This window comes from Sapajus apella, unplaced genomic scaffold (assembly GCF_009761245.1).
Source record: "Sapajus apella isolate SASKATOON/1434 unplaced genomic scaffold, GSC_monkey_1.0 scaffold37, whole genome shotgun sequence".
Classification (NCBI taxonomy): Eukaryota; Metazoa; Chordata; class Mammalia; order Primates; family Cebidae; genus Sapajus; species Sapajus apella.
Window position 1 is genome coordinate 7,804,764 of NW_022436977.1, and position 144,179 is coordinate 7,948,942.

The 144,179-nt window shown below is 43.5% G+C and overlaps 2 protein-coding genes and 2 pseudogenes across 6 annotated transcripts in view; 1 reads left to right on the plus strand and 3 right to left on the minus strand.

Moving 5' to 3' along the window:
* Positions 1 to 5,558: 5,558 nt before the first annotated feature.
* MYZAP (myocardial zonula adherens protein) lies at positions 5,559 to 99,171 on the minus strand. 3 transcript variants are annotated; one of them, XM_032297329.1, is made up of 13 exons: positions 98,970 to 99,171; positions 87,206 to 87,292; positions 73,961 to 74,116; positions 70,777 to 70,869; positions 66,645 to 66,758; positions 62,196 to 62,348; positions 59,133 to 59,258; positions 57,728 to 57,856; positions 53,713 to 53,792; positions 51,949 to 52,054; positions 29,564 to 29,647; positions 15,431 to 15,531; positions 5,559 to 6,505 (listed from the first exon to the last, which is right to left on the minus strand). In XM_032297329.1, exons 1-13 carry the CDS (start codon positions 99,042 to 99,044, stop codon positions 6,409 to 6,411), a joined length of 1,401 nt encoding a protein of 466 aa, XP_032153220.1. In that variant the 5' UTR covers positions 99,045 to 99,171; the 3' UTR covers positions 5,559 to 6,408. The 3 variants fall into 3 exon arrangements, with proteins under 3 accessions (XP_032153220.1, XP_032153221.1, XP_032153222.1); XM_032297330.1 differs by lacking the exons at positions 87,206 to 87,292; positions 98,970 to 99,171 and adding an exon at positions 86,330 to 86,350; XM_032297331.1 differs by lacking the exons at positions 5,559 to 6,505; positions 15,431 to 15,531; positions 29,564 to 29,647 and adding an exon at positions 44,848 to 45,157.
* On the minus strand, positions 22,314 to 22,370 carry LOC116564643 (annotated as a pseudogene).
* A 29,807-nt stretch (positions 99,172 to 128,978) lies between the features above and the next one.
* On the plus strand, positions 128,979 to 135,149 carry LOC116564591 (annotated as a pseudogene).
* Positions 135,150 to 140,249: 5,100 nt separating this feature from the next.
* Positions 140,250 to 144,179, minus strand: part of CGNL1 (cingulin like 1) — a 116,138-nt gene continuing 112,208 nt past the window's right edge. Inside the window, exons 18-19 of one of the 3 annotated variants that reach the window (XM_032297336.1) lie at positions 143,471 to 143,621; positions 142,934 to 143,440 (exon numbers count right to left, since the gene is read on the minus strand). In XM_032297336.1, the coding sequence (XP_032153227.1) occupies positions 143,483 to 143,621 (139 nt within the window). In that variant the 3' untranslated portion in view covers positions 142,934 to 143,440; positions 143,471 to 143,482. Of the gene's footprint in view, positions 143,622 to 144,179 lie in introns of all 3 variants that reach the window. The other 2 variants (XM_032297337.1, XM_032297335.1) reach the window with 2 other exon arrangements.

Genomic DNA, 144,179 nt, shown 5'->3' on the forward strand with positions numbered 1-144,179 from the left:
TAGAAGATATATACTATATATAGGAAAGCATTCTTTACTGCTAAATCTCAAAGTTTTTATAGGGCCTGCTATGTTTTAAGAATCCTTGCAAAAAATAAAAACTTTCAAATTTAAAACAATTTTAAAAAGAATCCTCACAAACGGTTCTCAGATAATTCACGGAATCAATGTTCCTCCAGATTATAAACTACATCAAAATTACAATTTTTTTTAGTATCAAGTGTAAAAATTAAATTTTATTTTCATTTCTACCTTAGCACAAACCTTTTATAAAGACTCAGTCTTTTTGGAGGAAATAATTTCTTTGTGTTATAGTCAGACTAATAGGTGCTCTAGTCAAATGTTATTATCCTGCCATTTGAAACAATTCCTAAACAATTGTTTGCAACCAAAAAATTATGAATTTTATGATTATCATAGAAAAATTAGCATCTTTACAACTATATTTTATGCTCTAAATTTGATATTGGGAATTTTGTAACAAAAAAAGGATCAACTTGAGACAGCCCTATTTTCCTTCCCTTTAGCCACACAAAAATGTTTACATAAATTTGTGGGTACCATAAAGATATTTTAAGATTGGGCTACAAAAGGATCAGTTAAGTTTTGTTTTGTTTTGTTTTTTTCGGTCTGAGTGTGTTTTGTTTGGGAGGTAGCAAGTTAAGAGGAAAGGGGAGAATTAAAATATTTGCAAGATGTCATTAATCTCCAGCAAGAGCCTAGAGTTGTTTTTTTTCCCCCCTACTTCATTTCAGAACTAATCCAGCTTTCTGTTATTTGGCTCAGAAAAGTCTTAAATCTGTAACAAGAGAGTAACTTCCTGTTCTCAAGAGTATAGCTGCCAAAGAAAACATTTACAAGAAAAGTCCCAGGGCCAAAAAATTGCCTACTAATTATTTCTCAACCCCCCTCCCACCCCTAAATCGGGAAGGTGAATCCTGTAAACACTCTATGTTAAAACCTGAAAAATTAAGAGAAAACCGTCATGAACTGTTTGCCATTTATTTATAATTTATTGCATTCAGATTACATCAAGTTTATGGCCCTTGGGCACAAATGAATGTTTCTTATAATATTTTGTTCGGAATTCCACAAAGATTATACTATACCTTTACTGAGATACACTATGGAAGTTTTCCCAGTACTTTTCCAGCTAAGGAAGAGAAGAGCAGTCAGTGACATCCAGAAACCAACCTAGGTGTGCCCAGCATGGGCTGTAGTGTTGCTAGGAGCTGGCCTGACACAGAAGGAGTTTGGTGTTATCCTTGGTGACCTGTCTATTCAATGCAATGCAGCCCCAAGGAAAATCCCAACAGCCCTTTTGTAGGAATCCACAGACTATAAAATTCATATAGAAACGCAAAGGACCTGGAATAGCCCAACCAATTTTGAAACACATAATTAGGGAGCCTATACTACCTGACTTCATGGTCGATGATAAAGCTACAGCAATCAAGACAGCTAGTACTAGTGTCAAGATAAGTAATTAGATCAATATAACAGTATAGAGAGTACAGAAATAGATTCATGCACATACGGCCAATTGATTTTCAACAATGGTACAAGGGCAATTCAGCGGAAAATGGGTAGTCTTTTCAACAAATGTTGCTAAAACAATGAGATATCCTCATGCAAAAACAAAAAGCAACTATATTTTTCGCACCATGTATTAGTTATCTAATCCTGCCTAATGATTTACCTTAAGCTTTAGCAGCAGTCTCCTTCTGGTCTCTTTGCTTCTGTTCTCTCTTTTTAGAAACACAGCTTTAGTCTCCCTTTTAGGTCTCTCCTTCTGTGACAAAGTAAAATAGATCATTCTTAAATTCACATCTAAAGAAAAGGAGATAGTTTATTTAATCTCCTGTTTATCCAGTGACATTTCCCCCACTCTGCACAATCCCGCTCACTAGCATTCATTAAGTCTGTGTCCAATAAGAAGAAATTCCTGGGTTTGCAAATATTCTTGGTGCAATTTTGCCTTCCAATAATTACTAGTAATAGTAGCAGGTATCAGTTATTGACATGTCTCTGATGCAAAACTAGGAAGTTTTTTCCATGCTGTCCTGTGATCTGTGCAGGAAGCCTGTGGGTGCTGGGGGTGGGGTGGGGGTTGCAATTCCATTTACTTCATAGGCAAAGCTGCATCCAGGGGCATGGAGCTGCAGAGTGCTGCAGTGACCTGACCAAGGGGGTATTGTGATTTAATGGCAGACCTGGGACTGACTCCAGGCCTCCCACCTGTGTTCTGAAATCAGACAGGTCTGGATGGTTTCAGACAATTTTCACATCTTTTTGAGTTTCAATTTCCTTATCCGTGAAATGGTGGTAATAACATCTTCCAGGCAGGACTGTTGTAAAGACTCAATATCTGTGTGCTGTGTCCAGCTCAGTAACTCCTGGTATCCTTTACTTCCCCCAAGCCGAGGCTCTTTCTGGAATACTCTTCATTTGTAGATTTCATGTTTATCAAGGTTTGCAGTGGCTTCCCTGCAAAAGACTAGTGTGCCTCTTATGGGAAACTACTCCTGAGGAGTTTATGTCACCAGAGAGACAACAAATGGACAGGAAGATTGGTCATGAGATGTAAGAATAAAGAAGGGGCTGAAAATAAGTTCCCCTGGGATTCAGAGATGGGACAGATCAGGAAGGCCTGGACTTGCTGGAAAAGATTTTGGAGAGGGTGAGGGTCTCGAGGTGCATATCTTTGTCTTCCCAGCACCAGTCATGTACTGGGTGCACTGACCTAGCCCTCTCAGTCTGGCTGTCAAGAAGAGCACCATCGCCCAGTGGGGCCTGAGCCAGGAATCCTGCCCTTCCTGTCACCCTCACTCCTTGCCCAGGTGACCACCCTAGGGTTCCTAGAGCAGGCAGATGGCATTCGCTGGGGAGAAGGAGAGTGTTTACAGTGGACACATGGACCAACTCAGCGTTCAGCCTTGGTTGGTGCACCCTCCAAGCACTTCCCAAATGTTGACTCTCTCTCCCAGGCTATCCCTGAAATAGAGGGCATGCCCCACCCACAGTCGAACCACATCTTAGTCATGTGGCCTGAGTGACAGGCTCTTGGTGATAGCTCACTATGCAGCAGGCTTTCTCTGAATCCCGGATCCTGAAGGACACTTGCCCCTTCCAAGCCCACCCTGTTTCCTGTCAGCTGCCAGGTACTCTCTGGGCCCTAGGGACACCTCCAGGCCCACAGCTCACACCTGCATGTCCATGAGTTCTCCCATCCACAGGTCATATGCTGAAAGAACTTTGTTCACCTGCTTTGGGGACGGGTCTGCCTAATTCTCATTTCTCATTCCTCATGTTGGCAAAGGGGTCAGGAAGTCACATTCTCAGCCTGTTAGTGAGAATTTCAATGGATTCACATTTCCACAGGCCATAGTGGGCCATATGCACCAAAAGGCTTAAAGTGTGCATACCTTTGGACCGACCAATTCCTCTTCTAGGAATTTATCCTGAGAAAATAATCAGGCAAGCATACAAAAACGTGTGCACAAGATTGTTCATCAGAGGACTGCTGAAAAAAAGTAAAGACAATGTCAAAATTCCAACACTAAGGCATGGGTCAAATCATGGCATATCAAAAAATGGAATCCAATTACCTATAAGGAGCAATTACCTATAAGAAGCAATGTAGATTATATATATAGCATATATATATACTTTTTGCTTACTTCATATATATGTGTTTATGTATATAATACATATATATACTTTTGCTTATTTTATATGTGTATATATATATAAAGTAAGCAAATATTATAAAGTAAATATATATAAAGTAAGCAAACTTACTATATTTATAAAATAAATATATATATATATACACACACATATAAAGTAAGCAAAAAGTGGCTACAAAAGTGTGTAATGATAATAGGTACCATCTATTAAGTGCTTCTTATGTGCCAAGCACTATTCTAAGAACTGTGCAGGCATTATTTACCTTCACACCGACACCATTAGGAAAGAACTCTCACAGTTCCCATTTTACAGGCTTGTGACTTACCCACATGCATACTTGTACTAAGGTCAGGTAGTTGAGTGTTCCCACATTCTTAAAAATCACATGATTTTGCTTGTCAGTATAGGGTCATATTTGTTTGAAAAACAAAATAATAAGTGGGGTGTGTATGTGTGTGTGTGTGTTTTAAAAGCCTGGAAGGACTGGAATGAAAATATTAACTGGAAGCATTATTATAGGATATTATTTTTACTTTTAAAAAATCCTTTACATACACTGCTGCTTTCCATTTCAGTCAGATAAATTTACTAGGAAATGTTAGAGTTCATTCGCCCCATTTTACATAATATCCCTGCTCACGAAGAGGTTGACGAAGTTCACTCTTTTAGATGGAGGGTTGGGGTGCACTAGAGTTCATGTTCACAAAGGATCTGGAAGGATCGTCTCTCAGTTTCTTTCAGTTTCAGTCTGTATAATTTAGGAACTCTCTGTAATAGTCTTCTTGAGTACCTCAAATCATGTTTAGAATTTTCCATATGTTGAGGATATATTTTAAAATACAAAGGCCCAAGCTGTAGAACGATCCCTGGCATTCTTTAAATTTAAAATTACTCAGTTTTTCTTTTCTGTGCTTCTTTTAAGAGTGAGAGAAAGAAGTGAATGTGGAAGTGTAGGCAGAGTAGTTTTCATTTCTACCTTGGTCTCATGAAAACTGACATTTTTTAAGTCATTGCATTTCACTTAGAAACTGCTTCCAGACCAATTTCTCCAGGGAGATGGGCTCCCAGGGCCTTCTGCCTCTCTCTGAGTCCAGCTTCCCTATCTCCTAGTCCTAAGGACAGCTTTTTCCCTAAGCGCTCCTCCTTGATGGCTGCCAAAGAGCATGGTTTCTTGCTGCTAGAACACCTCCAATGGTGACAGTCAACCAGCAATCGGCAGTGCACTAAAACAAACCTCCAGAATGACAGCAAACGCTGCTATGTGCCTGGCAGTGCCCAGTCCCTCTTTGGGAATGGCCTCATGTGGCACTCACAGCAGCCTATCAAGTAGGTGTGATGATTCCAGGTTTTTAAAGGATGAAGCTAATATTCAGAGAGCTTTGATGACTTGCCCAACATCCCACAGACAGTGTTTAAACACAAATTACGCTCCCAAATGCACGTTCTCCTCTTAGCACTATTTTCTGATTCACAGTGATTTATCTTCCTGAGTTGCTTTGCTTTCCTTCTTTCTTTCTTTTTTCTTTGTTTTTGAAAGTGGAGACAGTAAGGGGTGGGAGGTTTGAGGAATGTTTTAAAAGTAAAGTCTATTTTTGTACTTTTTGATCGTTATTGTATCTTACCTTTTCCACATGGTGGATTAACTAAATAAATTTCAGGAATTAAAAAGACAGGCTTCCTACCCCCTGCGCGCGCGTGCGCACACGCGCACACACACACACACACACACACACACACACACACACACACACACACAGAGTCAATCTTATGGCTTACAGATGCTTCTATGGATTGTACTGACTGAAAGATCATGTGATCTGACTTTGACACTCATTCTGCATGGTCATGGATGAAACACAGAGCCAACATTAGTAGAACAAAATATATGGTATTTATTAAACATATGTGACATAGTTTATAATATCAAAGTAGAGCATGCATGAACAGATTACTCATTCATTGAACAAAAACACCAATCGATACTGAAAACATTAAATGATTAAATGTCCGTGACATAAAAATTCTCTTAATGTGAAAAGAAAAAAACAATCACAAGTTGAATAAATACAGTGATTTCAGCTGGTCCAATGAAGGCATAAGGCACAAATTAAACCAAGGGACTAATGCATGGGAATGAAGCTTGTCTGGCCCACACAAGTCTCTAACTGCAGCTCCCACGGCCCTGCACAGATGCCTGGGACCCGGAGGAAAGAGCATTTGCAGGCCGGGGACCCTCCCCTCCAGGTTCAAGTTTGGCTGGGTGCCCATGCTCCTTGTGGACAGGCCTCTCTGTACCAGAGAAACGCTGCCTCTAATACTTTTATGGGTAAACAAAACCTTCATGCCCTATCAAACGATCCTGGCATGAATAACATGAAACTTCAAATTAATGTCCTTTTCCCTCTCAACCAAAGTCTAGCAAGTAAAATAAATAGTGAGGGAATCCTCCTGATAGGATTTCAGTGTCTACAAAGAAAACAAATGATGACACAGTATAGCAGGGTATGCTGGGTGGGTGTTTCAAATGTGACCTTGTCTCTTACCTGCCCCTCCGCCTTCACTTTCCTTCCTGTCTTAGAAGCAGATCAGAGCCTCAGTGATTTCCATTCTGGCTTACACTGTGTATAGGGGAAACAACAGTCACCCTTCCCAAAGGATTTCAAGCCACAGGGTTCCAGAGCGTTTGTCCATCTGTAAAAAGTGCATGTCTCTGAGTGCCTAAGTTAGAGTTTTCTTCATAGTTAACTCCAGTACTCTTGTGTATGGGGTGTAGTTCCTAGAAGGCATCACAATTTCACGAGTCCTGCCTGTTTGGCTGAGAAATGAGAAAAGTCAGGTCAGGAAAATTAAACAAAACCCCCATATGCTTCACATGGTAAGAAAACTCTAGAAAATGGTGTTTAAGCACTTAAAAAGACTATAATAACGCACCTTAATATTTCATGTAAACATTACGAACGAGCCCTGCAATGGACTTAATGTTCCCCCCAAATTCATAGGTTGAAATCCTCACCCCCAAGGTGATATATTAGGAGATGGGGTCTTTGGGAGGCGATTGGGTCATGAGGGTGGAGCCCTCATTAATGGGATTAGTGCCCTTATAAGAGAGGCCCCAGAAAGATTCATCATCCCTTCTGCTATGTGAGGACACAGCAAGAAGACACCATCCATGAACCAGAAAGCGAGCCCTCACCAGACACTGGATCTGCTGGCGCCTTGGTCTTAGACATCCCAGCCTCCAGAACTGTGAGAAATAAATTTCTGTTGTTTATAAGCTAACTAGTTTATGGCACTTTGTGATGGCAGCCTGAAGAGACTATGACAGATTAAAAATAAAAAGTTATTTTTAGCACTCTGTCAAGGTTGTACCAGGCACCCAGGGTTCAGAAAAATATAAAACACGCATTCACGGGCCTCATCACCTGGTGGGAAAGATATGCACACAAATAATTTTCATGTACTGTGTTAGGAACTGTAACAAAGACATAAAAGCTGCGCTGGGTATTCTTCGTCTGCCATTCAGACCTACTCTCCCCCTTCTCCACCCCACTCTGTGCCCAGGAAGGTCAGCATCAAGGGGCTCCCTTGCCCTTCAAATTCAGTTCCTTTTGGCTTACTGCAGGAGATCAGGGAATGAGAGGACAAATAGGTCAGAATATTTGTCCCCTCCCAGACAGGATGCAGTTTGGTAGCTAGGGGCATCCCTATCCCAGGGCCCATAGCTACAGCTCCCCCGCTTGCTCTCTTCCCCTGGCTTTCTCCCCTGCCTCCTCAGGGAAGGGCGGTAACAGCTTCCAATGTTGCTAGCTCCAGAGCTGGCCACTGTCTTTTGTTTACTTCCCTTAAAGTTGCCCAAACATCCACAACAGTCCCTTCATTTAGCTCTCGAGCCTCCCTTCCCGCCATGACCTGAACAATATACGCATGGACACATGATGGGAAAACTGAGGGCAGAACAATGTAGCACCACCGAGAATGTAGCACTGGAGATTCACACAGTGAAGGTGAATCCTGAGGGATGCCTGGCCTTCATCAAGTGGGCAAAGAGGGGATGAGAACTCCAGGAGGAAGGGACAGTATATGCAAGGCAGAGATGGGAGAGCACACAGTTTACGGATGTGGAAATGCAAACTATGTGCTCCTTTAGAATGACCGGAACAAAGAGTTCACAATGGAGAGTGCCAGAAGATGAGGCCTGGTGGAGAAGGGTCCCATGGGCCTGGCTAAGGAGCTCAGAAGTGAGCAGGGAACTAGACAAGGTTTTTAAGGAGAGCCATGATCTGCTCATATTTTTATTCTAGCAAGATTCCACTGATACCATTGAGCGTTGACTAGGGAAGGATTATTCTGAAGGCAAGTCAGTTAAAAATTCTTGCTCTTTAGGAGGTGAAAGAGAGATCATGAGAACTTGAACTCTAATGGAAGCACTGGAAAGGAAGTGGCAGGGAAAGGTTAGAGAGATATTTGGGAGGTATAATTAACAGGATTGGGTGACTAAGACATCCTATTTCTTTTTCCTCCTGGACACATAACTCAACTACATTTCCCAGCTTCTCTTGCCATTAGGTGGGCCATGTGACCAAACAGGCAAAAATGACTTCTACTACTTCCAGGTTTAACCCATTAAAATGTTCTACATAATCCCCCATGCGTTCTCTCTCAATTCCCTTTTATGTATAGCATACAGCTGGAGAACTCAGGAGGACTCCAAAGCTCAGGCAGCGTCTCTGGATGGAGGAATTCCTGGGTTCCTGAAAGACTGTATGGAATGGAACATATACCAAACTGCCCTAAACCATGACAAGAGAAATTAATCTTTGCCATGCTAAGCCACGGAGATATGCGGGTTCTTTCAAACAGCAGCTGCATTCCTTATCCCAACCAACGCAATAACAAAATGTGTAGATGAAGCCTAAGAGTCAAACCCTTTCCCCTAACTTCCCACATCCAATCATTCACCAGGTGATAGAGGATGTATCAAAAGCATGGCAGGGGGTATATTTTAAACTTTGCATATCTCCCCTCGGGAGATTCTCCATGTTCTCCACCCAATCCCCATATACACCATGAACATTACTGTTACAGAGGCTTCTGACACCTCCGTAGCATCTTTTTGTTTTGTTTTGTTTGCTTTTGTTAGACCAAGTCTCTCTCTATTGCCCAGGCTGGAGTACAGTGGCATGATCTTGACCCATTGCAACCTTCACCTCCCAGGCTCAAGCAATTCTCCTGCCTCAGCCACCCAAGTAGCTGGGATTACAGGTGTATGCCACTACCACCCGGCTAATTATTGTGTTTTTAGTAGAGATGGAGTTCACCATGCTGACCAGGCTGGTCTTGAACTCCTGACCTCAAAGGATCCACCTGACTTGGTCTCCCAAAGTGCTGGGATAATAGGCATGAGCCACAGCACCCAGTCTCTGTAGTATTTTGTTGTGCTTGTTGGTCTACACATTTGTGTCCACTGCTAGGTATAACTTCTTTAAGGGTGAAAACCACATCTCCATCATCTCCATGAATCCAGCAGCTCAGAGGCTAGCCACAGAGCCATTACCCTACAGAGCTATTACTGTGGATTACAAAGGAAACCAAAGGTTGGAGGAGTTTCAAGAAGGAAGTGGCCCCAGTGTCAACTGCCACAGAGAGCAATCCATGGGACCCGGTGATCCAGGAGTCCCCAGTGACCTGACCAGGCAGTTTAGTGGAGTGCCAGGGGCAGAAGCCAGATGGCAATTTGTGCCAACTCCTGTGAAAATTCCACATAACAGAAACAGTCCCTAGTGACAATATCCTGAAAGCCCGTAAAATGCAGAAATATTTATAAAGGTGAACCTTGTAGAGTTCAAAAACAGGCTCTCATATCCCAATCTTTTAAAAAAGAAGTGGGATATTTTATTTAGTTGATCACTAGGAAACAACAGGATTTCAAGAACACAAATAACCTCAACCACAAAACTGAAACCCAACCATCTGCCTTAACACATTTAGGCTATTGTTAACCTTTTATTAATTCATACAGGGGTAGTTCCCCTGGGGGAAACGGCAGAATCAGCAAATAACGCTTTGACAAAAAGCTACTTTGTGTTCTGGTCTTTGCAACAGAAATACGAAAACACATTTTCGTATTTTAAAGCACTTACTATGTGCTGAGCACTTATGACCCGGGGGATATTTTTCATCAAATTGCACCTATTAAGACTTAGTTGATGAGTTTGCAGGAAACCAAGTTTCACTACAGGGCAGGAGAAAGAAAAATCACTTTTCTTTTGGTTTCTTCTTACTCTTCTTTGTAAATGAAGGCTAGATGACCTGCACTTTTCTCAATGGCTTTCATTAACGTATATCAAACTTTTCAAACCAAAATCCTGAGTCTTTAAATACGTACATACATGTGTGTGTGTGAAAACCCCCGACCTCACAGTGAGTACCCTCTCACCATTTCCCTTTCCCTCTCTCTTTATGAGGAGATCCTTGGTCACTAGAAATATATGGAACACAAAGATTAGATGAAGGAGGGGAAGGATTTGAGGAGGAAAAAGGGAGGCAGAGAGATGGTACTGACTAGATTAGGCAGTCTCAGGCAGGCTGGCAGCAGGGGGAATGGGAAAGCATGAGGCAAGGCATGAAGGAAAAGAACAGCAGTTTGAGTGAGTGAGTCAAGGAGCAAAGTAATTCTCTGGCTCAGAAGTGACTGCAATATACTGAGCTTAGGTAACTGGGAGAGCAGTGGCTGTAACAACAGAAATATGAAAATGCGGGCATTTAAACTGGACATTCTATGCCTGTTACTGCACTTAATCCTCTCAACAAGCTTCCAAGGGGACTGCCACCAAAATCTTCCTTTTCAAGATGAGAAGGAAGGTTCTGACCCTCCTTGAAAATCAAGGAGGGTAGGAATTTGCCAAAGTTGCAGATGCAGCAGGAGGCAGACCCAGGACCCAAATCCAGGTCTAACTTCCAAGCCAGTATTCTTACTCATTCCTCAGAGGAGCGACTTTGAAGAAAGCGATGGCGCACTCAGCCACACAATGGCAAGCGTGAAGACCAAGCGGACAGCAGTTGGGAGTGCCCAGAAGGCCATGGGGAACAAGGACTTGTATTCAAGAGAACGGTTCACACTTCCTTTCTCTTGAATACAAATCCTTGTTCCCCAGAGCCACAGAGAGGAGAGGTGAAACTATGAGACTGCATACAATCTTTGCAGGAAGTACTGGACCAAGGAACCAAGATAGAGCCATGTGGACTACCACGGTGAGGATCTTGGAAAAGGAAAATTAGCCATCAAAGAAGCTGGAGAAGCTGGAGATAGGAGGAGAACCAGGAAAGAAAGTACTGCAAGAGTAAGAAGCAGGCTGAGGAATCCTTCCCTTTTTCTTAGGAAGGATTGTCAAATGCTACAGGGAGATAGCTCCAGTCAACAAATATTGAGCACCTAGTATGTGCCAAGCACTGCTCTAAGGAGGTCCCAGGGAGAATGCAATTAGTGAAATAGAGGAGAATCCCTGCCCTCATGGAGCTCACATTCTAGTGAGGAGAGAGAGAAACACACACACACACACACACACACACACACACACACACACACACACAAAGGTAAAACATAAGCAGAAATCACTTCATCCAAGGCCTTTATTAAATAAATGAATCATGATAATATGATTATCTGAGCACCTGCCTATGTTCCTCATTTAGTATGTATCTTTCACTTATTCACCCGACAAATGTTTATTGAGCATCAACTAAATGCATTTTTTTTCATGCAAGACAAAAAAACTAGAGTAGCTCCAAGTCAAACGTTATTAGCAGTAGCACAGCATGTAACACTTGCAGTTGTACAGACGAGTGGGTAGGAGGCGCCATGCTATTCTGTAATGAGGTAAGTGCCCCATGCCTGCAACACGCTCAGGTCTTAGCTGACAGAGACCTTATCAATCACTGGGCCTTCCAGAGTTTTATGCAGTGTCTAGAGGGCGTTTCAAACCACTGAGAGTTTCACTGAAGAGCCCAATGCATACTGAAACACTGTATACTTGATTAGGCTAGCAATCCGTTTCATAAAATCAATAATTACCACCAATAAAAATTAAGTTAGGCTGGGCACGGTGGCTCACGCCTGTAATCCCAGCACTTTGGGAGGCCAAGGCGGATGGATCATGAGGTCAGGAGTTAAAGACCAGCCAGGCCAACATGGTGAAACCCCATCTCCACTAAAAATACAAAAATTAGCCAGGCATGGTAGCAGGTGCCTACAATCCCAGCTACCAGGGAGGCTGAGATTCATTGCTTGAACCCGGGAGGCCGAGGTGGCCATTAGCCAAGATTGTGCCACTGCACACCAGCCTGAGTGACATAGCAAGATGCTGTCTAAAAAAAAAAAAAAAAAAAAAGGAAAAGAAAAAATTAAGTTAATGAAATTATCTTAGCACTTAGCATACTCAAATTTATTTATATTTCATACAGTGTTCTACATAGAAAATCAGAGTTTGGGTTTAGTAATGTTAATAGTAATAGCTATTAGTTATTAAGTGCTTAACTCCAGTCCAATTACCACACTAAAAGGCTTTATTTTTTATTTATATTTATTTATTTATTTTGAGACAGAGTCTTGCTCTGTCGCCCAGGCCCAGGCTGGAGTACAATGGTGTGATCTTGGCTCACTGCAACCTCCACCTCCTGGGTTCAAGGAATTCTCTCTCAGCCTCCTGAGTAGCTGGGATTACAGGTGCATGCTGCCATGCCCATCAAATTTTTTTTGATAGAGATGGGGTTTCACCAAGTTGTTCAGGCTGGTCTCAAACACCTAAGCTCAGGCAATCCATCCGCCTTGGCCTCCCAAAGTGCTAGGATTACAGGTGTGAGCCACCATGCCCGGCCTACTTTTTATTTCCTTTCTTTTCTTTTTTTTTTAGAGAGAGAAGTTCTTGCTATGTTGCTTAGGCTGGTCTCAAACACCTAGCTTCAAGTGATCCTCCCACCTTGGCCTCCCAAAGTGCTGGGAATGCAGGCATGACCCACCATGCCCAACCCCTAAATGCTTTATATACATGTTTTCATTGAATCTTCAAAGCAACCCAATGAGGTTTGATATTATCCTCTTCATTCCCATTTTAAAGATGAAAGAGTTAAGGCTTTAGGGAGATGAAATAACTTGCCCAAGGCTGTGCTCAGCTAGCAACTGGCTGGTCAGGGAACTGGGCAGCCTGAGCCTCCCTGACCGTCCCACACTGATGAATTCATTGTAGGAGATGAGCAGGGAGCAAGAACAAAACACTTCTGCGTAATTGAGGCTCAATTCAATGCTTGTTTTGGTGTAAAATATTCTAGAGAAAAAAAATCTAAAAAATGTTCTGGGCAATAACCTGGACTCTTTTATTAGATATACATTTGAAGTCTAAGTATGAACCAGGAATTTTGTTAGAACATACACACCACTGTTTAGTAACTTTCTATTTATTACATAATCTCAAACTCCACATGTACTGCACCAAGACTGAAGAAAACCTGTTTCTAATTCTGGCTCTGTGGCTTCTAGGGAATCACTTGGTCTCTCTGAGTCTCAATTCTGGTATTCATAAAATATGGGGATTAACTAGATTGGGAGTTCCAATTTGTTTTTGCCCATAGAGATTTTATTCAAACAGAATCTTACTTGGAATCCAACCGACAAAACAGACTAAAAGCTGATTTTCTCAGGTTGTTTTGGGGAGGAAGCAGGGTCCCAGGAGCCATCCCCTCACTAACTGTCCTCATCCCCTGGGCATCCTGAGGCCTATCCAGGAGCCCCAGCTCACAGTAAGGCAGTTCCAGGAAGCGCAGGTGGAAGGCCACGGCCCTGAGTTACCTAAAGGTCCCGGGCTCCTCCCCACCCAGACTTGCCTGGCGCCTGTCACATAGTAGGCACTTAATAAATATTTGTGAGGAAACGAATGAAATATTATTCTGCCTTTTCGGAAACACGAATATGTAGTTTTCATTTCCTCTGCTGATTGACCCAGGTAGTTAAACTGCTAAGATGGATCCTGGGGGAAACCAAATGTTACATTTATGGAAAAGCTGCTTTTAGATACTGAAGTGGCTTCCAAGTTCACCATGGCCATAAGTTAAGGGTCTGTCAGCACTTCCATTATGAAAACCGCTTTGTGGTTTCATAACTTAGCCATAAAAGTTTGCTTCAGGCTATACTTGGGCATACAAATTGAAAAGCTTGTTTTAAGCCAAAATGTGGGAAATAGAAAACAAATAATTTATTGGTTTCAGACATAGTTTTGTACATATCTTAGCCAAACAAGATTTATTATTTGGGCAATTAGAGTGGACTAGGCCACTTGGCTTTGAAAAATAAAAAAAGGGGGAAAATGGCCAAACTATTTATATTTCAAAAAGGTCTCTGAACACAATTGATCATTCTTTTTGGTTATATTTTCATCATGTACTTTGTACCACATGATGATGAGATCCGGAGTCTATTTATACATATATTTCATATTTTCTGTTAATTATATCAGAAGGATAAAAATGCCTTTTTACTAAAAGGCAAGTAACGTAAATGAGGACACTGTCAAAGAAAGAGCCTAACGCTGCTTTTGGAAAATTCTTTGAGAATGGCAAGTGATTCATTTTAATTAACAAAAATGACAATACCCGTAAAAAATAAAAATAAAAAAAATCAAATCACTGACTTTACAAGTCGAGAAACTCAGGCCCCAGTGAAGAACCTGTCTGAAGGCATCCTGCTGCTGGCCGGTAGGACAAGAACCAGGTATCCCACACCCCGGCTTAGCGATCGGCTCTTCACTGCTTCCCACCAGCTGTAACCACTCAAGTTTCCAGGATTCAACATCTTGCTAGACTACTCTGTCCAGCAAAGCACACACAAGTGCCCCTGTTCACACAAGAATCCACACTCCTGCACACAGGACACGAGGCATCTTTTGGCTTTGATTACCTAAATCACAAGTCACATGTCATTAGCATCTTTGCTGTAAACTTGTTTTAAGCCCTCTTTAGGCTGGGCACAGTTGTGAGCACCTGGAAATGGTGAGTTAGTTATCAAAGGCAGGTTACTGGATTACAGGCTGTAATGTCACCAGGAAGAGACACAGGCACGGGAGCAGCCTAACAATGAACAGGTCAGTTTTTTAGCTCAGGAATGTAACTGAGCAAACCAGGTTAGAGTTATCACATATTTGCTGATGACTCAAGCAGATCAGGTGTTTATGAACCGAATCCAATGCTTGACAGTGCCCTGTTACCGTACTGAGGAACAGATCAGTTTTGTTCAAGGTTTAGATCCTCCCTCTTGCATATCACTAAAGCACCTTGGATGCCCCTTTCACACTGTTCTATATGTCTGCCCACATACCTGTCTCTCCCTCCAGACTGTACTCTGGGGTGGGAACCAAATCTTATTGCTCTCTCTATCATAACTGTCAGGCACAGTGAAGGTACTAACAGCATTTATTGAATGAAGGAAGGAAGGACGAAACACATGCATGCACTCACTGACAGGGCCCATCTCTCTCTGAATGGCTTCGCCAGGTCTCTCCTTTGCTGCCCCCTCCACCCTGCACAATGCCCCCGTTCCTACAGAAACTAGTCAACCCCCTCAACAGCCACCACTTGGCTTTGCAGAAATATTTTTGATAGGAAGAATGCAATTCTATTAAGAACAGCCCAGTAAAGTATTTTCTCCAGCCAAAGAGGAATTTGAATAAAAAATCCCCAGAAAATTCCTAATTACCTGGGTAGAAGATCACAGCCCACTCCAATCTCTCGGGTTTCCACTTCGGTCTTGGCCTGGGTTTCTATTAAATAGTCCAGCCTACTTTGTAGTTCATTATTCTGGAGACAAGAAAAAAAAAGTACTTTCAGTAAGTCAAATATGTTCCCCCACAAATATGCACGATACAATTTATATGTATTATCTGATTTCGCCCCATGATATGGTCAACTATCACAATGTATTTATAGAGCATCACTTACACAATAGGTGTTGAAGAAATAGATTGATCGAATCCATATAAATGGCTTTCTATGCATGTACAGACATATGCATCCAATTTTACATAAATGAAAACAAAACATTGTGATCTATGTTATAACCTGCTTTTTTCAGCCACCAATTTGTTATAGCTATTTTTCCATTTTCATTTGTTTTCTTTTTGTGTCAACAAACTATTTTAATTCATTAATAGTATTTCATTGTATGGATACATTATTTATTTAACTAGTCCCTTATTGATGGGCATTTAGATATTTATCATGTTTTTGCCATCATAAATAAGGTGCAGCCCAACTTTTAACACCTCCTTATTAAACTATAAAATGAGTAAGTCTGTTAATTTAATTTAGTGGGAAATACCTCTATAACTTAATTAGTATTTTGTAGGTGTGGAAAATTCAGAATCTCACACATATAAAGTAGAACAGGCTCCTTGGGATTAAAATTAGCATTCTGAATAGTTTTTTTCCTTTCGGGCCAGAGCCATACATTACATGGGTTAAAGATTAGATCCTCAGCAACTGGAAATTTGCCTCATGAGGGAAATGAAGGAAAAGGAAGCAAGAGATACTGAAATGAAAATAGATAAAGAAGTTGAAGATACTGAAATAAAAACAGATGAAGTGCTGGTGCCTGAAATCTGAAGTGCAAAAACACCAAAAAAAAAAAAAAAATTCAGAAAGTAGTTACAGCAGTTATCTCTGTGTATTAAGATTTTGAAATACTTTTTAAAAAAGTCCTTCTACATATTTTCTAGTAATGCTAGAGTAAATGTTCATGAAACAATGCTCATATCTATCTTCCTAGTTGTATTCTCAAAGCGTGGCATGCAGCCGATGCAAGATAAATATTTGCTGAATAAATAAATTTATAAATGGTTTTACAATGAACATTTTATTTGCATAACTAGAAATGAAAGCATTTGTTCTTCTTCAAGTTGGAGCTGAAGCTGAGGCAGTATTCCAAGACATTAGATAACACGAGAAAGTTTCAAAGTTCTATAGAAACAGAAGCTCATTTATTTTGAAAGAAAGAATGTGGGTTACACATTCAGTAGCTCCTGCTTTGAAAGGTTGATACCAAGGAGCAAAGTATCAGTTCTTGTGAAAACCAATGTTCTGTACAATGTAAAGGACTATGAATCCCTTCCAATAAATAAGAAATGGTGTAAAAGAAGAGAATGCTTTCCAGATTCCTCAGCAGATGACACGCTATGACAAATTGATCTGAATTTATCTCTGAATCTATCACCTGATCCCCAGTATGAAAGAATGGTGCTGGCTTTTTGCCAGAGAGTCATCAGCATACACACACACACACACACGCACGCACGCACACACACACACACACGCACGGGGGTGGGGGGAGAGAGAGAGAGCATGTACACGTGAAACAGAGTGCTTCTCCATCAACATTTGAACTCTCAAATTTATAAAGAAAGAGGAAGGCAGAAGAGGCTTGCCTTTGCTAGATGCTCCAGTAATCCCATCGCTTTATCCCCTCTTAGTGTAAAGACTTTAATCATGAGGATTTCACAGCATGCTGGGTCTAACACCTATAGGTAAGGGACCTAAAAGACAAGGTTAGCAAATATGTCCCAACTGATACACAGTGAATAGTGGACAAGAGGCCCCAAATCCTTTGTTCTATTTCACAGGGACTCTGTGAGTGTACAACAAATACCCAAAGAAACGTAGAAATAAAAAATGTATATGATTGAGAATATAATGTAATCTGTAGAAAAATTACTATGTATCTACTATATATATCAGGCAATGACATTAGGCGGGGGGAGAGTTAGAAGTCAAAGAAATATGGCATTATTTGCAACCCTTGAGGAGCTCAGTCTTGTGGGGATACAGATAACTGAGAAGCAAATAACAGAAGGATGTGCTAAGTAACATTATGTAGGACCCACAGAATATTAAGAGGGAACTCAGAGGGGACATCTGACTCAAAATAGGGAGAAGGGGTGGGTTTCTGGAGTTAGGCAAGGGAAAGAGAGTAACAAAAAGCAAAGGGGATGAGTATCCCAGAACTGTGGACACACACAGGGTTGAGAAAAGGCACATTACTGCATTACACAGGTGTGCAGAAGTTAGTTACGAAAGGCTACATATGCCACTACAGTAAGTTCAAACCAATCTTATAATAGCAAGGTCAGCACCAGAATTTATTTTAATCACCTGGCTCCCAAGTGAAAGTTGGATTGGAGGGAAATAAGACTAAAGGCAGTAGGAAGGCCACTGCAATTATTCAGCTCAATGAGTGGGGGCTGCACTTGCAGTAGAGTGTGCGCTCAACATACTGATCCTCCTGCAAGTCAGAGCTATACATTCTGGATAACAGATTAAAAGCAACTAATGGGAAGTGAATAAAGACAGGGGTCTCTAGGGAAGTGAATAAAGACAGGCAAGTTTTGGAGATGAGGTGAAACTTGAAGCACAAGGCAAGCAGTTCTCTGTATTCTCTATGTTTTGTTTATTATTTTTCTTTTTCTATCGGCTTTGCCCTGAGAGTAGCACAGCCATGGTGGTGGCAGTACAGATATAGTAAAACCTTAACAGAAAAACCATCTTTCTGGTAGAAGAAACCAGAAGGAGGAGGAGGCCAGGGCTACTAACATTAGGGAAGAAGGCAAAATAGGAGAGTCAGAGTAGTGGGGAAACACTAAATTCTTGTATATAGACTCAGCTCAAGTCTCTGGTAGACCATTGAACCATGCACGTCTGGAGAAAACTGAAAGAAGCTTGCAGCTAATGTTTAAAGAACTGAACTGAGATCTGCCATCACCTATCACAGGCAAGCAGGATGTAGTTGGGTCTAGCTAAATTCATTGCCTTTTGAAACAAAACCCAACAAAGCACTCACAATGTCCAGCTTACAATCCAAAATTATGTGACATATAAAGAGTCAAGAACATATTACCCATTCCTAAGGGAAAAGAGAATCAACAGACACCAATTCTGATATAACTCAGATGTTGGAATTTTCAGACAAAGACTTTAATGCAGCCATCATAACAACAATCAGTGAGACAAAGAAAAATATGCTTACGATTAATGAAGTAGTAAAAAAAATCAATAGAAAATATAAAAAAGAACTAAATGGACATTTTAGAACAGGAAAGTACAATACCTGAATTTTTTTTAAAAGGCAGTAAATGGACTTAAGACTGAAGATGATAAAGGAAAATGTCACTAAACTTGAATATTCATTACTGGAAATTATCCAATTGACGTAGAGAAATAAAAGACTGAAAACAATAAATGGAGCACTGCAGAACTGTGAAACAGCTTGAAAAACCTAACAAGGATTTTTGAATCAAAGAAAGAGAGGGGAAGAAAACTAAGCCAGAAAAATTATTTTAAAACATAGTAGCTGAAAACTCCCCAAATTTGGTGAAAGACATAACTTTACAACTTCAAGAAGTTCAACAATCTCCAAACAGGATAAATTCAAAGAGAAACACATCACAGTCAAACTTCTGAAAACCACAAATGAAGAAAAATCTTGAAAGCAACTTGTTACATACAGGGGCATAATCATTTGCATTACACAGATATCTCATTTAAAACCATGGAAAGCAAAAACAATGAGTACTGAGATAAATAAACTGTCAACTAAGAGCTCTATACCTTTCAATAACGAAGGTGAAATAAAGATCTTATTTTCAAATAAGAAAAACTAAGAGACTGTTTTACCACCTGGCCTGCACTGCACAAAATTCTAAATAAAAGTTCTTCAGGCTGAAGAGAGATGACATCAGAGAAAAACTCAGACCATCAGAAATAGAGTATATGTGAAAGAATCTAGGTTCTCTTAATTGCTTTAAAATCCATACGATTGTTAAAGCAAAAATGATAACAATGTATCATGGTTTTATAATGTATATAGATACAATACATATGACAATTATAACCACAGGCACAGGGGTAAATGAATCTATATTATTGCGAGATTTCTACATTTTACAAGAAATGGTAAAATATTATCTCTAGGTGGACAGTGAACAGCTAATGATGTATACTGCAATGCCCGGAGTAACCACTAACATATTAGAGAAAAGAGATACAGCAAAAATGCCAATGGGTAAATTAAAATGGCATTTTAAAAAAATGAAATAATCCAAAAGAAGGCAAAAAGGAAGAACAAAAAAGCAAGCAAGCAACATAAGCAAAACAAACCAGAAGGAACAAACAGAAAACAAATACTGAAAAGGTAGATCTAAATCCAATCATATAAATATAATTAAATATGAGTAAACTACATATTCCAATTAAACGGCAGAGACTATAACAATGCATAAAAAGCAACTCCCACCTGGGTGCAGTGGCTCATGCCTGTAGTCCCAGCATCTTGGGAGGCCGAGGTGGGCAGACCATGAGGTCAGGAGTTTAAGACCTGTCTGGCCAACATGGTGAAACCCCATCTCTACTAAAAATACAAAAATTAGCTGGGCATGGTGGCAGGCACCTGTAGTCCCAGCTGCTCAGGAGGCTGAGGCAGAGGAATTGCTTGAGCCAGGGAGGTGGAGGTTGCAGGGAGCATAGATCGAGCCACTGCACTCCAGCCTGGGCGACAGAACAAGACTCCGCTCAAAAAAAAAAAAAAACAAAGCAAGTCCAAGTATTGTCTATAAGAGATGTACTTTAAATACAGAGATAGAAATCAGGTGAAAATTAAGTGGCTGGAATAAGATTACCATGTAAAGAGTAAATGTAACAGGGTAGGAATGGTTCCAATTAATATCACTTAAAATAGATGTTAAGACAAACAGTATTAACAAAAGTAGTGAGCAACATTTCATATTGTAAAGATCAATTCATCATCAAGACATAACAAAAATGTGTATGTACCTAGTAACAGAGCTTCAAAATACATAAAGTAAAAACAAAGAACAAGACAGTCTAAAACCATGGTAAGGGATTATAACACCTTTTCAGCAATTGATAGGACAATTACACAAAATCCAAGAAAAATGTCAGTTATCTAAACAATAAATCAACCACCTAAACCCAACTGGTATTTGTAGAACATATACAACAGCAAGATATTTTTTTCACAAAAATTTAATTGAAACTATATGCTGAGCCATAAAGTAAGTCTCAATAAATTAAGTTAAAACCATACAAGCTGTGTTCTCTGACTATAACAGTATTAAATTAGAAATAAAAAATAAGATATCAATGAAAATTTCAACTATTTGAAAATTAACCTTCTTCTAAATAATCCATAAATCAAAGAAAAATGTCAAGGGAAATTAGGAAATATTTTGAACTGGATGATAATAAAAATACAGTATATCAAAGCTTGTGGGATGCAGCTGAAACAGACATTAAAAGGACATTTATAGCTTTAAAGCTTTATACTGAAAAAGAAGAAAGGCCTAAAATCAATGACCTAAGTTCTACCTCAAGAAGCAAGAAAAAGAAGAGCACAGTAATCCCAAAATAAGTAGAAGGAGGCAAGTAATGAACATCAGGGCAAAAGTCAATAAAACATAACATAGGCACACCATGGAGGAAACCACCAAAGCCAAAACCTTTTTAAATTATTTTTAAAAATCAGCAAAAATTGAAACCCACTATCTGGTCAAAGAAGAGAAAGAGAAACAGAGAGTGTATAAGATAGGGAGAGAGAGAGAGTATAAATAATCAATATTAGAAATTAAAGAGACATTAAAAGGAAAGAACTGAGCATCTGTGTAGAAAAAGAGTATGAATGCCTTCACTTCATACAAAACACAAAAATCAACTTAAAATGGATCATCTAAACAAAAAAGGAAAAACTATAAAATTCTTAGAGGAAACCACAGGAGAAAATATTTGTGAGCTTGTAGTAGGCAAAGATTTCTTAGGACACAAAACACATAAATCATAAAAGAAACAAACTGTTAATTGAACTTTATAAAAAGTAAAAACCCTAAACAAAAATCTCTTCAACACGGCCTGGCACACTGGCTCGTGCCTATAATCCCAGCACTTTGGGAGCCTGAGGTGAGTGGATCCCTTGAGCTCTGGAGTTCGAGACCAGCCTGGGCAACATAGTAAAACCCCGTCTCTACTAAAAATACAAAAATTAGCCGAGCGTGGTGGCATGCACCTGTAGTCCCAGCTTCCAAGGAAACTAAGAGGTAGGAGGATAGCTTAAGCCCAGGAGGTCGAAGCTGCATTAAGACAAGATCGCACCACTGTACTCCAGCCTGGGTGACTGTGCAAGACCTCATCACAAAAAAGAAAAAAAAAGCAAAAGAAAAAGAAATCTCTTCAACAGATATCACTAAGCAAACAAAAAACAAGTCACAGGACGAGAGAAAATGTTCACAGTACATGTATCTGACAAGGGACTCAAATCCAGAATATATAAAGAACTCTTCCAACTCAATAGTAAGGAAAAAAAACTCAATAAAATAATGAACTAAAGATTGGAACAGACACTTCAAAAGATGAGACTTATAAATGGCAAAAAGTATATGAGAAGATTCTTGAAAAGAAGAAAAGATGCTCAGCATCACCAGTCGACAAGGAAATTCACATTAAAACTATAAGAAGACAGCACTCTACACACCCTAGCATCATTCAATTTATTTGTTTATTTATTTTGCTTTTATTTTTATTTTGGGGGCTTTCAAAGCCAGAAAGCCTGCTAGACAAATTCTAAAAGAGCTGCAACACTGAATGGCTAAATTTAAAAGTCTGGCAATACTAAGTCTGGGTCAGGATGTGGAGACACCGGTATACTCAATCTGCTTGGAAATTAAAATGCTACAACCCCTTTGAAAGACTGACAGTGTCTTAAAAAGTTAAACTTACATGTACTCTTACAACCCAGCTATTCCCCTAGTAGAAATTTACCCAAGAGGAATTAAAACTATGTCCACATAATGACTTGTACTGTAATGTTCACTGCAGCTTTATTCACAATAGCCCCAAGCTGGAAACAACTTAAATGTATTTTGTCAGGTGAATGAATAAACGGCAATGTATTCATGCAATGGAATACCACTCTGCAACAGAAGGGAATGCATACAACTTAAATGTGTCTCAAATCATTATGCTGAGTGAAAGAAGCTGGACACAGAAGAGTACATGCTGTATGATTCCATTTACATAAATCGAATCATACAGTGGATTCCCACTAAATGGAAATCTATAGTGACCCAAAGTGATAAAAGTGATAAAAAGTGAGTTGCCACTGCCAAAAAAAAAAAAAAAAAAAAAAAAGAAACAGGAATGCCTAGGGACAAATGGAATGCTATGTTGCAAAGTAAAACAGATACTCTTTGGTGGGGTGATAGAAATGTTCTAGATCTTGACTGCAGTGGTTATTTCATGGGTATACACACTGTCAAAACTCAGTGGATTTTATACTTAAACAGAAACACTTATTTATGTCAGTTCATAAATAACAATCACTTACTTATATAAGTTAATAAATAAGTTGAGAAGGTAAAAAATAAAAGGTGGTGAGCCTGAACATGGGCAGTAAAAGAAGAATTAGAGAGAGTGGGGCAGATTTAAGAAATTACCTTAAAAAATAAAATTAATGGACTTGATACAAGACTATCTGCTTCTCAGTCTTGCAGAATATAACTACAGTGGAATGACAAAGAATAGCCTCGGACCGCTGCCTGGACTGTGTTCCAAAAAAGATTGCTTCTGGGATTGAGAAGCAAATTGCATGGTTCTCCCGCTTTCAAACACCACCCCCTTGTGTTTATATGTGTAATGAATAGCACCCGATGGCTTGGGAGATGCACATGCCTTCCATGAAGGAAGGAGGCAGGTAAAGCCTCTGGGCATTTTTTGGAAATTATGTCACGACTGTTTGGCGGTCACCTCCCCCACCATTTCCCTCAGGCCCAGGGGAGTGGGCAGCCCAGGGGTGGTAGAACATACACTGAGTGTGTTCCATAAAATGCATGTGGGAAGCGTGGTGCCCGGTGCTGCCACGCCAACATTACAAGGAAAAATTAATAATAGTCCCAAGTATGCACAACAGACACACTGAGAGGCTCAGGTGCCACACAACATACATCAAACGCAGGATGGACAAAACCAAGACATTTGACTCCTTTCCTCTGACTTTTGAATTGAGCTGTACCTGTAGGATTTTCAACAAAATAAAATGTAATGGAATCTGTTTAGAGTTTCAGAAAGCTCACCAACCTTATAATGCTGGGAAAGTTATTTTAAGAACATCTTCTATACAGGAAATAGAGAATATTTCTTCTCCAGAAGTTGAGCCAATTAAAAAATGTTTGAAAAAAAAAAAAAGGAAAGAATGGGCATATTTTTGTTATCAGGAAGATTTTCTTCTTCACCTTTATTTTAGAATCAGAGGGCACATGTGCAGGTTTGAGAAAGGTGTACTGCGGGATGCTGAGGTGTGGGGTGTGACTGAGCCCGTCACCCGGGTAATAAGCCCACTACCTGGTAGGTAGTTTTTCAGGCCTTGTCCCCCTCCCTGTCTCCCCCTTCTAGTAATCCCCAACGTTTACTGTTCCCATGTTTATGACCACAAACACCACATCTTATCACTTATCAGTGAGATCAGAAAGATGTTAAATCGGTTGATGAAAATATAGTCCGACAGGGCCAGGCCAGAGCAAGCTTTTAGGCGTGTGCTGTGTCGTTTGGGTTTGGGGCAGGGGGAGGAGACAGTTCAAAATCTAATGAATTTAAACATAGATAAGCACAAATGATGAATCCAGGGACTAAAATAATCCATATCCTCTGTTTTAAAAGAAAAGGAGAAGGATTCTAGAGGGTCTGCCACGACCTAGGAAAGGACCTGTCCTCTTCTCCCAGCCCAAGATCAGGTAGAGGGTGCTCCCCTTACTGTGTGTCCAGTATCCGATTGTGACTCCAACATTTCAACCAAGTTTTCGTACAAGAAAAATGATAATAATCTCAGAGTTGATCTAAGCCTTCTCCCCTTTTGAAAGATGAAGTGACTGAGCCCCGTTTGGTGGTGGCATGATTAGCCCAAGGTCATGCACAGATAATGGCAGAATGTGAGTCAGAACCTAAATCTCAAAAATGCTGAGTAATTACGAAAGAATTAACAGTTGTCCACTTTTGCACTGTGCCAAGCACAATTCTAAATGTTTTGTATAAAATAAGTAATCATAAAAAATTCTTTCAAGTAGGAGTGATTATCCCCATTTCACAAATGCTGAAACTCATGTTCAGAGGGGTAGAATTGCCTGACCAGAGTTACTTTGCTTATAAGCAGAGGTGTCAGGGTAAAAACACAAAGCCCTTAGATCCAACTGCAGAGTTAAATAATACCAGTGGTGTGCTAGTAAATTTTAGACAATAGAATCCCTAGGTTAAAAGCTCTCATTGTGATGTATGTCACTTTCTATGGTATAAAGACCTCCTCCATGGCTAATTTCAAGTGACCCACACGACATCCCTGAATGGAGACCTGAGAAGCAAGGCATGTCTTCCACTTTCATTAACCAGTATGAAGCAGCTCCAGCACAGTGCTGGATATGCCATGCAGTCCTGAACCTGTAACTCAAGAAGAAGAGCTAAAATGTTCTTGGGGAACAGCTAGAAACTGCACTAAGTGAGGACATGTGTCAGAACCAAGGCCCTTCAGTCTGAAACTAAGATAAATAACTGTTGCTTCTTTAAAACCAACAGCATTGCCAGGTGCGGTGGCTCACTCCTGTAATCTCAGCACTTTTGAAGGCAGAGGTGGGCAGATCACAAGGTCTGGAGTTCAAGACCAGCCTGACCAACATGCTAAAAACCCATCTCTACTAAAAATACAAAAATTAGCCAGGCGTGGTGGTGTGTGTCTACAGTCCCAGCTACTCAGGAGGCTGAGGCAGGAGAATCACTAGAACCCAGGAGGCGGAGGTTGCAGTGAGCTGAACCGCACTCCAGCCTGGGCAACAGAGCAAGACTCCATCTCAAAAAAAAAAAAAAAAAGAAGAAAGATCAACAGCATTGTGGCTAAGAGGAGCACAGGCATGATCAATGATCAATAAATCCCCAAATACTGCCTGGGCATGGAGCCAGAACAAGTAATGGGAGCAGTGACATCATATAAGACCTTCAGCTTATGACACTCCAACTCTAAATCCTGTTATGAATCCCAAACGCCTATGAATTCCACAAATACTGGGACCAACTGCCAAAAGAAGCTGAAATATTGCCAGCCTATTAGATTCATGTCCAGCCTCACCTTCCCGGGATGAACCTCTCGGGTTGCTGCAGGCAAAGGACTTCTGGGCCCTGTGGCCTGCTAGTGGGACCTGACCAGTCCCAGCCCTGCTCTTGCTCACCAAAAGGTGAAATACTCTTTGTTAAATTATCACACGGCAGAGTTTGATGACAGTCGCAAACTTTGAGGATGAGCAAAAGAAAAAGAGTGATTCATTATGGGACATAGCTATAAATCTAAAGTATTTATCAATGACAATGAAAGAATCCCTGGAACCCAGGCAATTAAAGAAACAGTAACACATATGGCATTTACCATGAGCCAGGCACTTTTCTAATCACTTAAGTATTAACACATTTAATCATCATAACAACTCTGTGGAGAGGATGCCATTTCACAGAGGGGGTTCCTATTGAACAATAAGTAAACTGAGGCACAGGACACATAAGTAACTTGCTCAGTACCACATCACTGCTAAGTGGCAGAGCTGAGATTCGTCCTCAGGCAGTCTGAGTCCGTAACCTGCAATTGCACCCTTAATAAATGTATCTATTTATTAAGATGGGGAGCTACCAGATTTATCTACCAAAACTTTGTGGTTTCTTTTAGAAAATATTAATTAGATATCTGTTTAAATGTTTTCTGTGTTATGTTAGAAAGAATAACAAAGAACACCTAAGTTAGGTCACCCCAGGACTTCAGGGCCCAAAGGAGGACTGCTCAGCGTGGCAGCAAAGTGTCGGCATTAGCGATCACCCACAATTAGCATGGAACAGCATCAGCAGAGTGTGTGTAACATGATCAACTAGTCAGACAGCCAAAGTGGAAAACCAAGTATTTCCAAGTCACCTTTGATCTCCTAGGAGAGGAGATCTCACCATGGCCTCCTACGGATGGTGAAATATTGATAAAGAATGCATACGTTTTTAATAGAGCTAAAGACTGTGATAAGGAGTCCCGAGTTTGAACAACCTTGGAAGAAGCCACCGAGGGGCCTATGACTCAACCAAGAACCTATGTAACCCACATCCTCTAATCTTAGCAATTTGGAGAAGGTATCCTTTCTCTTTTGGATCTCAAAGATGACTGCACCTGTTTGGAAGGTGTCAAAGTGACGTCAACCCTAAGAAAATATTGAAAGAAGTAAAACAATGGCCTCAGGAAGGTTTTTAAAAAAAACAAGAACAGAAACAATGACAAAATAAATTAAAACCCATGATATTTAATATTTTAGAATAGGTTTAAGTGTATTATTAAATCTTGTCATTATGTAACTTACTTTGCATATGTTGTCTGCTGTTTAAGGTGGATGTCTCAAGTGGCCAAAAGCAATTAGCCGTACTAATTTTGTATTGGAATTTAAATAGCTTCAGGGAATTTAATCAATCAAATTGATAATCATTATTATCAAATTGATAATCACTATTGATAATGATCAAGAAAAACCTAGTTTTCAAAGTCTTGCTTATTAGATAGACACAGCCAACACTGCCTCGCCAGCTCTCCCCACCCCACCCTCAGGGCATTCCCGTTTCCTGACAGGCCACTGAGAATTCTTCATCTGAGGGCTTCCTGTGACCACCCGAGTCTAACTGGCTCTACCGAGGGGAGGCCAGAACTGCCATAAACTCCCTGAGCGGGCCTTGGCCAATGACTGACGGGAGTTAGTGGATAAATGCCCCAGGTTTTTCTGGCCTTTCAGTAAGGAAAACTCAGGGCCATTTCCACCCTGTCTCCCAGAGATCCCCCGAACGAGCGAGCCTCAGCTGTCCCCAGGGCAACCTCCTTGATATGACACCGCTACGGGCTTTCTTCCCTTCCCTGTCTCATTTCCCCATTCCCCTAGTGGGGCTTCCTGGGAGCAACCCAAACTAAAGTAAGAGATGAGTTTAATTAACAAACCATAGCTATTTCTCAGACTACTCCCCATGTGGCATGTGCCCTTGGACATTTAAGAGTCTCCCAGTAGGATGGCTTGCTCTAGCAGCACAGCCAGAGGTGGGGGTAGGGACGCCATCTTGGGGGACCTTCTGCCTCTGCTGTCAGCATCTCTTTCCTCTCTCCTGTGACTGCTCTCTGGACACATGAACATCCCCCTGGGGCACTCATTTTCTGACTCTTACTGGGACAGTGTGCTTCCTCCCACTGGGAGCTGCAATTTCGGAAGGAAATCTTAGAAACAGAAATACTCATTCACAAGGCTGGCGCCAAGCCCAGTGACTGTGGAGGGGATGACAGGAGTGGAAATGGGGAAAATACTCATTTACTCAGCCTCAAGCGACAGAGATTCTTGGGCCTTGAATCTGGTACCAGGCCCCTGTGGCCACGGGGGACTTCTGGTTATGGCCGCGTTAAGGCAACCCCTCAAATACAGAGTAAATGAAGGCCTAGCTCACTACCCCCTCAAACATGGTGGTTCAGAGCTCCGGCTTTGGATCCGGGCTTGCCCAACTCTACTGCAACCTGGGGCAGATTTCCTAATGTCCCTGAACCTCAGTTTCCCCATCTATAAAAGGGGGGAAATATCATCTAACTCAGAGGGCATCCCTTTTAATAAAGAGAGAACAATAATAATACGTTTTAAATTATTGTGTGCTTAGTACATGCCAGGCACCTCCTATACATTCTCATTTCACTGCCACCCACACATAGCACAGTTATGATCCCTCCTTTATAATTATAAGAAACTTCTTCCAAATCACCCAGCTGAAAAGAAGCAGATCCAGGGTTCACACTTGGGCAGGCTGGATTCCACTCTTAACTTCTGTGTTACACAGAACATATCCAAAGTAACTATCAGTGCCCAACACACACCAGGGCTTAATCAAAGTCGTCTCTTCCCTTTCTTCTTATTTCATCATCGTCTGCTGGGCTGTCTCACTGGGGAAGGACTGTGAGGAGGAACACAGACAAGGACAGGTTCTTGGCAAACCAGCTTTTCACGAAGTCTCAAAAAGCAAAGGCTCAATGCCAAGCTCTTAATAAAGAGCCTTTACAGCAAATAGATTTTGGCTTCTCCCTCTATTAATACCTAACCTTGTAAGATTCTACCAACCTCATAATTTTCTTCTCTGGAACCTGTACAAAATCCCCAAATGACTTTCAAAAAGCCAGAAAGCCAAGATCACTGGGCATCTGAAAGTTTCAGGTAAAATTAAGTCTCTTCTAAAACATCTTCACTCGCTGTGCTAGAGGAGCACTGGATTAGGAGTCTTTCAGCCTGGCTCCGGCATTTATTAAGCTGGGTGACCATGACCACCTGTCTTCTCTGTGCCTCTGCTTTCTCATTTAGTAATACAGAGATAATAATCTTTGTCTTGCCTTTCTTGAAGTTGCAGAGAGAATCATGTGAGGAATGTATATGAACATATCTCACGAATTATAAAGCACTGCACGAATGTGAGGAATTATTAGTGCTAATCCACAGCTTATCAGGCTTGCTAGGATGATTCCTGAATAAGAAATACTAGAGCCAAAAAGCAGAAGTCAGCAGCAACTGGAATGAGCGGAGTCCAATGGTAAAGGAAAAGCAGCTGCCAGAACCTCATTTTCAAGGCTGGCAGTTAACCCTCCATCAATTTTATCAGGCCGGAAAATAGCCATATTTTTAATTAAGTGTTGGTGGTAGGCTTAGTAACATAAAATTTAATGGTAGAGAAGACATCAGCTTAAAGAAACACAGCTTCTTACCTCTCCTTCTAGGAAAGATATCTTTTCTAAGAGCTGCAGTATTAAGAGCTGCTTCTGTTGCAACTTTTTCTTTAATGATTCAATCTAGAAAGAAAGGGATAGAAAATTATTAATCAAAAATGTACAATTGTATAAGTACAAGTTTATCAATCGGAATACATGCCTTTGGTTTTTATTTGTTTTTATTTTTATTTCCATTTTTCCTCATTTCCAATGGGTTGGATGGTTTTCACGGAAACAGCCTGCATACTGAATCTGTGCTTTGTGGAGCAGTATTAACATGAGACACTCCATGAGAGGGGGATTCCGTAAACAGGCGAGCTTGGGACAGCAGACATGATTTTGGAGTCACAGCTCATTAGCTTTGATTAACTCAACATTTCCACACTGATTTTGCTGTGTAACCCTTTAAAACATCCAGTAGATCTTCCAGAGAACATGCCCTGGGAAATACAGACACATCTCTCCAAAAAATGATTATTCAGCTTGAATTGAATGAGGCAGCCTGCATTTCTAACATTTGGCTGTGTTATTCATTCAATACATTCATATTTGTTCAACTGAGCATCAAAAGTTGGTTAGAAAAAAGGATCACTAGAAGTCTCATTAAAAGTGTTGAAATTCAGAGGATTGAAGACTCACGTGGCCTGGAGTAAGCAGGAAAGGCTTCCTAAACAGACTCATCGTTGCTTATATAATATATTCTATCTTAGACTACTCTCTGTTTTTCAGTCATACATCATGTCTCCCCAGACAAACCGTAGCTTCCCTGAAAGCAGGAATCAGAGTACTCTATACCAGCCCATGTTATGCATAACAGTGGGAACAGTATGTAGGTTCATTAATAACACATTAACTTTCCAAAAGTCCTGTATATTAAATGTGTGTGCTCCCAAAAGTATTTTAAAAAATCAGTCTCAGGCCAAGCACAATAGTTCACTCCTAGGATCCCAGCATTTTGGGAGGCCAAGGGAGGAGGATTGCTTGAGTTTAGGAGTTCAAGACCAGCCTGAGCAACATAGTGAGACCCTATCTCCACAAAAAATCAAAAAATTAGCTGGGTGTGGTGGCGTGTTCCTGTAGTCCCAACTAGTTGGGAGGCTGAGGTGGGAGGACTGCTTGAGCCCAAGAGGTCAAGGTGGTAGTCAGCTGCGACGGTGCTACTGTATTCCAGCCTGGTGACAAAGTGAGACCATCTCAAAACAAAACAAAATCAATTTTAAAATCTCTCTCAGGGCAAACTGACACCATTCCTATGGAAATGAATCTAGCAGTATCTAGGAAAAGCACATATGCATTTACCCTTTGACTCAGCAATTCCATTTTTAGGAAAAGATTCCAAAGACACATTGGCCAAAATATGAAATGATATAAAAAAAGAATTTTTGTTATTTTAGAAAACACAAAACAGAACTCCATCAATAAGTGACTGGTTATACAAACCATGGTATGACAGAGGTCTGTATAATCTTCCAAAAAATGCAAAAGATCTCGAACACTCTGATAAAGCATATTGTAAGGTAGACAGTATACTAGCTTTGATGTAAAACAGGTGGGGACACATGAATGCATATATACTTGCAAGGGAAAAACTGCAAAGAAAAAATAAACCCTAATTATTAATAAATAGTTTCCAATAGGGAAAGGGAAAAACTTAAGTGAATGAGATAGAATAACGTAAGTTATTACATAGGATTATGTAATAAACATAAGCCTCGTTATGTAGGTTTCACTTTGAAAGCATATTTTATAGATTCAAAAAATAAAATGAAACCAAAAAGAAAAAAGTAAGCCCTAAAATCTGAGAACAAACTGAATTGAAGAAACGATGTACATGAAATTGGCTAGAAGTATTAATCCAAGTGTTGTTAGAATACAGTAATTTGACTCTATATTCTTAGTAGAATTTTAAAGATAAACAGAGTTGCAAAGTGATCTCTCGTTCACTGGGAAGATTGTTAGTAGTAACACTGATGCTATCTTGAAACCGTTTGATACATATGGTAGTATCATCATGTTTGGAACCCAGATTTATACTGTAAGAGAAAGCAATACAAGTATGAAATCAAGGAAGTAAACAAAGTTTTGTTAAATTTGAAATGATATCAGTATGAATTCATAATTTTTATTTTCTTATGTAAAATATGTATCCCTACTCTACCTAATGAGAGAACTTGTAAACAATAAGAACATAATATGTCCAGACTGTGGTCTTTAAATAGCATTCCCCACTAAAAAAAAACACGGGACATCTTGGTGAAATGGCTCATTTCAGGGGACAAAAAATAAACTAGAAGAACCTGAGATAGCTTGTTATGCCTGAAAACAAGGACGTGAGGTGTTTCCCCTTAGGCCAAGGATAGGACATTCTGAACATCAAAAATAATGAGTATAAATGAGTAAAACACATGAAATATACAGATATTAAAGAACATGAGTATTACACCTCTTTAAAAAAAATACAGTAACAGCTCACTGGACTCCACTGGATGTAACAAAGGCATCAACTCCTTACTTGGAAAGCAGTTTGGGGAAAAAAATAAAGCATGTATCTTGGCTTCTTTGTTCAAAATGCATTTTGAGATTCTAAAAGGCCCTAGTGTATGACGAAAAGTTTTACTTGACAGAATGATTCCAGTTTATCAATGGTAAAGGAAAGACAGAATTAGAAAATCACAATTCTGCAATTTCTATGAATAATGTCTTCAAGTATCCATCATCGGTAGATTAAACAGTGATATAAAAGCTGAAGATAAAAAGTTCAGTCGTGTTTTGGGTTGTCACTACTTGAATCCATTATCAGCCTTGACATACACTCCAGAAGTGATATATAATGAAACACACAGCATCACCCATGACGTGTTCTTGCCTTTCCAAAAGTTCAACCTTAATCCAGTCAAGCTTCTAGAACTAATAAGGACACAAAAAGTTTAATCCAGAGTGTGAAATTTTTTGTTTGTTTGTTTGAGATGGAGTCTTGCTCTATTGTCCAGGCTGGAGTGCAGTGGCAGGATCTCGGCTCACTGCAACCTCTGCCTCCTGGATTCAAGTGATTCTCCTGTCTCAGCCTCCTGAGTAGCTGGGACTATAGGGGCGTGCCACCACACCCAGCTATTTTTTATATTTTTAGTAGAGACAGGGTTTCACCATATTGGCCAGGCTGGTCCTGATCTTCTGACCTCAGGTGATCCACCTGTCTTGGCCTCCCAAAATCGTATTACAGGCGTGAGATTACCAGCCCAGAATGTGAACATTTTAACAAGACAAATGACTCAGTTCTTGGGTAGGAATAAAAGTAGTCCAGGCAGATGGGGACAGTGATGTTCTAGATTAGGAGACTTTAGAAACATGACTAAATGTAAACACAATGTATGGCTGACTGGAACAAAGCATCAGAAAAAAAGACACTTTGGAAAATGTTATTGCAGATTGGTATTAAGTAAAAGCAAGGAATTACCATTAATTTTGTTAGGTGTGATGATGATGTTATAATTATGTAAGAAAAAGTCCGTATGTTCAGAGATGCATGGTGAAGTCTATAGGAAACACATGTAGAATGTCTGGGATTTGCTTTAAAATACTGCACAAGAGGGGAAAAAGAGAAAGGAGTAGATAAAGCAAGTATGGCCAAATCTTGCTATTTGCTGAACCTGGGTAATGCTGGGGCTCCATCAATTATTCTCTCTGTTCTACGTGCATTTGGCATTTTCATTATCAAACATTTTAAATTTCACATGGTGTCAAAAAAATGTAATCCTCTGACATGACAAGTAAACCATGCAAAATAGAACAGAAACACCCGTAAGAGAAAATGTCCAATGTTAATAAAAATTAAAGACATTATCAATTAAAAACAGTAATGGGTTACCCTTGACTACCTATTAAATTTACCCAAACTATTGAATGGAGAAGGGACTGCTGGCAGGGCTGGGGGGGGGCGCAGTGCTTCTCCAGTGTTGCAGGTGGCACTGTAAATTAGCATGACCCTTAAGGCAATTTTGCAATAAATATTAAGAGCCATAAAGCTGTTCATACCCTTTGATCCACTAATCCCACTCCTGGGAATTTATCCTAAGGATATAATTCAAACATAGGAAAAAGCTGTATATATAAAGATGTTCTTGCTCCCGTTATTTATAATAGAGGGAAAATGGAAATAACCTTAATGTCTAGCACTAAAGGAATAGGTAATAAATTATAAAATATCAATTTGATGGAGTATATTACACAAACAGTAAAAACAAATATACAGCAAAATGGAAAGTTTACAAAAAGCCTCAAGGGATAGAAAAACAAAAGTTTACAAGGACGAAAGTAAAAGCTGGGGGAGAAGTTAGAAAAGTGGAATACTTCCGGGGTTGTGGTAGGGTTAAAGTTTGTTACGTGTAAATTTCCTTCCATTTCTGTATGAATCATTTCCAAAAATTATTCTCATGGTGTGCATTTTTCATCCCTTTTTATAGTATTAAGATTTTTAAAGTTGACTTTTAATATCTTTAAATGAAAGGCAAAATGGAACTAAAAGATTCCAAGAAAGTCAAGGGTAGTATTTAATCAAATGATGTAAAAAGTGATTTCAAATAAATCGTTTCACTATCTCTGAAGAAATCAAAGTGGCTTTTGAGGCAAGGAAAGTAAGAGAGGTGGTTTAAAAACACCTTAATGAGCAGCTCATGTAAAATATTGAGAGGATCCTACTGGTCACTGTCCCCCAGGTTGCAGTTTAAAAATAAATAAATGAATGTCAAAGTCATCACCTAGACAGAGTGCTGTGGGGAGAAGGTCTCTGGAATTCTCATGAGAGCGCAGAGGGCTGATGTTAGCCAGGAGAGAAGCCTGGTTCTGGGGAGAAGGAGCTGGGCAGGAGAAGGATTTGAGGATGCTGCGGCTTCTAGCAAGAATCATGGTTTTCAACAATGGTGTGCCAAGAAGCAATTATGCTATTGGGCTAAATGAATGCTGTCTGTGCAGGTTTGCTTTTATCCTGGAACATTTCTTACAGAAGCAGCTTGTCTAGTACAGTCTGTGATCTGAGTTGACTTGTTCAGATAAGAGCAAAAAGGATGCTAAGGGTGGAAGAGTCAGTGCATTGCTGGCCCCAAGGGGCGCCAACCTTGAATCCCAACTTAGTCTCCACATTGGTCTGCCCTGAAGAACCTCCCATGTGAGACCCCTAGCTTCTAAAGTAAGCAGACTCACATCCTCCTGGGTTTGATATTCTCCAAGTAACATCTGACTCTCCAGCCTTTGGTTCTTTTTTCACAATCTTTAAGTCACACACCTGTGTGGCTAGTGTTATTTCTGACTACTAACTTCAAAGAATCTTGAAATATTTCTTGTAGCACCTAGCACACTCAAAATGTAGCTACTATTACATGATTACTGATGTTTCTCCTTCCCTAGATTGTGAGCTTCCCAAGAGTAAAGACCTTGATCATCTTTATATTCTCAGATAACAAATGAACGAATCAACAAATCCATCCAGCCATCCCTAAACAATCCATCCCATAGACTTCAGGGGAAAACCCATCTGGAACAGATGCTTGGAGGTCCAGTTGAGCCAAGATGATCTTACTAAACACATGTCCCCAGAGCAACCTCCAAATCAGGAGCTACTGCAAAATCCAGGGTACCAGATAGCTGGTATGCAAGAACTCCATTAGGCACCTTTGCTCTCACTTCTTGATGCATTAAATGTGTAAGTTTGACCTTCAATTTACCCTTCACAAAGCTGCATTTAGTTCTAGCTGTCACCAGGTGGTGGTAAATGATGCAAGTTACCAGACTCAAATCAGGGCATTAAGGACTGAGAAATTAGAAACACTCATTTTCTAGACCTCACCTATTTGATTTATATAAGAACATAATCTTACAACAGCTAAATTTAAAAATCAAATAGTAGGCACCCTTATAGAACAAGGATTTACACGTCTTGGTAAAGTCTGGGACCTTTTAAGTGATATTAATAGAGTTTTTCTTCATTTTTGTTTTGATTCGTACATTTCTTTGTAACACAAACTGAATAGATGCCTTGCAGCCTGATCAATCATGCAGGATGTCAGTCTCTAAGACTATAGGCCAATTTGATATTTAAGGAGGGAGGGGGAATAAAAGTTCTTCTAGTTTCTCAAAACTGATCATAGGTGGTTTGAGCTAAGTAATCATCCTTAAGCACAGCCACACGTTGGAGTCCCATGGAGGGAGCTTTTACAAAACACAAACACTCTGGCACCAGAAATGCAGAGTATCTCACTCTCCCACTTAAAACCCCCCAGGCTTTCAATGTTGAAACTCACTAGCATGGCACGGAAGGCCCTTCTGCCGTGCTCCCTGTTTCCCCACTTTGATTTCATGCTCATCCTGTCCCTTCAATGAACCTACATGTAAGACACTCCACCCTCTGAGCACTCTATGAACACACTACGGTCCTGCCCCTGGCTTCTGCACACACAGGCTGGTGGCTCCATTAGGAATGCTTCCCCACCCTCCATTCCCTTTTCCACCAGAAAAACTGCAGCTGTCACAATCTACCCACAGTCACCTCCCAGGCCAGTGCTTTCCAAGTCCTCCAGGCTGGCTTTGTGTCCCGGCTCCTCTGTGACAGATATGTCAGCCTTTGAGCCTACCCCTGTTAGGACACATCACTGTTACTGCCATCCTTTCTTGAATTCCTGCCCTTGTACTAGACCCCAAATGCACAGGGAACAAGTGGTTAGTGTATCAATTATCTCATATAAAAGATCACTTCTCTCAGGAGCTGAAATTACCCTTGCCAAGCCACACATTTTAACAAAAACTGCTTTAGAAACAGGTTGCTACGGTCAAAAAAAAAAAAAAAAAAACATCCTCCTAATATGTTTTGAAAAAAGCTCATATGTCAACCAGACCAAAATGAAACTGTACAAAAATTTAGTATGGTTGTTATGGATTCAGTGAGGAATCCGCAGCTGGAAGTTGTGAGGCTTCTCAGCTTCCTGGAATTTCTTCCCATTAGTAACAAGTAGGACACAGTCCATTTCACATCAGAGGATAGAAATGAGACGGCTCTAGAGTTGGAGTCATGTGAGTAGCACCCAAATGTGCAAGGCTCATGAAGCATAATTCAATATTGAATTCGGGGACTGTGAACAGAAATTAATGAAGAAACACAGCAGCCAGTAAGTATTAAATACCACACAGCACTTGACATAGGCTGTTCAGAAATTGTGCTTTGGGGTATTTTCTTTCACCAGCTGGCAAAAAGGATAATATACACAAAAAATACCTTGTGTGAAACAGGAAACACACCAAGCAGGGCATGGAAACGGTGCACATCACTTTTATTATGTACTGGGAGCATCATGTATGATCAACTCCCCCCCACCCCCCTTTACTGATACTAGGAGGTAGGTTAAAACTGACGTCACACTTAGGCGTTTCAAGCTGAGAAAAAGACAAACCAGCCATGATGGTAACAGAAGGTGTCACACCAAACCTTGATCAATCTCTCACAAATGAAAGGCTAGTGAAAAGAGGTGAACCATTAAAATAATTAATTGGAAGGCCATTAGGCTGAGGTGGCTCCAGAGCCTTGGGTTCTGACCTAAGCAAACTTTAATCCATCTCAGAGTGAATGGTCATAGCTTAGGAAAATGACATTTAAATTTAACCAATCAGAAAACACCAACTAACCTATAAATAGGGACTTTTTTTTTTTTTTTTTTGGAGACAAAGTCTACCTCTGTAACTAGTCTGTAGTCTATTGGTACAACCATAGCTCACTGCAGCCTAAAACTCTTGGGCTCAAGGGGTCCTCCTACCTAAGCCTCCCAAGTAGCTAGGATTACAGGAATGACTAACTGTGTCTGGCTAATTTTTTAATTTTTTGTAGAGATAGGGTCTTGCTATGTTGCCCAGGCTGTTCTCAAATCCACGGGCTCAAGCAATCCTCTTGCCTCAGCCTCCCAAAGCTCTGGGATTACAGGTGTGGCCAAAGTAGGGACTTTCTGCTTTAATCAATCAAATATTTTCCTTGTCGTGCTTCCATAAACACCTATAAAAGTTTTTCCCTCATGACCCCTTGGTGAAGTCCTCAATTGCTTGTGATCTGGGCCTGATTCATGAATCACTGCTTGCTCAAATGAACCCTTTAAAAACAGAAAACAAAACTGATGGTCCCATTTAATCAAACTGTTTAAATCTTGTAAGGAAAATCGAATTCAATATTTTAAATCCACATTAAGTTTATTCTATTTGAACATTTATTGGACATTACTATTTATTTTATTTAAAATTTGTTTTGTTTTCATTTTACATGAATGAAGCCTGAGTGAGCTCTTGAAAATTCCATCCCTGACCCAGTCAGTTCACCATTTCCCTGGATTTCTCAGAGTTTCGAAAACAATAAGGGGGATCTTCTAGCTATTTTCTTGTGAAATTTTCAAATTTTCAAATAATATAATGGCATAAATTTCTCCTGAAGTAAACATTTTAAGTTGTGTATTTGAAATTTGTTTATACTGTTTCATTTCATTGTGTTCAGAATCAGAGTGTTAGGGCTGTGTGTACTTGCACACGTCACAAAACTCAACCACTGCTTAATAAACACACCAAAGCTCCCAGCCACCATCCCCAACACCCCTGCTTTGTTATTCCTTCTCGTGGGCCTCATTTACAGACATTCTGCTTAAGACAGCTTCTGCGAAAGAATGTCACATTGAAAATATTATCAACGATGCATAACTGCCAATCAAAGCATCTCATCAAAATGAGATTACTAGGGTTATGAATTCTAGGTCAAAATAACGCAACATGATACTTCATTGTGAGTTCTTACAGCCTTTTCAGGGGAAATTTATGCCATTACATTATTTGAAAATTTGAAAATTTTACAAAGAAATAGCTTGAAGATCCCCATTATCATTTTCAAAACCTCAGAAATCCAGGGAAATGGTGAACCGCCTGGGTCAGGGATGGAACCTTCTAGAGCTCACTTGGGCTTCAGCCACTGTCTATCTCTGCCTCCTTTTTTTTCCTGACAGTGCCATGTCTTTAACCCAACCTCTTGACCCCTCTGTGATGTGGCAAACCCTTGTTTCCATTTCGCTCAACAAAAGAGAAATGGTGTTTGATCCCCATATACCCACTGTGAATATGAGAATAATTGATATTCTACACTCTTCCTCTGAAAAAGTTTTTTATTTGTGCTATAGCATCCCTTAATTCTATTTTGGAAGTCCTGTAACAATGTAATTTCATAGTTACTGTATTTTTTAAAGTGCATTCTCTTTGATAAAAGCCACCACAAAATGTAAAAATAAAAAAGCTCAGTCTCTTTTTAACAAAAAAAAATAATAATGCTAGAGAAATAGGACAAGATCAGAGTCTGCCCTGCACTAATGCAGCATGAAAGAAGAGTTTAATCAGGATGAAGAAAATGGTACATTATCTCATTTGGAGGAGACTAAAGGGAATGAATTAAGGCCACAACAAAAAGAAACTGAAAAATTGCTAAATGAAGCACTGAGTGGGGAAAATGAAAAATCAATGAAGGAATGGACGAAAAAAGGTACATTTTTCATCTTCATGATGCTTGATTGGGTTTGTGGAAATTCATTTTCAATTAATGTGTCTTGTGGCATTCAGCCAGGCTAGATATGAACATGGCACATATTTTAATCAATTTTTTCCTATTAAGTTTGAAGTAATATATAATAATAGAACTATACCATTCAAAAGGATCGGTTGCAACTGGCTTCTGAGGTAAAATAATGTAATTTGGTTTGATTTCTATCTTATTTTAAAGATAACCCAACTTCTCCTGAAAGAGAGGAGGAGCACTCTGGTTCCTAAGCATGACTTGGCTGTACAAATGTCAGGGAAGGACGGTTAAACTCCTTCCCAATCTGAGCACCTTTGCTCAGAAGGAAGAAAAAAAGGAACGTGCAATCTACAAGGAACTTTGCTGGGTTAGCTCACAATTCTCAGAACCGCCTTAGGTGGTTATCTCTACCATACCAGGAAACTGAGGTTCCAATACTTCATCATTCATTCATTCTCTTTACAATCATCTGGATGCTGATAGGGCTGAGATGAAGACCCAAGTAAGTGTCTGTGAGGCCAAGGCCCAGGCTGTCCTATTCACACCACACCGTGTTCAGAGGTTTGCCTGCTTCCATCCTCCCTGTGATGACAACCTACGGCTGCAAAGCTGCCCTGGAGAGTAGGCAGGGCTGGGAAGAGGGTTGACACATGATATATTCTGCCACAAAGGATCTGTCGGGGGCTTGATTCTTTAGGCTGTTCGTTTTTTCCCTCTATGATTCAAGAGGAGGCCGGTGGAATGGAGATGGTGAAGAAGCTTATATACCCCTGTGCTTTTCTTGATGAATTCAGTTTCAGAGACAAAACACCAAATCCTGAACAGGAGTGTCCAGGGAGAGAACTGTTTCAAAATCATGAAATACATCTATATGGACGCCTCTAGCTCCACACCTGGCACATTGCTGGTGCCAAAACAAAACTGCATTTTAAAAGCTCTTCCTAAAGATCTAGTGCCTGGAAAGTGAACACTCTCCAGCACTAGCCAGGTCTCTCCTTGAAGCTTTCTTGCTGTCCTCCCTGCTCCTCTCCCCTCCTATTCCTCCAGCACCCACTGGCCAAAGGCACCACTCGGGCTCAGATCGGATCAGGCAATGGGACGCCATTGAAGAATTAGGAGCAGAGTGATGGAGGACATCCTTCCTGGCTTGGTGCTAATAAACCATCACAACTGGTGTCAACCTGTATTTCTAGCCTCTTCATTTCTCACTCCCTCATACCATCCAAACTAGATGAATGCTCTGTGAACTCATCCTATACTTACTGGTCTCCATGTTTTTGCTTTTACTTATTCTAGCTCTTGTCTGACATGTCCACCCACTCAATTCCTGCCTAGAAAAATCCAACCTGTCCTGCAAGGCCTGGTCAAACACTACCTCCTCTGTAAAGACTCTCCACCCACACCAGAATTAATTTGTACTGGTAGGAACCGCGCTAGGCATTTAGCAGGTGTCATATCAGTCAATCCTTACAACCACCTCTGGAGGAGGTACTGTCATAACAGTACCATATTATTGATAAGGAAACCAAATCTTGGAGAGGATAATTTGCTCAAGATACAAAGCCTCGTCAGGAGCAGAGGCAGTATGCAAAACCAGACATGATTTACTCAAAGCCTATGAACTGAACCACTAAGTTTTCCAGCCTCTGTGTTCCCACCACTTATGACATTTTGCCTCAAGTTCTAATGAGTTTAAATGTCAGCCAAAAGGTCCTTTTAGAGCAGGAACTCATGCCCATTTTTGCACTCATGCTCCTAAGAAGCTCTTCTTAAATGTTTACCAACTGTCCCATCAGAGAAGAGCTCCTCATAAATTGTACCTGGCTCCTGCCCATCCTCACTCCCACTCTTAAGCCCAAGGAGTGGGTTTCCTTCGGTCTTCAGCAGAAGGAAAGGAAAGCAGGAATATTCAAAGACAATGGTACGGGAGAAATAACTCCAGCTTGACGAAGGTGACATGAAAAAAATCAGTATGGCAATGCTATTAGAGCAACAAGCTTTCCGTGAGCCAAAAATAACAGGAGTCCTATTCATATCACACACAAAAATAAATTCTACATGGATTATTCTTTATTTGGCCAAGAAATATTTATTGAGCAACTATCATTTCCCAGTGACTATCCCAGGTGTTAGAGATATACAGCCACAAACAAAATAGATGCAAGTCCCTGCCCTCATGGGACTTACATTCTAGTGGAAGGAAACAGGCAACAGACAAAATAAACATACAAAACAGACAAATAAAGTGCAAGACATATTATTGGATGATAAGTGCTGTGGAGAAAAACAGAGTAAGGAAGAGGATAGAGGGGACGGATGTGCAGGTTGTAACTGAAGACCTAAAGATGAGCAATCAAGCTTCAAAACTGTTACAGAAACTATCTATATGACAAACAAGACACATGACATAGCCAAAAAGATTAACTTCTACCCACATTAAAATCTTACATAATATAAAAGATACCACAAACAAAAAACGTTGACTAGAAGACAATGGCACCCAAATAATTTTTGATAAATGATTAATATTGATAAGATGCAGAATTCCTACAAGTTAGCTGGAGAAAAAAGAAAAACAACCTAATATAAAAATGACCAAATGATATGAACAACCATATCATAAAGGAAGAAACCTGAATGGTCATTAAGTCATTCAAGAAAAGTTTCTCAACCTCACAAGTTGCAATGAGTAATAATCAAGCTGACACAAATTAAAATTAAAACACTGAGATGCCATTTCCTAACCGGCCAAAATTATAGTCCACACAGTGCCAAGTGGTGGTGAGCATTTGGAAAATCTCGCCTCTCATACGTGACTGGTGGAAATGTATGGGCACTGTAGGCAGCGACTGGACAATATCTTAAAAAGATGAAATTGCGCCAATCCCATGCACTAGCATTTCCTCCCCTAAGTATACTTCCTAGTTACAGAAGGTATTATTTGCAAAAGGATAAAAATTTCAATAGAATAAATAAGTTACAATATATTCAAATAAAAGGATATTACACAGCCTTGAAATAAATAATCTAGATCTATATGGAATAACAGCAAATAAACAAAACTGAGAAATAAGTTGTAAAATATGTACAATAAAATTTATTTTACTATTATAAATTAAAATTTATATAAAATTTAAAATACAAGCTAAGCCACATACTTATGATTTTACTATATTTATATACATATTTGGTCTCTATCGAGGCCATACCTTATATATAAATATATATAAACATACAAGGCATGGCCTAGATGGAGAGCAAATTGCCTCTGAAGAAGAAGACAGGGTGAAAGAAGAAAAAGGAATGGAATGGGGGAGGGGTAAAAAGAGAACCTCTTCTTTATCTGTGATGTGTTCTTGTGTTTAAAAAAAAATCAGAGACAGATGTGCCCCAATGACAACATTTGTTAATTCTAGAAGAGGGTACATGGGTTTTGCCATCATTTTCTATAACTTTTTGCAATTTAAGTTTTTTTCCAATTAAAAAGTAACGGGAAGAAAAGAACAAAGGCCGGCTTTGCAGCACACATCTGTGTATGGAGTGTGGTACCATTATTATGTGCTGAGAGACTGCCAGCTACTTATTGTATAAGACTCAAAACCTCAGTTTCCCATGCTTAAAAAATTGGGCAAATAATAGCTTCCAGAGATGACTGACATGGGAATGTGACATCCATATGCATAGCCTTGGAATAAGAGAAGCATTTGTGACCGGTAGTAACCTGGAACATGAATTACTTAGCCTCACGTACTTCCTATGGCCAGAAACTGGGCACCAGGTCTCTGAGAAACAGTTCCAAGTCAATAAGAACAATTTCAATAAACAGAGCATAGGTTCAACATTTCCAAAGAAAACGATCTTTTCCCTTGAAAAGACAATTTACATTGTGAATATGGTAAGCAACACCTGTCATAGAATGAACCTGCTTTTTTAAATAATACATATAATACATACAGAAAAAAAGGCTGCCACAATTGTGCTCTTTCTGATACCTTCCAAAAATTGACATGTTAGATAAAGTATCTAAGATTTTGAAATAAACAAGTGAATAATACCATGTTAAACACTAGAATTAGAAACCATTACATTGTCATTTACGATAAATAACTCCTGCCTTAAACTTTCGAGTAGCCCCTCCTTTGGGCGGGGCGTGAGTGGCTATGAGACAGAGTCTTGGAGTCCAAGGCGAAGGATCCAGTTAAAGGAGGGAATGGCGTGGCAGGGAAGCATTTGAGCACATGACTCAGGTTTGACAAGCAGTAAGCCAAGTTCACACCTTATCACAGTCCAGGCAAGAAAGAGGTGAATTGAGGGGCACCAGCAAAGGCAGAAAAGAGTAGTTTGAAGTAAGTCTGGGATGCAAAGAACCAGATCTAGGGAGATCAGTAGTGAGCCTAGGACCCAGGGCCAGGGCCAAGTGCAGGAGAAGTCAAGGGCATCCACCTAGGTGGCACTCTCAGGTCATGCAGTATTATAGGAACCTCACTCACTAACTGCTCCAGAATAAGGCGTGCCTGGCCTCCAGATACCATCCACAGCCCGGAAGAGAGAAGAAACTCCAAAAGCAGAAGAAAGCACACCACCCTTAAAGTGGAACTCACATGGGTGACCCACTTTCTCTAAAGGTCACTGCATTCTCTTAATTATTCCATTTTTTAAAACTTGGTAATGAATCAGTGCTGCTAAAACAAATGCCAGTGACTTTTCCACCAGAGACTTAGAAAAACATTAGAGCATTAGAGCGATAAAGGTATCCCTAAACAACAGGGTAGGTAACAACACTAAGCTAACATCCAGATGAGATTCTCAAATCTGCCTGTCTCCTTAGTGGAAATCGGAATACCCAGCATAGTGTCTGGGGATCTGTGTCTAAACAGCACTGTGCACAGGTCGACAATATTAACAGTTAATTACTGATATGGAAAAGTATTCATCTGCTTCGTTCCCATCCCACTCTCCTTGCTTAAGCTGGGCAGAAGCATCTAAATGAAAGCAAAGTCAAATATTAACAAAAAAGCATCCCCATGCCCACTTTGCCATGAAGGAGTGGTAGAAGTGGAGAACTAGCCAACGTCTGAGGGACACAGGGCCTCTGAGCACACTCACTCCATGAGCCCAGTCTCTTAGCTCATGTAGACTCATGCCACCCATTGCTATGACTGCGGCTACTACTGCTACTTGTCAGCAAAACTGTCATGTTCTGATGAAACACCAATGCCTACAGCAATCTTAACAAAGATCTCTATAAAAATAAAGCATACATGAAGGATATTTCAGTTCAACACATGTCAGCCAAATAGATTTCTCTTTATCAGACACACTTCGTGAAGTTGGTTGAACCACTTCAGGCAAAATGCCAGTCGTGATAGAAGCAAGCTAAACTCCTCTTAGAAGAGTGCTAAGATGACAGTGTTGACATCCATTCAGAAAGGACACCCTCAGGGCCACCTCTTATATGCAAACTGAACCAAACCACATGGACACCTGGCTGTTTCTGTACTTTCTGGGGAGTGATCTGGTGGGAGCACTTCCTTCCCAGAGCACTAAGATTCTTCAAGCTCTCTTCCCACCTCCTTAGCAGATGTCTTTGACAGCTTTTCCGTTAGGTAAGGGTTCATCTTCCAAGCCTCCACCTGGAACTTCCTGAATGATTCTTTGGTAGTCTTTTTCATTGCAGCTCCTTCTTTGATGTCTACTTAAGTTCCTAAAAATACTGTGAATCTCTGAGTTCTCTTGACTCTGCAGTTTGAGGCTGTACAAGTCAGGGTAACAGTATGTGGGTGTTTTCACAAACAAGAGCCCCACATCGTCAAATTTTCCTTTCAAAAGTATGTCCTTCCTGTTTGCTTCATTGGCTCATCATAGATAAATACCACCTTTTCCCAGCAGAGTGTACAAGTGTTCTTCTAATCACGAACAATAAAGGAATCGCTTCCAACCCAGAGCAGGCTACCAATTTATCATCTTCCAAAGAGCCGGAGACTAAATCTGGAGAAGAGCTCGTGCGACATGATCTGGAGACAGTTCAATTGAGTGGATTAGGTTTGTGGGCTCAGTGCTATGGCTCCTTTCCCCTACCCCCAATGTGCCTAATGACCAGTCATGAGAAGTACTTGAAATCCTCTAAACACAGGGCATTTAGCAAAAGCGGACTTTTGTGTGTGTGCACATTTCAGCACCCCACACAACAGTTTTAAATTGCGTGCCAGCAAATGGCTGAACCGTTTAAAAATGGAAGATACTTGGGATGAACAGAATTTAAATTTTAAAAATTGCTTTGTGTGTAAATACTCTTGTCAAGGGACTGACGGCTAAGCTAGAAAACAGCACAGAGCACAAAAGAGAAGAGAGAATTATACCCAAAGATCAAATGTGGCCAACAAGACTCCCCAAGGGAAAGATGAAGGGCAGCCCTCTGCATAGGTCGGGAAATCAACATTGCTACCTTTGCTTTTAATTCACTTAACTTTAGGTATACACAGCAGGAACCCATTGCCTGGTGGTAATAATAACCTCCATTAGTATTTATTTCTTATGATCCAATTAACATGTTGTGTATTTTATAAATGTCATCTCATTTAACTCTTACAAAAACTGGGGTATATACGATTATTAACCCCATTTTATAGACAAGGAAACTAATAACTTTTCAAAGGTCCACAATAGTAGATGCAGTCCTGTCTGATGCTAAAGTCCGTGCTCGTTGCTCTCCTTCTAGGCCATCTTTTGTCATATGCACATAAAAGTCTCTAACTGCAGGAGCATGTGGATTTAGGGACTAGTAATGTGAAGCCTTGTTTGGCCAACTGGCTAAAGAGATAGATACTCAAAGCCTCAACTCTCTCAAGAGGTATTGCACCTCTATCCCCCTCATCCAGTTTGTTTCCCCAAGGAACTGCTGCATTATGACTACAGCATCACTCTTTAAAGAAATCTAAGAGATGACCATTAAATACTTTCAAAATCATTCCTTAGGAATCATAGTAATATTCTGCTTTGTCTTGAACTTGAGAAGTGGTCATTGTTAACATAATTATTTCACCAAGATATACTTTTCTTCTCTTTCTAAATGGGTGCAGTGTGGCCAAGTGTAACGTCTTCTGTGTAGACAGAAGTGAATAATTTAAACCAGGGCAAGGCAGACACGTGCATACACGCACAGTTGGAAGAAGATCTATGACAATCACTCTTAGTCTCTGCTAGTGGTCGGTTCCCAGCTTTCAAGGACTTAGGTGGATTGGATTCTGTCCCTTTAAGTTTCTATCATCTATTTAACAAGTGTACCTCATCCCATCTTAATAACAATCTCTCTAGATGGGTCTAAATAGCCTTTGAGAAGTTGGTATTATATGGATACCACCAGGCCAGTGCAGCTATTAAGAGTAGGCTGTCAGGCCAGGTGCAGTGGCTCATGCCTGTAATCCCAACACTTTAAGAGGCCAAGATGGGAAGATTGCTAGAGGCCAGGAGTTGGAAGACCAGCTGAGCAACATAGCAAAACCCTGTCTCTATTAAAAAAAAAAAAAGAAAGAAAGAAAGAAAAATTAGCTGGGTGTGGGTACATGTGCCTATAGTCCCACCTACTTGGGAGGTTGAAGGGGGAGGATCACTTAAGTTGGAGGCTTCAGGAAGGTATGATGGAAACACTGCACTCCAGCCTGAGCAATAGAGCAAGACTTTGCCTCTAAAACCAAATTTAAAAAAGAGTGAGCTGTCACAGAATCTTCCCAGGACCACTGGCAAGAAGTGAAGGTCTCCTGACAGTGCCCAGAGAGTCATAGACTTGGACCAGCTTTCTGACTTCTGTGCCCCTGTCCCTGGTGACTATCTCCCTGGCTTGCTTTCTGTTGAGCCCTGCCTATTCTGAGTTCATCACCAGCTTCCCACCTCAGGCATAGGAGTTTCCAAGGGACACTGGCCAAAAACACGAACATGAAGCCCAGCAAGGAGAGCCAGGCCACTGCTCTGAGAATGCAGGACAGCAATTGTCAATTGGGCTGCATATTAGAATCACTTATAGAGTTTTTAAAAACAAAACCAAACCCAGTGCTCAGTCTGCCTCCAAGCCATCCGCCAAGTTCAGGCATGTCTTAAAGCTCCCCAGGTGATTCTAATGTCCAGCTTGGGTGGAGAAACGCTAATGAGAAAATCAATTCCTTCTACCTTTGCACTTTTTAAACATCTCATTTATAGCAAAGTGGGGTAAATTGCAATTGCTTTCAGCAAAAGAAGTCTAAAGAAAATGCCTCCTCTACAAATGAACAGAAACTCCCTTCAGACACTGTTGGAAGAACATTTCCTATCCACAAATGGCAATGGGAAATCAGAAGGAAGACATGATAAAATGAAAGCATGCCTAACGGCTACACTGGGAAATAGTTTAAAAAAAAAAAAACCTCTTAAGAAATTAATGTTTATTCAGCTGAACAATATCTCTGCCCATTGGCAAAAATGTAAACTCACCCTCTTGGAGGGCAAATAATTTATTTTTTCCTCCACTTTCCCCTTGGCAGGACAGCTGCTTTGGTTGGCAGCAGATGAGCCATGGTGAGAGCAGGTAAAGAGGTGTGAAAGACTGCGGACTGAAGAAGTCACACTCAAAGATGTGTGAGCAGGGGGCATTGTGGGGGCCTCAGGATCCTTTCTTGCTTTTTACCACTCCCAGTTCTCCCAGATTGCCCTTTCCCAGCAATCTAAAGAATGCAGCTTGACTCAAGACCAAAGACCAATCCAACAAGGCTTTTCAACAGGATCATAAAGCCCAAGGGCAAGACTACCCTGGAACCCACAAGTGGGTAACATCTTGACAGCAGGGCCCATATCTGCATGACCCCCCACTGTGTACCCAGCCCCAGCATGAAGCAGGTGCTGGTGGGTATCTGCTGAATGGAGGAATGAATTAATTTCCCCTTGAGGCCTTTTTCTTTCCAATCCCGCAGCATTTCTCTGTGTTTTCTGGCTATAAGGGGTACGTGTGGGGCATTTTTGGTTTTGTTTTCCATTTTTATCAAAGCCAGAATCAGCTGGAGGAACTAGTGATGAGGATGTCACTAGTTCATGGATGTGAATCCCCTGACATCCATGAAGAAGGAGACTTACTTCAGTAGAAAGACCTAGCCTGGGGAGGAGTACTTGGTCCCACATTTCACAGAAGACGCTTTGCACTGTGTTTTCTCACTGAACTTGACCCCATAAGACATGTACTAACCCTTCATGTCAAAAGGGCTTACTCCCATCATGAGCCCTTCCTACATAGTACAAGTCCTACTGTCTCACACCATGGAAATCAGGTCATTTTTCAGCTAAGGATGACAAAACCTGGGCCAGTTATTTTTTATTATTTATTATTACTATGATAGAGTGATATTCCACTGAGGTAGGAAGAAACGTGTTTCTTAATGTTTAAGGATTCCAAGGATCTCGGTAGTAATACCTGGACATTTTGGGCTAAAACAAAAGAAGCCCATCATTTTAATAAACTAAGTTTCCTCACAGACATTATGGCCAAAAGGATATCAACAATGGATGGAGACGAGACTCCCATCCGTGGGACTGTGAGGCTGTGATGAAGACCAGCTTCCAGACCCACGTGAGGGAAGGAAAAGGGCCCCTAACAGTCTCTATGCTTAAAGGCTGCCTCTATGCCTGGGGACCCAGAGTTTGCAGATGAAAACATACTTTTCTTCTAGAGTCAGAGTTCCAGATTCATTTCACAAGTGACCAGTTCAATAGTCTAGATTTTTCAAAATTTGCTCCAAGTGATCTGACTTAGTTGTGATTTTGCTGATTTTGCTCATTATGCAACATAATGAGAAGGCTGAGCTCCTAAAAACAGGCACAGCATAGTAAACAACAGAGAATTCTTTATGTGATGAACACTTAACCAAAGTTACCAGACTTCCTCCACGGTCTTTCAGATTACAGAACACAGAATTTGTGGAGGAACACTAGAGAACTTCTAAATCAACTTCGTACTTTGTACAGAATGTACCCATAATGAAGGGATAAATGCTTTACTGGTGCAGCCAGTACTAGGAATCTTTTGTTTTGAATGAAGAGCGGCAATTTGCCTCTTTGAAAGTTATCACCCAGTGGCTCTTGCCTGGCCTTGCTTCACGACACAAAACAAAAACACATTCCCTCACAATCTCTAAGATGTGAATTCAGCTCTCCTCTCTCCTTGGGCATGTCTTCCCCAATTCCCTGAATTACTCGAGTTCTCAACTCCTTTCCAACCTGGTCTTACTCTTCTGAATGTGCTCATCTGTCAATCTACCAATGTTCCTGGACCATGTTTCTAATTTTTTAAAAAAACGTATTCACGTAAGTGGCTTTAGCAATTGAACTTTTAAGCTACCTTTCTTTTTTTAGATGGAGTTTCACTTTTGTTGCCCAGGCTGGAGTGCAATGGCATGATAGCCCACTGCAACTTCTGCCTCCTGAATTCAAGCGATTCTCCTGCCTCAACTTCCCAAGTAGCTGGGATTACAGGCACCCACCACCACACCCGGCTAATTTTTGTATTTTTAGTAGAGACAGGGTTTTGCCATGTTGTCCAGGCTGGACTCAAACTCCTGACCTCAGGTGGTCCACCCGCCTTGGCCTCCCAAAGCGCTGGGATAAGAGGCATGAGCCACCATGCCCAGCTGCCATTTTTTTCTTACATAAGTTAATGTAGTATGCTGGGCAAACACAAACTATTTAATCAGGCAGCAAAAATTATTAGGAATGAAAAGTATCTCTCTCTTTTTTTGTTGTTGTTGGTGGCGGTGGTCTACATTCACTGTTGAAAGCCAGCCAGCCCTAAGGGTGCTAACTCTAATGGCATCCTCAATTTTAGCTGATGATTTCATTCCAATGACTGGGCCTTCCAGACCACAGACCACATCAAAGCTTAGAGAAGCTTATCTAGAAGATATGAAATCACAGATAGTAAAAGGCAAAGCATGGACAGTGATCTTTATATGCATCCCTATACACACACATATGTATGTGTATGCGTGTGTGTGTGTGTGTGTGTGTGTGTGTGTGTGTATTCCTTCACTCCCTTCAAATTGGTATGTTTGGTACATTCTGGAAGTAGGTTAGAAAAAGAGAATTCTAAACTTCTTTGAAAGTGTCTTTTTAAAAAGAAACAATGTCTCTGATTCTGGTATAGCCTTAACCTCTTACAGGTAAGGATTTAAATGAATTAGAAGCCAACCAGTAAGAGGTTTTGTTCAACAGTTCTCTATTATCAGATACAAGAACAACACAGACACCCCCCTGTGGTGAGGTGGGAGAAATGCAATGCCCCACAATTAGCCACTCACATGGGGGAAAATAAGGGATGCCCTTGCCCCAGACTTCGTGTTTGTGAAATTCAAAAGCAGAAAAACTGTTCCCGGACAGCCAAAGTTCCCCAGGATGCTAATCATGGCAAAGTGATGCTTGTCCTTGGACAACACACTCCTGACATCTACCTAGTGTTGATGATAGGGCAGGACCTCCCTCCCCATTACTGTCACGGGCAGTGCTCCCGCCTGCATACACGAAAGGATTGCAAAGGTGCGTGCATGGCTTCCTCTGCTATTCCATTGCTCCCCAGAAACTTGCATGTGAACCAATATAAGATACGCATGATTCAACACAGTATAACTGCACTTCTCGCTTGCGGACAAGATTTTATCTACTATGTGTGTTTATCCTACACACAGTAAAACAAGATGTCCCTTCCCATCCTCACAATTCCCTGACCTTAACCCCAACATTAATATCCCCAATATTTTAGAGATTGATAAAATAGATATATTTTTAATCTTTCATGTGTCTGTTATGTACATAGATTATTTATTAGAAGTAGATATGCTTTTTATTGTAATAATCCATTAATAAAACATAACTTTTTAAAGTAGTGCTTAAGGTAAGGAAAATTCTTTTTCATTTTTTCACTGCCAACCAAATGTTTAACTAAATTGAAACATTTTCTTTGCAAGTTAGAGAATTAGACTCAAGGGAATTCTTATAATCCTTAGTACTAACTGCTCTTTTTCTATCAGATTCTTCCATCAGATTTTTTAACTGAGCAAGAAGAAAACCACAGCAATATGTGATCAGCTTTACACAGCACGGATTTTCTTTTTTGGAACATCACCACAAGAGAGGCAGATTACACTGACACAAGTTTAAAAATTTCTCTTTTCCTCTTAGAGAAATGGAAATGTTCAACTTACCCGTTTTTTCATTTAGAAAAAAAGAGAATAGTAAATATGCCCACACAGTAAATGTATAGCTTGGTTTCCTGTTACAGAGACAGTCAGGAGAGGAAGGATGGTGGCAATGGAAAAGGAAGAAGAAACAGGAGTGGGAGAAGAGAATGAGGAAGGAGGGAGAAAAAAAGAGAGAAACATACAAGGGAATGAAAGACACACCCAGAAAAGGATAAAGGACAAGAATGGTAGCAGGGAGAGAGAAACGGACAGCTGTGGAGGCAGTGCAGGGACCCGGGCTAAATTCACCCTTCCCATCACCCTGTTTGGTCTCCTGAGCTGTGGGTTCCCACGCAGATGATCACTGTCCTTTGACAGTGGGTGAGCTTATGAACTGCACTTTCCAGCTTTCCTAACTGTAACCCTTTGACTGGGGGAAACTCCTCTTTTAGGGGCATCATCATCATCAGTCCATGGGGGACATGGAGGAAATCCTACTCTGGGTCTAAATGGCAGTGGCCTGAGCACCTTGGCTTGTGGGCCACAGGATTTGTTCTGGGGCTGTTTCCTCACCACAGGAAGCAATCCCAGGCCTGTGGCCTTTTCCAGATGCTTACCTCCTCAACCATCTGCTTGACTTTCTTCTGCTGGCAATGCACCATGTCATCTAGGTGTCTGATCCGCTCACGTAGGCTGGCTGATGCCTCCTCCAACTGCTGATACCTAACACGAATAGGAGAAAAAAGGAAATGAGCCCTGAAGCAAAGCAGCAACAGCAGTAGCAACAGGCCACAGCTTTAAAGAATATTGTCAAGAGGGCCAGGCATGGCGGCTCATGCCTGTAACCCCAACACTCTGAGAGAGGCCAAGGCAGGAGGACTGCTTGAAGTCGGGAGTTTGAGACCAGCCTGGGCAGCATGGTGAGACACCCATATCCACAAAAATAAAATAAAAATAGAAAGAATGCATCTTTGGGGGAAGCGTTGGTAAAAAAAAAATGTAAATTTTAAAAAATAAAAAAATTCTGCCAAGAACAAGAAACCAAATCCCAGGATGCGTTCTTTTTACTTTGTGTGATGACCACACAAAGAGGTGTGTTTACCAGCAAACCACCTCAGTGATTACCAACAAACGACCAAACCAGAGGAGCACAGGACTTGTTTTTACGTTCCCATTTCCAAGTTTTATCCCATATAAGGACAGTTCTTTTCCAGGGACTCAGAGAGAATTTTTTGCACCATTTACAGATATGAGAAGCCTCTGTTTTGGGGTTAATAAAATACTGGAAGATTCAGTAAATTACTTTGATGGGGGAACAGGGAAGAAGGGGTCCAACAACACAAAATATCTGAAACCAATGGCAGAGTACCGAAAAGTCTGGAATTACAGTCGCTCTACATATCCTTTATTTTTGGCAAATGGGGAAAAGTTGAAAGACCTTCTCAACATCAAAATAGAGGAAGGCACATCACAAAACATTTCATACTTTTGTTTTAAAACAGCACAAATTACTCTCCGACGTTGCTTATACTCTCCAGTTCTCTGGGGCCGCTGGGGCTGGACACTGGAGGAAGGGTCTATTTCTCGCACCCCATCTTTGCCTCAGCACTATGTTAAAGACTAGTAAGCCTCCTATAGCTCTGAACACTCTGAAATTGCAAATGAGGAAGGAAAAATGGGTATTCTTTCAGCACATACTATTTGGCAAGCAGCAAGCGCAACAGTCCTCTTAACAATAGTAACCTAGTGAGATGGGCACTGTTATCACCATCATAATCCTCTCCCCCTTTAAAGACGAATTTCCATGTTGCACAAGCAATTCTCAGGGAGGTTAAGTCACTTGCCAAAACACTCAAATCATCTCAACCTTGTTTTTCATCACTAGAGACCCCCGAATGGCCTCTCTGCCTTTTAATTTTTAGAAGAGACAGTGTATATACTGTTTTCCATGCAGGGTTTAATGTACTTATAGCCAGGGGACATGGAAGGTTTTACTCAGCAAAGTTTGGAAACAAAGAAAGATGTTTCAAAATTGGTTTGCAAAGCAAAGGGTATCAGTCACAGTTGATGAGTTTTCTCATCAACAAGGCATATCCTGTGGCATTCAAGGTGATGGACATCATTAATAGACGAACTTTTGCACTTGTGAAAGTATTTGATGTGTCACTACACTAATGACCAGCCATGGTCTGCAAGATGTGGCTGGAGGCTTCCAAGGAAACTTGCTCCATATTGGAAGCTCTCAGCCCAATGTTATACATGCTTAAGTCCATAATAAGGGACAGTCACACAAATGAAAAGGCAAGGGTCAGATGAGGCCATAAAAACACAGTGTGTCTACAACCTAAACCCATTACATGACGAAAGGCATTACATCTTACCTTTCCTTGTCAGAACCAGTTATCTCCCCAGACATTTCTGTTTCATGTTCTAGGAGTTCAAGTTGCAGTTGATGACGTTCCTAAAACAAATGGAAACTGATATTTTAATCAATGGGTCCCAAGTTCAACAGAAAATGTCTATTTAACAATTCTAGCACTAGGAAGTCCAAGTGTGTAAAACCCTTGTTTGGGCTCAGCAAACCCCAAACAAGGCTCAAAACCGCCAAATCTGTTGTTGTGTATTTATAGAAACATTTACAGATCAGAGACAAACATCCCAAATGAAACCATTCAAGATTTATTTTCCAAAAGTATTCCATCAGCCCAGGCTCAGAGAAAATTAATAGTTCCAAATAATGATAATCAATACTTTAAATTGGTAGCTTGTGATACTGCAAAATTCTTTGTTATTTTCCAAATCATCAAGAAAAGAGGCTCTGGAATTCTGGCTATATCCTCTTTTCTAACCTGAGTGGTGTTTATACAAGTGTATTCACTTGTAAAAATGTGTTGTGGTCAGAATAATGGTCCTCCAAAAATGTCCATGTCCTAATTCCTGAAACCTATGTGTTATCTTACATGGAGAAAGGAACTCTGCAGATGTGATTAAATTAAGGATCTCAAAATGGGGAGTTCCCAGGTTATAGAGTTGGGCCCTTATAAGGAGGAGGCAGCGGGGTGAGAATCAGAGGGAAAGAGGCTGGAAGATGCTCTGCTACTGCCTCTGAAGCTGCAGGAGGGGGCCACAAGCTGAGGAGTGCAGGTGGTCTTCAGAAGTTAGAGAATACAGGGAAATGCATTCCCTTCTAGAGCTTCCAAAAGGAATCCAGCCCTGCCAACACCTGGATTTTAGGACTTCTGACCTCTAGGAATGTAAAATAATACACTTGTGTTGTTTTAAGCCACTAACCTTGTGGAAATTTGCTATGGTAGCAATAGGAAACATACACGCATCAAGCTGTGCATTTTGTACACTCTGCTATATACATATGTATAAGTTTACCCAAAAAAGGAGGAGTCGGGAATCATTTCTGTGGACAAAGCTGAAGAATGTTCATAAAAACATAGTGCCCATCATAACTGAAATTGCACTAAAAATATATTACAGACATGAGTGTAATAAATTTCCTTAAAGTGGATGTTGATCAAATCCTGCTCACTAACTGAGATTATTTTACTTTAGGTGCTTTTCTGAGAACTAATGTTCCTCATCTTCATGTTCAGAAATTCTACCCAGCAAACTCTTACTAATTACATAGATTCCAAACCTCTTTTCTACCAAATTATTAAAAGCAAATATTTGAAAATTTAACTGCCACAACTTTTGAAGCTGTAAGCTGTGGTATACCAAGAGGTAGGCCAAAGGCATGCGGAAGCAGTCTACCTCGAGCAGGAAGAGTATATTATCACAGAAAAATGTATAACAGCAAATGTAGACAAACTTTGACTGGGGTTTTGTTACTGTTTTTAAACGTCTATAGCAAACGCACAATCTTATGGCCTGGCCTGAGCTGAACATTCCTCCCTCCCCCATGTGGTTGAAAGTTTCACATTAGCCCTGACATAACAGTGATAAAAGCTTTCACAAGTGAATGCCTCCCTCAAAAAAAAAAAAAAAAAAAAAAAAGCTGTCATAAAGTAGAGCAAGGTCTAAATAACTTACAGCACACTTTTAAAATTCAGTTTTTTAAAATTGAGGTACAATAAATCTTAAGTGTACACTGCTTAATTATTTTTTACATTTGTAAGTACCTGTGAGATCCCTGCCCAGATTAAGGCATAGACTGTTACCTGTTCCCAGTAGGGTCCCTGGTAGAGAACACTCCTTGAAAGATTTTTACTGATGAGAAGAAAAGGTGTTTCAAATACAATGCTCAACAAGAGAGACAGTAAACTAAGATATACGGCAGAGAAGCCGGTCAAAAGCACATGGTTTGTCCTTGAGCAAAATCCAAAACAGAGAGCGGGATACGGATGCTGCCACAGCCCTGGCGAGGGACATGCCGTTCACGTAGTGTGAGACGGGGATTTGGCCAGATTCCTGCTCTCAAAGATTTATCCCTGAAAAGGAAACAGTGGAAATTCATCTATCTAATCTCATCTAAATAAATACAACCTTTCTCTAGCCAAATGGAAAGGGAGATTTAGAGAAAGGACCATAAATTTCCAGTCACTAAAGAGGACGCCAACACCACTTGGGGGAGGTTTTGTGCTTTCCTAAATGCTGTCAGGGAGGGCAGGCCTTACCAGCTCCCAGGCTCCACCCATTCACCCCACATGAGGGCTCCACGTGAAAATCCGTGGGGAAAGACAAGAAACTTTCCGAACCTCAAGAGTACAGTGAAGATAAGCGTGAAAATGGGTCGGGGTAAAAACAAGCTGACTGTGAGGGTAGACACAGGCAACCTTGGAACAAAGTAAAAGTCACAGCCACAAATGACTGAACCCTTACTACACACGAGGAACCATGCTTAGCACTTGGCATGGATTTTTCTCATTCATTGCTCACAAAAGCTCTAAGAATAAGGAGTACCATAACCAGCATTTTACAAAAGTGGAGACAGAGTTTGGAAAAATCAAGCAACTGCAAACAGCTAGGAAGAGACACAAGATTCAACCCCCCAGGCTGTGTGATTCCAAAGCCTATGTCGGTAACTACTACACGCGGTCTCTCTGTAGGACAGCCTCTCGCCCAAACCACCTGCTATGCTGCCTGCTCACCTTGCTTCTTTATGCTGCAGGAAAACCTGCCACCCAGAGAAAGAGCATCTGAGTGAACCGGCATCTTCTGCTGTTGTAGGAGAATAGTATGTGGGAGGAAGCTCATCTAGTTCTAGAAAGCCCCCTTGTTGCCCAATCTTCACCACCATCCCCTCTGGTCAGTACTAACGTTAGTCCTGATTAAGCCAATCATCTATTCTTCAATAAAAGATGGGATTCTGTTTTCCCAGGGGGGAGAAGTGAGATTGCAATTGACTCTTTAGTTTGTCCAATTCTCTCTCAAGTAAAAAGCTAAAGAGCTAAAAAAGAAGCACCTGGTAAGCTCTGAAGCTCCAAAGCACTGAACTTAATGCAGTTCCCATGGTGGTGACACCTCACCTTGTTAGGGGACAGCAGAGGAGCTTATGCTGCAAAATCCATGGGGTTAGGAGACCTCTTCTCAGAATCACATGAAGCCTGACAGTGACCTTGCTTTCCCTGTCCCTTCTCTGTCTCCATGATCAGATTGGAGATTCTTGGCATCCTGAATGAGTCACAAGGTGCTAATAATGTTACGGTCTTGGCAGGTCACCACTCTCTCCAAATTCAGATGCAGCCAGGGAGCCATTTCCAGAAGCCAGCCAGAGCCTTCGCCCTGAACTCCTAGGCCAAGAAGTCAGCCGTCACCTGCTAAAGGTCGCCCATCCCTTCTCTTCCTTCTCTTCCCTCCTTTCCTCTTTCCCTTCTCCCACCACTTCCTCCTTTTCCTCTATTTCCTACATAATTCTTGGCCTCTTCCCTTTCTCTAAACAGGCTTCATTATCCCAGCTGAGATCCTGCCTTTCCCATGTCCCTCCACTCCACTCATCAGCCTGCTTACCACACCCAGAGAAATGTGGCCTCCATTCCCCCAAGTCCCTGGCGTGTCAAGGAAAAGCCAACCCTTGAGACACATGCCCCAGAAACAACAGGACTGTGGTACTGATGTAACAACTAAATAGAGTTTGATCATTCAATGGATAAACTAAGTTCACGCCTGGGGCACCAGCAGAGCAAGGCTACTAAAATATTAATTTTTTCTACAGAATTTCACAAGAAATATTTTTTAAAGCATCAAAATAGTGACCATGGAAAAAATTAGAACTTTGTTGAGCTTTCTTATAGTTTATTTTATAGCTTTGTCTTTTTGTTTGGTTTGTTTAATCGCAAATGTGGGAGGTGAGAGGGATCCATATTCAGGGCTTCTCGTATCTTCAGATGGGCCTGCAGGGAAAAGTTTGGGCAAGTGGGCAACAGGCCCGACACTATGTCCTACCTTTTCCATGCGCTCAATCAGCCTGTCCAGCTCCCCGATCCTCTGGTCCTTCTCCTCTAGGCTGATCTCTGCCGCTTGCATCTTTTTATTGGCTTCTTCAATGGCTTTCAGAAAACTATTGGTTTCTTCCTGCAAAAGAAATAGACTCTCCTAAGTACAAGCATGGGGTACCTAGGCTACTCACCAGCCTCCAAGCAGCTCTGGCCTTGCTGTATCATTATTTCTCTTTAAAACCTGACTTTGGAACCTGACAGTGTCTCACAGATCATGAACTCAACCTCCATGATTCTGATTCTTACCTATGAATAAAGATATATGGCGTGGCTTGTTAATGCGCCTCACTAGTTTTCTTTTTTCCCTTGACTTTATGTCCAAAAGGTATAAAAGAGGCCTAAAAACATTTAATAACATCGAGTAAGTACTCAGAATGTCACTTCATTTGCCAGAAGTGTAAAGGCAATTAGGACCAGATTTGGAATTGAATGCAGACTTCCCAGATTCTTCTCCCGTAATGCAATGCATCAGCTCACTACTAAGAAGAAAACCCAGTCAATCATCGGCACATGTATTAAGCATCTAAGGACACAGATGAGCCAGAAATGGAGTCCCTGCCTTCAGGAACTTATAATCTCCTGGAAAAGCCAAGATGTGAGAAGCACAGCCCCAGTCAAATGGTAGGTATAAAAGAATTCCACAGTAAAAGCAGAGGTAGAGAGAGTGAGCTTCCTAAAGACAGATAATACTCTGGCTCCGTGACTGAGAGAGACTTCATGCATGGAAAAAGTGGCATTTCAGGCTTTTACGGAGCTTAGGCAGGATCAAGGACAGGAAAGGAGGAAATTTCAGGTAGAGAGAAGCAAATGGAGGAAGGGAGGGCACAGCTGCAGGCAAGCCCAGGATCTGCTTAGATGCTGGAAAACTGTCAGATGAGCTAGAAAAAGGTGTGTATTCACTGGGGTCAGTTGGGGGGAAATAGGGGAGGGACGGTGGGGGGTGGGGAGCTGGGGAGAGATAGCAAGGGGAGAAATGCCAGATGTAGGTGATGGGGAGGAAGGCAGCAAATCACACTGCCATGTGTGTTCCTATGCAACAATTTTGCATGTTCTTCACATGTACCCCAAACCTAAAATGCAATAAAATAAGTAAATGGGAAAAAAAAAAAAGAAAAAAGAAAAAGGTGTGTATTAACAGACAGGAACCAGGGGCTATTCTGAGCGGGAGGAGGATGAATAAAAGTAGAGTGGAAGACAAGAGGGAAATGAATGAGCAGATGAATAAATCCTTGATTCCTTACCTATGGCTGAGCCCACTAACCCACCTCTAAGAAGAAACTACCATGTAAGCATCACCAAAAATAATGAACCAACAATTGCCGGTTAGTTTACAGCAGCTGCAACATACACACCAGAAGTGCCTCCTTCTCGGCACTGTGCTTCCTCTGTTCTTCCTGCAGCTTCTCTTGGTACTGGCTGTACAGCTTCTTGGTCATCTCCCGCATCACCTCGGCATTGGCTTCTTGGGACGATTCCACCTACAAAGAGACTCATTTCAGAATGACAGCTTTCGCAGGGCCCGGGGAGCTGGCAACTTCCACTCCGTGCGTCTCATGTGGGGACTCGCAGAGATAGTGAGCCCATCCACTGGGTCCTGCGGCAGAGAGAAGCAGCAGAAACTTACAGGGCAAGGGAGGAAGAGGGGTGAGCAGAGCCACAGAAAAATAAAAAGCGGCATTTCACACGAGTTTTGGGGGCATTATCAGGACAAAGTTTTGATTCACATGAGTGACTTCTTTTTCAAAAGGTAGAAACTTACTTCTCTAAGCAATCTCATTAGGTGCATTGGCCAAGCCAGTTTTTAGGTAAGACCAGCTGAGCTCAAACAAGAAATCTCACCCTTTCCACACCTTTGTGCTTTCCTAAATGCTGCTTTTGGAAACATTCCAGCCTAGCGTGGGGAACACTAAGCTGGCACCCCTAGTGCTGAAGCAGGCCTGGCTTAGGAGGTGAGAAAAAGTCAGTGGAGTTGTGGGTGGGCAGGGCTTAGGTTGGGGGCGGCTGGGGCCTCCTGTTTGCCAGGCTGCGTCCTCACACACAGAGTTCCCGCCGTTGATTTTACGCTGCAGAAGGTTTGCTCTCCTCCCGCCTTCCAGGTTATTGCCTGTTCCAGAGAGCCGAGTTTGCTGCATACCCAAACTCTGGAAAAGGGAGGCATTTTTCAACCTCAGTAGGTTAGATGATGTGTATTTCCAAGATGTGACAAGTCTCTCTTGACGCCCTTGACTTCTCCCTTCTCCCCACTGGGCAAGTGTTGATACCAAGAAGTCCCAAAGTGAGAAATCCTGAGCAGAGCTTATCACCAGCTGAGAGAGACCCTATGTGCCGTGTGCTGCATTTGCATGCATAGCTTGCCGCAAGGGTTCTGTCCCTGGAGGTCCATGTACTCTGCATCCAGTTCATGTAACATACCCTGAGTTCCTGAAGCTATTTTTTTTTCAATTTGGGAAGTAAAATAAGAGGAGGGTGTAGGAAAACCCTCGTTAACTCCACTGTCAGGATGAAAACCAGCACCAGGCTCCACCACAGGCAATCCACTGTGGGCCGTCGTTAAAGGCCTGGACTCCAGGGAAGCAGCCAGACTGCCAAGCAGCCTAATGACGTCCCCAGATGCCTGGTGACAGGCCACCTCTAGAAGCAACAGGACTGAACAGGACACACACGTAAAGTAGACACTCAATGAGTATCTGTGGAATGAATGATAGAATAAAGCTCCTAAGCTGAGAAAAAAAGACCTAAGTCAGTAATTTCAGGCTTTTTTGGCAATACAAACCTTTTCCCCCACAAAGTAGCACTTACTCAGAAAGACAATATATGGAAAAGAAGAGCTGCCTATTAGAAGTGAACGTAGAGAGGAGATCTGTTCCTTGGCTGTGGCAGGCCAGGTGAGCTGGCAGCAGAGCCCCAGGGCAGCAATACAGAGACCGGGCAGTGCACTGGCAGTCCCTCCGCCCCACCCAGCCCATGCCTGTGGCAGCCTTCATGGAGGGGCCCACCCATCCCAGTTTGTCTCCCCAACTTAATTACCAATAGTACCACCTTTCACTCCCTCACATATTCTGGTTGAGCAATAAACTATGTGGATACGCTCCCCATAAGAAAGCCTAAGTCAGCCAGGTGCAGTGGCTCACACCTGTAATCCCAGCACTTTGCAAGGCTGAGGCAGCTGGATCACCTGAGGTTGGGAGTTTGAGACCAGTCTGACCAAGCTGGAGAAACCCCATCTCTACTAAAAACACAAAATTAGCCAGGCGTGGTGGTGCATGCCTGTAATCCCAGCTGAGGCAGGAGAATCGCCTGAACCCAGGGGGTGGAGGTTGAGGTGAGCCGAGATCGCACTATGGTACTCCAGCCTGGGCAACAAGAGCAAAACTCCATTGCAAAGAAAAGAAAAGACAGAAAGAGAGAAAGGAAAGAAAGAAAGAGAGAGCGGGGAGAGGGGAGGGGAGGGAGGAAAGAAGGCTGCCTAAATCTGTGCTGAGCAAAATTTTAAAACCACAGACTTACGTAAAAAGGAATTCATCCAGGATATAATTTATTAAGTGCCTTCCAGGAGCCATTCATGGAACTTCTATCACTGGGTAGGAAGTCCATCCACGGTTTAAATTTGGGAGGGACACTAATGTATCTAGGGCATTAGAAGTTTAGAAGTCCAGCTAAGGAATGCAACCACCCTAGGGGGCCAAATGGGACATTTCCAATTTAGTCACCCACCAATTTTCTTCTTGAGAAGGGGTCACAGCCCAGGTACTGGCTAACTGTGTGCCCCTCAGCTCTTTATTGTCAAGCCAAACAGAAAGGCCTTGGGACCTCAAAGAAAATTTAAACAGTGAAGGGAGAGATGTCCAAGGCCTCTGAAGTCCCAGATCTATGGACATCCCAAGTGTCTCCTTAGTAACGTAACGGTAGCACCATGGTGAGTGTCTACAGAGCCCTTGAGGCTACTGGGGGCCAAGAAAGGCATGCCCAATGGAGGCGTTTATGGAGCACTCTCAATCTGGGCTGAGTGCTATGGCTCATGCCTGTAATCCCAGCACTTTGGGAGGCCAAGGCAGGCAAATCATCTGAGGTCAGGAGGTCGAGACCAGCCTGGCCAACATGGTGAAATCCCTTCTCTACTAAAAATACAAAAATTAGCTGGGCATGGTGGCACACACCTGTAATTCCAGCTACTGAGGGAAGTGACTGAGGCATGAGAATTGCTTGAAACTGGGAGGCGGAGGTTGCAGTGAGCCATGATCACGCCACTGCACTCTAGCCCGGGTGACAGAGCAAGACTCTGCCTCAAAAAAAATATATCCAATGAAGAAGAGAATGGAGAAAAGGAAATGTTAAAGTTGAGGATGGGACAACGAAGGTGAGAAGAAGAGAGGAGAAAGGTTCGTGGAAAATAAGCCTAGGCTCGTATACTCCACCTTCATTTTCAGCAGCTGGTTTTCAACTTGTGCTACCTCCAACTGCCTCTGCTTCTCTCTCAGCTTGTCCATGGATGCTTCATACGTCTGCTGCAGATTTCTGATTTGATCCTTAATGTTGCTGTTTTCCAAAGTCACATCCACAAGGGTTTTCTGTTAGGATGAAAATAAAAACAAAACCATATCCGGTGGCGTGAAAACACATGGGCTGCACCAAGCCCTGGGACATCCCCTTATCATTAACCACTGAGGTAGGTGTCAGGTCACAGCAGCTACCAGTCTGGGACCCTGTGCTGTGAGGGACTGCAGGTCCCCCATGGTGGCCGAGAGGTCTGCCCCTGTAGCTTGCTGAGACCGAAAGCCTCTCCCATACCATCCCATAGCTGCTGCCAACACCACTTGCCACTGCTTATGATGGATGGAAATGGATTAAAATGGAGTCCTTCCTAGCTAAAGTGATCCTAACACATCATTTCACATGGGAAAAAAAAACAGCTTTTGAAAACAGTAAGTACAGTACAATCCCATTTTGAAAAATATGTGTAAACATTAGTTCAAATATATGTTTATGCACAGGGAGAAAAAAGGCTAGGAGGAAATCCAAATAGAGTTTTCACTATGTGGTAGGGCTATGGACGTCTATTTTCTTCTTTGTTTTTTCTGTATTTTCCAAATTCCCATAATGAAATCAGTAAACAAAATACTAGCTTTCTAGAATAGAGATATTCCTCTTTTTCTTAAAGAGCTGTCCCTTCTGTGTTTCTAGATTGCCCACCAAGATAATAGTGACAACATGACTGAGAATACTCCCATGCCTGCAAATGCTTCACCTTCCTCCCTTAGGCAGAGAAGTAATAAAGAAATACTAAGGAACAGAATTTGGTAATGTAGAGAAATGTCAAAAGCCTATTGATTTTTGCACCAGGCCACACTGAGGCAAGGATGTTTAAATCAATAGTGTTGGCCAGGCATGGTGGCTCATGGCTGTAATTCCAGCACTTTGGGAGGCCAAGGTGGGAGGAGCACTTGAGCCAGGAGTTCAAGACCAGCCTGGGGCAACTATAAAAAACTAGACATGGTGGTGTGTGCCTGTCGTCCCAGTTACTCAGGAGGCTGAGGCAGCAGGATGACTTGACCCTAGGAGGTTGAGGATGCAGTGAACTATGATCACACCACTGCACCCTAGCCTGGGCAATAGAGCAAGACCCCATCTCTAAAAAAATAATCAAAAAGAAGAAGAAAAAGGCCTGGCACAGTGGTGCATGCCTGTAATCCCAGCACGTTGGAAGGCCGAGGTGGCTGGATCACAACCTCAGAAATTCAAGACCAGCCTGGCCAACATGGTGAAACCCCGTCTCTACTAAAAATACAAAAAAAAATTAGCCGGGCATGGTGGCAGGTGGCTGTAATTTCAGCTATTCGGGAGGCTGAGGCAGAGAATTGCTTGAACCCAGGATACAGAGGTTAGAGTGACGCAAGATCACGCCACTGCATACTCCAGCCTGGGTGACAGAGTGAGACTCAGACTCAAAAAAAAAAGAAGGAAAAAAAATGGTTTTGCTATTTACCGATTTGGTTTCTACTTGGTTAACTCTCCTTAAAGATAAATGGCCTCCACAGAATCCCTGCTGTTGGAAAGGCACATTCTATTATGGCCCCAATCATCTACAGCTTCACATTAGGAGATATGGAAACCCTGGTGGTGGGCACCGTTTCTAACACCTCTGTTAGGAACAGATGATCCATCTCTGAAGCTTCTTCAGTTCCTCAGCCTCTACTTTGGATAATAATAAGCTGCTCACTCCTAAACCTACTTGAATCCAGAAAAGGAATTTTTGAAGGAGGTCACTCGCTATTAAAGAAAATACTGAAGCCCTCTGGAAGATGGGGTCACAGAACATGAGTTTCAAAGGGCTTTAGAAACTACCTAGGCCAACCACCCACTCCCCCAGCCCTACGGGCTTCACAGATTCTACTCTTGTATCTATATAAAAACCTACACTCTGGCCCAAGAGACTAGGATTCTTCTAATCCTAGCTCTGCCACTAGGTAAGTATCTTGTTTATATCATTTCTGTCTGTTGGTCTCAGTTTGTTTATCCATAAAACAAAGGGATTAGAGATCCTCTCAGTTCTTTCTAGCTCTGATATTCTATGGAATCAAACCAAGGGTCTGGTCTCCCTGTCAGTAATAATGAAATTGGGTAGAGTAGGCCAGTGGAAGGGGCTGGGATTCTGCATAAGGAAGAAGCCAGCTACCTTCAGATTTCGTCCACCAGGTACCCAGGTGGCCCCAACATCACCGTAAGTCAGTCCTCTTCCTCTAGCAGGCTGAGTTTCCTGCTGTGAGATGGCACCTCCTCCTCCTCCTCCTCCTCCCCCGTCTCCCTTTCTCCTCCTTCCCCTTCCCCCTCCCTTTCTCCTCCTCCCCCTTCCCCCTCCCTTTCTCCTCCTCCCCCTCCCCCCTTTCTCCTCCTCCCCCTCCCCCTTTCTCCTCCTCCCCCTCCCCCCTCCCTTTCTCCTCCTCCCCCTTCCCCCTCTCCCTTTCTCCTCCTCCCTCTCCCTTCCTCCTCCTCCCCCTCCTCCCCCTCCTCCCCCCTCTCCTCCTCCTTCTTCTCCTCCTCCTCCTCCTCCTCCTCCTCCTCCTCCTCCTTCTCCTTCTCCTCCTTCTCCTCCTCCTTCTTCTTCTTCTCTCTGTCTCTCTCCTGTTTGTTTTAGCTATAAGGCTCCTTCGGCTGTCCAGGACTAATAGCCTGCATGATAAGTAGGAATCAGTCAAGGTGCCTGGGTTAGGGCTGGCCCAACTAGAACAGCTGACCCCTGCAGTAAATGCCAGAGTGCTGGCTAGATGGCAAAGCAGAAGAATTGCCAGAAAATACTTGCAAATACATTTTTTTTCTGGTGACAAAAACCAGAGATGTAGTACAAATGCCAACTAAGCCTGAATTCAGGGGAGACAAAGCCCTTCCTGGTGGGCTGGGAATAAGACGGCATCGGAAAAGGGAGGAAAAGAAGCCTTGGCAATCCCCTCTGACCACAGGAGGAAGGGAAAACAAAGGCCACGAAGCAAACCAGACCCAGAGTGGGGCTTGGCCTGAGGCCAGGGGAAAGCTGGTATACACTCAAGGGAGCCAGGAAAAGGGTGGGACTCAGAGGCCCACCAGAAATGGGCATCCCGGACGAACCCAAACCTGAGGCCGCCTGGACCCACTCCAGGACAGTGGCTGAGCTTTGCTGTTGTCACTGCTGCCATACCAGCTGTTATCAGAGAATTAGGGGAAGTGGAGAATCCCAGCATGAACATTTGTTTGTTTATCTAATTAATTACTTATATAGGACTAGAAAGGATTTGAAATAGCTTTGGGAACTTTTGAGAAGAGGATAAAATGACCCAAATAAAGTTGGAGGAAGAGTAAAAACTATTGTTCATATATTGGAAATGAAGACTATGGGAACTTATTTCAAATATATATAATTATTTGTTTTGAACGTCTTCAAGTTAATTTGCATGTTAAAGGACTTGTAAGATAAGAATGGGAAGCACGTGAATGGTTAGCTCCTAGTAAACCAAATCAACCAAGAAAACAATCCCTCAAAGTGAGTTAACAACATGCATTTTCGCAAATATAAGATACTGGGTCTTTCTGCTTCCTTGTCTGCTACTACAAGACATGAATATACTTTTTTTTTTTTTTTAGATAGTCTCACTCTGTCGCCCAGGCCAGAGTGCAGTGGCACAGTCTTGGCTCACTGCAACCCCTGCCTCTGGGATTCAAATGATTCTCCTGCCTCAGCCTCCCAAATAGCTCGGACTACAGGTATGTGCCAACATGCCTGGCTAATTTTTTGTATTCTTAGTAGAAACAGGGTTTCACCATGTTAGCCAGGCTGGTCTCAATCTCCTGACCCTGTGATCCACCCACCTCAGCCTCCCAAAGTGCTGGGATTATAGGCGTGAGCCACTGCACCCAGCCCCATGATTCTTTCTGATACAAAATAATTTCCAAGTACAACAAACTGTTTACAAGCTTTTTTATATTGCTTGTCATGAAAGAGTACAGGTTGTCTTTGGTGACATCTGTGTTAACCTGTGATTAGGTGGCACTTCCAGTGGCACTGGGGCTGGAGGGAGAGGGCCGATGCGTGGGGTTAGGCACTGATGCTGAGGACCACTCGAGTATCTAGCGGAGAAAGCGACATCTCTCACACTAAACTCAGAGTCTCAATTCCCTTTTCAGTTAAAGCAAAAACAAAGCCTTAGAGTCTCAGCTTGGAAATGCTGCCTTTAGTTTTCTTGACCGTCTTCTGGGCACAGTCTTTGCAGTGGTTCTGCTTAAAGAATCCTGAATGATGGGCTGAGAATGTTCTGTGACTTATTTTTCTACAAAGGGACAGGCCCCACTCTTGATTAAGCTGGGTTGCCCTGTCATACCAGTAAAGAGACGCGTACCTGCAGGCCAATGGAGTCTGATGCCAAGGCCGAGTTCATGGCATTGAAACTATCCAAAGCAGATGACTGGGTTTGGATGTGATTCTCCAGATACTCCTGCTGAGCATGGGAAACCTGGACAGATTGAGGAGACAGACACACAAAATCAATCCCTACACGCTCTCGACAATCTTCAGTTAGGCTGGAACTTTCTTTTGTTAGAAGCCGTTTCTACTTCAATATCTAAAGTAAAGTTTTAATTTTAAGAGTCAACATCTGCGTGACCGAGAGAATGGAAGGCAGGAATTGTCTTCCTTTGGATAGTGTTTACTCACAAACCCTGGCTTAGTCCTCTCAGCAACAATGTGCAGAGTCAGAACGTTGTGCTTTACGAGGAAAAAACCATCAGAGACGTTATGTGATTTGCTCGGAGTCAAACAGCTCAGAAGTGGCATGCCTAGAACTAGAACTCAGTTGAAATCACTTCTGCAGCCACCTTGCTCTTTGCACTCACCATACAGAGAATATACTTAGGGCTCACTCAATTCTCAAGTGTTGTTTTGTCGCTGTTGTTCTTGCTGCTGTCTTTGTTGGGTGTGTGTGTTTAACATGTCTAAGAAAGTTTCATCAGAGGCCAGTCTTGACCTAGATATTGGCAAGAGGCTAGATACAGGTAGGATTGGAGATAGAAGTCCCCAGGAAGGCTCCCCAGGTGGCCTCTGGGAGCCGCAGAGCAAGAGGCACGCTCTGGGGAGTGGAGAACGAATTAAAGCAGGCCAGGCGCAGGAGTATGTGGCAGCTTTGTGTTCATCACTGTGTCTCAATAGCAGTAATTTAGCGATCTTAATCTGGCTGCAGTACGTAGGATGACTTGGAGAAGGAGGAGACTTGTAGGCAGGGTTTCTGGGACGGTTCTAGCATGAGAAAATGAGGGTGTGTAGGAGATGGTGATGGAAGGCGAGGAGCAGAGTCTTGTTTATGCATCTATTGCAAATCCAATTCTTTGGCTTTGACAACAGTTATTAGTGTCTGACAGTCATGGCAGAATAACTTTCCATAAGCAGGTGAGAATTTCACACACTGACATGCCAGTGGGAATGGGCTGGGTAGATATGTTTATATAGCCCTACCCCTGTAATCAAGGAATAGGCTAGGTAGATACATTGGCATAGCCCCACTCCTGTAATCAAGGTAGTGTGTTGCTTAAGCAGTTAATCTCACAGCTCTGCCATAAACTGAACTCCAATGCCTGTCTGTCTGTCTGTTGGAACTGCCCTTCTTTCCTGCAGATATTAACTCTTATGGAAGCTGTGTCATACAGAGAGGGGTTTTTATCTTTGGGATTATTAATAAATTTTTAAAATGTCCTCAAGCATTAGCTTGACTAAACTAGAGGAAAGTTATTTTTCTTCAAGTTTTGAGTATGTAATACACTCACATGGTGCAAACATTTAAAAAGTATAAAGTTACTTTTATACTTTTATAAAATATTACCATGCTGCTCAATTACCACCCTGCCCATCCCTGCCTCCCTATTAGAAACAGTTGTTAATTATCCTCTGGACTAACCTTCTAGTAATTTTTTGTGCACATACACACAACAACCCTGATGTGTTTATTTTCTCTTCCTGTTTTATACAAACGGCAGCAAAATTTTCCTACGTATTTTCCTGCATCTTGGTTTTTTTTCACCATCTACATCTTTCTGGGTCTCCCCTTCAAGGACTTACTTGCTTTTTTTTTTTTTCTTTTACAAATGCATGTATTCTATTGTAGAAATACAAAATTTAGTTTACTTTCCTTTTCTCTTTTTGAGACAGGCTCTCACTCTGTCACCTAGACTGGAGTGCAGTGGCACCATCTTGGATCACTGCAACCTCCGCCTCCCAGGCTCAAGCAATGCTCCTGCCTCAGCCTCCTGAGTAGCTGGGATTACAGGCCTGTGCTATCACACTCGGCCAATTTTTGTATTTTTAGTAGAGACAGGGTTTCACCATGCTGGCCAGGCTGGTCTTGAACTCCTGACCTCAAATGATCCACCTGCCTCGGCTTCCCAAAGTGCTGGGATTACAAGTGTAAGCCACTGCACCTGGCCGCTTTCCCCTTCATGATGGACATTTAGGTTTCTAATCACTTTACTATTACAAACAATGCTGCAATAAATAAGTCCATCCATATGTCATTCCTCATATGTGAGAGTCTGTCTGTAGAATAAATGCTAGGAATAGACGGGTTGGGTCAAAGGATCTAAGCATCTGTAATTTTGACAGATAATGCCAAATTGCTCTCTCTAAGAGTAATACCAAATTTTATTTTCATCAGCAACCCCCTTGTTTGCCCACAGGCCTGTGAACAATGTCCTGCACCACTCTTGTACTTTGGCGGGTCTAATAGATAAAAATTATATCATGGGGTAGGTTTTTTTTTTTTTTTCTTTGAGACGAGTTTCGCTCTTGTTATCCAGGCTGGAGTGCAATGGCGCGATCTCGGCTCACCGCAAGCTCCGCCTCCTGGGTTCAGGCAATTCTCCTGCCTCAGCCTCCTGAGTAGCTGGGATTACAGGCACGCGCCACCGTGCCCAGCTGATTTTTTGTATTTTTTAGTAGAGACAGGGTTTCACCATGTTGACCAAGATAGTCTCGATCTCTTGACCTCGTGATCTACCCGCCTCGGCCTCCCAAAGTCCTGGGATTACAGGCAGGAGCCACCACACCCAGCCCGCAGGGTAGTTTTAACCTGCATTTCTCTTACTATGAGGTGAGGCAGAGCATCCTGGCACACACATAAGAGCTCCCAGTCTTTCCTTTAGTATACATTACAGCCTGTTAGAAATCTTTTGCTTGTTTTTATGAGTTGTGGCCTTTTTCTTCTTGATTCATAGGGGATCTTTCAATATTCAGAAAATGAGCCTCTTATCTATGATATGAAGGACAAATGATTTTTCCCGCATTTGACTTTGACATTGTTAGCAGCAGGAGTTTCTCATTTTAAAGTTTTCAAAGTTATCAGCCTTTCCTTTCATGGTTTTGGGATTTTATGTCGTAATAAGCAAAGGCATTCCCTTACCCCACAGGTATAAACAAATTCGCACATTTTCTTCTGGCACTTTTGGGTTTTGTTTTTCGCATTTAAATGTTTGATCCATTTGGAATTTATCCAGGTGTAAGATTTCCAACAGCACATGAGTTTTCCCAACAGCACATACTGACTAGTCCATTTTCCGTACTTTATGTGAGATGCTACATTTGTCACGTATTGGGGTACATTTCTGGACTATTTTTTATTGATGTTTGCCTATTTATGTGCCATTACTAGACTGCGTTAATCTCTGAGGCTTTTTCACTTTCTTTTAACATTTAATAAGGCTAGTCCCTCTCACTGCTCTTTTCCCATTATTTTCCCAACTCTTTTTATTTATTTTCTATATAAACCTTAGAATCACCTACTCCACTTATAAAAAACAAAATCTATAGGTTTTTTTTATTGGGTCATATTAAATTGGTACAGTCACTTGGATCTTATGATGCCGAATCTTCCTTTCTAAGCACATGCTATTTCTTTTCACTTACTATAGTTGACTCCTAGGTAGCTAGTATTTTTCAGTTGATAATATTTTAGAGGTTTTTGTATATTGAAACCTATTTGTATATATTAATTTTATATCCTGTGTATGTTTATGTATGTGTGCATATATAATCTTAAACCCTGCTACAAAGAACAAATCTTTTGTTTGTTTGCAGTAGGTTTTCTTTCTAAGCTCACGTTCACTCGGGCTTTCCAGATATACAATCATATGGTTTGTAAACAGTGATAGTTTTATATCTACCTATCCCATTTTTAAACCAATATGCTTATTTCTCTTGTTTGGCTAGTATGTCAAGAACAGTGTTAAATAATAATGCTGATAGCCGACATCCTTGTTTTGTTCCTGACTTTGGTGGGAACGCTTTGAATATAAAGAAGAGGCTATCTTGCCACAGAAACTTCCCTTTAGGTAATACATCTCATTCTGTAATAAAATCGCCTCAGTTTATTTAAATATGATTTTGTTCATAAAGAACACTGTATACTCTCTTCAGCCACTAGCCACTGAGAGACCACTCTGAGCTCTGCCATGCCTCCCTATCTCCAAGCAGCTGAGATAATGACTTACGGATAGTTCCTGGGTGAGCTGCCGAATCTTCTGTCTCATCTCATCGTAGTCTCCATACATTCGCTTCCTCACTTTTTCCAAAGTGGCTCTTACCTGCAGCCCACAGATATTCTAGTTAGAGATCAAGCTATGACATTGTCATATAAGATTTCCAAAACTTTTAAGAAATGCTAAAGAAAGAAGGACGCTACATAAAAATAACCTTAAGAACAAGACAGGAAATTAAGGGAGAAGGTCACCCCCAACAAGTAGTTAAAAACTAGTTAGGAATTATCCAAATAATTTATATATAATTTTATTGTGTATATATTTTGTATATAATAAAATAGGCGTATATTAATATAGAATATAATAAAATATGAGTTAATATATTAATCACATATAATTACATATATAACAATTACACATAATCATAATAATAAATATTAACTAGCCAATAAACAGTGAAGAGAAAATGGTGTTGAAATCTACCTATCACCCTCAAATTACATTTGGGCAAGGTTTTGCCCTTTTCCCGTCACATATTTTAACAAGTAGAATGTGTTTTAACAGACTCATGGCTAAAAAGACCAAAAAACCAAAAACCAACCTCTGCTTTTCCCTCTATCTGCCCTGACTGCCAAAGAGCAATTAAAGGTCTAGAATCGAAGGAAGTAAAATATGAACCCTGGAGAGCCCATAAATTTGAAAGTCAGTTCCTAAGTAATCACCAATAGTACACAAGGCAGTAGATGCAACACAAGTTCAAGTGATTCCGCAAAGCACTCGTTTACACAAAAGCTGTTAAAGTTTCTCTATAGTACTACTTGCAGAGGAATAACAGGACCTTAAAAACTCTAAAAACACAACAAAAAACCTAACAAACAGTCCCTGTCTCCTCCCTTCTTCTGGCGTCCCTAGGATGGGCAAAGTACCCAGGAATCCTCAAATACCGTAGGACAGGAAGTCTCAAGGGAGTTTTCTCCAGCACACTCTAGAATTTCAGCTTTACGAAGGGCCTAAAGGCAGCAGTTTGGTTAGAATTTACGAGTTTAGGACATAGTATTGGAAGTCTTAATTTTGAAGCACACTGTTTTAAATTAGATAGCATGTTTATTAGGGGTTACTGGATATTGGTGGAGATTTGGGGGAAGGGAGAATCAAGACCCCAAGACTTCCCCATATGAATTCTAAAAATAGAGTCTACTTTCTTGCCATTAACCTCAAACATTTGGGGGAAATGAGGTTAAAAGTACAACTTTTCATTCTAGGCAGGCAGAATGGCTTTCACGTGTGGCCCTGAGCTGGCTCTTGTGCTGCTCCCAGTGGTGAGTGGGTGGAATCTAGAGCTGCATGTCCCTCCCAAAGGCAAACACTGCAATGACCAGGCCGGGGATGGAACTGCAGCTACTACAGCAGGGAGGGAAACTAATTTCAGGTCCCTCCTGAAGTTGCACATCACAGTGGAGGGTGGTAACTCCAAGTCATGTGACTTTGCCACATCTCATCCAGGGCTCAGGATTAGCCAACATCTCCTCCTGTCCTTGTGTTAGGCAATTTGGAACTCTGCACTCTGTTTAGAAGGTTACTAAGGGAGGAGCCATACCTCTGGAGTATTTAAATGAGGAAGGTCTATGTATTTCCTTGAGAAAAAAAAACACAAGAAACTTAGAATGTCTGAACTATTCTGAACAGGAAATTCAGCAATTGAATATTCTAAATGGTTAAAAAGTATGTTTGGAGGCTGGGCACGGTGGCTCACACCTGTAATAGCAGCACTTTGGGAAGCTGAGATGGGAGGTTCACTTGAGTCCAGGAGTTCAAGACCAGCCTGGGCATCATGGCAAAGCCCCGTCTCTACAAAAAATTATCTGCAGGTACTGGCACACACCTGCAGTCCCAGTTACTTGGGAGGCTAAGGCAGGAGGATGACATGAGGCTGCGGAGGTAGAGGCTGCAGTGAGCTGTGACTGGGCCACTGTGCTCCAGCTTGGATGACAGAATGAGACCCTGTCTCAAAATTATGTAATAAAATAAATTTTAATAATCATGTTTGAAAGGTGAGATCCAGGAGTTTGAGGTTGGTTGCTGTCATATACATTATGTATATGTGTGTTAGTTTTTCTAGCTTTTCCTCATATCTTCTGCTAAGCATTTATTCTTTTTTAGATTCAACAAGAAATGTTCCTTTTAAAAACTCACACAAAAGCTAAGACATCACGAGTTTGCACCTTATCTGAAAATCCACAAAAGAAAACAGGGCTCACAGAGCTGTGGTTTTAACCTTATGTATCAAAGCCCAGCCCCCCATAATCTTAACATGAGAACTGAAGCCAGCACAGGACAAAAGTGACTTGCTGGGTCAGAGACAGAGCTGGAGAGTGAAGCAAGGTCTGCGAGCTGACAGGCCTGGGTGACTCCCTGGCCCCACGCTGCCTCGGCTTCTGACAAGCATTTTCGAAGCCACTGGTCTGTCCTGTGAGCCCATCAATGTCAGAGCAGCTCATTTCCTCTTCCACATAATCTGGGTGGTTTGGGCAACAGTGGAATCAGTCAATCTGGGGAAACGCAGGATGGAACAAAAAGAAATGGAGAGACAAAAAGAGAGACAGAAGAAGAAGAAAATACTCCAAAATGTTAACAATTGCTCTCGTTGAATGGCGAGGTTATGAGTGATTTTATTTTCTTCTTTATATATTTTTGTCTTCTCCAAATTTTCTCAAAAGAACATGTAATTTAAAAGATAGGAAATAAACTATTAAATACAAGGAAATGGCACTGATTGGCTTGGTTGGACAGCGTCTATTATGGTTGACTTCCTAGCATTTGTTTCAACCCAACTGACTGATCTGAACCAGCCACAGTCTTCCTATTCCCCTTGCCAGGGATGGATTTGGGACTAGTAAGTGTAATAAAGACCACACAAGAGCCTCCAAATCCTACCTGGAAAGAAGTCATCTGCTCTCCCGAGTACACTTACCTAGTAACATCCAGCCAGCAGAATTTCAACCCTTCCTTCCTTACAGATTTACATCTGGACTTCAACAGTACCATGAAGATGCACAGAAACATTTCCAGTCAAAGTGATAACGCTAAGAATTCTTTCAAAATGCCTTAATACATTCAATTCAATGCTTCCAACTCCATCCTTTTACATGCTACAAAACGAATACAGATGAGGGGCAAAAACTCTTAAATGGCTCACATCTTTGATGTAGTTCATCTCTTCTTTCAGCTGACTGGTGGACCACCCATACACCACCATTTCTTTCTGCTGATTTTGATCTGATCTTCGCACCACACCATAAACAACACCCTGAGGAAGTTTCCTGGTAGGTTCTCCATTGCTCAGATCAAGATGCTACAAGAAGGTAGGAAAAGAGAAAAAGAATAATGACTCTTTAGGCCTCACGCGAACAGTTGTAATAACGGGCCCATGTGTATGATGATGCAAGTTGTGTCCAGCATTTGTTGCCTGGCAGTGAAGATGGAGGGAGCAGACTCCCCACCTGGTCTCTGTTCACTAAGTTGCATTTGTCATAGGCTTGAGCTGCATTTACCCTGGAGAAAGAGCACCTTTTGCTAATGTCTATAAGGACCGGTCTACTCACCTAGCAATAATTCCCACAAAGATACCAGATGGACTTGTTTTGTTTCTGGTAACAAGAACAAGGTTTTGAAACTTCATGCTCTTAGTAATGCCGTCTTTCCTCTTAGTCCAGCTTCTCCGTACGACTTCGACCTCATCCCTACATATATGGCCTAAAATGCACAAGGTTGAGATTGGTGGTCATCTGGCAGCTAAACTGTCCTCTGAGGGCAGGGCTAGTCCCACAGCCAAGTTCTGAGAAAAGGGGGTGGCGTTAGTAACAACCTGTTGTGACCATTCATAAAATATTTCTGAAAAGCCAGGCAGAGGTGGCGTGACTTCAGCCCAAAAGGATGCTCCCTGTCCTGTTGGCTGGTTCTTAAATCCTTCAGTTAAAGCTTTGGTCATTGTTGAAATGCAAATCCGCTTGAGAAAGAGTAACATGTCTTACCACACTTTTATAGAACGAAGGTTTAGCAAGCAGGAAAGGGGGAACTTGATTTGTTAAGCACCTAAGCTACAACCACTCTGTGACATAGCAATTGTCCTTTCTGTCCTCTCCAGTTTAAAGCTAAGAAAATAAGTTCAGAGAGGTTAGGCAACTTTTTTATGGACACACATCTACATCAAGCCTGGCTCTGTGGTTCTGTCTTTCATTAAGTCCCTCCCCATATTGCAGGCTCTATTTAGAGGTAGGGGGACAGAGTAGGAGCCTCCACAACATGGAAGGGACAGAAGCAAGGAAAAAAGCCAAGGTCAAGGACTAAGACTTCAGACAAACTGGCCTTCTCCCAATTTTCCATGGGGCTGACGCTGGTACCTCGACAACCTCAAGACACAGAAACTCAAATTCTATAAAGGGTAACTCTGCTCTCCTGCTCATTTTTCAACTGCCTTTGATGTATTCACACACACACACACACAAATTTTTTTGAGACAAAGTCTTACTCTGTCATCCAGGTTGGAGTGGAGTGGAGTGTACTGGACATTGGCTCATTGCAACCTCTACCTCCCCGGTTCAAGTGATTCTCCTGCCTCAGTCTTCCTAGCAACTGGAATTGCAAGTGTCTACCCCTGCACCCAGCTAATTTTTGTATTTTTAGTAGAGATGAGGTTTCACCATCTTGGCCAGGTTAGTCTCGAATTCCTGACCTCAAGTGATCTGCTTGCCTTAGCCTCCCAAAGTGCTGGGATTACAAGCATGAGCCACCATGCCATGCTTGTAATATATGCCAGCCCAATATATTATATATATATATATAAACACACACACACACACACATATATATATATAATTTTTTTTTTTGAGGTAGAGTGTCGCTCTTGTCACCCAGGCGGGAGTGCAGTGGCACAATCTCGGCTCACTGCAACCTCCGCCTCCCAGGTTCAAGTGATTCTCCTGCCTCAGCCTCCAAAGTAGCTGAGATTACAGATACCTGCCACCACGCCTAGCTAATTTTTTTAATTTTTGGTAGAGACGGTGTTTCACCATGTTGGTCAGACTGGTCTTGAATTCCTGACCTTAGGTGACTTGCCTGCCTTGGCCTTCCGAGGTGCTGGGATTACAGGAGTGAGCCATAGTGCCCAGCCCACAAAATATTTTTTAACACATAAAACTTTTATTTGCATTTGAAAATCGTTCATTGTGGCAGAACGGTAAGTACTTTTGTGATCCTATTCATTCAAAGTTTGCAAAATCAAAGGAACGTCTAGAAAGGTACATGATGATGATTAATCTTACAGGTTACTAAGAGGGGAACCATGTGTGGGGTAGAGGCGCTGGGGATCAGTGTGACTTTTGCTTTTTCCTTTATCCCTTTCTGTATTGCTTGTTTTTGTTTTGTTTTGTTTTGTTTCAATGCAAGCTTTTTAAAAAGTAAGAAAACACAACATCCATTGCTTCTCACCCTTCCTCACACATTAGGGAAGAGATGGGATGCAAGGGGCTGTGATTGTTTGTATTTGCTTCTAGCAAATGCTTCCCCTGAGTCCCTTACAGCTGGGCCCAAAGGCACTGATGCTACCCTGAAATGTGCTTAAGTTTGGGCAACTGAGCAGTTAAACAGTGCGCAGTCGAGTCATGAACGGGCATTAAGTTATCCCCAGTTTACTGGACATATGACCCGGAAGAGGAAAAGCTCTAATGAAACTCCCCACATACCAGGAAACAAAAGCAAAATCTTTCAGTCACGGACTCCACCCACTTCCTAAAAAACGAGCCGACAACAACATAAGGCTTTGGTGAAATGCCTTTCTGCAAAGCAAAGCCTTTCAGAGGTGGACTGGCTTGCAGGAAAACTCAGGTGGCCGGACACAGTGGATTCTGCCCCTGGCCCAGGGAGGGAGATGGGGCAGCCATGGAGTGAGGAAAACACAAGCAATGCCAGGAAGAATGAGGTCTATGGCTGAGGGGCCTGGGTCTCAAAGCTCTACACAAGAAAACAGATCAAGATACATTAAGTGAATAACCATAAATCTCACATGTTCATTTTTTGTTTTCAGGCTGTGTGTTTGTCTGTGGAAAACATCTAGAAAGATGGAATCCAGATCTCTAACGACAGTTTCCTCAGGAAAATGAGATTTTACTTTTTCCTTTGTGTCCTTTTGTAGACTTTGAAATTTTTTGGCAAAAAGAGAAAAGCATTATTTTTGAACTGATCACTTGTGTAAATGTCAGGGTCTAAATAAAAGGCCCATGGGAGAGGCACGACCCCAGACTCTACTCTTGGGGGAGCAGGGCCATCAGCACCAGCCACTCCAGGGGAGAGGACTCCTGCGGCAGCTGAGGAGCTACTGGGCCCTGACAGAAAAAGTGAAGAAGAAAGTTAATGAAGCAAGAGGAGGGGAAGAGATTTGGTGTCAGGCGATTTGATTATGTGATATATAATATTTTCTTTAATCCTCAAAATGACCCTACTGCGTAAATAGTATGACTTCTCTTCTTCCAGGGTGATAGCCTGCAAGTACCTGCTTACATCTTTCCAAATTGGAGTTCTTTCCTTAACTACAAGGCTACAGTCAGGAGAGGATGTAGAACTCATATCTCCATGTGGCATCCCAGGGTCTCCAGCTGTAGGGAAGCCAAGGGCCTGCCCTCAGGTCCCAGGGCCATTTGGAAGAGGCAGGCCCAGGATGTGGGGCTCCTTCTACTTCCCCAGCCCATCCCCAACCCCACACCTGCGTCACTGCCATCCTTCTGTTCCTTTAGGGACCAACCTCCTTGTTTCAAGGTAGTCACACGTGCTGTTCCCTCAGTCTGCACTGCTGGGCTGAAATGTTGCTTCCTCAGGAGTCAAGAACACGTTCCCTGACCCTTCAGACCCCTGAGGTCTTCTTGGTCCACTCTCCCAGCCCTTCCCCACAACACTCGCCACAGCTGCAGCCCAGCGACCGTTAGCATATGTCAGCGTCTTTGTGTGGGGAAGGCCCACTTCCCTAACAACTATGAATTCCAACAAGTCCGGGGCCTAGCTTGTCTTCTTTTCCACCATAACTCCCAGTTCTAATGGTGACTGACATCAGTGAGTCTCTCAATAAATATTTGCTGAATGAATTGGGAACTTTAGAAGCTGGGAGAGGTCTGGAAATTACTCAGGGTACACAAATATGGTCCAAATGAAGGGAACACCTATTATTCCTCTTAGATGGAGGAACAGAGAGTCGATGTTTACCCCAATCACAACATGTATACCCAGAAAAGCTTAGGAGCAGAGGTGGCTATCATTTTTACTGAATGTCAGTATGCTTTCGGTCAAAACCTGAACACAGGAAAAAAAGAAAAAAGTTGACATGTTAAGCAAGATGTTTGTGGCTAAATTTCTTTCCTCCTGTATCCTTTAAAATACCTCCCAATAAGATAAATATTAATTTTTAGGCAGAAGAGCATCATGATGATATTAAGAAACAGTCTCTTTTAGAGAAACATGCTGAGATACTGATGATGTGTATTTATTTCCTTATACACGGTGGATGCAGATGAGGCAGGACTGGCCATGTATTCAGGTTGCTAGTGCTGGTGAAAGGGCCAATGACACATTACATGATCCAGTCTCATTCTGTATGTTTGAAACTCTCCAAAATTAAGTTTTTTAAAGCCTCCGCATGGCCAGGCACACTGGCTCATGCTTATAATCCTAGCACTTTGGGAGGCCAAGGCAAGCAGATCGCTTGACCCCAAGAGTTTGAGACCAGCCTGGGCAACATGGTGAAACTCTGCCTGCAAAAAATGCAAAAATTAGCTGGATGTGGTGGTGTGTGCCTGTAGTCCCAGCTACTTGGGAGGCTAAGGTAGGAGGATCGCTTGAGCCGAGGAGGTTGAGGCTGCAGTGAGCTGTGATCACATCACCACACTTCAACCTGGGCAACGGAGCAAGACCCTGTCTCAAGAAAATTAAATTAAAATAAATTTAAATTAAAAAATTAAAAGCCTCCTTCTAATGCTACTTGGGATTAAAAATAGAGTTTTAAAAAATACACTCTAAATCTATTAAAAGCCTCCTGGGTATGAAACAATACTAGACAAAGTCCGCTTGAACATAAAAGGCCTAATAAATGTGCAGAATAAAAAGAAAGTTATTACAAAGAACGAAAATTGACTGAAAGGACATTCCATACTCCCAATACATACAGAGAATCTCTGGATTAAGCTGTTCGCTGTGAATACTCACAAATCTACCTACAGGTCCATACTATGGCTGACCTCCCTATAGATACATCTGACATCTCCTTCTTAGAAAGAAAGAAAGAGAAACTTCAGAAAACTTAGCCTAAATTCCCGTCCTAAGGGATTTACTGGCCATCGGAAAGTCTAGATTAACAAGGCCAATGATACTGTCCAAATCTTAGATAAGAATATAGGATCCTACCATGCAACAAGCTCCACAAAGGCAGGACTACATCTGCCTTTTCCACTGCTCTATCTCTGGTACCCAGCATAAATAAAGGTTCCAAAAATACATTTTGAAGGGAAAAAGAAAGATGGAATATTTAGAGTATTTGACACTGAGGATTAACCTGTGCAAAAAAAAGAAAATCCCTTGGATTTTCTCAACATACGTCAGAACTGACAATAGCAGACTGCCACAGCCAGTTCACTGCCCCACCAGCCAGGAAGGGCAGCTGGGCACACATCCTGGCTGCCAATACGATTGAGAAGGGCCATAATGTGACTTGTGTGACTTGCAGACTAGAAGCCAAGATATGTCCAAAACCTCTTACTTCAGGCCTCTTTTCTCCAGCCAGAGGGCAGCAGCCAACCTGGGACTGCTAGGCACAGAGCCACTGGGTTCCCTGTCCGTCTTGCAGGCAGAGGCTGGCACTTCAGGAATGTGCTCTGGCTTGTCCAACCTGTGTGTCTAACTCAGCAAATTATTTGTCCCAAGTCATCACTCATACTTGACACTGTTTTGCTTTCTTTGACAAAAATGAACATTACCCCTGAGCCTTTCCACAGCCTGGAAAAGAAACAGGGAGAAATGAGCAGCCCCATATTCTCAGAAAAACTGAAACCTTTGGCTCATCAAAATACTTGGCCAGGTGCAGTGGTGTATGCTTGTAGTCCCAGCTACTTGAGAGGCTGAGACAGAGGCAATACTTGAGCCCAGCAGTTCAAGGCAATCGTGTGCTATGATCGCACCTGTGAATAGCTACTGCACTCCTTCCTGGATGACGTAGTGAGACCCCGTTTCTAAAAAATAACCCTGAATTAGTTGTTTCTGACCATCTCACGAACTGAATAGGGCCCACTTCCCAAATAAACTCAGGAGAAAAGATCACTTTAAATGCTTAAGATGAGAAGGAAAAGGAAAACTTCTAGCCAAGCAGAAGTGCCAGAGAGAGTGTCGTTTGTGATGCCAGCACCCTGGCAGGAGTGCTACTGTGCAGCTTCAGTGCAGGCAATAGTTGCTTAGGCCCAATAACCCCAGTGGAAAAAGGAAGAATACATGGGAGGAAAAAAAATCAGGAACTGCTTTTCTGGAACCCAAGGGTACAGTACACACCTTAGGTAACCTTGACCGATAAAATGTAAATATCCTAAACAGAGTTTCTCTGATAGGAGGAAGCACACAAGTCAATGTTCCCACGGCAGCATGGCCCATCTCAGACCTGAGTTGGAATTACAAATCCACTATCTACTAGCTGTGTGGCCCTAGGAAAGTTATTTACCGTACTTTACAGATCTTCAGGGTCCTTAACAATAAAATGGGAAAACCACCACCAATTCCAATGGGCAGCCTAAGGAATATACAAAATGAAATACACAAAACACCTAGCGTCCTGACAACATACTAGTAGATACTAGGAGATTTTAGTATCGCTGGTGTGGTTTCCTTACATTTTTGAGTATCTGGGTTCCTACTCAACTCTACATGTCCATCTGAATCAGTCTGTCTGTCTGTCCACCCTCTCTTCTTGGTCTTTTTGCTGTTCTCATTACAGTCATCAAATTGGCTCTGACAGAGAATTAGTTACCCCCAAACTGGCCTTGGTTTTTCTTCACAGGGAGCGAATCACAAAGTCTCAGAAGGTTACAAAAACTGAAAAGAGTTGTACAGTCCAGTTGGTTTGCAGACACGATTCCCAGCTCCTCCTCAGTGTCTGATAAGGTTGTGGGGTGAAGAGCTGGGGGCCTGCTGGAGGCAGCCAACATAGGCCTCATCTTATTTCAGCTCCACCCACTAAACCTTGACTGCTTTACCAATAGCATTTCCACATTTATTAACACGAATACAGAAATGTTTGGAAAAACACTGGCTCATTTCCATTTGCTAGAAGAAGGAACTAAGGCCACTAGAGATGATCTGATTGGCCCAACCACCACAGGGGCTCATGAAGAAGCCGGGACTCAAACCCGAGGTCTCTCCCCATCCTCCAAGGGCTGTTATCTCTGAGAAGGACAGAGTCCCTGGTGTGCTGTCACAAAGGGCAGCCCAGCCCCCACCTGAAGCTCTGAATCATGGCACCACACTCTCTCACTTGGCAACAGCCTGTGATGTTGTATAAACAGTCACACCAAGGATGAGAACCCAGCAGGCTTATTCATCCAGGGCTTTTAAAGGAAAGAGGGCTATAAAACCTACTGGCAAGGACTTCCTTCTTTTCAGCATTTTACTGGGTTATGAAAGTTTCCAATTCTACACCCATACCCACGCATCTGCTCTCTCTCACTCAACATTCTCAAAGGTCTGGAGAGAAAACAGCTTCTCTAAAAACAGCAGGTCACTGAAGGACACCTCCGAAGCTGGAAGCTGGGACGTTAATAGCTCTTTCAAAGAGTATCTGCTTCAAGCTATTTTATCTCTTTTTTATCTATTTGCAAAGGAATTTGCCATCATAAAGACTCAGAATCAACTCAAATTCCCTAAAATTCAACTGTGCAGTGAGGCCCTGATTTAGTGTGCTAAGTCTGCAGTAGCTGGTGTGGGTTCTGTCTCTATTTCTCTCTGTGTGTGCGTGTGCGTGTGCGTGTGTGTGTGTGTGTGTTCCTGCATATACACACAGAAATCTGTTGCACATGACTATGATAAGAATATGGATACATAAAGTCACAGAGTTCTTTGAAAACAATAGGTACCTAATTTCAGAACTATTTATTACCAACTCTAATTTGAATGGCATGTTTATAAACATTGTGTTCTACATTTATCAATTTCTCAACATGTAATTTCTGCCCACAAACCAACCAGCATCCTCCCTCCCATATTATTACTGATTTTTAATACTCACATAAAAGCCCATGGCTAATTCATCTGGGTTGTTAATATAATTTAAAGTGATTTCTTCAAAGAAACTTGTTATGGATTGAATAGTGTCCCCAAAAAAGATATGCTGGAGTCCTATGCCCCAGTACCCAGGAATCTGACATTACATGGAGAGCAGATCAAGTTAAGAGAAGGTCAGTAGACTGGGCCCTATTGGTATCCTTATAAACAGCGGAAAATCTGGACACAGAGACATAAAAATGCCATGTAAAGACTGGAATGATGCTGCCACAAGGCAAGGATTACCAAGAGCTACCAGCAGCTGGAAGAGGCAAAAGGGATTCTCCCCCAGAGCCTTCAGAGGGGACACCGCCAGCAACTTCATCCCAGATGTCTGGACTCCAGAACTGTGATGGAATACATTCAGTTCTTGAACCCATCTCATTTTTCACTCTTTGCTGTGGCAGCCCTAGGAAGCTAATATAAAACTCAATCATCATAATCAGCAAGCATTCATTAAGCACCTACTATGTTCAAGGCAGAGACCTAGGCTTTGGGAAGAAAGAATTAAAAGACTCAACCTCATTTCTTTATGTGTCTGTGGATGTGCCTATATGTTATACAAATTTTGCAGAAATATATATTTATACCTACGTGAAGTTCTTAGCAGCAGATGTCTAGGTCCCAAGTGAAAGGGGCAGCCTGGATGTCCTGCAGGTCAAGACAGGAGTGACCACCACAGCACATGGAAGTCAGGGAAATTATCAGAAGGGAAGTGGGCCCTAAGCTGAACCCTGAAGGACAGGTAAGACTCGGATAAACTGAGACACGGCAGGGAAGGGCCTCCAAGCATGGCTAGGGCCTCAGCAAGGGTTATGAAGAGGGAAGAGATGTCATATGTTTGAAAAATAAATGCAGGAAGGAGGAGAGGCAGGACAGGCAGCTTCAGGCAGGAGAATGATGCCAGGAAGCTCTAAGGGGGTAAAAACAATGACCCAGGGCCACTGGGCTTGGCGTTCAAAGGGAAGAGATTCAGCATTTCCTCATTACCTCTCTAATCCATATTAAAAACCAGACACTGTGGGGGGCACTTTGATATATTAGCTCATTTACTCTTTGAAACCAGGCATGGCTGTGTCTACTTTAAAGAGGAGGAAGCTGTGCACTTGGGAGCTCATCTGTGGTCTGCAGAAAGTAGTATCCAGGCAGTTGATGTCTTCCGAAGGACTAAAAGGAACAGGTGCCAAGGCATCTGTCTTAGGGGTGGGAAACCTCCAAATACACCCCACAGACCCTTGACTCCATAAATGGTGCTGACTCTGTTGTAATTGCATCCAGCAGCTTCCAAACACACCTTGGTGGAACTGGGCAAAATGGGCCATCCTCAAACCACCTCCATTTTCAGTAATTCCTCTCTCTATGACTGGAGACAGTGGATTGAAGAACGGCCCACCAGGCAGCAGCCTCCATGCCTGGCCAGCTGTCTCACGGCATCATGGCATCCCCGCAACATTAAACACCTCCCACAACAGTGTGAAAGACTAAGGAAGGCCCAGGCTGCCCTCAGTCACCTGCAGCTCTAACAGGACCCTGGAAATTTTTGAGAAGTCTCACTTCAAGAGAAGTCACTCGGGCCATTTACATCTTTCTACTCACACATCTGAGCCAGCTCCAATCCCATGGCCTTTGCACACAAAAGACCCCCCTTCAAAGGAACCAATGTTATATGACCAAGGAAGGTCATCCAGAGTTTTGACACCTTGCAATTCCATGGGTTCCAAGGAAGGGAAGCCACGATGAAACCACATCCAAGGAAGTGGTCCCTCCAGAGTTTCCTTGCTGGTGCATGGCCCTGGCTCTCGGTGACTCATGCAAGGAACGTGGCCAGGACATGGTGATGAAATCACTCAGAGCAGCCTCCCGGTTACCCCCAGATCCTTCAAGGGCTGCCAACACCCAAGACTTCATCCCTGGGGAAACAACAGTCCCACCCTCCTCTCCTCTACCCCAGTTCTTCTGCAATGAGTCACCAATGCGTCACAGACAGGCACTTAGACTACACCTGGTCCACCTGGTGTAAGAACTATTGTGGTGCCTACACTATCCCAGCAGTGCCTGTCCTGAGCTCCTCAGGGCCTTGGAGTTCTCAGCCTTCCACAGGAGGGTGTCTGGGGGCTGAGGAGTAAAGGGAGACTGGGAAGACTCGGGCCCCCATTAGCACCACTTTTGCTTGGTTTGCATGTGAGAGTTCAGTAAAACATTTTGATTTTTTTTTTTTTTAAAAAAAGAGGTTCCTGTTGACTTAACAAGTTTGAAAAGCACTATTCAAGACAAGTAGGCAAATTGGCACACAATTTGGTTATTGATTCCACTTGACACAGATAAACACATGAGGCTCCTTCCTTGGGAATACTTGATTCTTCCTCTGTGGTGACAGACCTTCCAGGGCCCTCCAGCATCTACCTCCCCAGTGTTGGAACTCAGAAACCTTTCCCAAACATCTCCCAAGGCACGCAGCTTTGGGTCTAACTCGAAAAGACTGTATTTTCCCAGTCCCTCTACCATCTGTACCAACAGGCACAGCCACCAGGCTCCTGTCTTATCCCTCACTCCAGCTTAGGTCCCTTCTTCAAAAACTGTTCTAAGCAGTCTGAGCACCTGGACACAGCCCAGCCCCATGTCTCGGACCAAGGCGTCAGCTCTAGAAGGGACTGGCAGGGAGAGGAGCAGTGAGGACACATGAGGACAATCCCTAGTGACAGACAGCCCCACTCACGCCTGCTCATCAGCAGGGGTGCAGCAGCGGAAGCCTGGTCACTCCCCCTCTCTGTTCAGGAGCTTTACTCCCTAACTTTGTCTTGGGAGAATGTTCAAAGCTACAGAGAAGCTGAAAGAGCCTTCAACTACATAACCATAGTATCATTATCACAAGAAAATTAACATTTATTCAATAATATTTCATGTAACGTTCATATACAAAATTGTATAGTCATCCCAGTGTATCTTTTATAGGCTTTTTTTTCTGGCCAAGATCTAATCCAGGTTCACTCATTACATTTCATGTTAAGTCTCTTTTGTCTCTTATCTGCAACAGAGTCTCATCTTTTTTAAAAATAACATTGAATGTATTGAGAAATTCAGGCCAATTGTTTTGTGGATGGTTTCTGTTTCCTTATTATTAGATTCAGTTAAACAAGTTCGGCATGACTATTACATATGTGATGTTGTCACCTCTTAGCTGAATCACCTCAGAAGTTATATAACATCAGCTTGTCCCACCATTGGTGTAGTTAGGTTGCATCACTCAGTTGAAATGCTGGCTGCCTGACTGTTCCACTGCGAAGGTACTGTCTCTTTAGAATCAGTAATTTGTTAGGGTGATGCTTTGAGACCACATGAATATCCTATAATAATCCTTCCCCAACTTATTTTTGCATCTATTGATGAATATACCTGGAGGTTACAAAACAGAGATTTTCTAAACTTATTAGCCAGTGTTCTATAAAAAAGAGCCTTCTCTTTTTTATCCTCTCATCTCATGCCTCTCCTTCTCCAATTATCACTATAAACATATGAATCTTTCTAATATTCGATGCGTAATAACCCATGACTATCATTATTCTTTTTGATGCTCCCGTTGTTCCAATTTTGGCCAATGAAAGCCCTTTAAACTGGCTGCCACGTCCTTTACTAGGACTCCATCCGTCTCTGAGTGACACTTTATTTTCCAGAGGTCCCAGATCCACCTCATCTTTTCCCTGCTCCAACCCAGAACCAGCTGTTTTTCCGAATCCTTTTTAGTGGAACTCATCTACTTTTTGTAGGCAGATCGGCAATTTTACATCTTCTCACCTTTCTCTAGTCCGAACTTCATTTCCTTTCTCCCTACTTCCCTTCCCTGTCACTCATCATTTGCATTAGGACAGGGAGCTCTCTGTCCTTGGGAGAAAGTGGGGAGGAGAAGGCAAGGAGAGATAGAGACCTACGGTAAACGGAGGGACATTATCAAACACGTAGCAGCGATGAGAAGCTTTCTTTTTTTATAGTTGACAACATTAGCGGTTAACTCCAAAGCAAAGCTCGTATTTCAAGAGGACACTATGTCATGATTCCATTTGTGAAACTAATATCATACCATTTTATTTTATTTTATAATCCTATGAAATATGTACACAAGAAAAAGTACTGCCCGCTTCCTGGCACCCCATCCTCTCCTCTTGCTTTGTCTCCATCAGCACTTACCACCTCCTAACCTCTATAAAATGTACTTAATTATTTCACTTACTTTCATTCTTGTCCCACTAGAATGGAAGTTCCATGGATTGGTTTACTACCTCGTTCACTACTATATTCCTACTGCCTAGAACAGTGCCTGGAATACAGTAGGTGCTCCATCATTGTGAGTGAGTCAAATAGGTTAGCCAGGACCACAGGCCTAGAGGTCAGAAGGACCCCCTCTTTATCCTTCAAGGCCCCAACTTCACTGTCACCTCCCAAGCAGTCAGTTATTCCCTTCTCTGTGTTCCCAGATTCCTTCTTACAGGGCTGGATCCTAACACCTAAAATATCGCATCATCATTGTCTCACCCAGAAAACTGCAAATTCCTTCAGGGTAAGGACGTACTTATCTTCATGGCCTCGGCACTTAGCACAGGAGCTGGCATAAAAATGTTTGCTGAATGCCCCCTACCCCCAGCCACGAAAGTGCCCTTTCCCCACACCATGCTGCCTGCCAGGCTTTCCTGTCTCCTGCGGGAGCAGGGGCCCCAGCGGCCACTCCAAGCTGCTGAGAAAGGTTCCAACCCTGCCAGCCGCTCACAATAGGCCCTTTGATGCAACTGGATTGGGCCGTTTCAGGAAAATCCACGTTCCCCGCCACAGCACCTGTCACTAAGGCCCGTGTCCCTGCAGCTTCAAGGTAACACAGAGCCACACTGTTCACCAAGAAACAAGAGCAGGGCACGTCGCTGGCAGAGCCAGCTAGGGAGAGCTCTCTGTCTTCTGGAAAGACGGGAGATGAGGTGGGAAGGTTGAGAGGGCCTTCTCCTCAACAGAGGTGCTGACACTCAGCTTCTGGGAATGGCCTGGTTAGGGGATGGGAGAGTCGGTTAAGGGTACAAAGACTGGAACTTATCGGGGCTTTGCCTCAGAGATATCTTACCTGCTCTTTTCTCTCTATCTTTTTTTCACTCTGCTCAGGAACTGGATTCTCAGGAGGTACAGTCAGCCGTAGTCTGCAAACATTTGCCTAGAAGAAAGGGAAAAGAGAGGCCAGTTAGGAGCCAGCATTTGGGGCAGAAGGAGCCAGGTGACCTTGGACTTCTCACAGCCTGTTTCCCCTACTTCCAGAGGGGGCCACTGCCCCGATCACACAGGGGCCTGTGAAGATATGGCCAGCCTTATCTTCACAGTCCCAGGCCAGCCTGGTACAGCACAGGCACCTACCACCCTCGTGCTCAGAGAAGGAAACTATCAAACAACTTGATCAATTTCAAACATTTCTTTACCAGTGGCTCAGGTTGCATAACAATATATATAGAAAGATCTCATTTCACAAGTACAGGCAAAAATATAGCTAGCAGGACAGAAGCCAAAATATACACAGTGAATATCTCTATTTAAATGGGAGGATGCTTTCTACTTGCCTATGTATTTAATTTTCCAAATACACACGTACATGCTTAATCGCAACTGTTTTTTCAAAAAAGTCCATATACTCATGTTCATAGCTGCATTATTCATAATAGCCAAAAGGAAGCAACCCAAATGTCCACGGTCAGATGAACGGATAAACAAAATATAATTTATAAATTTATACATACGATGGAATACTACCCAACATTAAAAAGGAAGGAAATTCTGACACTCTACAACATGGATAAACCTTGAGGACACTATGCTAAGTGAAATAAGCCAGTGGCAAAAAAAGACAAATATTGTACGATTGTACTTAGATGAGGTACCAGGAGTAAGAAAAATCATAGAGACAGAAAGTGGAACTGTGGTCGCCAGAGGGTAAGCATATGGGGAAAGTTCGTATTTAATGGGCATGGGATCCCCGTTTTGGAAGATGAAGAAGTCCTAGAGATGGATGCTGGTGCCAGCTGCACAGCAGTGTGGATGCACTTAACGCCACTGAACTATACACTTAAAAAGGGCTAAAACAGTAAATTTTATGAGTACGTTGCTACAATTTAAATGCAAAACAAAAAAGCTCTCCCTGTTTGCTGAATATGGACTAAAAGTAAGACAGTTAGCTAGAAAGGCATAGGATAAAAAAAATATCATGCTTATGAGTTAGTAAGACAGCTGACTCCTTAATTAGCTATACCACCATGAATATTTTGTCACTAGCCACTGAGATTCTGATGTCAGTTTATTAAAGGCTGCCAACAAGCTTCACTGAAATGTTGGAATACAGGTTCCTAAATGATCTTTTAAAGTCTAAATTGCACTTTTTTTTTTTTTTTTTTTGAGATGGAGTCTTGCCCAGGCTGGAGTGCAATGGCGTGATTTCAGCTCACTGCAACCTTTGCCTCCCAGGTTCAAGCAATTCTCCTGCCTCAGCCTCCCGAGGAGCTGGGATTACAGGCATGCACCACCAACCCCGACTAATTTTTTGTACCGTTAGTAGCGATGGGGTTTCACCATGTTGGCCAGGCTGGTCTCAAACTTCTGACCTCATGATCCACCTGCCTCAGCCTCCCAAAGTGCTGGGATTACAGGCATAAGCCACCGCGCTCGGCCTGCACCATTTCTTTTAAAAGCAAAAAAGCATTACAGCATTCAGTGAGAGAAGCTGCAACTTGTATGATTTATCATATTCTGTTAACAAAAGGTGACTATGCGCAAAGTCATTTTCCTACCCAACAGAGAGAAAAATAGACTACTGTAATCTGCAGTATGAGGGGACAGTAACAGTAATAATAGTAATAGCTAACCATGTATTTAGCACTTGCTGTATGCCAGGCACCTTCTAAGTGTTTTATAGGTATTTATTCATTTAATTCTCCCCACAAACTTATGGTAATAGGTTCCCTAACCTGCCCAATTTTGCAGGTGAGGAAGCTAGGCCTCTGAAGGGTTACATGGCTGGGAAATGGCAGAGCTCAGGTTTGAATCCAGGCAGTCTCCAGGGCGTGCATTCTTAGCTCTTATACTCATGGCCCTCACCACATGCCTGAAGTGCCACATGGGCTCAATTCACAGGAGTGCTGTTTGCTCCCTAGTATGGGTTGAATCCCCCTAAAAATCATCTGTTAAAATCCTAACCCCTGGCATCTCAGAATGTGACCTTATTTGGAGACAGGGTCATTACAGAGGTAATCAAGTAAAAATGAGATCATAAGAGTGGCTCTAATCCAAAATGACTATTGTACTTATAAGAGTGGGAAAATTGGGGACAGGCACATATACAGGGTGAACGTCATATGAACATTAAGATGACCCATCAACAGCCAAGGAGAAGTGCCTGGAACAGATAGTTCCTTCAGAGACCTCGGAAGAAACCAACCTTGCCAACACCTTAATTTTGGGCCACTAACCTCCAGAACAGTGAGACAAGGAATTTCTACTAAGCCACTGGCATTGTGGTAGTTTTCACGGCAGCCCTAGAAAAAAATCCTTTCCACCTCACCCCAGTCTGGTTGGCGGGGTCACAAATGTGCACTGGTTCACAGGGTGGCTCTGAGGAACACTACCCTGCAGCCTGGAAGCCCAGGGCTATCTAGACAGGATTGTCAAAAACCTCTTGAGTTCAACCTGCCCACCTATGAAGGAACCCGACACCCAAAATGCACCTGACAGGTGGGCACCAGCCTGTTCATTTTCCATGAACAGGTTACGGGGCCCAGGTTTGGGAATGATATTAGCCACTTCCACATATATCACTGCCTCCTTCCAAGGCATTCCATTTTGCCACCAGGCACCTCTAACTTCCTGATCTGAGCTTACACCAGAATGTCTACCTAATGGAGTCAGGGTTGTCTTCGGACGGCAAAAGAATTCCCCTTTCTCTAGACAGTCCTCCTGTCCCTTGAACCTCCTTTCTTCCAGACCAAACAACTCCAGTTCTTTAAGTCCCATGACTTTGCTTCAAGACCTCGCTCCATCATCATTCTCCTCTGGTCAAGCATCTTCCCGCAAGGACCCCAGAATCAGATGTGGCCTGACCCCCAGGGCTATCATTGCCTCTTCTGCGGCTAACTTTGCAAGCAACCTTCAAAGCTCACCGTCAGTCATGTTGGCCAAAAAAAAATCAAGCCATACTACCAGTAGCTCTCTTTCCTGATAGGCAACAACACTGATAGAAATCTTGAGTCCCTCCTGAGAAAAGCAACCCTCTGGCTCCAGGCCCCTCAGACTGGTTGAAAGAAGTCTGACATTTACACAAGCATCAAAGTATAATTCAGACCACATAGACAATCCAAATCGTGGTGCTCAACAATCTCCTGTTACACTGGGTCTAGTCCATGCAGAATTGTACAAGGAAAAGGAAGTGCTTTTCTCCTGCTTCACATATCATACACACACACACACACACACACGAGTGCACACACGTACATATATGCCTAGGCACACACACAGGCTACAACATCTAGCTGTGTGTCTATGGGAAAGTCAGTCTCACTGAATCTCAAGGGTAAAATGGGATAAAAGGAAAGTGTCACATAGTAAGCCTCTATGAATATTAGATATTTTATTTTTATCATTTATTTATTTTGTGACCAGGTGTTGCTCTGTCACCCACGCTGGAGTATAGTGGTGCAATCATAGCACTGCAGTATCAATCTCCTGGGCTCAAGTGATTCTCCAAGCTCAGCCCCGCCAAGTAGCTGGAACCACGGGCATGCATCACCATATCTGGCTAAGTTTTTTTATTTTTTTGTAGACACAGTCTTACTATGTTGCCCATGTGGGTCTCAGAATCCTGGGCTCAAGATATCCTCCTGTCTCAGCCTCTAAATGTGTTGGGATTACAGGCATGAGCCACTGCACCCAGCCAGATATTTTTACTGTTATCTATATATTATCATTATCCTATATGCTTCATAATCAGACCTGCTTAGCCTCACAGCCCTGTTTCCATGAAAATAACAATTTGGTCAATGAATCAGAGATGCTAACACTGTAAGTGATGACTTTCGTTTGGCTGATTATTCTAGGGGGATAATCCTTAACAGTCATAATTTTCAGAAAGGAGGCCCTATGGGTCCAATCACTCAAAAGTGAGTTGGTCCCTCCCCTGGCTTGAGTCCATTCTTCATCTGCCCATGTAGAGATTTTATAATCTTCAACATACTTCCTATGATGAGATGGGCACACCTTACACATGAAGCTCTCACACTGAGCCATACTTTATTACTCAGTTACTAAGGACCCACTACTTGCGAAATACTCTTTAGGGGCTATGAGGGTACCACGATGACAAAGAAACAGCTGTACCACACAGGAGTGCTAATCTAGAAAACTCCAAAACAAGGCCACCAAAAACACTTGGAATAACCAATACGAGGTGTAGCGAGCCAGGATAGCTTTGTGACTAAAGCATGGTGGAAATGCACTTCCTGGCTTCCACTATTGGTTCTGACACCTACTAGCTTTGAGACCTTTGGAGAGCCACTTAGTCTTCAGTGCTTCCATTACCTTAGTTGTAAAACAGAGCTAACAATACTGTACCCTCTTAGGAATATTGTGAGGATTAAATTAGCTAATGTGTGTAAAGAGCTTAGGACAGTTTCTGGCACACATTAAGCACTCTGTAAGCATTCTTTATTATTATAGGAATATAGGAAGAAGAACACTAGCCCTAATGGGAGGTGGGAGTATATGGGAAGGTCCCTCAGGATGACATTTGAGCTGGGTATAGAAGGACAGAAAGGACTTTTCGGGTCAGTGAGGTCTGGAGAACCCACCATCATAACAACAGAAAGCTATCAGGAACACGTTCTAGTCCGTGCCAAATGCACATATGTCAGCATGTTCTGAGAATAAGTGAACCTGTAGACTAAGCCTAGGTAGGACAGGAAAATGGACAAATAGGTAACGCCCAAACTATCAATCTACAAATGCATGATGGAGAAGCACTAGCTGTAGTCAGAAGACAATGAAGAGCCATTCAAATCTTTGGAGGAAGAGACTAACATTCAAATCTGAGTTCATTTCAATAATCCAGCTGGTTATTTTTCAGTGCCTCCTGTGTTCCATGCACCAGAAAATGGATGAAAGGGAAAACACAGGGGGAGTGATCAAACGAGCTTTGTACCGTCACCACTTTTATAGCTTCTATGGTACTTAGCACAGTATCAACACATTATGGGTGCTCACTCAGTACTGGGTTTTATAGTTCTTTTAGGCTGAACTAAAACAAAGTAAGAATACACCTGAAACTCCCTGGAGTGACTTGCACTTTCTTGAAACCAGCACCCCAGGGAGGGACAGCAAGGGAGGGGAAGGTAGCATTCAGGTTTCCTCGACAAGAAAAAGCACAACAAAACCCTTTTTGGCAACTCAGGGCCCCTGGGGAGCTACATGGTTCCCCTCAGGCCTTGTTTCTGACCCCTTTTGTGGAGACAGAGGGCCTGGGTCTCATTTAGGGGGTACTCTAAATGAGATCCAGTATCATCATGCTCTCAACTTCAAGCACCTGGGCTCACCCAGGGGAAAAATATCCATCTCAAATAAAAAGGGGATGGAGAAGATGACTCAAGGAGGTGACAGGAGTTTGCTAAAGAGTTTACAAAGATGGATTTCCCTAAGGAAATTAGCCAAGTGCATTTACATTTCTCTCAGGCCTGTTCCACTTTGTGATTGTGGGTCCCTGCCCAGGTCCCCTTAGTGACAAAAAATGGGACTCTTGTGGTGCGGCTGGTTGGGGGACAGACCCCACACTCTCTGCTAAGCACAAGTATCAAATCCCAGGAGCCTGAAGCAGGTTGGGTGTGGAACGGAGCATGCCCCATCTAGATTAGACCTCTTGGCTCTGCCCTGGCCCTGAACTTGCAGCCCAATTATCTACATCAGGGTGGGGCAAACTTTTTCTGTAGAGAGCCACCCAGTAAATATTTAGGTTTTGCAGGCCCCTGTAAAAACCATTCTTAGCTCAGAGGCATACAAAACATTCCTGCTTTCTGTGGCCGTGTTCTCCAGCAGGCACACAATGTGCCTTAAATGCCAAGATCCAGAAAGAAAACGCAGGTGGATGAAAGCACACAAAGATACCAGTGTGACTTGGAGTGTGAGGACTCCCCCAGCCTGCCCCACCACTACCCTGCCCCTCATCCCACCAGGCCCAAGGGATCTTTCTACACTCCTGTAAGTTCTGCACTCCTGTCCCAGGAATGTCTGCTTTTTTTCCAAGAAAGCTATAGAAGGGAGTCATGCTTAAAGAAACGTTCTTAGCCTTGCTGCACATTAGAATCGCCTGGGAAGCTTCCTAAAAAAATGCTCACGCTATTCTGTACTTTCAGAGGTGCCCATTTAATTGGTTTGGGATGAGGCCTGGGCGTGGCTATTTTAAGCCTCCCAGTGATTCTGTGTGTAGCCAGCTGAGTATCACTGACTGAACCAAAGGGATGAGGCTCCAACCGTGCAGCAGGACAAGGCAACGCAAATATTTGGAGGACTTCCCAGAAATCTCAAACTCCTCACCTGGGCTAGCATTCCCATGTATTCGTCAGCTGTTTCCTGCCCAGGTGGGTCAGAGGTGATGGGATGGCTTTAACCCAAGGCTTCACTTCCTGTTTTCCCACTTGCCAATTCTATGTTAATTGTGACTCCTGTAGGACCTGGTGAGATTTCTCTTTTTAAATGCCTATTCCACCAGGCCTGGGAAGGGGTGGTTCCTAAGCCCTCTCTTCCAGAAGGTCATCATGGGTGATGCAAGTAATGGTGGCATGCACAGGCCTCTAGGGGAACGTGAGAAGGAGGGTCTAAGGTTCAGGGCAGGATTCCTGGAGAAGACAACCCTCATCAGGCGAGAAACCTGAAGAAAAGCAAAAAGGCAAGGAGCAGCGTCAAAAACTCGGGGGAATGGCAAACCATTTGGAATATCTGAGAAGAGTCCATGTAGGGAGGGGAAACAGGACAGGCACGGGCCAGACCAGAGGGCCTGGATGCTGCACTAAGGAGTGTGAACCTTTTCCTGGCAGTACAGAGGCGGCTCTTAAAGCAGAGGAGTCAGGAGACTAGATTTAGCATTCTGGAAAGATCTCTCTAACCTTTAAAAACAAAAAAGTCAGGAGTGTGACTGACATTTAGGAACTATCACTCACCAAAGACAGAAAGAGGTAAACACCACTGTATCGCTCTTCTGTGTGCTGGAGAAGTACTGGAACTCCGTAAGAGCAGAAGTCATGGTAACTGCTAAGAAGTATCTTAGGTTGAGACATTTAACATGGTCTCTAGTTAGTCCTGGGCCCACAGCTCCTTGAACACAATTAGACAAAAACATCTGTGGCTAACTGACTTGAAAGGGCTTCCCCAGTGACCAGAGCTTGCTGGCACCAGCCTCCAGGACTCTTGTTCAGATGTGGATCCACAGCATAGATAAACTACAACAGGGACCTCATCTGCAGCACTCCTACAGTGCTCCCAGAGACAGATGAGTCAAAAATCACTCCATACCCTTTGTAGAAAAGCCATGCGATCTCCATAAATGTCCAGGGGAAATCAAGTTTCCTTACGAGTCTCCAGAATTCAGGTCTGTTCATCCTTTATCAAACAAGGCAAGGTGAAAGAACAAAAGCATAGAGCTGGCCACATTTTTTCTGAGCCTACAACCATCATTTTTAAGCAGCAGAGGTTTCCGCCCTGCCCTTAGCCCAAAGGACACCATGGTTCCAAACCCTCACAATTTAGCCCATCAAGGGCTCACTCAGGAGGGCCCTGTGAGCAGCCAGCCTGTTTTCTGGGTGCAGCAGGATCCACTTCCCCTTCCCCAGTGGATGCTGCAGCCAGCCTCCTTCCACCTGATGCCAAGGGTGCCACAACATCTGTTTCCCTTCCACAGAACCCATGGGATGATAGAGAGCTTATGTGCACAGATGTTCCTGTCTCCTGGGAAAGGGAAGTGCGGTAAACACCTGTCTGATCATTCACAGGCCCAGTAAGGAGAATTCTTTACTTTCAGCCAGTCAGACAGCAGTGGGACATACGAGAGGGGTGTATTAGTCAGGGAGCAATGACTGGCAGGCCCATTCCAGTGTTTAACAGAGGAAGCCTTTGCCAAATAGAAGGAAATAGCAGCAACGGCAGGCTAAGAGATAGTTCCTGTGACCTTGTTGGGTTTTGTTTTGTTTTATTCTGTGCCAGTGAGGGGTCACGATACCAGCAACACAGCCAACAGTCTCTTATTATCAAGAGAGCAAGGTGCTGGAGAAGATCCTTGACAGATCTATCTCACAGCCTGGGAGCTGAACAGCTCAGCCAAAAATACTCGGCACAAAGTATTGTACCGCAAGGTCAGTTGTATGACCAGGTTGTGTGCTTTAGGGGGAAGACACAAAGCAACATAATGCCTTCCCTGCAAAGCACGCAACCTAGCCACACAACCAACCTTTCATTTCAAAGGCCCATTTAGCAGAACTAACTGGCAGTTATAAAGTTCCTTTCAAAAGCATGAAGCAAGATCAATATTTTTAAAATTCTCTCCCCCCATTCCCTAAGGTCATCTTCTGGCTGTGGTTCTTCTCCAGCCAATTTGCCTTCCTGCTGTTGCCATAGATAAAACTATTTTTAGTGCACAACTGGTTTGAAGGGAGTTTTTTTAATTTCACAACTTCTGCTGGTTGATATCCATAAATGCCTTTCAGAGCTTTGTTTATCAGATGACAAAAATTTTTCTCTCCATTTTTTCTTTTTTCTTGAGAGATGACTTCAGATAAGGAGGAAATACAAATTACAGGTGGCAGCCACTGAACAAAGGCTAACCGGTGACAATCCAGCCAGCCATATCACCCTTGGCAGCAGACTCACATGAGTCCCTGCTCAGTGTCAGCTGTCACCACCACTTCTCGTTGGCTTGAATATCTGGACCTACATAGCCTGGTTTCCCCTGCAGTCCCAAATATGATGAGCTCTTTGGATGAAAGAGAAATACAATTTTGACGGCTAACATGTTACCGTTCAAGACCATGACTTGTCCACCATCAGAGAGGAATAACAGAACAATGCGGTATTTACCGAGCAACTTGCAACTGCAGGAACACTTCCCAGGATTATTTGTTTTGTCTACAATTTTATTTTCAGGACATCCTGTTCCTGTTTTTCTAAAAAATAGGTATTTTGTCCCAAAGTAGGTCCAATTTGCCATCATCATAAAGTAGTCATGTGTCACTTAACCATGGAGATGCATTCTGAGAAATGCATCATTTGATGATTTTGTCATTGCGGAAACATCATAGAGTGCACTTACACAAACCTAGCTGGTATAGCCTACCGCACGCCTAGGCAATATGATAGAGCCTGCTGTTCCAACCACCATCATACATGCTGACTGTTGTTGACCGAAATGTGGTAATGCAGTACATGACTATATATGCCAAGTATTCCATTTAGATGATTATTGCCCCTTTCAGTATCCCAATAATGTTGAATCCCCTGCAAATTCTACTCATCTTGCAAGATTAAACTCAAACATCACTTGTAGGCCGGGTGGGGTGGCTCATGCCTATAATCCCAGCACCTTGGGAGGCTGAGGCAGGTGGATCATTTGAGATCAGGAGTTCGAGACCAGCCTGGCCAACATGATGAAACCCCGTCTCCACTAAAAATACAAAAATTAGCTGGGCATGGTGGTGCATGCCTGTAGTGACAGCTTCTCAGGAGGTTGAGGCAGGAGGATTGTTTGAACTCGGGAGTTGGAGGCTGCAGTGAGCCAAGATCACATAACTGCACTCCAGCCTGGGTGACAGAGAGAGACTCCATCTCAAAAAAACCACCACAGCGAGAGGCCTTCCCCTGATGCCTCAGGAAGAACCTTTATTTTGCTTCTACAGAACTTTGCAAACTCTTCACCCCACTATAACCATCACCACTTTGTTTGATAATGTCTGCCTCTACAGGTAGAGTGGACCCCAATGCCAGCCCTGTACCACACAGGAAAAGGTCTATGAATGTTCAATAAATCAATTAATCAACATCTCACAGCTTCCCACCATGCACACAATCCTCAGCACACACATAGATAGTACCCGTGACATATGCAAATCCTGAGCAGAGCTAGAAGCCATAAAGACAGGTTTATGGTTCAGATACCTTCTTTCCAGAAACAAGTGCTAGTGTGCCCAGAGCAGCCCTGCATGGCCTGATCCCGAGCCCTGAGTCCTCCAGTCCAAAACATGTCTTCCATCTTATTCAAAAGGCAAAGTATTTTCAACAGTGTGTCACAATGTGTCTGACGCCAAAGCACCTATAACTAAAGAAATACTCCAATGGAAATGCTTGACCAGAAATCTTCAGAAATGTTATCTAGTATACTAGTCACATTTGTATCAACCCACCGTATGAGGTTAGGTACCCCAACTAATCCCCACCTCTGGAAGGGAAGTTGCAGAGAATTTCATGCAATCTGGTCACATATATGATCCTGTCAGGGCTCAGGGTTAGCTTTTCAGTGACTTCATTCTTTCTCAATTGCAATTGTGTTCAAATTGAGAAAGATTTCCATAGAAAAATACAAATATCCAACTTAGAGCAAAGCCAGGACTGTGGTTGGAAATCCCCTTGGGCCCAATGTGGATTTTATTCTGTGATGCTAATGATTGGATAACTGGAGTTCTGTCAACTTTGGGAGTCAGCCAACTGATGGATTCTGGAGGGATGGAGGATGTACACACACAACCACAAGTGTCTGGTGAGTGCATACACACACACACACACACACACACACCAGAATCCATCAGTTGGCCCATGCCCAAGAGTAACACATCTTTCTTCTAGAGTTAAAGAAAGGCAGCGTATAAAGTGACCACTGTCACTCGCTTAAGGCATGTAAAAGCAAACAAGCAGGTCCAAGGCCTGCATGAAGACAGGAGGACCAGTGGGGGTTGTGCTTTGGGCTTAACCACCCGTTTAAATCTTGAGGAAACATGATTACAAAAGTCTTAATCAGAGTAAAGGGGTACCAAATCATAAGTATTGAATACCATGATGAATGGAAGAACTAAAAAGCCACAAACCAAGCCCCTGGCAGTTGCCCTGAGGCGCCGACCCTGTTAGAAAGATGGAACACTTCTCTTACAGAGCATCTGGAGAGGTGGGAACAGATGCCACAAAGATCAAAGAGAAATAGCACTTCCAAAGGGAAACCTTCCCTGGAGATGGTGTCCCAGCTTTCAGCGCTGCCGGGACACACTGTTGTCACTGTGCTAATATTTAAATCAGAAAGAAGAAAGTGATTTGTATAAACCGAAGTCCCACACAGTTGGGATCCTGGACGGCTGGCTGCTGTTCTGGTTTGCACAGCGGTGCCCACCTTAGCTAATCCCACTCCAGAATTAGTGTTACCCTCTAACCAGTGGACACAGTGACCCCGTCTTTCTTTTAATCAGTGGAAAAGGAAAGTTTGAGTTTTAAATACATTCATTACTTTTGGGTCCCAAGGTAGGGACACTGCAGAAATGTCTTCCTTGCTTTTTAAACTGGTACCACCAATAAACTTGGCTTGACAGAAGAGGCAGGAAGGAGAGGAAATCTCTGGGAATTCCATAAAGTCCCCTAAGCCCTCTCCTGCCAGCTGGTCGGCCCCCTGAAACCTTGAGGAGGAGGGTCACTGACGGAGCCGGCACAGGACCGGGGAGTTGAGCCCAGGGTGCAGCGTCGGGGCCCGGGGCAGGCTCCTGAGCGTTCCCATCCCTAGTCCCCTCTAGAAGGGGCAGCCGGGATGGGGGAACAGGATGGCGCGGCTCCGGCCTCCAGCTACTCACCCTCCTGCTGGGCGCCCCGGGCGTCCTGGCGGCGCCGCCCGAGAGCAGGGTGACGGTGGACGTGGAGCGCAGCATCCCGCAGCGGCGGTCGGTAGCGGGCTGGACGCCGGCGCTCGTCCCGGGTGGAATAAACACGCGGGACCCGCCCTGAGCGGGGGCGACGCGGGACGGGCGCAGGCTGCTTGCAGCTCCGGCAGCACCTCGGAGGCCCGGGGGGCGGGGCCGGAGACAAGGCCTGGGGGGCGGGGCCGGGGAGGGGCGGGGCCGGGGAGGGGCGTGGGCGGAGCGGGGCGGGGCGTGGGCAGGGTGGGGCGGGGCGTGGGCGGGGCGGGCTCACCCGACCTGTCAGGCTGCATTTTCTCCCGAGTGCGTCAACCTGGTTAAAGTTGAACACCATCCACTCCCAGGGCGCTACGCCCTACCACGGTCAGTCCCGGAGCAAGAAGGAGCCTGGAAGCCCAAGCCCTCTCTGTCCCCAGCAGAGTTGAGGTCCACCTGCCTGTTGAGGTCCACATGACCGACCCCCAGCCCGGGTTGACCCCTACAGCCTCTGCACGCCCTCGGATCACTGGGACCTTCACCTCGTGTCATTCATTCAGCATTTCCTGAGTGTCTATTATGCGTTCCCACCGGCAGCCAACACAGTAGAATGGCTCTTGGCCTCAAGGAGTTTACAGTCTGGTGGGGATGACAGGTATCGGGATATGGTAGAAGAGGAGACACTGTGTACTACGGGAGCACACAGCCAGTCTCAGGAGGTGATGACTAAGCTAAGACCTGAAATGTAAATAGGAGTGAGCCAAACTGCCCATATTTATTCAATGATTACTGTGGGCCTACTTGGAGAGTACTTTACATGTGTTACTTCATTTAATCCTCAAGAGTGCCCTTTGAGGGAGGCGCTATTGTTATCCTGTATCCCCATTTTGCACATGAAGATGTTGACTCACCGAAAGATTGAGCAACACAGCAGGGGCCCCACTGGCCAGTCAGTGGCAAAGGTAGGATATGGATCCCCCAGTCCAAACCTAGTGCTTTGCTTGTCCCTTAGCAGAGGGAGGAGGGAGTCCTAGGCCAAAAGAACTAGCATGCACAAAGATGGAAGGAAAGCAAGGGAAGGTATAAAATATATTTCAAGTACTGGAAGTATTCATGCACAGGGAAAACAGCGGAGAAGCAGCAGAAGGGGGCTGAGGACATCATGAGGAACCTGTGTGCTTAGCTGGAAATTTGGCCTTTATCCTGAGGACAAACTGCTTTTCAGCAAGGAAAGACACAATCTCTGTCTACTGGTCCTTTAAAGCCCAGGTCAAGTGCTACCTCCCCACTGAGTTGTTCAGAAACTCCTGCCCCAAACACTCATGCTCAGGAACTTAGCATCTTGGTGGGCCCATGTCTTCTGTTAGAGTTATCTATGTGTGTGTCTGTCCCCCTTTCCTCTGGAGGGCAGAAGCTAGGCCTTGACCCTCTCTGAATGCCCAATGGCACCAACAGGGAAGATGCTGGAAAAAAAAATGTTGCTATACAGAAGTACATATGATCCTGTGGACCTCATTCCATTTGCAGATGAGGAAACTGAGGCCAGTGTATACAAGTGACTTTCCCAAAGTTGCACAGCCTGTTCTTCACCATTCCCATCCTCATCCTCACAGCACCTGTGCCTGTGTCCTAGGTGCTTCATATGCATTTTCTCGACCAATTCTCACAATGCCCCACAAAGTAGATATAGTTATCACCTCTGTTTTGCAAATAAGGAAACTGAAGCCAGAGACATTAGGTTAACTGGTAAACAGCTAGGACTACACATGTAGTCTTCTAACCCAAGTCCTTCTGTTTTTTTGCTACACTCCTCTCTGCCTTCTCCCATCCACCTATCCCTTCCAAAAAGAGAATTATTCATGAAAGGTTCCGTCCCATTCCACATCCATGAAGCCCTCTAACCTTGGGAGAATTTTATAAGACTGAAAGCTGGGTCTGCTTTTCAATAAAAAGTTGTCAAAATGTGGCTGCTGAAAGCTGCCATGGGTGAGAGACATCTGCATGGTTACCCCAGTAGAAAGAGGCTAATGATGATTGTTGCTTTATGTTGCCCTGCGTGGAAAGGAAATGGGCTGTTGTTCAGACAGAGTCAAAGAAACTGTCATCATCAATATTTATTTACATCATGGAAACCTCCCAAATGGCCACACAGATGGAGTCAACATTTGAGAGGAAGGATGGTCCATGGATCCATTTTTCCTCCATCCACCCAAGTCTCTTTCATATTGTTAACTTAATCCTTTTCACACTGTGTTACAGTTCTTTACAAAATCAACAGATGGCTCACCAGCTTGTGAGCTCTGTGTAAGAACTGGATTTCATTTACATCTCTGCCTGTCCAATGTCTAGAGCAGGAAATTGACATGTGGTAGTGCACAGTAAATGTGGAATGAATGAAGAAATGATATTACAAGCAAGATTTCAAGTCACTCATGATCACACAAAACAGAAACTAAGATCCTTGCCAACCCAGCTCCTAGCATGGGTCAGGGACTCCAAGCAATTTGGCAGCTGGAACAATCAGAGCCCCAGGCTTGTCCCAGCCAGGCCATTTCTCCAAAGCTGGCTGAAAATTGCTAAGGGCTGTGGGTGGCGTGTCCAGGCAGATGCCAGGCCCTGGCTTATGCCACAGCTCCTGACTACCAGGACAGCAGTGGGAATCTGGGGTCGTAAGGAGCTGCAAGACAGAGGAGAGTGGGGAGCCCAAAAAGTGGGAAAGAAGGGGAAAGAAGAAAATGGGAGGACAAGTAGGAAAGAAAGCAGTGGGAAAGTGGGTCTAGAGTGGAGACAAAAAAGCGAAAAATGAAGTCAGTCACTGGCTTCTATGAATAGTTCTATAAGAAGATACTTTTTTAAAAAGGATTAACTCTTAAAAAGAGGAATCAAAAGCTCAGAACTTCTGCCCAGCCAGGAGTCCTCTGGAGACTACAGAACAGAGAGTGGGGAGGAGGGCCAAAGGGAGGGGGACAGGGATAAGGGTGTGGAGTGGAAGGTCTCCACATCCCTTGCAACATGCCTCATCTACTCCAGTGGGCACGGGTGATGAGGGGCTGCCAGTGTTTTGGCTGGAGAGAACAGAAGCTATGACAAAACTGTCTTAGCTGTCATCCTTTTCTATCCACAGAAATAGCCACATATGCCTAAAAGCAGTCCTAAGTTTCTCTGCTAAAGCACAGGTGTGTAGAAAATTCCAGATGTTTGTATAAGCACCCTTCATTTTCTTGTAATCAGTTACTGAATTTTACCTCCTTCTCCCATCTCAGTTCCTAGAATTCTTTCACATCCTCTAGGTGTCTGCTTTCTGAGCTGTCTTTGTTGTTTTCTGCTAAACCCTCTCCAAATGCCACTGGCATCTTTAGTTGAGAGGCTTATGATAGGACCCTTTTCTCCAGCAAAGTCCTGAGCAGCAATGACTCATTGCAGAAATGATCAAGAGTTAAATCCCTGGACAAGAGGACATGGTAGAAGAATCCAAGCAAAGGCAGCCTTCCTGATATTCTGTGCTCTCTTCACTCATGTCTCTGAAGCTTTCCTTTCTTTCTCTCCCACTCATCTGTGACAGCATCCCAAAGTCCTGGCATATTCTCTCATTCTGCATGCCAAACAGACCAAACTTTCACAATAGAAAAAGGACACATTTCCAACCAAGGACAAGCATAATAAACTACAAAGCCCCTTTGGATAAAGTAGAACAAGAAACACCCCGTATTCACAGGGAGTCTGAGAAACAGGGAACGGGGCCTAGAGATAAGGAAGGCAGACAGAGAGGAACCCAAAACCCCAGCCAAGTAACCCAAATACACAGCATTTAAAGCCTGTCTAGACACAAGGGCTGGAACCAGTTGCTGATCCACCCTGGGGCACACAAGCTCATTGGAAATCATTTGTTGGCTCACCAGTTAACCCAATGAACACACAAGCAACTGACAGAGTACTCATAAGCCAATTCACGGAACAAATATGTACCAAGCACCTACTATGTGCTGAGCACTGGGGACTCAGATAAGTAAGCCAGCCCCTGTCTTCTAGGAGTTCACAATCAAACTGGGAAGGGAGATAAGCACTAAGCAAATAAAACGGTAGCTAACCCTTTTATATTGCACTTCCTGTGCTCACAAAGCTTAAAATGCATCAACACGTTTAACTGTCACAGCAACTCAATGAGGAAAGTGTTATTATGTCCTTTACTTTGCAGATGAGAAAATGGAGTGACAGGGAAGTTAAGTGATTTGCCCATGGTACCAGCACTAGTAAGTGGTTGAGCTAAGCTTCAACCCCAGGCAAGATGGCTCCAGCTTCTGTGTACTTGACAACTCACCTCCTCTACTGGGATATGGGCCAGATTTGGGGTGTCAAAGCACTTATGGTGGGCAGCAGGGAAGCTGCTGGGGCAGAGATCAGTAAAGGCTTCCCAGGCCAGGTGGCATAGGAGTTTGCCATGAAGAATGAGGAGGAAAAGGTAAGCGCTTTCCAGACAGAGGAGCTGGAAGAAATAGTGGGTCGGAGGCGTGGGAAACGCATGTTAGCCAGTCCAGCTTGAACATCAGGGCAGGAGGAAATGGCCAGAGACAAGAAGGGTGGGGTTAGATTGCAAATGGTCTTGAATAAAGCTGAGACTTCATAGCAGATGATGAGCTATTAAAGTTTTGAAATTAGCATAGTGATATGATCAGATTTGTATTAAGACAGGTGGCAGTCAGAGAAGAGAGGAGTAGGGATGGAAGATGGAGGCGGCGAGGCAAGTGCTTTGGAGTGCACTGGAAGTGTTGCCATGACATCAGGAGGCTCTGCACTAGGGCAGTCAGTGGCCATGGAAAGGAGGGGATAGGTTCAAAATGCAGAAAATCAACAGAACTTCATGACCAACCAGAAGCTGGAGAATTTTCTTGAATTGTAGATCACCCCAGTGAGTGATCAAATATCTCTACGTATCCTGAGGGATGGGGAATCAGCTAAGAAAATGGTTGAAATAAAGGATGAGTGATTTCCTTCTCAGCCTTGGGACTTCACCATGCGTGAAACCCACCGGGACAAACCTCAAAACCTAGAAGGCAGCTGCATAATTCTTTCTTTTCTGAGTGGCTACAACTGCGAGCTTGGAGAAAACCTTTCGTTACAAAGGCGGAAAGCTTATGTATTTATTTTCTCAGGAAGATATACTGATGACTGTCTTTAAGAGGAAGTAGACTCCACCCAATGTCAAAAAATAGTAATAACAAAAAGGAAGGAGTCGGCCAGGTGAGACATGTGAAAAGAATTTGAGGCCTTCCTGAGCAGCACGGAGCAAGAAGCGTCTCTTTTTTGCAGCCCATGTGCTTCCTTGAGTAATTTACCCCAAAAGCTAGTGTGTGGTCAGTAATTGTCATTTAGGCAAATTAAAATATGAGTAGTAACCATATTTAAATCTATACCAAAAAAGAAATAATCTATAAACGGGAAATTCTTTTTTCCTCTTTTCTTTAAAAATAAAAAGTCCTGAAATGTTTGTGTGTGCATACTCAAGTTGAGCACGTGATATGTCTATTTATACAATGACTATCATCTTAGGTCACCCTCTCCTAGAAGCAGCTTCTGAGCCAAGGACTCCTATGTAGGTGATCACTAAGGAGGTGCTCCCAGGAGAAACCAGGAAGGGAGTGAGGGACCCAGGGAGGGGAAGAAAGAAGCAAGGATGCAACCTTAGGTAAAGTTTCAGACTCAGCCTGATCCACGGGCAGCTCTGAAGTATAAATTGCACCTCAGAGCTACTTCTGCCTCAAGACAAAAGAATTGGGGCATTTGTACTCTATCCTAGTCCATCATTGGCTAAAGGTTCTCTGGATATGGGGGTGGAGGGTGAGGGAAGTATACAAACTCTTAGGCACTTGTAGCACTCCACAGGGGCAAGGAACCTGTACATCCTTGGAAAATCCTCTGAAGGTCACAGGTACATACATTTAGCCTCCAAGGATGCAACAGCTAGGGAATGAACACACAGAGCAGGCGAAAGATGGCCAAGGAGATATGCATGGCTACCAACTCTGTCCACTATAGCTATATGTTATTTCTATATACAAATCAAGATATAAATGTAGATGCTGGCCAGTCACAGTGGTTCACATGTAATCCCAGCACTAGGAGAGGTTGAGGCTGGTGAATCATTTGAGCCCAGGGGTTCAAGACCAGCCTGGGCAACATAGTAAGACCCCCGTTTCTGTAAAAAAATTTAAAAAATTAGTCTTGCATGGGGGCATGCACCTGTGGTCCCAGCTACTCAGGAGACTATGGTGGGAGGATTGCTTGAGGCCAGGAGGCTGAGGCTACAGTAAGCCATGATTCTGTCATGTCACTCTAGCCTGGGCAACAGAGTGAGACCAGGCTAGAGAGAAGACAACTCAGCAAGGATGACTAGAAAGGACTCAGCTGAGGTGGAGAAGGGGGCATAGAGTAGACACATTTATTCCCTTCACATTCCAGAGGTCTGGGGCCCTGGGATTGTGGGATTCTAGCTGTCACACCAGAGGAGTCAGTCTGATGAACACTGTGTAACAGAGAGCATGGGCTTTTGAGGTATACTAACCTGGGTTTACATTCAGGCTAAGGAATCTTGGGCAAGTTCTTTTCATTCTCCAGGTCTGAATCTTCTCACTTGTGAAATGGGAGATAACAGTAGTGCCTCCTAGGGCTGTTGTGAGGCTGGAAGGAGATCGTAAAATATGAACCGTATGACTCCAGTAAGTCATAGTCCTCGCAAAACTGAAGTCTCTTCTAAAGAAAACCAGGAATTGTCTGCGCATTTATTTGGCAATGCTGAGTATGAAAGATAACAGAATCAGAATACTCTTTTAAGTTTGGAATAATTTCTTCAAAGCAAAAATATTGAGTGTTCCATACCAGTGTTAATATAAGACATTTGGAAAAGAATAAAAGCCGTTCTTTTCCTCTACTTGGTTTGCTCTATTAAGACAAATTAATACAGAGAACCTATCTATTCTTAGCAAGTAAGAAGAAAATCATATAATTTTTAAACAAAACAGCATGTGTTTTTTCATCCTAAGAAGACCAATAATCCTCCCTAACATTATTTTTCTGCCTTTAGGCCTCTAATGAACTCATGTAAACAGGTTTTCATTGTAGCTTCTGTAACAAGTATAAAGTTTACCATAAAACAGAATATGAACCATTTTTCTCTAAGTTCAATTTACTCTGTCCTAAGATCCTATCTGGCCCCACTTCAGCTGACAAGGGTCTTCCTGATACACCAGTCGTGGCCTCAGCAGGGCCTCTGCTTGTGGCTATGAAGGTTGTTCACACCACAAAGCCTTCAGCCTATAAGAGCTAATGTTCCCACTGACAAATTGTGCCACTGACACCACCCCTATAAACTCCATAAAACTAATCTGGGAAGAAGGGAGGGGAAGGAACACGAATAAGCCAAGCTTACACCACACTCAGCATTCATCATGAGCCCAGCTCACTGTCTGACCTGCTTCCTCATGGTTGTTTGGTGCCTATGGCCTCAAAATCATGTAGATCCTGTTCCAAGATTATGGTCCTGCCTCATGACTCTCTAGATAACAACCTGAACATTATTCAACCTTAAGTTTTCCATTAGAGATATTCTTCAGGTCCTGCATGCCAGTGAGACTATGGACATCAGCTGGTCTGAAGGACCCCATAAAGAATGTGGTTTCCATGTCCTGATGATTTCATCCCCCTTACTCCAACCCATCAATGACCCCAATTTTCCAGCCCCTCACCTTCCATGGTCCCCTTAAAAGCCCCAGCCCAGAACTCTTCAGGGAGATGGATTTGAGGGTCTCTTCCCGTCTCCTCACTCAACATTGTAATCATTAAACTCTTTCTCTGCTGCAAACTCTGCTGTCTCAGCATATTGGTCTACTACTTTACAGTGAGTATATGAACTTGCTGGTCCTTTAATACCCCCAGCTTGGGTCTATGCTCACTAGAGGAAGGGATGCTATTTCTAATTCACACAAAGTCATAGGGGCTGGTGGTGGTCCAGCCCTGGATGTGTGGGGCTATGTTATTTTTGTGCAAGATCCCCCCACAAAATATCCTGTTCCTGCTCATAGCCTTCCCCAGCTCATTTAGTGGGACTCCTTTCTTTAGGTCCAAATCCCTGGAATCACTCTTGCTTCCTCCTGTTACTCTCTTACTCTACATACTATCAATTTGTTTTACCTTCAAAATATATTCAGAACCTAAGCCCTTTCAATCATGGGGGCTTAAGCCACCATTACCTCTGCCCTAGATCCTTGCAATCCTAACTGATCCAACGGCTTCTGCCCTTGCCCGCCAAAGTCCTTTCACTACACAGAGGTTAACCCACACTGATCTGCCCAAAGTCTCCAGTGGCTTCACAGCTTTTCATACAAAAGCCCAAGTCTTGGACATTTGTTTATGTTTATATCCACTAAGTGAGACCTAAGTTGCATGAGACAGGGTTTTAGTGTGTTTTGTTCATTACTCTAGTATCAACATCTGCAACAGTCAGTGCCTGGCACAGGACATGCAGTAAATCATTCTTGGATGAATGAATGAGTGTTCTTTTGCCACATGCCCAGTATTGCAGCATGTTCACATCAGTCCATCCAAGATCCCAGCACCTCTGCATAGGGCGTTGTATGGGCTTCACTACTCACCAGACCTGAAAAAAAATCTACTTCTGGTGCAAACCTCCCTCTAACCAAACTATTTCTGCCTCCCTCACTCAACAGCAGGTCATCTCATTCTTTCTTCTTCAAGAACAAACGTCATAAATCTCTCAGTAAGGGGGTTTCAAAAAAAGCAAAAGGAACTGTTGATTTGGACCTGCATAAAAGGCTCTGGAGCAAGGGAACAGAACGGCTTGGAGAAAGACAGAGGAGTAGGGAAAAATATCTACAGCAGTAAAAACAAGGGACACCTTAATCTTTCCATCAGTTGTGTTGTGACACACCTTAACACTATATTGCAGTCATTCATTCCCATGTCCCCATCACCCTCCTCTAATTTGAATGAATGCTTGATGTCAGAACTATACATTAATCAGAGCAAACACATGTACAGCCAGAGACACAGAGTCATCACTGCCAGGTGCCAATCCCCAAACCCTGCTTCACTGAAACCTCAGAGCAGGAGTGGAAGGAGAGACTGAGAGGCTGTATGCTTCTGTCTCCTAGATACATGCTCTGTCCCTGCCTTACCACGAAAACACCCCATCAGCACCCTCTCAGCTAGCATCACTTCACTGTGACCTCTTCTGATAGCCACTCAGCTCCCATTGTTCCTGTCAGGCAGGGAAGATACCCTAGTGTTATGATTACTCCCATCAGAACAGATAGAACAGGGCCAAGGTCTGCTCAGAGAGGCAGGAAGGGAACTTCAAGGTCTACCCCAGCTGTGGGGGCTGATGGGGAAACTGAGTTTAGCTAAGAAATGGGAGAGAGAAAGTTAAGCAACTCCCAGTCACAGTTCCAACCATCATCCAGGAACAGAGAGTTTAAGATTAAACAGCTGCAAATTCTGACAGGTGGGCTGAGCCCTGCAACAGAGTAAGAAGAGACACCAGGAAGTCCAGCGTGGGCTCCCAGGGAGCTGCGGGACTTCAGGCATGGAGCAGGATTCAGGATAGGATGGCCAACACGGTCCGGTTTGCCTGGATTTTCTATTTTAGTACTGGGTCCTGTGTCTCAGGAAACCCCATCAGTCCCAGGCAAACCAGAATGGTTGGTCACCCCACATCAGAGCAGACAGCAAAGCTACGGGAGCAAGACCAGACTCCGATATGAAGAAGGGACGCTGGGGACACATACAGAACACTGACTCCAGAAGAGCGGCCCAGACAGAAAGCCGAGGTATGAGGACAGGATAGAGCACAGAACTAGACTTAAAAAGAGGTGAGATTAAGTCCTTTCAAGAAGGTTAAAAGGCATTCCATTTACTTTTTTTAAAATTCTGTAGTCAAACAAAATTGGTAAAATCTAGGTTAAACAAAACTAGGCAGGTTTAAGACAGGACGTACTGCCCAAACGTGCATGGAGCGTCTGCAGAAGTAGAATAACTATTATGGTTTCTCCAACTTATCTGACCACAGGGCCCTCCCAACCCATGAAATATCTGCTAGAGTAGAGCCCATAGGAAGCCAGCAAAACGCAAGCCCAGATGGGGAGAGACACTGATCTAAAGCAGCCTTTCAGGAATGTGCCTTATCTGGAAGGAGAAGTTCATTCACACGGAGACTGATTAGCTGGGTTAATAATTGTCAAGCTAGAGAGCCAGATGGAAGGACAAAGTCTCCATTTCAGACCTCATGGCCAAAGTGGAGCAGTGCAGCCTCCAACAGAGGGACGGGTCTGGAGTCACCCATTTATCTTAGATTGAAGTACTGAGGCTAAGGACTGTCATTGTCATACCAAACGCCTCAACTGAACATCGGCTTACCTGGTGACCCTCTATTCAGAGAAAGGAGGCGCCCAACTAACCCAGGAGTGGGATTAGGAGAAGTAATTTTCCCCAGCCCATGCTGGCATTAACTCTGAATGGGTGCAGGAAGAGGGTGTGCTGCCCTGATAGTGATTTCTGTGGCTTCTACATTTATCATCATCTCAATTGAAGGGAAGCAGCTGGATCTGATCTGGTGGGGAGACAGAGGACGCAGAAGATTCTGGAACAACACTGAACTTTGACATGCCCAGCGCCAGGCGCTAGCTCACTGTGTGGGACCTCGAGGAGAGTTGCTGGAGCCTTTTGGGGAAGCTGCATGGCAGCCTCTTCAAGAGCAGATTTGTGCGCCTAGAGACAAGCCACTGCAGGAGAACAAAGATGGATAAGGTCATCGAGGGCTTAGGGTTACTGTTCTCAGCAGGCATGACCTACAGACCTACCGAGGAGCAGTGGAAAGAGCATCAAATGCAGGAAGCCTGGGCTCTGGCATAGCTGTGTTGACCTGAAGTCACGTCACCTCTCTGGGGCTTTACACTCCCCTGTGATAACTGAGGGCCTTTGGAGCAGATGCTCTCCAAGGCTACCTTTTAGCTTTGACATTCCCAAAGCATTGCTAAACAAAGTGATTCCCAAACATTTCTTCTTTGCCAATCTATTAACTATTATTTCCTCCAAATCTTAAGCAGTTTATTCTTATTACAGCTCAAGCTTCTGCCACTGGGCAGAGGTGCAGGTTAGGTTCCCGAGGAAGCTAGATAAAGGGTCTGTATTGGATGTTCACATCAAAAGATAGGAGGAACCACCTGGATCTACACCCTACACCCCAGCAACTGGGACGATTGCGACTTTCCAGAATGCGCGATGGGTCTCCATGCCTGTCTTGGCTCACATTCCCTGGAACACAGACTCTGCGGTGGGGACCTGTGTACAGAAGGGTTTTTGGGGAGTACTCTTGGGAGACTCCCTGTCCTGGAGTGAGGGAGGAGCTGCACTGTGACGCAGCCACACCAGAGGCCTCGGCCAGTCCCACAGGGAGCTCTGAAGCTGTATGGCTCTTCTGAGTTTTCCTCAATGCAGGGAAGGGAGCTAAGCCTTTGTACGCACCTATTAACCAGTCAGGCTTGCCCTGGATAAGGGACTTAAGATTGGGGAGGCAGCTTACTCCACTCAAGGGCAATTCCTGCGGACCATCGGCATCCTCTGTCACTCCCTGTGGCTGGGAGAGGGGGTGTGGGCGACATGCAGCAGCATCCATTGCAGTGTCTTTGCTCGTCTCCTGCCTCCACCATGCCCAGCTGCTTTTTCCTCCCGTCACTGCTGTTGTGCCTCTCCTAGCATTTCACTTATTTTTGTGTAACCGGGAAGTCCTCATGGATAGGACTGTCTTATGCATCTCTGTTGCACCAGACTTCTACATCTGGAAAGCAGCAAGAGGGACACTGAATATACTGAATAGGGGTGAGGTCTCTGCCTCAGACTATGGGTTCAAGTCCCATGGCTACTCATTATGAGAGTAATCAATTTCCTTTGCGGAGCCTCAGTTTCTTAATCTGTAAGATAGGGGAAATTGTCATTTTCACAGTCTTTGAGGGTGGTTAGAATTAAATGAATGGTATAAGTTAGACACCTGGCACATTAAGTGCTTAATTAAGAAGAGGAGCAGAGAGGCTGTCTCCTGTAGCCTTTTCTCAGTGGACTATTAGGGAAGATCCGGAAGGGGAGGAGGGGTCAGGGAGGAAGAAGCTGTGGGTAGCTATGACCATGAATGGCCATCCTGGGGGAGTCATGGGTCCTTAGCAGTGTAAGGCCAGGGGGAGAAATGAGGCCAATCCCCCGGGGGAGTATAGGCTGGGAGTGTGATCACCTGACAATGGACAGCTGGGAAGATCTGAACATGGGAGGGAGGGAAGTTGACGGAAGACCTGAGGGCAGGATCAGTCCTGGCCATGAGCCCGTGTCCTGTTTTAGAATGTTATCAACGTCTTTGCCCTTCATCAGACATTATCTTCACAAAGATCTCTGAACATTCTCTCTCCACGGTGTTTATTATCCTCCCCAAACAACGTTCTCTGTGAATAAGCAGACAGACATATCATAAATGCCAGGCGTTTCCTCCCTCTCCCATTTAGATTTCAGGACAATGCATTTATCACTGTTTTATCATATGGGCCACCACATACACTTCTGAAAATAGAAAGCAGCCTGCATTCGAGGGGCTAGGGAGCCCGGGAGCCTGCATCCTGTCTCCTATGTGGCCGGACACCCCACTGCAAGCCCACTTCCGCTTCCTCCATTCCCTTCCTCAACAAAACTATCCAGAAGAGAAACATTTTCCTGTTGAGAGTGGAGAGAGGCCTTTGTCCTACCTACGTGATGGTGAAAGGGAAAGACACCCTGAGACTGGGCCCTTCTAACCCTTCAGCCTTCCTCGCAAATTACAATGAAGCCTCCACAATCTGTTTAACATGATTATATTTATGTTCAGAATGAGTTCATTTTATATTAAAAGGTTATGATATTTTGCTTAAGATCCTCAAATAGATACATACATGTCATGAGTTAAAACTTCTGAGAGTAGCAGCATTTGTCATGAATACTTGACTAAGATCAAACCTCCTCGGTTCAGCTGGCTTGGCATATCATTCTGTCTGGACAGTCTGAAGTGAGAGATAGCACATTTCATAGACAGACAGTATCAGGATGGACCCTAACTTCAGCCAACTAAAAAGTTGTAGCCTTTCTCACTGGCCTATTACGGAAGATCTGATTATTCTTTTCCAGGAATGGGAAGGGGAGAAGGAGTCAGGGAAATAAATTGCACTAACTGGCAGATTCCCATCTCTTCCTTCCTTCATTCATTTACTTGTCCATCTCTTCATTTACTAACTCAATGGGCATCCAATTACTGAGTACTTTCAATGTGCCCAGCGCTGTCCCAGGGCTGTAGGAAATATAAGGATGTGTAAGAATCACCCCCTGCTCTGGAGAAGCTTAGAGTTGGGAGTGGGGGCCGGTGGGGACCGGAGGCAGAGGTGGGGTCCGTGGGGAAGAGGGGTAGGGCTATATGAAAGAATTGTGTGTTTGCAGACCTAAGAGTGTAGCAGAGAATGTGAGGCAAAGAGAATGGCAGGGACGGGGTTGGGCTAGCCCCACACTCATAGTTACGGTTGCCATGAATTTTGCCATTACATTTTATCCCGAAAGTGCTGGGAAGCCACTGAAGCATTTTAAGCAGAAGAGTCCCATGAGACAAGACTGTACGTGGTATCACCAAACTGTGAATGAATAAGGGGTGAAGGCAAAGAACACGGTCTATCCAGTTTATAACCCAGGCATCAACATGCACCAAAGGCTCCATAAATATTTGTTGAAGAATGAAAGAATGCATGAAGATGTTTCAGAGTAGCAGAGGAGATGTAATTTCCAGAGATGAGAGGATAGGAGGGAGTGGAACCTTCTGAAGTCTGAAAAAAGTTTCTAACAACCACAATGAGAATTCAACAGATAATAAGAAAATGATGGATGAAATGATTGCCAAGCTGATCAACATTATTGGTCATCAGGGATATGCAGATCAAAACTACAGTGAAACACTAGTTTACATACACTAACAGCTATAATCAGAAAGATAATAACAAGTGTTGGTGAGATATGGAGAAATCAGGGAGGAAGAAGAACCTTCCTTTGTGCTAGTGGGAACATAAAACATTCCAACCACTTTGGAAAACAGTGTGGCAGTTCCTGAAATGGTTACATGTAGACTTAACATAGGACCAGCACTTTTACTCCCAGGTATATATCCAAAGGAAATAAAAACATAGGTCCTCAGAAATTTGTACACAAATGCTCATAGCAGCATTATTCACAATGGTCTAAAAGAAGACACAACCCAAAAGCCCATTGACTAATCAATGAATAAGCAACATGTAATATATTCACAAAACACCAAGTCATTTAGTTATGAAATGAAATACTGATACATTCTACAACATGGGTGAACCTTGAAAACATTATGCTAAGTAAAGAAAAGCCAGTCACAAAATACTATATATTGCATGGTTTCACTTGCGTAAACTGTCTGTAATAGGCAGATCCAAAGAGGAAAAAAAAGTATATTAGTGGTTGCCCAGGTCTGGAAAGACTCTTAAAAAGTATGAAATTTCTTCTTAGAATCATGAATACATACATATTCATGATCTAAAATTGATTGTGGTAATGGTTGCACAATTCTGAAAATTTCTAAAAACCATTGGTTTGTACATTTTAAATGGGTGAATTGTATTGTATGTGAACTACAGCTCAGTAAAGCTGTTACCAAAAAAAAGACACAGTGATACACATATTTGTAGATAAAACTTTTACACACACACACGCACACGCACACGCACGCACACACACAGTGATTGCCAGGTCATGGGGAGTCCAGCAGGGGAGCAAGTATCATGACTTTGTAGTGCAGCCCATCAGTCTGATTTTCTGGCTTTCTCTGAGCAGTCTCAATGGTTGAAGAGAAAGAGCAGGTGAAAAGAACAAGTCAGTAACAACCAACAAGAATTAACAGTTGCTGAGAACATCTGTAGACCAGGCACTATAGAAAGCTTTCCCCACATTAACTCATTATGTCTACGTTACAAATGTCTATGTACATATATACATGTATATTCTATTGCATCCTTCCCAACGAGGTAGGTCCTCTCATAAAGTCAATGTTGCCTGCCTAAGTGTAAGAGCTGGAGCCAGAAGCTTGAGTAGAGGTCAGGGAGAGTGATATGTTAATGTGCAGGGAGGGACCCAGGCACCTGTGGTCTCAGGGAGGGTGAAGAACTGGTTCTGTGAGTGGGGCAGTGGCTTGCAGAGCTGCACATAAGCTGAGGAATTAGTGGTTCCCACTCTGACTGTGATTTCTCAGAGATGGGATAGTTTGAAGCGTGGTGCCCTCCAAGGCGTGGAAGAAATGGGGCTGGACAGAGTGTGGAGTTTGGTCCCAGGGCTGTGACAAGCCATGATAGGTTGCTCATCATCCCGAATGGCAACACGTTGGAAGTCTTCAAAATCTCAAAATTCTATGAATTTCAGGGGTATGTACATGTCAAGGATACATCCCTGAAGGAAAGTTAAGGGGAACTCCGTCACCTACCAACCAAATGTGGATACGCAACACATAAGAACCAGGACCCTGACGAATACAATTGCTTCTGTCAGGGGGTCCCAAACCTTCCATCACCAAGGGCATCTTTCAGTCACACTTGCTAAGAATAGCACATTTGGTGCTGGGCATGGTGGCTCACGCCTGTAATCCCAGCACTTTGGGAGGCTGAGGCGGGCAGATTACGAGGTCAAGAGATCAAAACCATCCTGGCCAACATGGTGAAACCCCATCTCTACTAAAAAATATAAAAATCATCTTGGCATGGTGGTGCACACCTGTAGTCTCAGCTACTTGGGAGGCTGAGGCAGGAGAATTGCTTGAACAGGGAAGGCAGAGGTTGCAGTGAGCCGAGATCACACCACTGCATTCCCGCCTGACACCTGGTGACAGAGTGAGATTCTGTCTCAAAAAAAAAAAAAAAAAAAAAAACATATTTGGAAAGTTTTTATCTACCCAATTGCATTTTAATGAGTAATTACTTTGTTTTCAACATTGCTATTAATCAAGGAGATTAACAATTGTCAACTAGAGCTTCTAATGAGATAAGACCACCAACCTTGCGCGGTGGGATTGCTATTGGCCCCAAGCCAAGAAGCAATGACCCCATCAGCCAAGCCAACAGTGCTTGGGAAGCTGTATATTTTCTTTTTGTCAAGCTTTTCAGAGTAGTGGAATGGCCTGTAGGTCCCCATGAGAACATCGCCAGACCCAAAGGGTGCACAGAGCCTCGTGTCAGGAATCATCAGCCTCATCTTTTCTCCCATGGCCAGCAGGCAGAGCAGAGGGACAGGCAGCTGTGGGTTGGGCCAGGATTTGGGTCCCTGAAGGTCAACATAATAATTAACATGAAACAGAGGCTAAGGCATTGAGCTTTCACACACATCTTTCCCCAACTTTCTAAAGTGGTGCCAAGCCTGTGTGATTTGTTCTTTTCAATAAAGGCAATCCATTAGGTGTCGAGACTAGAAGTGATAACCAGTGGAAAAAGAAAGTGAGCCATTCTTGTTATTTTGATTTTCCCAACAGCCATATTCATTGACATTAAAAGGAAAAAGGTAAATTTAATTTTACTCACATATTTTACCCAACATATTGAAATATTATCATTTAACATTAATATTGTTATTAACAAAGTAATGAGATATTTTACATTTGCTTGTACTAAATCTTCAAAATTCATTGTGTATTTTACACTCACAAGTCACTTCAGTTTGGACTGGCAACAATGTGAGTGCTCCACAGCTGCAGGGGGTTAGTGGCTGCAAAGCTTATAAGAAGAGAAGCTGGAATTGGGACCCCCTCAAGGGGGAATTGGGACCCTGTTCAGACCTCCAAGTCAGTTCTGTCCCTGCTGCTATACAAGACCTATTTTTGTTCCAACACAAGTAAATGGCTTCTCTGAAGACACCCTTAAAGGTCACCCAGGCCAGCCACCCACCCAAGGTGGAAGGGCCTATTGATGTGGCCTGGAGTTCACAGGGACGTCATAGCACGAGATAAAGTGGCTCAAGGAAGACATCAGGGCCAAGATGACAGACATCAGGGCTACTCACTCTGTCACCCAGGCTAGAGCGCAGTGGCTCAATCACAGCTCATGCATACTCGACCTTCCTGGGATCAGGTGATTCTCTTGCCTGAGCCTCCCAAGTAGCTGGGACTACAGGCATATACCATCATACTGGGCTTTTGTATTTTTAGCAGAGACAGGGTTTCACAAACTCCAACTCAATTAGACAAGTTCTGGCACCATAAGCAGCATATGTTTCCCACTAGGACCTCCCCTCTGACCCGCCAGAACTTGGCACTCAATATAGGTGTATCTTATTCCTTCCCCACGTTCCTGTCTAGCTGCTCTATTCAGATGCAAACTCAGCGGCTATTTTCTACCATGTAGACTGGGATTCAGAGGAAGAACCTGACACAGGAAGGGGAAGCAGAGGAACCAGTGGGAGAAAGAGCTTGCAGGATCTTTCAATGCTGCCATCCCTGATTCAAACGCCCTGCCTGTGGGCTCTGTGAGACATCCCTTTAACCATAGAACAAGTTCCTTCTGCCACTTAAGGTCATCTTACTGAGTTTTGGTTGATGGCAGCCAATTGGGCCTAACAGGAGTGGGCCCTAGTTGAGCAGAAGCCTGCAGCCTTATCTCTGCATTCTCTTCTAAATGGCATTAGGGCCACCCCAGTTTGACCCCACATTCCATCGGCATTTCTGAGGATTTTGTTAAGTTGCATTACGAGTTTATTGGGGTCCTGCCATCAAGGACCTAAGGCCCCTGTGGGCCTCTGTCCTGTCTACCCCACATTCACAGTCCTGACTCTTCCTGTGAGCCCCAAGCTGCCCATCAAGTTTTCTCTGACTTCCAGTTGAAACACATGCTCCTTTGGCATCCCCACCCCGCTTAAGGCATCCCAGGCTTAGCTGTTAAGCTCCCATTTCCTTCTGTCCTCACTGTCACTGGAAAGCTGATTACATGGCCAGCTTCCTCACTCGGTTGAGGGTAAGGACAATATTAATCATCTTTTATTTTCTCAGGCTGCTTCCCACACATCTCCTTCCTTGTACCTACTAAGTAGTAGGTGCTCAACATGTGTTAAGTGAAGGGAGGAAGAACAAGACCCTTCAGTCAGTTGGTTAAAGCAACTTAACATGTAGTCTAATTCAATTTTAGACCAGACTGCCTGCAGCAGAACCTCACCAAGGGGAGCCAGGCAGCAAGGGAATTGCAGCCTTCATGGAATGGCACCTTTTTTGGGGAAATTAAAAGGGCTTAAGCAGTGAGCTCCCATCATTCAGATCCTGAATGCTCTAAGGGGATCATGCAACTACAATTCACTTCTGCATATGCATATATTACGGCATCCACATCTGAGAGCAGCCCAGAAACAGTCTTTTTTTGTTCTGTTTTTTGTTTGTTTTGAGATGGGATCTCACTCTGTTGCCCAGGCAGCACTGCAGTGGCTCAATCACGGCTCACTGCAGCCTTGACCTCCCCAGGCTCAGGTGATCCTCCTGCCTCAGCCTCCAGTGTAGCTGAGACTACAGGCACACACCACCATGCCTGACCAATATTTGCAATTTTTGCAGAGACAGGGTTTCACCATGCTGCCCAGGCTGGCCTCAAACTCCTGAGCTCAAGCAATCTGCTTCCCTTGCCCTCCCAAAGTGCTAAGGTTACAGGTGTGAGCCACCGCATCTGGCCCAGAAACAGCATTTAATAGGGATGTGGATATTCAAAAATTTAAATTTAGACACTCAGAAAATGGGCCTAATGACAAATAAATGTTTTTTGAGAGCCTAGCTGTTTCCAGGTGCTCTGGAATACAATGGTCAGCAAAACAACCACAGGCCATACACATGAGGAGTTTGTAGATTGTTGAGTCAACTGCACACATCAGAAATTGACCAAAAAAATTAAAATCTAAAGGTAAATAAATATTAAGCAATTATTTTGAGAGGCAAAATTGAGATACTAGAATAACGTTTGGATTCAGACCAGAATTTGGGTTCAAATGCTGATTCTACAACGATTACCTGTTAACATTTAATAAAAAGAAGACAAAATTATACGTGGTTTTAAAAGTCCAGTGGTTGTGTAACTTTATAATGAAAATTAGCACCTTCTTGCCCCTTGATCCCCACTGTGTAGTTGCAACCTCTTTTAAACCTTTTCGCTACTTCTTCTGGTATTTATTCACCATATATTTCATCTACACACTTACACGGCAATATCTAGATTTTGTTTAAATTTTAGACCCTATCTAGTGACTCTCCATATGGAAACTGAGGATTGGGTCCCTTCAATCTCCCTCTCCTTTACCCCCCGTTTCTTCAAATACAGCTATACCATAATTTTGGTTAAATCAAAATTCAGTGCTTATACCCTATGACCACATGATTATCAGTCACAGGCCATGAAGTCCATTTTATAATAATATTTTCTTTCTTATACAATTTTTTGTTTTTCCTGAAGCTACCAACTATCACCTTTTCTCCATTTATTTAGCTTTTTAAGTCTTAATACTTGCTACTAACTTATCGCTAGCTTTCTTTCAGAAGTGACATGAGCAAACTCATCTGGTCGTATGTCAACAGTGTTTTTTTTTTTCTGGGACAGCCTCCACCCCAACTTCCTGGAAGAGCTCTCTAAACTCCTGCTCCAGCCTGGACTGATGGGTCTCCAGCCAGCCCCATGGTGCCATCCTGGGGCTTCGCTTGCCATCATCCTGGGGGTCCTCTGGACATTGTCTCCTGGGATGGGTCACCTGTTTCCATGATCTCATGCTGTCCTTTTTTGGGATAATTCCCTCATTTTGGAGGAATATACCCAAGGGTAAATAGGAATTAAGGATTTCAAGACATTACATTTCTGAAACTGTCCTGATTGATAGTTTGGACATGTACAGGATTCTAGGGATGGAGAAGTAATTCTCAGAATTTGGAAGGCATTGCTGCATGGATTTTTAGCATCTAATGTTGCTTTTCTTAAGAAGTCTGATACCATCCCAATTCCTGATCTCTCCTTGCCTCCTCCTGGGGATTTTCGGGTCTTTTGTCTCTAGTGGTCTGAAGTTTCACAACTACGGTAGTCCCCCTTATCTACCGTTTCTGTTACCTATGGTCAACCACAGCTCAAAAATAATAAGTGGAAAATTCCAGAAATAAACAATTCACAAGTTTAAATTGCACGCCATTCTCAGTAGCATGATGAAATCCCGACTGTCCCGCTCCATCCGGCCCAGGACATGAGTCATGCTTTTGTCCAGCTCTGTATGCTACCTGCTCATTAGTCACCTAGTAGCATCTCCCTTATCAATTTAATGATCACAGTATCTCAGTGCTAGTGTTCAAGGAACCCTTATTTTACTTAGTAATGGCCCCAACGCACAAGAGTAGTGATGCTGGCATATTGTTAGACTTGTTCTACTTTATTATTGTTGTTGGTCTCTTACTGTGTCTGATTTATAAATTAAACTTTATCATAGGTTTGTACATATAGGAAAAACATTGTATATATAGGTTTTTATATTCTCTTGGTCCATTTTGTGTTGCCAGAAAGTAATGCCTGAGACTGGGTAATTTATAAACAAAATAGGCTTATTTGGTTCATGATCCTTGAGGCTGTGCAAGCTTGGCACCAGCAATCTGCTTCTGGTGAGGGCCTCAGGCTGCTTCCACTCATAATGGAAGGTGAAGGGGATCAGGCGCGTGCAGAGATCACACAGCGAGAGAGGAAGCAAGAGAGAGGAGGGGAGGTACCAGGCTCTTTCTCACAACCAGCTCTATTAAGAACTAATAGAGTAAAAACTCACTCACCCCCAAGGAAGGGAATTAATCTACACATGGGTAATCTGTCCCCATGGCCAAAACATCTCCCGTAGGCCCCACCTCCAGCATTGGGGATCAAATTTTAACATGAGATTTCGAGCGGTCAAACCTCCAAACTACAGCAGGTACTATCCGAGGTTTCAGGTCACCACTGGGGGTCGTGGGACACATTTCCCAGGGATAAAGGGGAGCTGCACACATGCATTGGTGTGGGCGTTTTTCATGCCCTATGCTTGGCACTCTGCGGACCTTTTACATCTATACATTCACATCTGTCAGAAATGGAGAAATTTCTTGAATTGGGTCCTTCTCACTTGCGTATTTTCTGTTCCCTGTCTATGGAACTCCTTGGACTGATCCTTCAATTTTATGATGTTTCCTCTCTTGTTTTTCATCTCATTTATGTTATTACTCAGCTTTCTGGATGATTACTTTAATTAACCTCATTTTCTAACCATTTCATTTCATTTTTCTTTCTGCTCTCAACTTTGAAGTTTCAAGGATCGTTTCATTGCTCTGAGAGCTCCCTTATGCTAACCTCCTGTGCTTGTGTATATAATCTCTGAGGATTAATCAATCATAGGACTTTGTGGTTGTTGCTATGGTAGTGGTTTATTTCTGCTGCCGAGATTGCTTGTTTCTTCCAAGGTTCCTTGGGGTTTTTGTTTGTTTTTTATTTTTGTTTGCTTTTTCTTTGTTTTTGTCTATGTCTTTGATATTAGAGATTTCTCTCAAATGCTGACTCTTAACTGTTCCCTCATATTTCAGAGTGAGGCACTCAACAGTTGATGGGCTGCCATTTGTGTGGGGGTGGCATTCATCAATCATGGAATTCACCAGAGGGTAACCCACTAGGCAATTTCACCAAGGAACTCCCAACCCTCAACATATTTCAAGTTCTTTGCCCTGAGCTGCCAGTCATCTTCCCTAGAAAGGAATCCTCGAGGCTCCTGCTTGGAAGAGATCAACCTGGCTGCCAATGCTCTTGGAGCTGGGCTGGGGGAGGAGGCCAGTGATCTCACCATTCAGCACATAGACTCACTCAATCCCGATGCAGCACGATACCCTGTCCTCAGCTATGCCGCTGCCCAAAATCAGCAGCTCCAGAGAAGAAATGTGTTCTACTAGGAGAACGGAGAGGATCTACGGACATTGAACTGTTTCATATACAAACTTTCAACAAATTCTTTTTTAGCTCCACCTCTGTCCATTCTCAGAGGACTCTGCCTAGTTCAAGATTCTACATAGGTTGGGCCATTTTCTGGTCTGTTAAATTGACATTTTCCCCTCTCCTTCCAGATTCCCAGATGTCATTGCTCTTGCTTACTCTCCGATTCCCTTGTTATCATTGGTGTTTGATCACTTTTTAAAATCACTTCAGTGTCATTTTAGGAGCAGTACTAACCAAGCATGTTGACCTGCCCTGTTTAACCAAAAGTCTAACTATGCCATCTTGCTGAGCTAGTTCATGTCTCTAGGCCTTTTCTTCCTCATCTAGAAAAGGCTGACAAAAATACATACCTGGTAGAGCTGTTCTGAGAATAAAATAAAGTAATGCTTGTAAAGCACTATGTATGGTTTCTGGCACTTAATATGTGCTCAATACATAATGGCTATTATCCTCAGTTACCAGATCCACTCTGAATGCAGAGCGAAATGTTCTTTTTTTTTTTTTTTTTTTTGCATTATGTGCAAAGTGACAGACAATGCAACAAAAATTATTCAGATTATAATCAGACAGAACTTCCAAAATTCATAAAAATTAGATAGTGGAAGTAATTCTTGGTCAAAGATATCATCTTTCTATAGCCATAAAATTTTAAGACTCTAATAAGCAGTCACAGTTTGGGTTAGTTTCGATATAGTCCTTCCTAGGACTAGATGAGATGATCTCTGAAATCACAAAGAAGCAATTCACCTCCAATGAATAACCACCACAGGGAAACAGAGCAATGGTAATATGGCAGCCCATCATTCCCGGGTATTTGAATCGCTTTGTTTTCCAGGCTGGTTGTTCACTGGAATATCAGAATACTCTATGAGTGATATAGGACAGGAAACAGCAGGCGGACTGTAGCAGAAAGTGGCGTAGGGTAGTATTGCAAGTGTGTATTTGCACTGGAATTGGAAAATAAATTTGAATTTAAAGAAGAAATACCCAGTCCTTAGCCTGACCGAAAGCCTTCACGAACCAGGATTCTGAACTGCTCAGACTTAGAAAACACACAGCGATCCTGGGAATTGAGTTGTGAAGGGGGTTCATGCATAGAATCTACTATCTTTTTTCTTTTTTCCAGGATGAGCTGACGCACAATAATACAGGAATACAAAGAATGCTTGGGAATGTATAAACTTTGGTGATGGGGAGAGGTAGGAACATGGTTTCTCTAAGGAGTGGTCACACTTGACATTTTCAGAGGAAACTTGCATACACATTGATGCTAACTTCAAGGGGAAATAGTTGTGTGTGATTTCTAGATGATGGAAAACATTTGACAAGAGTCTTTCGCAAAAGCTATCCTTTTTAAGGAGCCGTGGCTGTAGGGAATGTTCTCTCAGGCATACAGAACAGGTTTCCAGACTAGAAAGAACACTCATAAACAGCAACTGCCCCTCCGGAAGAACTGTAACCCCAGAGCCTTCTAACTCCTGGGCCTACCATCAATCTTTTTCTTCTTTTAAAAACTTTTAATTACTGCATGTTTACTCTTTAGGAAAACAAACTAGCATAAACAACCACAAAAATTTTCTTGAAAACCTGCCACCAATCTTAGCTTTTTCACAAACGGTCTTTGTATAAGAAGAAAGATGTAGAAAAAGCTGGCTTGGACACAATACTAAGTTCGTACAACAAAGCCAAGCTTATGGCCTGCACGCAGAGAGGGAGCCTTCTAAGTACAGATTTGAGGGAACCTCACGAGCCATTTTGCTCTATGGTAGCACCTGACATCCTCATCATTACTGATTCATGTATAAAATTATACTAGGGAAATATTAGGACTCAGTGAGTCACCTGAGGAAAGGCCAACATCTTATTGGCCATTATACCTTTTAGCAGTGGTTACTTTGCTAAAGGCCAACACTTTGGAAAGCAGAGCATAAGACCCTGAAGAAAAGGGAAGTAACACAGTGCTTTGCAAATTGCAAGGACCTTCGCAAAGAGAATGTTGTTATTATTGGTCCACAGCAATGGGATTGTGGCTAAAAGTGTGATAGAGGCTCTGCACCGAAGACATCAGACTCATAGGTCAGCAATGCCAACAAAACTCAGATATCAGCAGGAAAACTGTGGATCACCAAACAGAGACAATTATCTAAACAACACGTGCAGTCACGAGACATGCAGGCCTGGTGTCCCTGCCAAGAGGGTCAGAGTTCAGCAGAAAACTTCCTCTGTACTAGGAAATTGTGCACTGTGGCTGTGACTGGCTAGCCTTTAGATACTTTGTGGTAACTGCAATGAAAACATAAATGATCACAGCTGCATTCTTCATAATAGCTAAGATGTGGAAACAACAGAAATATCCATCAATTGACGGATGAAGAAACAAAAGGTGGTCTACTTATACAATGGAATACTACTTAGCCTTAAAAAATAAAGAAGCACTGATCCATGCTACAATATAGATGAACCTTGAAAACACTGCACTAAGTGAAAGAAGTCAGACATAAAAGGCCACATATTGTATGATTCCATTTATATCAACTGTCCCTAATAGGCAAATTCATAGAGATAGAAAGTAGAGGCCGGATGTAGTCGCTCACATCTGTAATCCCAGCACTTTGGGAGGCTGAGGCGGGAGGATCACGAGGTAAAACGAGCTGGGCGTGGTGGTGCATGCCTGCAATCCCAGCTACTCAGGAGGCTGAGGCAGGAGAATTGCTTGAACCACGGAGTCGGAGGTTGCAGTGAGCCTAGATTGCACCAAATTAGTGGTTGCCAGGAGCCAGGGAATGGGGGTGGGGGGAATGAGAAGCGACAATGGGTATGGGGTTTCTCTTTGGGGTAATGAAAATGTTCTGAATTAAACAGTGGTAATGGTTGTACAACTCAGTGAATGTATTAAAAGCCAATGTATTCTACACTTTAAAAGAGTGAATGATATGTAAATTATATCTTAATAAAGCCTTTTCATTGTTATTGAGATGGAGTCTTGCTGTCACCCAGCCTGGAGTGCAGTGGCGCAAACTCGGCTCATTGCAACCTCTGCCTTCTCAGTTCAAGCAATTCTCCTGCCTCAGCCTCCTCAGTAGCTGGGATTACAGGCACATGGCACCATGCCCGGCTAATTTTTATATTTCTAGAAGAGATAGGGTTTCTCCATGTTGGTCAGGCTGGTCTCCAACTCCTGATCTCAAGTGATCCACCCACCTAGACCTCCCAACGTGCTGGGATTATAGGCATGAGCCACTGTGCCTGGCCAAAAGCTATTACTAAAAGAAAATACATGAAAACTCACAGACTGTTTATTCTTTCCTACCTACTGCCCAGAGAGCTCTCAGCCTTCCCCAGTATAGTAAAAGTACATCAGTAAATAGCCTGCAAGAAAGGGTGGAACAACCTGGGGACTATTACACTGTACAGTAACCAATTCCATTTTTCTTTAATAACTAGCGATCAACACTCCTACGCATTTTCATTATTAGTGAAAACTGCTTAAAACACAGAACAGAATCAGAGGTACAGGACCAGCCCCTAAAGTTACGCCTGTGGCTTTGGTTGTCTGACTCAGGAAGAAGGGTCAACTCCTCAAGCCTCACCCTGGCAGGTGTGCAGAGCAGGAGGGGGCCTTCCTGAGGGAGCAAGGAAGTGGGGCGGGAGATATCATTGCTGATGGAAGAGACAAAATCACATCTAACCAAGTGCCGCTGCTGCAGTATGGAGTTCCCCTCCGCGATGGGAGCAAACAGAAGAGAGAAAGAAAACCCTGTCTCATGCCAGGATCCTTTCAAACAGGTCTCTTTCCCAGCAAAGCGAAGCTTACTTTCTGCAACCGTTTCTCCCTTATATACAAAGCTTCTAACAAAACACCCAGCATACAGTGGGAGCTCAATGAGTAATTTGTTTCGTGAATTAATAGCAACATCTCTTATGGTGGCAAACAAAAAAGAAACAACTAAAACGTTCCCCAATGACCTATTGGTTCATGCATATTTATGGTGTACCCATAACTAGGCAAGTTATTTAATATTTCTAAGCATGATTTCTTTTTTCTAAAATAGAGGAATAGTACCTATCTCACAGGGTTACTGTGATGATTAAATGAGCTTAGGTATATAAAACAAATAGAATATTGCTTAGCATATAAAAATTACAAAATACATGTTAACTATTAGTATTATTATTCCAGGAAATACAAGGCAATCGTTAAAACTGAGTTGAAAAAATACATTTTTTTAGAGAAAATATCTTTTTATACCTGAAAAAATTCACAATAATTTGAAAAATAGGCTATGCAATAGTACAAACAAAGATTTCACATTTTGTGAAATAAACATTCATGTAGAGAAAAAAGCCTACACAGACAAACATAAAAATATTTATAGTAGTTAGAGCTAAATAGTGAAATGAAGGGGTACTTTATTATTAATTGCTTAGCTATTTTTTTCAACAGTGAGTATGAATTATATGAGTAAGTATAAAAATTAATTAAAAATCCAACTGAATTTAAAAAAAGCATTCATATTATTTGACACAATAATTTCAATTTGAGGATACTATTCTTTTTTTTTTTTTTTTTTTGAGACGGAGTTTCGCTCTCGTTACCCAGGCTGGAGTGCAATGGCACGATCTCGGCTCACCGCAGCCTCCGCCTCCTGGGTTCAGGCAATTCTCCTGCCTCAGCCTCCTGAGTGGCTGGGATTACAGGCACACGCCACCATGCCCAGCTGATGTTTTGTATTTTTAGTAAAGACGGGGTTTCACCATGTTGACCAGGATGGCCTTGATCTCTTGACCTTGTGATCCACCCGCCTCGGCCTCCCAAAGTGCTGGGATTACAGGCTTGAGCCACCGCGCCCGGCCCCCGAGGATACTATTCTTAAAAAAAAAAAAGTCCCAAATACCAAAGATAATTTTGCCTATAAGAACTAGGTAAAGTATGACTTTTCTATACATTATAGAATAATACATAATGAGTTTAAAAGATTTATGTTCAAAACAGGTATTAAAAAGCATTAAAGTAATGCTTGAAAATATTAGAAAATGCTATCTGTATTACCTGGGTCACAAATAACTAGTATCTGATCTCAAGCATTTAACGAAAGTAATCATTGGCAGAAAGCATAGCTGACTCTCTGCCCTGTTGATTGAAGTTAACCAGATTTGTCACCTTTTGACCAGAACAAGGTGGATTCGTTCTCAACAAACTACAAATTAACCAGAAACCCCTTCAATTCTTCCAGGTGGAGGGTTGCCCTATGACATAAACCTAAAATCATTAGCTCTATCCAGTCTAGGAAGAGAAAAACCCAAGAGGAAGTATGCTGTCCGTGTATGAAAGCATAAAAGTTTAGGTAAATATAGCCCTGTTCATTTACCAAAATGTGAGACAAACAAAAATTATTTTAATTCTATCAGTATTTGTCAGGCACCTGCTACAAACAAAGATGAATAATGAGACACAGATTTTGTCCTGGAGAAGCTCACCACCTACTGATGTAGGAAAAATAACTGTAATCAACTAACCACAATCCGGAAGCGCTGCAAGAGACAAAAGACCACAGAAGCACAGGGAAGGGAGCAGTTTGGATTTGAAGTCTGGATTTGAAGCGTCAACGGGGAGGTAACCTTTATGCTAAAGTTTACACTAAAGCACGAATATCGTTTTGGTAACTGGCAGACTGAATGGTCAAATTCCAAGCAGGGATGGCATGCCCACTGCACCACTGATAGGCAGTGGGGGTAGCTGATCATTCGCAAGGCTGTGTCTCTGTGCAGTTTCATAAGGGGTCAGCAGCTCAAGTTGACAACTTCTTGAGAAGTTGAGGGAATGACATAGCAGAAGGAAAAGATCTCAACAGCCCGAATCCAAGAAGCAGATCTTTAAGGGAGATGCAATGTTTTAAAGCCTGCTGTAGAAGTACAAGAGAGGGGGACCACACTTAAGCACAGCCCATTTAAAATGTTTTCATTGCCTATATGTGCAGTAAGACTGAACCAAATGAGTGTTGAAAAACCCGATAACACAATCTAGTCTTGCCTTGCATTTATAAATGCAATTATCATGTTCTGTTTAATTTGAAATGCTTGCTGTCTGACAGGGGCTGTGCTGAGTACAGGATCTGGAGGGAGAAAGGCATGGTTCTCTCTCCTCAAGGGGCTCCCTCCGTAGTGTGAAGAGACACACACATCACGATTTCAAATTCTTGAGGGAGGCATGGGCATGCGTGGGGGCAGCCAGAGGTCCTGCTTCCACTGGCACCCTTCCCTTTCAGAGCAAAGCAGGGGGTGACCAGGACCAACTAGAGGGAGAGGGAGCGGTTAAGAGTTAACTCAGAACCAATGTTAAAAATGGACTTAAAGAAGAAAAGGATGTTAGCCTGGAGAAGAAAGAACTTAGAAGGGGCATAAGAGCCTCTTTGAATATAGAGCCACCCACAATGAGGAAAGTGGGGAGACTGGGTCACTGCCACACATCCCCAACAGGCAGAGCAGAGACAATCACGTGTAGTATCACAACCAATTCTGAAATTCTACAGAAATCTACAAAAGAGAGTACAGGAAGAAACCACTAACAGGGACAACAAAGGATGGGATGAATTCAGGAAGATAGAAGAGCTGGGGCTGAACTTCCACTGCTGCGTAATAAGGGAAGCAGGAATGTGAAGACAGACTTTGGTGCCTTCCCACAAAAGGCCCTTGGAGCTGCTGACAAGGCATCTCCCAGGTGATGGAGCGGGCGTGGCAGGATGCCATCTCGCTCAGGGCAGCATCTGGCTAATGTCAGCACCAGGTCTGGCCAGGGCTGGTCTCTGCTGAGACACAGGGAAGTGTGCTGTGAGATCTGGGTAGAGGATGTCAAGAGGACCCCACTTTGCCACAGCTAACCCCTGAGATCTGGACCCATTTCCCTTTTCAAGCACTAATCCATCCTAGCATTGTTCAGCGCTTTTTGACTCTGCTCCTTCCTCTCCCCTACATCACCAATCCCCGACAAATACTCACACACATAGAAAGTTTTAGTCCAAAATCTAGCAGTACATAGTTGGTTACTAGAAAATAACTCTCAGAACTTAAAAACAAAAATCAACCAATCCCCCCCAAAAAACAAAATCCTACAACATAGCCTTCCCAACCTCCTAAACACCCAAACTCAAAATGTGTTTCTTTTCTCTTTCCTTCTTGAAGGAAGTAGATCTGCACAGCCCTCCCCAGCTCCTAGAGCTCGTACACAGCTGTGAACCTGCTCTCATCAATGATTGGACACTTCCTCTTGGTTCACGGAAACACTTGCTCATAATTTCCCAGTTTGACTCAAACTATCAGCTGGTGATATAGTTTCTTGCCAGCTTTACAGTCATGACATTACTCAAACAGAAACCCTTTTGCAGGTGACCTTGCAAGTTATTAAAACTTTTTTTTTTTTTTTTGTTTGAGACTGAGTCTCACTCTGTTGCCCAGGCTGGAGTGCAGTGGCGGGATCTCGGCTCACAGCGATCTCCGTCTCCCAGGTTCAAGCGCTTCTCCCGCTTCAGTCTCCTCAATCACTGGGACTACAGGCACGTGCCAGCATGCCTGGCTAATTTTTGTATTTTTAGTAGAGAAAGGATTTTACCACGTTAGCCAGGATGATCTCGATCTCTTGACCTCGTGATTCCCCTGCCTCAGCCTCCCAAAGTGCTGGGATTACAGGCGTGAGCCACTGAGCCCGACCAAAACTATTCTCTTTGTAAAGGAGAGACTTGTTGGGGTGCCTGGCAGAGGGTGTCTGAACTGGGGCTGGGGGTGAGGACATCCTGGAAAAGGAACAAGATTCAAGTCACCAATCATCCTCTCATACAACGCATCCGTGAATTTTGAAGAGCATATTGTGGATAGTTCATATTGTCATTTGTCACCAAAAATGACCTACATTGAATACACAGAAGTAGCCTTCCATGGCATCTGCCTGGGCGCTCCAGGTTTGACCGCTGTGCAGTGCCTGTGGTGCTCTCTGCTACCACCTAATGGATATACTGAGAAAGGTCAGGTAAGATGTTTAAACCCAGAGGTTCTCAGTGTGGTCCACAGACCAGCAGCATCGGCATCAAATTCTTGGCTGTCCTAGAAATTCTGGGAGTAGGACCAGCAGTCTGTGTTTTCACAAGCCCCCCAGGTTATTCTGATGCACACTCAAGTTTGAGAAGCACTGGTGTAGACTAGGTAGTCATTTGTACCCAGGGATGTGTGACATGGCTCTTCAGAGATTTCTCAGCTGGGAGAAGCTGATTCTCCTTATTGATGATCAAAGATCACACCTTTTATAGGAACTAAATTTCACTGGCTATTTTTTAAAATTACTCATCTTCTCAGAAATGACAGGAAGGCATAAAACCCAACTCGTCTGCTTTTTATCCAGAATCTCCTGCTTATAAGCAGCTACTGCTTCTCCATTACTGTGAGTGGTAGTCAAGGTCCTCCAAATATATGGCCCAAAAGGTGTTTTCCAGTCTCACCTCCAATCATTCTCCACGTCATTTATTTAAGATTTTAATGTAACTGTCTGATCCCCTGAGCCCAGCTTTCATCCCCATGTTCCCTGTTTTTTCCACCAATGATGCACGCTTCTAGGAGATTAACATTTCATAATAAACAGTTATAAAATATTGCACCCATTTTAAAGCCCTTTTGAAAGGCATTTTTTCCATGAATCCTTCCCTGATTGCTCCAGCCAATGACAGCCCTCCTCATCGTGAACCCCGATCACACTTCATCTGCACCTCTTTCCTAGCGCTTTAAATCCCATCCCTTGTTTTGTTTTTTGTTTTTTTAGTTCTCAGTGGACATTTCTGATCTCCTTGAGTCCAGGACTGAGCCTTACTCACCTCAGCATAAGCCAGTGCAGACCAGGTGCACAGCGACTGCCCTTTGAAAGGTATGCATGAATGGCATCCGTCTCTCACAAAATAGCAGCTCGGTCAAAGTTGGAATTCAATTCACTGCAATGCAAATATTGCAACAGGGAAATTCACATAAGGGTAACATAGGAGCACCAGATCACCTGGGCAACACTGGGAAGGCAAACCTTTGTTTTGTCCCAAGTCTTCTTTGAGACTTCGCCACTGATGGGTGAGGCCCTAGATCACAGGAGCCACTAAGCTACTCCCGCGCCACATTTGGGCCAGAAACGGCCAACAGCTCCCTCTGCTGTCCACTACAGCTATTACATCAGGACTGTGAAGCCTTCCATCACCCCGTCTCTTAGGCTTCTTAAAGTCTCTTAGGTCTCTTTAAAGAGACCACCTGAGAACCCAGAAAACTGCACTTTTGCAGCCACTACTAACACCCTGGTTAGAAATGCTGCCCCTCCCACACACAGAGCCTGAGCCTTTGGTCCACGTCTCCTGTTACGATTTCAGGAAGCTGAGATCTACCCGGCAATATCTTCCTCCCAGGCCACTTCCCCCATTGACTCCCATTCTCACTACCTTCCCCAGTAACTGTTCATGTGTTTAGAGTTTTGACCACTGTGGACCTATTAGGGAAGAGAGATGCACCGCGCCTGACAATGCAGCTGTGGCTACTCATTGGCGTTGTTGGCTGCTTCTGGCCAAATGAGGCACAGGAGTAGATTGGTACCCTTTAAAGAGAACCTGAAAAGCACTGGGAAGTCAGAGGGCGAGGAATCGAGGAGTCCCCGATAAAAATGTACGAGAAGCAGAAGAAACAAAGTAAACTAGAAACAGTGGTTGCCTCTAGGTAAAGCCAGGAGAAATGAGGGCCAAGAATGGAAGACTCATTTCTCACTGTTTTATAGATACTGTACTTATCTGCATTTCTTTTATGTGCAACTCAAAAACCACACTAGAAATAGAAAAAAAATTAAAAAGACTCATAAAAGGACTATTTATAAGGAACTTCACTAACAATATAAAAAGATTGACCTGATGAAAGAAAAATTAGTCTATTATTCAGGAAGAGAGGTTAATAATCAAAGCTGAGGGGAGAGAGAAAGGGAGAAAATGCCACATTTGTAATTGCTCATGTCTGTGCAAACTAGTAAACCCTTCTGAAAAGCAATTTGGGAACTATTAGTCTGTTCTCACACTGCTATAAAGAACTGCCTGAGACTGGGTAATTGACGAAGAAAGAGGTTTAATTGACTCACAGCTCTGCAGGCTATATGTGAAGCATGGCTTGGAAGCCTCAGAAAACTTCCAATCATGGTGGAAAGCAAGGTGGAGCAAGCGCATCTTCATGCGGCGACAGGAGAGAAAAAGAGCGAGGAGAGAAGTGCCACACATTTTTAAACCATCAGATCTCGTGAGAACGAACTCACTATCGCGAGAACGGCATGGAGAAAATCTGCTCTCACGGTTCCTCCCCCAACATTGGGAATTACAATTCACCATAAAATTTGGGTCACAGAGCCTAACTCTTTTAGGAACCTTTATAGAGACTTAAAGATTTTTTCTTTCCTCTTCTCCTTCTGGTCATCTAGCCAAAGCAAATGATTTGAAAGATGGAAAAATCTACAGATATAACAGTATTTGACATAGGAAGGCAGAATTCCAAATCCTAAACATCTGTTAATCTAGGAATAGCATGATAATTAACAGATAGGATTCGCTCAATGGGATGCGATTTTTAAGTGTATTTTTAAAAAGTGATAAAGATTGTCTAATATCTGTAATGTTAAGTGACAATAAAAGCATATACCAATCATATAAACACTATGGTTGTACCTACGTTTTTAAAACTGTGTAGGAAAAAAAGACTGGAAAGAAATGAACCAAAATGGTTGCACTAGTCTGGCGGGGTTATTTTCCAATTTTTTTGGTAATACCTTATTCGATATAGATAAACAAATATGTAAAGGAAGTAATGAATCTTTTCTATCTCCCCACCTGCAAAGCAGGAGCACACAGTGGGCCTCTTAGCAAGTTGAGGTATTATGCTACTTCAGGACTGTTCATCTAGGAAATGTGTACCTAAGAACACACACCACCATGCACGCCTCTAGTTCCAAAGTGTTTGAAGAGTTACTCCCAGGATGTACGGATTCCATCTACTGTGTTGAACTTAAAAGTTTGGTAAATGTAGTTCACACTCCAATCATAAAGGGTCCAAATGAGACATAGCAAAATGAACAAGACAACTACCCCAGCTAGCCCAGGGATGGGTGAGCACCCCTGTCACCCAGCCAACCATCTAAGGAGGCTTGCAAGCACCACGACCCATAGCGACAGCAGCCAGGGAAGAACGATGGTCAATTCCACGCCAGAGCTGAGCGTTTCAAAGGATGACTGAGTGTATTGACTGAGGATCCTCAGAGGACAGAACCAATAAGGTGTGTGTATGTGTAGAGACAGAGAGGTTTATTATAGGAATTGGCTCATGCACTTAGAGGCAGAGAAGTCTCATGATTTTCCATCTTCGGGCTGTAATTCAGTCCAAGCCCAAAGGCCTGAGATTGGCAGTGTGGGGGAAGGTAGCAGTGATTGTGTAAGTCCCATTCAGAGTCTGAAGGCTGGAGAGCCAGGAGCGCTGATGTCTTGTAGTGGGAGAAGATGGACGTCTCAGGTTAAGTCGAGAGTGAATTCACTATTCCCCCCCTTTTTGTTCAGTCAGGGTCCTCAGCAGATCGGACGGAGCCCACTCACATTGGGGAGGGCCGTCTGCTTTACTTGGTCTGCCGATTCAGAGGGTAGTCTCTTCTGGAAACACCCTCACAGACACACCCAGAAATCATGTTTTACCAGCTATCTGGGCATCCCTTAGCCCTGTCAAATTGACACCTAAAATTTACCATCACACAGAGGATGTCACCACTCTTCCGCAGGGGAGAGACCTGGTGAGATCTTGGTCTTTGTGAGCCTGAAGCTAGACACGTGGCCACCCAAGGAAAGCTGAAAATGCCACTCCCCAAACAGGCCAAGAATTTGGTGTTATTTCCAATCAATCTCCGTTTTTTTTTTTTTTTTTTTTTTTTATGGTGGGGTCTGGCGTTGTGGCCAGGCTGGAGTGCAGTGGCGCGATCTTGGCTCACTATAACCTATGCCTCCCAGGTTCAAGCAATTCTCCTGCCTCGGCCTCCCACGTAGCTGGAACTACAGGCACCCACTACCACGCCCAGCTACCTTTTGTATTTTTAGTAGAGACAGGGTTTCACCATGTTGGCCAGAATGGTCTCAATGTCTTGACCTCGTGATCCTCCCACCTCGGCCTCCCAAAGTGCTGGATTACAGGCGTGAGCCACTGCACCTGGCCCAGTCAATATTCTTTAGTATTTATTCTCCACGCTGGAAGGACAAGGGGAAACAGTGCTCTAGGGTGAAAATGGAGAAAGAAGTTCTCTGGGGCAGTTTTCAGTGTTTCTTTTTACTGTATAGGGCTGGTCAGCTCTGGTCCCAATCTTGGAAGTCCCAGCTCAGCCAAACCGCACCCTGACACCACCTGGGTCCACTTTCCTTACAGTGCAGTTTAGTCACTGCACCATTAGTCAAGTCAGCCCTTGGGGTCTTACCGCTCCCTGGTGTGGCTATTCAGATACTGACTTCCTTGAGTATTTTTTTAAGCAACACACCCCTAATTACACTTGTGGTATTTTAGAGCCTTGGCAGAATTTGAGCACCCTACAATATAGCTCCCAGCCTGGCCTGCCGTGGCTCGGCCCCACAGTGTCCCCCTGCTGGCCTTCCTGGTGCCCGAAGACCGCGCTATCTAGATTCTTCTACAGTGATCTCCAATTTCTAACTGCAGGGGCGATCTTTTGTTTTCAAAAGCTGCAGGGCATTTGTTCTTCAGTGTCTTGGTTGTTATTCCATGTCTTCAAACAGCTGGGGTTTTAAAAAAAAAAAAAACTGTCCACCTTTTCTAGTTGTTCTCACTGGAAGAGTTCATTCTGATACCAGCTACCATGTCATGCCTGAAGCAGAACTCAACCCCTTTTGAAGTGGATGGCATATAAAGCAATCATTGTTTTGTTTATTTTGAGATGGGGTCTTGCTCTGTTGCCAGGATGGAGTGAGTGTAGCGGCATGATCTCGGCTCACCGCAACCTCTGCCTACCGGCTTCAAGCAATTCTCCCGCCTCAGCCTCCCAAGTAGCTGGGACTACAGATGTGAGCCACCACGCCCAACTAATAGTACTTTTAGTAGAGAAAGGGTTTCATCATATTGGCCAGGATGGTCTCGATCTCTTGACCTCATGATCTGCCTGCCTTGGCCTCCCAAAGTGCTGGGATTACAGGTGTGAGCCACAGCACCCTGAGAGCAATCAGTATTTTAAAAACTCAACAGTTGTGGCTCGTGCCTATAATCCCAGCACTTTGGGAGGCCAAAGTGGGCCCATCACCTGAGGTCAGGAGTTCAAGACCAGCGTGACCAACATGGAGAAACCTCATCTCTACTAAAAATACAAAATTAGTCAGGTGTGGTGATGCATGCCTATAATCCCAACTACTCCGGAGGCTGAGGCAGGAGAATCACTTGAACCTGGGAGGCAGAGGTTGCAATAACCCGAGATCACGCCATTGCATTCCAGTGAAATGCTGTTTCAAAAAACAAAAATAAAACTCAACATTCAACACTTAATTTACCAAAAAGAAATTACCATAAGAAAATAAAAACAGCCTTTTGCTGCCTGACTGCCACCATCACAGGTCGAACGCCTGCGCCCAGGAAGGGCCTGTCCCACTGGGCTTTGCCCTATCACTGCAGCATCCCCACTTGGCTGAAGTTGACATCTGATGACGTGAAGGAACAGATTTACAAACTGACTCCTTCAGGTGTGATCCTGAGAGAATCACATGGTGTTGCACAGGTACGTTTTGGGACGGGCAATAAAATCTTCGGAACTCTTAAGTCTAAGGGACTTGATCCTGATCTCCCTGAAGGTCTCTACCATTTAATTAAGAAAGCAGTTGCTGTTTGAAAGCATCTTGAAAGGGGCGGAAAGAATACAGATGCTAAATTCCATCTGATCCTGATAGGGAGTTGGATTCACCATTTGGCTTGATATTATAAGACTAAGTGAGTCCTCCCTCCCAGCTGGAAATGCAAATCATCCATTGCCTCTCCCCGGGTCGCATAAATTTGTGTATGTAACCAAGCAATAAAGTGACTGCTCAACTAAAAAAAAAAAAAAAAAGACTAATCTACATAAACATAGGCCTCAAAAAAACATAATTTTGAATGTAAAAGTGACAGAGTACTATGAAGAAGATGCTAAGGTGTATATAAAATTCTAAAACACACAAAACAATACTACATGGTGTTCATGGATGCATATATGTAAAAATATTTAAATTGAATAAAAGAATACCCAGCAGATTTGAGAATGGCAGTTGCCTTTGGCAGAGAGTAAAGGACAAACAGGGAACTTCATCTGTAATGTTTATTTAAAAATGTAAAGCAAACAGACATGAGCAGCTGTTAACCACTGTTGATTCTTGGTGGTGGAAACATAAATAAGCGAACCAAATCCCTCCACTGGAAATGCCCAGAGATCAGACGTCATGCCTTGTTATCTTGCCTGTTTCTTCCTTCCTCTTATTTGCTCCTCCCTAAATGTCCATGTTGCTGTTGTTGGTAGCACAGTAACTGTGACTAAGTCCACAGCTGGCTTAATCTGGCCAGCAGGTTCTGGATACAGGCCGGCACTTCTTAGAAAGCACACATTCCGTATGATGACCAGCGCAGGGAGCACACGGAGCGCTGTGCTTCCGGTCAGCACCCCTCTGACTCTCACAAACAATAGCCAACCCTGGTTACCCTGGGTGCCCCTAACCTTTCCACGTGGCCTGGAAAGGCCACACGACTTTAGTAAGCCCCAAAACATCTTGCAGCTTGATTTTAGAAAATACAAACAAAAGAAAACATTTTGCCATTAAGGGGAGGAGGTAATAGAGGGAGTAATTCATTCTCTGTTTCCAAAAATGAACTTGGTCTAGAAAGCCATCCACGCGTAAGTCAGAAAGAAGCACTGCTCAGGAAGGCCGGAGCTTTGGAGTCTACCCGGCTGGAGGAGGAGGCCACAGGCAGGTTGAAAGGAGGCCAGTTCTGTTTTCTACTTCTTCGTTATCTAAATGCCAGGAGCAGCTTCCCCAGGAAGAACAGATAGGGACGTGGGGGAGTCAGGAGCCCCAGAGGAAGCTTGGGCACCAGTTTTAAAATCCCTTGCTTCCCTCTGCAGGGATTCCTATGCCTGTCTCCAAAGAGCCCCAGTATTCATGCCCAACGATAGGCAGGGACAGATGAAAGGAGAGGCAGTCCCAGCCACAGAGAGAAGTGAGCAAATCAAGGAGCTGGACTGGCAGGCTTCCCGGCCCTTTCAAAGGCAGCAGGGCCTTTAACTGGAGGCAGCTGGCTTATCTTAATCTCCAAACCCTTTCCTGGAAAACAAGGCCGTCCTAGAAGGGCCATAGGCCCAGAGGTAACTGGAGTCAGTGAGTCAGGCTGGCAACACACAGCAGGTGGTAGGGGGTTTTAGAGAAAGGGGAGGCAGGCCATCTGCCTTCCCGTAGAGCAGGCCTCAGGCTGTAAGCACAGACTTGCAATCCAGCGTCCAGCCTTTGTGCCCAGCGTCCTCGGCTAGGGAAGCCAGCAGTGACTACTTCAGGGGGCAGCAGGGTGAGAATGGCCATGGTAAGATACAGGCCGTTCCGGGTGGTTGGAGTGGCAGACCTGCAGCCACTTTAGCTACTAGTTGGGTGACCCTGGGCAAGTTACTGATCTTTACACACATTTCCTAACCTGTGAAAGTGGATAATGCCACCTACCTCATAGGGTGCAGATTAAATCAGATAACGTGCAGAGATTCCTGGCCCATAAGGTTTGCCCAATTATGGCTTCTGCCCTATTAAGGGATCTTACACATTAGTAAAGAACCATTCCCACTGCCCCAAAATACTACTGGGTTCGTTCCCATAGTAAAGTTGTAAAGTCCCTGGGTGGGGTCCAGAAGATATGTCCGTACATGTGGCAGGGACACTACCCACCACCTGTACACACAACCCTTCCCCGCTCCAGCTCACCACACACTGCGTCAAAAGGCTGGGTCCTATTTCCACAAATGTAACCCCACTGCTCAGGAATGGCCAGGGGCTAAGTTGTCCCCCTCCTTCAAGATGAGCTCTGCACGCGCCCGTAAGTCCCAAAGCTTGCTGTGACCCACAGGTTTCTCCCCATCTGGACACAGGTTAGCCTCCTGTCCACTCACAAGGAGCCAGAGCCCATTCCCACTGGGACCACTCCCTTGGCTTGGCAGAGACTGTGCTGCCACCTCCAGGAAGGCAGTTCACTGCTGCTGAGCCCAGGGGTTTCCAGCCTCCAGCTCAACACCTAGGACTCAAGTGAGGGGTCCGATTAAGACTTCAGTCAACAGTGGTCTGTTGGGGACAGTCTGCTTATTATGTGACACTAACATGTAATGTGCACGGCACAATGATTATTACTGTGGTACAGTTACAGAAGGAGAATTTCATCACAAAGCAGTCTGGGGGTTGGGAAGATACATGTTTCTTGAAAACCACCCAAACTCGAGGACTTGCTGATGTTGCTCGAGACCACTTTCCATCCAGTGAGACAGTGTGGAGGCCCGATGACCATGCAGAGCTACCCACGCAGCTCAGGCTCAGAGAAATCAGGGTGGCCTGGCAGCAAGGGAGCACCCAGGGTAAAATGAGAGATCCGAAGATCACAGCAGTCAATGGCACCAAAGCAGCCAGGCTAGAGGAACAGCTAGGAATCCCTGGCCAGCCACATCCATGAGGCCTGTGGTTTCCAAGCTCACTTCATCTCCACCTGCCTCTGACTGCTGTGCTCAGGATGGAAGCAGGCAGCCCGCTGTCGAGGTGCGTGGAAACCCACCACTGACGGGGAGAACTGGATGACTGGGAGGCCGTAGGAGCCCCTAATACAAGGACCAAATTAAAGACCTGTATCCTGCAGGACGTGTGGGGCTGGGCGAGAGGCGGCAGAGTGTGAACTCCAGAGCCAGACCCAGAATCCAATTCCAGGTCCCCCACATCCTACCACGTGCCCTCGGGAAGGTTAGTAGCCTCTGCCAGTATGTCCTCACTTGTCACAACAGGACCCGCCAAGGGGTGGTCATGAAGATCAAGCGAGCCAATAGGCATAAAGGACTTAGGCAATGCCTGATACATGGCAAGTGAGTGCTCAACACGTTAGCGGTGGAATCATATACTGTCTCAGGGAAAACAGTGGGTACAGACTGCAGATAGAAAGCTAGCAAACTACAAGAAAAAACAGACACATTTGACATCACATAAATATGTGATGGACTTAATATTTACATGCCATTTCCATTTACTTTAATAACCATTTTGTAGCCCTACTGTCAGCACTCAAAGGTCCTAGACCACGGCCTAAACTTTGCTCGCTGGCGGTCCCTGGCCTATGGCGGCAGGTGCCGATCGTGGGCAGGTAACTTACTCCATGTGCGGCTGATGGGAAAATGCCCAACTTCCCAGAGACTCAGGTTCCTTACCTCCCAAAAAACCAGTTTCTGCCTTTCTCCAAAAATTGTATAATTGCATTTACCCGGCAAACCTCTGGAATCCCACTTCCCATCCCCTAGGAGTTGCAGACAACTGCTGTGAGGCCAGGTGAGATCCTGCACAGTGGGAACCTTGCAACCTTCCCCCCACACCATCGCTATTCCTGTTGAACGTCTTTCTGACTTGCATTTCTCTAGCTTTAATAACCCAGTTACGGGCACACACTCCAATCTTTCTTCATTGGCGGAGACGGGCTGGGCCTCAGTCACGCACGTGAAAGTCAGTGACAGTCTTTAGCCCTAGGTATTCGGCAGGTCTGAGCACAGGACCAAGCCATGTGGATCCCTCTGCAGAGCCTAGAATGCTTGGACCCTGCTGTCAAGTCCTTTCTCCCCAATCATTTGAAGACTTAGAACAGAAACATTTCTGGCTAATGACAGTCTTTCACAAAGACAGGCTCCCTCTAACACAAGCTCAGAGGAGGAATGCTGAGAACGTGAAGGAAATGAACTGCCGGCCTGTGGGGACCTTTTTCCTTTGGCTCTGGGCCTCCTGAGTCACATTCTTCCAGAGCGCTTGAGGGAAAGGTATCCGCTCAGAATCGCATTGCCACCAAGACGACCTCGGCAGAGCAGCCAAATCCAGCGGCCTAAATACAAAAGCAACTAATGCTAAAAAAAGAGTTGTCTTTTACTACAAATTAGAAAATTATGGACCTCAATAAAGTCAGGTATCTGACTTTAAAAAAGAAAGCAACAATCTATACAAAGGCTTTGCACTTATGAAAATTAGAAAATCTCATTTATTTTTTCCAGTTAGAATAAGGAGAGTCAGTGCTGCCGGACTGCTGAATGTAGAGAATGTCTACATGGACCGGGAGGCAGAGGAGGCTGTGGACAGAGCTCTGGGCAGGACACAACAGTGAACCGTGGCGGCTCAATGAAGCGCTCTCTGGTGGGCAGGCAGTGTGACAAGAACCCAACAGGGCAGGGACCCAGAGAGGAACAGCAAGAGGAAGCCGTGACCACCCTTAGAACCAGAGGCTCAAGGACAGAAGGTCGCCCAAGTCCTAGAAGAGCCCACCCAAAACGGCCACACAGAGCAGAGAGTGAGACATGTCCAGAATTCCACCTGCTCTCACTGGCTGAACCCAACCACAGTGGCCATCAAGGAACCCAGGGCCTATACAGGTCAGCCTCCAGAGGACAGGGCAAAGGATAGACAGATCTGAGGACAATGATCATTGTAGGTCCCCTTCCACACAGAAGCTGCTTTTGTTTCCTGTAACATACAGACTGTGGTGCCTGCCATGGGCCTGGTGTGAGACCAACAGACTATGTGCCAGCTACGATGACAGAAGAACTCGAATTTAGAAGAAGGGGTACACAGGGGGCTCCTGTTTATTGTTAACATTGAACATGCTTCCTCTTTTGCCATTTTCTGGAACAGGTAGTTTGGTTTTTTCAGAACATCACAAGCATCCAGGTCCACCAACTCCCTCAGCATTCATCACTGACCAGTCCCCACCCTTCTGTTTCAGAAACCGGCCCCAGGGCTGGAAGACCTCCAAGTTCCACTTCCCCCAGTAGCTCCCAGCCGCTCACCTTGGCAGTTTCTCAGAGGACACAGAGCCAAGCTCTGAAGAAAACAAAGAAGTCACAATCACAGGAGAGTCAAAATTCCCACTGGGTGACAGCGTTTATTGAAAGGAAATCTTGCTTTATCCAGGAATTCACTGAGATGGACATAGCTGCAAGAAGAATGTCTCTTTCCCATGACAACCCAAAGCAACCAAACCATACCCCAAAGCAGAAACCCAGGGGAATAAGCCAGACGGCACTGCAGAACGACACTCCGAAGCAGGAAAAAAACATAAAAGATACAGGATGATTGTCTCTTCAGTATTGCATTTGGCCATGTATGTGTTTTTACATAAAATATATGTTTTCTTTTTAAGCTACCTAAAGAAAATACTCTTGATTGGGGTTAGTTCTTAAAGAAAAAAATATGTATATATAATAAAATTAAAGAATGATAGCATGTTATACCTGGAAAGGACCGTGGGCCCTAATCTTCACTCTGTCCCAGGCAATCCATGGCTCTGAGATTGAGCAACTGTCAAGGTCACTGGGGTGAGATGAGCTGGACTTGAAAGCCCTTCTCAACTTCCAGTCTCTTAACTCTTCCCACTCCGCTAATTCGCATGCGCTGCTGACGCCCTCAGAGTGTAGGATAGCACAATTGTCAAAATGTTTAACAACCTATTTTTACGGTAATGATGCAAGTATTCTGAAAGGTGACCTCTGTTTCTTTGCGTGGACAGTTTTGCTTCTTGTAGCCAGCCTGATGGCCACGGCCAAGAACTGGCCAGAATGAGGGGCAGCTACTTGCTCACAAACCGAAACACACACACTCCCACAGTTCTTGGGCGTGCTGACCTTCCCCAGCTCTGTCTCTACGTATGAGTGGGCTGAGGTTTCTCTAGGCAGGCTTACTGGCAGATGTCAAAGGACGGCAGAAGCAGCAGGGAAATTATGAACATACCGAAGGTCAAAGTGAGCTCTAGGGAAACCAGGCTTGTCACGTCCTCAGGAGGACAGAGACACAAAGGGCTGAGTACAGAGGTACTCAGCCTCCATGTCAGTTTGTTTGTCATCTATCACCCCCTTTCCCAACACTGAGCTCCAAGAGGGGAGGAATTTGTAAATGTTTAATTCATTGCTATAGTCTCTGTGCTAAGGACTGTACCTGACACATCGTTGATGCTCAATTATCTGCTAAATGAATGAATGGCTAAAGGGAGGAATCGTACATACCCCACATAAGCAAGCAAAGGAGAGAATCACCCCTGGCTGTGATGAGGATGATGGTGACCCTGTAGACATGGAAGGGGCTTGGTTCTCTGGCTCCAGACTCCCACCCTTAAACTGGGCTGACCACTCTGAATCCTGTTGGGTGGGCTCTAACCTGGCGCAGGTGAAACTCCATGGCAACTGTCATGGAGTTCTCTGGCCCACCGGCCTCCCACCTATTGGGATGCCTGGGGACACTGTGGAAGCAGCTGAACACTACCATCTCTGCCCCATATATGTCACCAACTCACAGGGTCCTCTCCCTGGCCACATCCCTACTGAGCTGCCTATCCCATACTGTGACCTGTGGAAGCCCAGCTGTGATTGGACCTGGCCTATGGGCATGCCTGGGGACTGTCACAATGTGAAGTGACACAGGAATGCCAGGAGGGAGTGCCCGGATACCTAGCATCCTCCCGACCCCATGCTCCCTGAAATTCTTCTCCAGTCACGTGGCCTTGCCCCCAGACCTCAACCATTCCCTGCCAGCCTGCTGCTGGTGATGTCTCTTTGTCCCACGAAGTTGGAAGGAGTCCTCTAGTTTGCACAGACACACCTCTGCCTGATTTCTGTTTCTGTCTTCCTTCCCTTCCTCGACATAAACCTGAGCTCCTACTCAACCCACCTCTGGCCTACACATCCCCCAGCTTGCAAGAACTTCTCCGTCTTCTTTCTCACACAGGACCCACACCCACACCTGCCTATCTCCTCTCTCCACTCCCTTCCCCCATGACCTTACCGGACTCCTCTCAGCTCGTTCTCACAGCTAAGTCCACGAACCTTTTCCCCATATCCTTCTAATCCCCCAATCCCAAAAGCCTGCTGTGGGAGGAGGGGGAAAGGACCAGTAAAACATGACCACAGAGCCCCATCATTCCAGAAACGCATCATTTGTTTAAAACCTTATTTACAAGTCTCCCTACCCCACCTGTGTAAAAGAAACTGCAATCAGTGACTGGGAACGGGTCTCAGCAGGGTTCAGAAATTGTAATAGAATTCTAGATAAAATAAGCAAAGAAGGCCATAGCTGCAGCCATAGACACAAGTGACCTGGCTTTCTCCTCTTCCAGTGCGCTGTTTACCCAGACCACGTGAACTGCTTTTCTCGGTCTTAGTTGTCCGTGACCAATACAATTTTTTTTTTCCAACCTTGGTTTCCAAAGTGGTCTTTATTTGACTTACTTTCTCTCTCACCTCTGCTCCTTAATACTTAAAATCTAATAGCTTCATATTTTAAAAAAGAATACTCAAAGGCCGGGTGCAGTGGCTCATGCCTATAATCTTAGCACTTTGGGAGGCTGAGGCACATGGATCACCTGAAGTCAAGAGTTGGAGACCAGCCTGACCAACATGGCGAAATCCCATCTCTACTAAATACAAAAAGTTAACCAGATGTGGTGGTGGGCACCTGTAATCCCAGCTACTTAGGAGGCTGAGGCAGGAGAATCACTTGAACCTGGGCGGCAGAGGTTGCAGTGAGCAGAGATCACACCATTGCACTCGAGCCTGGGCAACAAGATTAAAACTCCGTCTCAAAAAAAAAAAAATACTCCATATAGGTGCATGAACTTTACAAACCAGCCGCCCTACCAAGCTTCCATCACATTCCAAACAGAACAGCAGCAGTCCATAAGGTCTGGTCTAAAATATGTACCAGCTACACACTGTTTCCTCCCTGCACAGTGCTATTAAATAAGACCTAGCCTTCTGGACCCTTTGTCTTGGCAGGGGGAGTGAGAAGTGGGGCAGGGACAGCAATGGAAATAGTGACTGTGGAACAGGGACCTCAGCCTACCAAAGTATGTTTCTCACGACACCCCACTAGGCGGTGGCTCCTGTTCCTCAGGCATCCCAAAGTCTTAAACTGCAAAAGCTCCCTGTTGAAGACCCACTAAGAGACCCTGGAGAGGAACGTAACACTGAGGAACTGGCATGTTGTGCAAACAGGCGGCGATGGTGTCGGTGGCCGACGGATACTCCCCTCCCTGCCTCCTGCTTTGGGTGGCTGCAGCTCCTGCAGGGATGACAGCCACTTCCACAGCCCAGGAGCACACTCAGATCTGGCTTGTGGCGGTACTGTCCTTGGGGAAGGTGTAGCTCAGGGGCGCCTCGTAGAGGCTTCCCCCGTCCGTGCTGACGTCATCATCGTCATCCATGTCATCCAGCACTTTACTCGGCAGCTTCTTCAGTCTGCTGAAACAACAAGGGGCATGTTTCGAGGCCCTGAGCCAGGGCCTGTCACTAATTTGTAGATGAAGGAAGGGTTCTGGGTTGCTGTCTCTGCACGCCACTGAGTGGCACAGAAAATTAATACGTGAACTTAGCAGGTCTGCACCTGATGGTCCCTTCAGCCACAGGTAGCCGACTGCCCCCATCTCAGCACAGAAAGCCCGTGATGGGGTGGCCCGGGCTGGGACAGGATTGGTATTGTTGATTTCCCCAGGCTGTTATCAATCTTGTCTTAATTTAAAATTCTGGTATTTTGTTCACCATGGATTACACCTATTATCTTTTAAATATTGCTCTAAAATGTTATCTACCTTAATTACTGAGATTTTTGATGCTCTCTTAAATGTTGCACCCTAATGCCGACCTTGGGGCCAGTGAGCTGACAGGCCCTGTTTTACAGGATCCTCAATGAGCTGGAGCCTTCTGTCCATTTATGAGAACTACCCGGCACCCAGCGCAGAGCTCCAGGTCACGGCCAGCCTCCAAGAAAGGCTCAGCTCTATGGATCAGCATGAACCTAAT

Excerpts from the sequence above, each read along its gene's own strand:
- MYZAP (XM_032297329.1), bottom strand. The coding sequence starts at position 99,044 with ATGCTGCGCTCCACGTCCACCGTCACCCTGCTCTCGGGCGGCGCCGCC. Across the intron at positions 29,648-51,948 it reads TCAAGCAGATGGTTGAGGAG|ATTGAATCATTAAAGAAAAA; the intron begins GTAAGCATCTGG and ends CTTTCTTTCTAG. Across the intron at positions 6,506-15,430 it reads GGCTGTGATCTTCTACCCAG|CCAAACAGGCAGGACTCGTG; the intron begins GTAATTAGGAAT and ends CTCATTTCTCAG.